This window comes from Ixodes scapularis, unplaced genomic scaffold, assembly GCF_016920785.2.
Source record: "Ixodes scapularis isolate PalLabHiFi unplaced genomic scaffold, ASM1692078v2 PGA_scaffold11__112_contigs__length_91849675, whole genome shotgun sequence".
Classification (NCBI taxonomy): Eukaryota; Metazoa; Arthropoda; class Arachnida; order Ixodida; family Ixodidae; genus Ixodes; species Ixodes scapularis.
In genome coordinates this window covers 17,183,022-17,327,200 of record NW_024609837.1, presented here as the reverse complement: position 1 = coordinate 17,327,200, position 144,179 = coordinate 17,183,022, and the positions used below count along the sequence as shown (strand labels likewise).

The window sequence follows — 144,179 nt, the reverse complement described above, 5'->3', positions numbered from 1 at the left end:
AGGACTGGCGTAGTTAATTTATTTGAACAAAATACATTTTCCAACAGTTTCTATATCCACAGCAAAAAGTGGCAAGTAATATAAACTTGTACCTTTTCATAAAGACCGGACTGGTGATAAATTTCAGGGCAGAAACTAACAATACACAATAGTCAGTTCCTTTTCATAGGAACTGTGATGGTGATATTGTCAGTCATTAACAATTAAGCATCACTATATTAAATATGAAAACACCGATATAGAGGCGCGGCGCAAGCACTTCGGAAGGAGGTTCGCCATCTTTGAACTCACTAGGGGGAACGACAGACGTGCACGAACAAATAATATCTTTGTTGACGTCGTTGGATCTGTACCAGCTAGCCATCTTCCCCTCCCTGACGCTGTGATTTCTCGGAGGCCGCTGTGATTTCCGGGACCGCGTTAGCGGCACGCCGTTTTCAGACTAAGTGACAGCTGCATTCTCCAACACAGAGACTTTGGTCTTTCTACTGGAGCTGGTTTCAGTCGGGCCGTCACAACACGGTCGGTCCTCCATATTTCTCGACCGAGCGGAGACGCGTCGACAGAGCCTCTATCTCCTCCAATCTGCGTCACGACCGGCAGCGAATGAGATAGGGAAACAACAATGAGCAGAAGGCGTCGACGCAGACGAACACGGTGGAGGCTCGTCAAGGATGCGGGGTGTTCGATGCCGGCCTTTGATCGGGACAGGAACTTCCACGGGTTTTGGCGTTTGAAGTTCTAGCATGCGTGAACAGACGCTTTGGTTTTCAGGCGAGGTAATGGCGTGGGATGCAGAACCAGCAGAATAAAGAACGAAAGATGTCAATCGTAGAGGTGGGACTGAAAACAAAAGTTCCGCAGCAAAAATGTCACAACTAAGAAGGACGTGACGTTCTTAAACTTACGGTGGCAAAGTTACTATGACGCAACTAAAGTAATCGTGTTTAAGACAGAAAAAGTATGCCCTACTCTCACTTTTTCCTCTCAGAAAAGAAGATTTAGTTTACCCAACGCCCTTAACCCAAAACAAAAAATACCTAACCTTAGATCACGCTAACAAATTAGTCTGCGTCTCTTGATTCCCGCGTAAAGATGACCATACCAAACAGCGGTGAAGTGCCACCAGATATTGAGCGAGATATTTTGCTCTTTCATATAGTGGAATCTGCATCATGATTTCGCAATTGTGGGAAGGGGCAAATGCCGCAAACATATTTATAATATAAAATATTTAACGATTGGTTTTAAATTCCTTCTCCATCACAATATTCCACAGCTAAAAAGTTAATTGTTTTCAGTTTCAGCAGTTGTTTATAATGACTCAGCTGTTGTAAACTAAGTTATAAGAAGCCCCCCCCCCCCCTTTTCGTCCCCCCCCCCCCCTTCCTATGCACATCACTATGAACAACTATTTCAACGCTCCTCGCTATACTGCAATTACTTTCAACCCTGCATACAGACATAGTTGACCCTGAGCACGTTGGTTTTGATAACTGTCCGTCTTTGTCCGTCCTTTTCGTTTATTCTTTCTGTAACAAGTCGTGCATACAGATTTGAAGATCTACTAAGAATTACAATTTTTACGTTACAATCCTTTCATCACGATCTTCACAAAATTGTTTAGATCAAATTGGACTTTTTTATATCTTAGTAGCATTACTTTGAAAGCACATCGTTCTTTTGTTTAGCGAGTTTTAAAATTTTTGAGCGACCCATGCACAGTACTAAACTGTACTAGCTATTAATTATTAAAACAGCTAATATTGCTTATATCTGACCTTCGCAATGATATTACCAATCATGCCCTGCGCTCTTCGGAATCGTTCAAGCGCAAAAGACGTATCAAAGATGGTGGAAGCGACGGGATCGCACCAGATGGTGACGTTAATTCAGGCGTGAAAAGAAACCGAGCGGCGAGTCGCGAAACACGGACAATCTGCGTAGCTGGCGAATGATACTTTTTTTAAATATATTTTTATCGAAACACACTGAAGAGGTCAAAGGACAAAGGATCTATATTGTGGAACCGTTTTCATTTGGTTTTGTAAAGTACTTACTTTATTATCGAAGAAGGACGATGTCTTTTATAGAACACTTTTTATTTATTTATTTTTGACACGAAGAAGATAATATGATTTAAGTTTATCGACATATGCCACCATCTTAGAAAGGCTCTCTTGTTTTTTTGTGTGTTTTTTATTAACCTTTCAACAAATTCTTGCCAATTTTCGCGAGGGTTATATTTTGGGTAAGATCAATCCTTTGTACTTTACTCTCCCTGAAAAAAAAATTAAACCTACTAGTAAAATATCGCAGACTAAAAGCCCCGGATCATATGAAGACAAGGAGAATTTGTTATTCTCGCGCTACTTTTGTGACCTCCCTGGAGCCTAGCGTAATTTATATAGGTTTCATTGTTTTTTAACGGTGTCAACTTCCCGGTTACTTCTTCAATATTCCTTCGGCGTGAACAAGCTATAGAAACGATTGATTTATATGTGGAGAACATTTATCAACAAACACACTAGCAAGCGTTTTTGTTTTTGTTTTGTAAAGTAAGGCGTTTTTTAGAAAGTACTCGTTGGAATCGAGAGCCTTCATCGAAGCGCTCTGAAGCCTTACAATTTAGGCACCGTGCGGATAATTTCCCTGAGTGGGGTTCAAGCGGCGCGTAAGCTTAATTGAATTGAAAATTAATAACTGGAACGTAAAACGAGGCTTGGCAGGGCGTTACGATGTGAGACTCAACGGCTAACGACGAGTGTCGTTAAAAGCCGAAAAAAAAAGTGGATGGATAACTGTGCTTTGAAAACATAGAATTGGATCAGTGTCCCATATGGATATCATTCATGTTACGGATCAACATCTTTCACGCGAAACATAGTTTTTCTAGCTTTTAACATATCGTGAATACGCTATAGACTATGTTCAACACAATTGTGTCATATATTTCCTACATCACACAAAATCTCTTATCTTAAAATTTGACGCATGGAGAAAATAAGCTGACGGACAAGACGACACTTGTCCCTTATCTAATTTCCTAATGTCTCAGTGTTGAGATTATGATGTTTTCTAATCAAGTCGTCCGCATACTCTTCATTCTTGTGACGCAAAGCTTTTCCGAAATTCTTTTTAGTACGGCATGAAATTAGTACGGGCTGCATTTCATGGGAATAGGAACACGTAAGGATGACCTACACGCGGGTCACGTGGCTTGTCGTGAAATTTTTGCGTCAGGTGATGCGACGATATCACGTGCCATTACGACGTAAAATGGCACAATGACGTCAGCTGACGTCATAAAGTCACGTGAGTTTAGGACTCAACGTGGTATTTTGACGCCGCGCGCACACCGCATGTACCCAGCTCATTCGAAACACAGGCTGTGCGTCTGCAAGTTTATCAGATATGAACCGTCTCTTTTGTGTAGTGCTTATCAAGTATTTGGGTAATCTCACGAAGGCGGAGTTGGGACCTGCTGACAACTTGTCGTCCTTTTAAACCTGCAGAGTTTCTTTCTTGGTGCTCGAATTTATAAATTACCTGTCCACTGCAGCCATCTTGTACATACAAATCCGTGTATCTATGGATAGAGAGGTAATGGACTTCGACCATATTTGTCTGTGTGACAATTTTTAAATCTTACTTGCGCGGCTGTACGAAGTTTAATGACGAAGCAGATAATAAAGAAATAGGCTTATAAAATGTACACTTTTTGGGAAACTATTTTATCCTTGACACTCAGCAGATAAACAAAACAATTTGTTATTTAGAAACTTTTGACTTAAAAAAGCTTAATCTGTAGCACTGTTTTATTTTATGTCCACTTTCAAGGTATCTGATAATGTTATGTTTGATATGGCATTATATAAGAGGCATTCAGTTCTTATTGTATTGTTGTTGTTCTTTTGTATCGCAGCGACGGCAACGAAAGACTTACAACATTCTTCACCCGATAAGCGTCCGTTTCGTCGTGCAAATTCCCTTTCAATGTCAACCAACATATCATTTAAGGACACTAGCACAAATAGTCAACATGTTTACGTGTTAACCCTTTTATACCACACCGAGTCTCCATCTCAACCGGGCCGTCGTCATAGCAACACAAGAAAATGAAACTCGCTCCCACGCCGGACGACGCAGGTATCAGAACCACTTTTTTTTTTTTTTATCATTGATTAATTCTAGGTCAAAAGCTGGAGCCGACGACACGGATCTCGAACGAGGCGACTCGGGTTTTCAGTTGACGTGCCAAACACTTCACGACTCGCTCCAAATGGAATTCTCCGTTATCTGCTCTGTTTACTTTACGAACCAGTCCTGAGATGCCCTTTCGAGGACTCCGCCGAAGTTTCTCATTACAAAGAGTATTTTGCTCCGCCATTAACTCCACCCTGCTTTGGCCTTTTTGGGTTTTTTTTCTCCTGCTCTTCAGCTGTTATTTGGAACGGTTTTCTTCTTTTCTTTTTGCTTTGCATTTTTATTTTTTTTTTTTTTCATTTTATATCAAAAGGCGTTTATTCTTTGGTTGCTATTCTGTGGAAATCAGTTTCCTGATTTCGCCTCAATCTCGGATTCGGCTGAGTTGGTCATTAGACGTCTAGGTTGTAGAGTTGCACTTTTTTACTACGCAAACTTTTTTTTTTTTTTTTTGAGACGATGTTGGAAAGGCAAGCTTCCAACGTCACGTGTTTAAGGTTACGTTGAAATAGATATACGCCAGCGTAAAGTACACGGATTGGAAGTTTCGGCTATCTTAACTGTCACTTGCTCTATGCCGTTCGTAATTCTAAAAACGGCGTGTTTGCTAATTTAACATCACACCAAACATTCGCCCCGTTGACGAAATCTAAAGATTTTGAACGTAAACAGGAAAGGCTGACGGAGATTATTATAAAGACTGGGTTTATAATATGCGCGTCTTAGTGCATTTCGCACTTAATTTCAGTATTGCGTCAAAAGAAGCTCTTAAGAGAGTAGTCAAAACTATATTGATACATTTTATTTCGAACATCTGTTATGACATATCTCCAGTCTGCTGACAGTGGACGTGCAGTAATGGGGGTTGAAATTTGTCTTTTTTATATCCCTGGCTTGGTCTACCTTACTCAAGTCTAAGACGACAGCTTATCCGTAGACGCTTTTTGCGTTTTTGCTATTCACCTGATTTCATAAATCACTTTGGTAATTATTACGTCAAGATTGTTCACAGATTTCAATAGCGGACAATGACGTTAACTAAATTATTGCTCTAAAGATTCTTATTTCTAGGAATGACTATGTTTACCAACCTATCATCCAAAGTACGGTATTAACAAATTTTTAATACAAAGTAAACATTATTTTTAGTAATTGTTTTTCTATACTTTATAAGATAGTCCAAGGGAAGTAAGAACAAATAATTGGATCTCGTTAAAGACTCGTGGGACCAATGGACAACCTTTTCTATGGCTACTTTTTATGAATACAGGAGCACTTATCTTCTGATAACCCTTGGCATTTGTATCATTCAATTCGTTATGAAAACATAAATGAAACATCAAAGATGTACCAATACGACAATTTTAGACGCTTTTTATTTAAAAAAAACACGCAAGACATATTGTGTTTCAAATGCGCGCTGATATCCTTGCCGATGCTTTCTATGAGCGTACTAAACGAGTTATTTTATTCATTTTTATGTATCATAAAAAGCTTATCAAGATATTGTCGATATACAACATCCTGAAAAAGAAGCAAGAACATATTATTTTAAAATAAACCGCGTCGTCCTTATTTAGAAACCTCTTGTTTCGGAAAACGAATTCCAATGCATTCATTGCAATTCGTTTCCTCAGAAAGCATTTAAGCTTTCTGAGGAAACTGTACAAAGAAAAAAAGACGAAAAGAAAAAAAGATGCACATCAAGTTTACCAAAATAGAAATTTTGCCAATTTTTGTTTACCAGTTCGCGTCTTTTATATCCCGGGTTTCATTTACTTTTTCTGTGGACCATTTATAGCTGTCATACATCGCAACCCAAAAATGCTATGGAGGGACATATGCATATTTCATTTATAGTTCGGTACGCTGCCTTGTATGCCGAATGGTCTACCCCATGCCACTCCCTATAGGAAAACATCCAAATAATTTGGATGTAATTACGGCGAAATTGGATACTCCCTCCCCCCCTAACTGGAAAAAAGGTCAATGTCTGCGCTGTTTGTAATAAAATACAAAAAAAATACTACGGTGCTGTATAAAAAAGAGAGCGCCTTTTAGATAAGCGATATCTTACTGCAATCATTATAATCATAATAATAATAATAATAACTGTAAAACGGACAAAAAAGAGGTATGCCATGAATTCACTACGGGACCGCCGAGAATTGATCCAGTGCCCATAAAATGACTCCCTAATGTTCCTTCCTTTTGCGAAGTCGTGTGGTTAAACCGTAATGACGGCCTCTTTTCAATGATACTGTGCTCTTTCGCCTTGCAGAGTTCTTGCTCGCTTTTTCGGAGTCCGCGGGACTGAATTCGATCCCCCCGCCAGAGAACGTACCCCCTGGAAAAACGCTGTTGGGGGAAGGAAAGGGGGGGGGGGGGGGGCTGTGATCGTTGAACAAAAATTGCGAAGGCGGACCCGACTTCCGCGCGTCTTTTCGCAAATCGTCGCTGTCTTTGCAACGGCGTAGTTGGGCGATTCACTGGCGGGCATTGGTTTCTCAGCGAGCGGGAGTTTTTCTTTTTTTTTTTCCACTTTTTTTAGGAATTTAGTTTTAACCGAAAAAAAGCGGGGCCAATCCGTTGCGGGGAAACGGGAAAACAGCGGGGAAAACAGCTTAGCTTCCTCCGAATGGGCTTTCGTGAACACTTTTCTCGATTTTGTTGATGGGGCCATGGTATTAGTTTAAATCGTTGTTTGGAGACGCTGCAAACATCAGATGCAATTGTAAGGGCTGATGGCAATGTCCTCAATGCGTGCTTCAATTTTAGCGAGAAGGGTTCCCTTTTGGATGGTTTTCTCGAATAAGGACTGTTGCAATACCGAGTTGGACTACGAACCAGCTAACTTTTTATACTTCTTGATCAAAACTCTCGCTGCTAAAGTGTAAAAAAAAAAAATAAAGAAACTGGGCGTTGGCGGGACAAAAGAAACAAGACATACATGTGCATGCGCAAAATTATTCCTATCTACCCAACAGTCTATTACCAAAAGCTGGTGATTTTAAATTGAAAGGGTGATAAAAATATAAAAACGGAGACATCATCAAAATAATAATTTGTTTTGCGTGCAAGTCTGAGAAGTAAGTTTTGCATATCAACTTGCGAATATTTGCATTGATCAAGAAGTGTGTACATGTCACTCAAAGCACGTAAATAAAGATTGACTTGATCGTATACTAAATACAAACCCAGTCTACTGTTTCATTTATTTTTTTATCTTGCTTTATCTGCTGACGTTAAAATATGAACCATAAATATAAGAATGCATCGAATTTATTATTACTTGAGACGTAATACATTATTTGTGATAACAGCTTCTTGAGCTAACACGTGTAGGGGAACAGCATGCTACTTATAGTAAAAAAATGTAATTCCTTAAGAGTTCAATTTATTTCTTTATTCCTTTATTTTACCCTTAGAGCCCTAAGGCATTACAGAGGGGAGTGAGTACAAAAGGAAAATCACACTTAAAATACAAAATGACGACCTAAGAAAACATAGAAACGCGAATTTAAAAAGTAGTTAAAAATGCTTAAACACAATGGCATCTGTTATACACACAACTGAGGATGGAATGTGGTACCACATAATTCTTGTTTTGGGGATGACGGAATTGTAAAAAGTAGTGGTTTTAGAAACAGGTAGACCAATTTTGTGTTGGTGATGGACGCGTGTGAGACATAGGAGGTAGCAGTTAGTAATTTATGACGCAAGGAAGGATTGTGATAGTAATATGTATTAAACAAAGACGGGATAGCTCACGATGTGAGAAAAGGTTAGGTAGGTTTAAGGAAGATTTCATTTATGTTACACTTGCAGTATGGTGATGATTAGTAAGAATAGAGCAAACATATCTATTTTGAATACGTTCGACTGTTGTTGGAAGTTAGGCATTTCCGGGATTTCATATAGAAGAGACGTATTTCAATTTAGAGCGTGCAAGGGTTTTATACCTTAATAGCTTGAGAGACAAGGGACAGATGAAAAATTACGCTTGAGAAAGCCAAACTTGCGGTTAGCATTGCTTGTTATGTAGCGAATATGAGGCTCCCAAGAAAACTTCGATGAAATATGAATTCCCAAGTACTTACACGATGACGCACGCTGCGAAAAAAACGCTGTTAGGGTAGTAGCAAAAAGGTTGCGAGATAAGTCAAGAAAGAGTCATTACTTTACATTTGTTAATGTTAAGCTGCATATTTCTTTTGTTACACCAATTGGAAACACAATCAAGGTCAAACTGAAAAACAGCAACAGCGAAAGTGTTAAAAATGAGAAAGAGCAGGGGACCTAGAACCGAGCCTTGAGGTGCACCTTACGTCACGGGAGCTAGGCTTCAAAATGTGTTGTTCACGCACGCAAATTGAAATCGGTTATTAAGGAAAGTACTAATCCATAAAAGTACGTCCTGATCAATCTTAAGTTCGCCGAGCTTATGGAGTAGTAGATTATGTAACATCCTATCTAAAGCTTTAGCGAAATCAAGTAAAAGGAAATCCACCTGATAAACACGATCAAGAATAAGGTGAAGCTCATGAATAAAGGTAAGTAGCTGGGTTTCACGCAAAAATTATTTACGGAAGTCATATTGAGCTGGAGCAAAGAATGAATTAATTTCTAGGTGTTGAACAGGGTGAGAAATACTATTATGTTCAAGAATTTTGCACGTAAATTGTGGGGAAAATTATGATCACCACTCGAAGAGTACTCTTTTGTGCTTAGTAAAAATTTAGAATTGATTACGTCAACTCCTGCTGAACAGGATATTTTTAACTGTTCAATTATATTTAAAATTCCAGTTTTTTTTTAAAATTAAGATGGAGCACATGGGTGGGAAAGCAGGTTGTTGACGTTGAGCTAAAGTTAAAAAAATGCTGTTTAAAAAGTGATTCAACAAAAGCAGAATTTAAAGCATTTGCACAGTCATCGGAGGAAACAGGCTAACCTGATAAACTAAACAGATAGTGTGGTGTTATTGTTACCGTCACTCGCACTCCAGAACTGTTTGGCGTTGGTGGTTAATATTGATGGTAAGGTTGTGGGGTTCTTTACAGAGATCCCTCTACTTATAATCACCGCCCGATCGGGTTTACTATAACCTCCCGGTTGTCCGTCGTCGAGAGCCCGCAGTCTGGGCACGCCGACCCTTGTTGTCGCCCGTCGATCAGAGCTCACAGTCGGAGTCCGTGTCCAGGCCTGCCGATCGCCCTTCCCATGCCAGCGCTGCCTAGGCTGGCTGTCCGGGGCTATCACTGCCCGAGTCTCGCTGCGGAACCACCCCGGGATCGTCGTAGCCCAGGTGATATGACCAAGGCTCGCCGTTTCCACCGGTCCGGACTTCGAACCTCGCTGTCGGACCGCTCCGGGGTTTGCCATGGGCCATGCCAGGCAGCCCGGCTCCGACGTTCTTGCCCAGCTTCAGCCTCGCTCAGCAAGCACTGTCTCGCGCCAGCTCGTGACTTCTCCGCCGACCACCTGTCACATGCCCTCGGCCTCGTCTTTCACCCTTGGCTCTCACAAGGTGACAGAAAAAATAAACTGACTTGGCATCCGCAATTGCGCCTTTGTAAGTATTAGCTGCCTTGTGACATTCGAGCATTTTCGTTTCGGAATTCACTAACTTTGCTGCACCAAATGACCGTTTTTTTTTTTTTTTTTTTTTATTGGAAAGTCTTTTTAGAGTGTTTTTGAACCGAAGGGAATTCGAAACAATTGAAATATTGCGTAGCAGTATATGTTTTTTAGTTAGGAGCTCAACTGGCGTCTTAAACAATGTCGAATTCAATTCTAAAGAACGATCAGAAAAGTAGTCTAAATAATCGTTAAGAAAAAGGCCTAGGGCACTGTAAATAAAATCAAAGTCACCTCTGCCGTAGTCTCATATTGTTTAAGAGTTCGCGGTACTGTTTAAGCCCGCAGGTCGAATGATGAATGTAATAACGAGTGATCACTGAAAACCGGCATGAAAGTAAAAAAGAAAAAAAAATAAGTTCAGGTGAAGTTGAGAAGATGAGATCGAATAAGTTTGCATTTTTAGCAGTGATTCTAGTAGGAAGAAACACCAGCTGCGGAAAACTGAAGTCATCACCGAACTTTGTAAATTCTTCCGCATTTGATGAAAAAGGGTTATAGAAGATATGCGTGTTAGTCCATACTATCTGAGGATAATTGAAGTCACCAAGAAGGAGTATAAAAGAAGAAGGAAAGCGTGCTAGTATTGAGTTCAAAACTTCATTAAAATTTAAAACAAAAGAAGCATTAGCTGACTGCTGGCAATAACACACGGGTATGATAACTTTTTGACAATTCAAATAGAGACGTGTTGCTGCCATTTGCTGGTTTCCTGAACTTCCGAGTTTAAGTCAATTAAACTTCAGAGACCCCTGATGTATAAATAAGATTGGCGACTAACACCTGTTTTCAGTTCAACTGAGTAAAAGTATTTGGGATACGCACATACACGGGTCTATTTCATTTATTTTATTTATTTTATTTATTGTGCCTTAAGGGCTCGCGATACATAGGGGGGGGGGGGGGGGTATTCATATTATACATCAGAAAACAGACACAAAAAATAAATACATTCAGGAATAGGTTGGTAAAAGGTCTTTGCTGATATCACTTAAATTTATGGGAATCGCAAAGACAGATTACTGGCTTTTTGTTTATGAATTAAGTGTACTATCACGCGCGGGTGTTTTAGCTCATGTTTTGTTTTTGTAGGGGGTTCAGTAACGCTTAAGACAAGCAACCAAATCATGCGAAACAATGCACGTATCTTCATTTCTCACGTCGGCGCACTATTCACAGTGCTCCACAAAGAATTGGTAATCCTTAGGTTTCTATATAAAAAAGACACTTAAAATATTAGAACAATTCCTTTGGCCTAACAATATCGAACACAATGGATGTCAGGTACTGAGCGTAAAGATATAATTGGCAAATTATTTGCGCATGGTGTGTTAATAAACTATGAAAGATATGCATTAGCTAGAATAATGTCATTCTAATCTGATTTTGTTATGGTCAAAATCTGCTATACCTGCGGTTGAATTTTAGACAACCAAAATTAGCGCCGCGCTATTCTCCGGCAAAGTTAGTTGTTTGGGGTCCTCTATGCTGAAAGTAAAAGAAGAAAAAAGAAGCACCGAAAGCTGCTTGCGCAGGAAGACAGCAGAGTGTGATGCGCCTTCTCTGCCACCACGTGACCCGATCGGCTCACGATGATTGGCTACCCGCGCCCACTGCTAAGCTGGCATGACTTCCGACAGGTGCGTCCGCCACTCCCTCGCCTTTCGGTCGCCCAGTCTCCTCGTGTCTTAAATTTTCAGACGCTGGTGCGGATCGCAATTTTAGTTGTCCGAATTCCAACAGAAACTAAGGCACATTCTGACGACCGTCAAAACACCTGCAATTAAAATGTGTCAGCTGAGGTGAATCTTCCGAAAGAAAATTACTAAATCTTAGGTAATTTATTTGCTCACTGCCACTTATACTCGCCAGTGGACGCTTACTACGGTCGACGAAGTTATTCTAAAGACACTATTACACTTCTTATTACTTAATTATTCTTATTTGTTGGGGAAACACTCCTGTATCAGCATAATTTAAGTTTGAACTTCCTTAAACTTCTCATTAGACAAGTTATGGTCAGTGACATTTTCATTAATCCAGGTCAGTCCCAGAGATATTCTTTAAGTTCCCCAGTGAATGAGATTGTGCCATTAAGAGCACCGAAGAACGAATCGCAAAGCTAAAAGCTTGGACATAATAATACAAGCATTTCTTGAGCCATCACTGTATGCTTCCTGCGCTAACCTTAAGATTAAACATTTAGAAAAGCACTCAAATCGTTTATATCGCTTGCCGCCGGAGTTAGTTTGTCCGAGCATAGGCACACGCCCGCCGGCGAAGAGGAAAGAAAATTAAAACCTAGACACTCTCTTATTGTTCCTGCGCGGCGGAACGCATTATTCTAGGTTGCCACAACAGCCTTAACGGCATCACATTGTGGTGAACCTGCAAACTCAAATTGAGTTTACGAACCGTCTTCAACTTTCAGGGCGAAACAAAATTTACGCATGAAGTAAACAACCTAAAATTGTCGTTGCCCGTTCTCTGAGACATCCATTCGAAGCTAAAAAGAAATAACACAAGCTTACGGTATGCTGCCTGATTGTTTACTTGCAGACAGAAGCAATCTCCTACGAAATTTTGTGGGACACATTTTCTCGGCACTTGCCACGAAGAAAGTTCCATACGAGAGTCCCCAAACTCAATTCCAGTTTATCAGAATTTAGCGAACAGTTTATCGTAGATTAAATTAAAGTAAAGCAGTATAAAACCCCGTCACAATAAACTCAATTTAGCCGGTTTCGCACCGCTACACATTCTTTGTGTGCGAAGGTTGGCAACTAAGGGGCTCCTAAATATAAAGTATTTCTTTAAAAATAAAGCGAAAAAAACATGTATTAATAGCAGCGATCGATAGTGGGGTCTCTTTTACGCTCAAGTGACAGTACATCTTGAGCCTCTACTTATACCAAAGCACCTAAAACGCCAAGACTATATAGATACAAGCCCCAGGTTCGGACTGCCAATCTTTTATTTTTTTTTCTTGTGTTTTTTACGCGGCTTCAACCCTGTTTTTTGTCTAATATATCCTTTAATAAGTACGTATTTAGTTTAAAACTTATTTTATTTCCTCCCTTCTTTCGACGTAGCCTAGTTTGTACTCGGCCGCACTATAACCCCCCCCCGTTCCAGTGAATGTGGTAGTGCGTAAATATATGCCGAAATATAGATATATATTTTTGCGATCAAGAAAATCAATACGACGAATGAAGAAGTGCGAATTGATCTGATAAGACTTTATAAAAAAAGTGGCGATACTGGTTCAAAAAGTTTCCTTTTTGTGAAATCGATCGTCCATGTTATTGTCTTCGTTTTATCTTGCCGTTAAACAGGTCTGGCCACCCACTTTTTGAGACGACGTTTTTTACTTCTTGTTTTTAGATTTCCGTTGTACAAGGACCACTCAAGGTACTGGGCAATAAAATAACAAAACATAAGAAAAGTGATTGACTATTGTTCTAGGTCTTTTGTAAGTTCAATTTAGAGGAGACGAAAACCAAGATATAGGAAGGAATCTAAAATATTTTCCGCGTTGTCGGCCTGCTTCGTGTTCTCCTATATTGTTCATTAGTTCTTCCTCAGCTTTACGTATACTAAAACCGGGCGGAACATTTTTTTTTAATTATAAAAACGCAACGAGTGAATTTTAGGTAAAGTTAAACTGACTTTAGTTACTCCCAAGGTTTGTCGTAATTGGAGCACGACTTCGCGTATTTCATAAGCCATATCACTTCGGTCCTACTATCAAAACTTAATTTTTGGATATTACGGCACAGCCATCTTACCACCTTACCAACTATTGCAAATTTTAATGGATTTTTATTTTAGCAATGCATTTGCCCAATCATTCTTAAAACTCGCAATTCGGGTAGGCAAAATATCCTGCGCACGCTCGTGTCCTTACTGACCGTGAGATGATTAGGAAATACTTTATACTCTAATTTTTGACAATGAAAATTTTATGTTTTGCTTTTTTTTCTATTTTTATTCGTTACTGTGTGTGTTTTATGATTTGTTTCTTTTTTGATCCTGCTTTTATTCTATTGTTTTGTTTTTGTTCGTGTCATCCTGATGCATTTACAAGTACAAATTTGTATTAAAAATCAATATAAAAATATATATACTTATATATACTTTTTTAATCACCTTTTGAATTAGTTTTTTTCTTTTTCGCTGAGTGTGGCTTAAGTTTAAATTTAGACCCTTATGAAACTGTTTCTCTAAGACATTTCCTTTTGAGCCCCCGCTGCCTTACTTCAAATATCAATGACCTTTTTTAACTTCTACTGCACGTAAGTTGAGTCAAATCTAACCAAAGTTGAACTGAATATTATTACTGAATTCGAAAACCACCATAGGAAACTTGCTCGTCCCGAGTACCGCAGCAAGAGCATTTTATTGCGAATTTATTTAGGTTTCACGAATTCAAATGGTTTAGACTTTTGTGGTGTTGAACCGGAACTGGAATCCTCTCACAATCAATGTATTGACGTAAATCATATTTTTTCAAGAAACTGGTTGGTGAACACCCAATTTTCTGAAAAACTGAAATAGAGTGGGAGAAGACGAGAAAGCGGTGACGTCAGAATGCCGATCTCTGATTGGAATGATTAGTGGGTAGACCTAAAGCTAGCTGTATTTGTCTCACCTGCATTCGTTGAACGCGTTCCAATGCGAGAGTCAAACGCCAGACGCCGGAGTTCCGGGCTCTGACGTGTTCTACAAGTGCAGTGGAGACATGATTAATAGGTCTGCACCTAATAACGTTACTAAAACACTCAGTTGGCGATAGTCACCCATAAAACCTAGACCGCTGGCGTCCACCGAGACCGTTTTAAATGCGATAACAGCGCCACCCTTCAGCGAGGAGTAGAAACATGAAGGTTTCTTTATTAGGGTACCGCCAGAGTCACTGAATGTTCTTAGAGTACTGAAACGCCCAGGCTTAAGGTGCCAAGATGGATGCTGAATCTTTTTTTTTTTTTTTACTGCGGTAACCATGCGCCTTTAGAAAGCATGTTTTCTGCCAAAAACAAAAGGAAAAAAAAACCGCATCTCCACGTGGTGAATGATGTTGATTGGGGCGAAGCTCTGGTGGTGCTTGTCTGCGTAGACGCTGAGCCGCAGCGTGCCGAGCCTTTCGTTCGTTTTCATCCATGTCACGCTGCGGTCAAATGCTCAAATGCGTATATAACCACGTTCCACCACACATTTTCTTTCTGACATGGATGAAAACGAGCGAAAGGCTCGGCATGCTGCGGCTCACCGTCTACGCAGACAAGCACCACCAGAGCTTTGCCCCAATCAACATCATTCACCACGTGGAGATGCGGGTTTTTGTTTGCCCTACACGAGCACGTGAGCACGTGAGCTGACGAGCAGGAGCACGTGCACTCGACGGCGGACGGACATACGGACATGGCTAGCCCCTAAAGGGGTATTCACACGAGGGAGAAATCCCGGGGATTTCTCCCAGGCACGCGCATTCCACGACGAAAACGTTAGGCTTTGCGATGTGCGAAAGCCTCGTGTTTTCATCTCGTGATGCTCGCGTGCCTAGGAGAAATCCCCGGGATTTCTCCCTCGTGTGAATGCCCCTTTAAGGAGCTTCGCCCCTAAAAGTTAATTCTGTAGGGACTTTTATTGGAGATTAGTGCAGAAAGACAGGCAAGTGATGTTTTCTAAAATATTTAGGTAGAAAGTTTTGCGGCACACTTATTTTTTCTTTTTACAACCATGCCTCGCCGGTGATTTCAGGCAGGGTGTCCCATCCTGAGTGCGTCCTACCTTCGGTAGTAATTCGCTGCGCGTCCTCTTAGGAGACGGGGGTGGCATCCCTGAAAACCCTTCCCTGTACATGTTTCAGCGCCAAAGTGGCCGATTAAAGCCAAAATAGACCGGTCACAGTGGACGCTATCGAAAGCGATACTCCCGAATCAACACAAACAGCGGTGCGGTTCCCCGAGTGGCCGCTGCGGAAGAAGCGGCGGCGTTGCGATCGCCATTAGCTCGGTTCCCGAGTACGTATCGGTCCCATTTTTTCGGAGCAGGCTCTGTGACAGTTTCCCAACTGAGTTGTTCCAGTAACGTAGGCACCTACTAAACATATTATCCAAATCTCGGCTTGCTCGGCATTCTGAGGTCCCCGTGCGCTCTCGTCTTGTCATCTCCCTCAGTTTATCGGCTTTAAAATCGAGGTCAATTCACTTTTATTTCTATAAAAATTGATTGATCTCGATCGCAGTGAACACAGATCCCTTTCAAGACGGTTCCATACGGCATTTGAAAAAGTATCGCTGTAGACACTGAATACAGAATATCCAACGACTATACTCTTCCCGTGACTTCCCGCGATTATTTTTGCGTGTTACATTTCGGACAATGAGAAAAAAAGCAATCTAGCTTTGAGATGCGCCGTTGTTCCTAGTTCATGCTATGCAAATACAAAGTCTCAGAATTGAATCCTGGACGTTCTTCATCTCTTTCAGATTAAAAATAAATGAAAATATAATCTTGAACTGTTTGTTTTTGCATCGATTGGTGTGTTTTGTATATTACGTTTAAAGGGGAGCAGGACTGGATGGGAATATTGTGCCCTGCTGTACCGTACTTCGTTTCATTTTATAGAATGTCTGTTTTTGAGAGCGACGTAGGGAACATGTGATGGGAATAAATTGTATTACCAAAGACAAATTTCGTCGGCGAATTGAAGCAGGTTTATAAACCGTACTCAAACAGCATAAAAGCAGCCGGATGCATTTCATGAGATTCCTTCTACTATAATAAACGTGTCGCAACTCTTTTACTAGATAAAGTCACGATACCATGAGAAATTGAAGTGGCTGTCCCAAGTACGTGGCAAAAACAAAATGTTCTTGAAGAAGCTTTCTTTAACAGACTCTAATTCATTTGCAAACAAACTCACCATTAAAATAGAAGTAAGCAATTTGGTATGGTTTATTAAAACGTTACCATGCAAAACTACTCTCATATTGAAATGAATAAAACAAAACCTTCACGGGTGCGTGAAGTCGCATAAAGAACGCTTGCGTAAACTGACATTTGAGGCCCTGTTCGCAGAGGACTTTACAAAATATTTGGTTTTCATTATAGTTGCCTGCTTTAGCTTGCCCTTCTATTAGTTGAACTGAAAGTCACTGAATCAGCCATGCTTAGGTTATCGGCACATCGCGATTTTCTTGTAATCGCCGTTGTATTGGTGCTTAATACAGAGCAGTCACAAATGGCAATAGTTGCGATTAAAAAATTAAGTTTAATTTAAAAATAAATTTTCATTTTTCTCCACAGAAATAACGTCACCGTAGCGACCTAAAAATGTCTCCGCCCCCATAGAGTCGACCGAATGGGGCAAAGCAGCATATACCGTATACATATAGACGCTTTTAAGCAGCTGCGCAATGGCGCCGCCGTAACTAACCTTCCATTTTAGTTTCACTTCATTCACATCGCAATAGACCCCTTTCGGAATACTGCCCTCTGTTGGCAGCTGTGGAAGCCCTGCACAATGGCGGACTAAAACCTCCACGTCACGGCACACTGAAAAAAAAAAACACCCACAGAAAAGGGTGATGAGCACTGTGATGTTGCACTTTCCACGCCGTTTGATTGGCTCGTCGGATCGTAGTGGTGGCCACGCTCTGACGTTCGCTACCTTATGGAACGACTTGCCAGTTCCTCGATGCCGTTGTTCCGCCATTGTGCAGTGGTTCCGAACTTCTTATAATCGGCAGGTGAATTTCGAAAGGGGCCTATTAATACAACTGGACAGTTCATTCGCATATTATATTCTACTGCGTTCTTCTCCCCGGCCATGGCTTTTGTGGAGGCACGTAAAAGCGTTTTTTAGTCGCTCAGCATCTTGGTAACCCAAACAAAGGTCTGAAATGGTTGCTGTAATCTGGCGCGTATTGAAAGCGTATATAACACATAAGCAATCAATTACAACAATAAACATACTAGGCCACACGAATACGTTACAGGAAGTACAATAACCAATAATGTTGCATGTTTGGAAGTCGCAATAAAAACACTAAACCGCGAACATAGCATAGGCCTTACAACGGTCTAAAAGTGAAGCGACGCAAAAACCGGAACGTACACCAAAAATACTAAAACAAACCACATAGAGGAGTTTTTTTTTTTTTTAATACTGCCATTAATAAAAACAAACTTGATTCACAAAACTTAGAATAAACGTTTAATGCAGCGAACTTGTGCCGAAAAACTTAAAGTAACAAATACCTTTAACGGCGACGGAAGGACGACTGCCTTAAGCAGCCATGCAAAGCTTCTTTTGTAAGCCTGTGGGCATTTTGAGAAGTTTCCGAGCTCCAACAAACAACATGATTCTCGAGTCATCTATAACATTCCAATCATGAAAAGCAAAAGAAAGAAAAAAAAAAGGACAAGCGCTGTCGGAAATCAAATCCCAGCCAGCGGCGTGGGAGTCGAGCACGCTGCTGACTCAGGTATTTTCACGCGGCAATATGATGCACAAATAATGGTGACACTTCATAAAAATATAATCGAACTAGGTAGCGCTTACCTGCATACTATACTTCGTTTCAGCTTCGGTCCGAGCGCGGTCAATGTGATGAGCCGAAGGGCCAATCAAACAGCGCAAAAAGCGCAACGTCATGGCGTTCTCTTTGAGCTTGATAGGACTAACCGGCGGAGGAGCACGCACAGGGAGACGGCGGATACAGGCTGGTCCTATCAACTGCAGAGAACACGCGATGACGTTGTGCCTCATCCGCTCTTTGATTCGCCCTTCTGCTCATAACATCGGTCGCGCTCGGACCGAAGCTGAAACGAAGTATAAGACCACAGTTTTTCATATATTGATAGCAAAGTGACACCGAGTGATTTATGGGAAATTAATTATGAACTTATATTTTGCCCAGTTAGCGATCGTTTCGCAAGACTGGGAAGCTATACGCAATGAATTGATAAACAGAAAATAATCGACAAAATGCTATGTTCCACATCTTTTCTGCGCGACTTTTCAGTGTGTCTCGTGTTGTACTTTGAAAAGTTTCTTCTCAGTTTAGGAAATTCAGTACATTTATGTGATTAGTCAAAGTGTCGATTTATATGGCAACGGGAGTCTGTATTTCTGAAGAACATTTACTTTTAGCGCTTTAAAATCAGTAAAGTAATGCGTCTCGCTAAGCTTTCAACGCGATTTCAGAAAACTCAGGAGGTATCACTTTGCTCTGTTTCGGCTGTTTCAATACTTTTCAAGAACGGGAGACCGGTCGATGAGCCTTACAGTAACGCTCCAAACAACTGGGAACATTGGTTTCAAGCACCAAGGTGGTTTATTGATGGGATCTAAGTTGCACCCAAGTTTTATTGACAAATTCAAGCGCGTTCTCCGTTTTAGAACGGCTATTTTACGAGGCTCGGCGTGCCGACATGACACGTTTTTAATTGAAGTTTTTAATTGCAATCATGTCTGAATTTTCACAAATTAAAAGGAAAAGAACCTATTTTATTTTAGTATCCGACGTTTCTTGACGACTACTGTATCTCCCTCTATTTCGTTCACCTAGCTGTAGAATTCACCTGCATAGATACAATTAGCTGAGTTCTTGGTTCTTTTCTTTTAGTTTTCAATGCCTAAAAATCACCTTGTGTAGTAAAAGTAAACAAAAGGAATTTATACAGGAGATTTATTATTTCGTCGATTTCGCACTCGATGATTAAAAATGAAGGCGTAAATGAGAAAGGTGTAGACTGCATTTATCGGCGACTGCAATCAGATGGACAAGACCCGAATCTCTAATCGCAAACGCACTCGTAGAAGAGAAGACAAGTTTACGGAAATTGAATGGAGAATGGAAAAAGAAAATTTCATGGAGAAGCGAGATCCGTGGATTCCTTCGCTAATGTTGTGTACACACTCGCATACCTAATCTTGTCACTTTTTGTTCGGATGAAGCGGTGTCGAGCATGTGAGTGCTCCGAAGGAAGTTCTGTACACGGCAGCTCAGGCACGCCAAAAACCTTGAGTAAACAGGCTGTGAGCGCTATCTCAAGGCCCATAATTGGATTAATATTTTCAAGCACTAAGTAAAAAAATATATTTGCGATGAACGGCAAGACTTGACTAGCCGCGGTATAGTTTTGACACAAGAGCGCAAAACTCTATAACGTAGTAAAGGGTCGCCGCGGTACGCAATTAATTTGCCGAAATTAATCGACACCTCATGTAATTACCTCAGTTGCGTCGTCCTATATGAACAAGCATAAATGTACAAAGAACTTAAATAGCAAAACGTCTAGTAAAAAAAAAAAAAGCTAGTCTCTTAAGCCGAACTTTAACAAGAAGTGAACAAAAAGAGTTAGCTGCAGAAAGAAAGAAAAAAAAAAGATTACGTAATCAAAACAGGGCGTCATAATCAAGCGCTCCCCAGGCAAGATGTGGCACAAAAATCTAATTTCCAGGGGCATACTCGCACTTAGTTTGTCATTTATGTCAAAGCGGACGAAAATGGGAAAAAATAGGCATTAATTAAATTAGTCGGGTTAATGACTTTTTTTTTCTCCACGGTAAAAAAAAATATAAAGAAAGCAAGAAAGCTTGCGATACTTTGATACTTCTCGCGAGATAATCTCACGTGCTTAAGAGGAGGGGTGATATTTTGTTTGTTGTGTTTTGTTTTTTTCTTTAAGAGAAGGCCAGTATGATCTCCATGTCAAATCAATCGCGAATTTTAAAGCTACTTGATTTTGCAGGGTGACAGTATGAACCTAAGCAATGAGAGCGCACGGCATTGTGGTAGTTTTCTTCTTTAATAATTATACGCCCTGCCATATGTTTTTCAAATACTTCTTATTGCATACTTCTTTCACTGGAGCGCTATTTCTGCACCTCCGCATGTGAAAAAAAAAAAAAAAAACGGCCAGTCAAGGCCACTTCGCTCCTAGCGTCCCCGAGGGCGCTACGAGAAAAGTAGTTCGAATTACCCATTTTTTATGAAAAACGCGTTTCGTTCCAATGCAAAGCTCGACAGGCACACTGGTAAAAGTCAAAGAAACAATAAAACGCCGGACTATATCTTTTGCATACAACCTAGACGTCAGGCGTCACGTGCGTAAAGCAGACTTGGAGGTAGTTCAAATACTCTACTCAAACTACTGTAGCTTAAGTACTTTTCCGAGTAACTTGATAAATTTCAATTACAACTTTATTTTGTAATTATTAGTTTCATTTAACTACATTTTGAAGCAACTTCTACTCAAATTACTAACTATTCTCGAAATATAGTGCTAATTTTTCTCATCCCAAAAGTTTGAGCGAAGAAATAAACAAGACGCCGGCAGCTGAGGTGGCATTCCTGAACAAGCGAGCCCCTCACATTTCGTTTCCACGCACTTATACTCGGCAGACGTAGAAACTACATCACAGGCGTCCTTGGGCCAAGGTGGCGATGAGCAGCCAAAACATAATACCGGCGCGCACGAACGCAGGAAGAGATGGGTAACAACCCTTGGTCGGGTATTGACCTAATCCAGTAATGCACGCAGGTGCCCCGCCTCCAGCTGTAACCCTGAAAGACGGGACACTCAGAGGGTTGTTGTTGCCTTCATGTTGTCTGCCTTTGATAGGATGGAAGCTTGAGCGAGTTGGTGAACCATACTTGACGGTGACAGCGCAGGAAACATCAATCTCACACCAGACACTCAGGAAGACAAGCACACGCGCTGAACTTACAACTCTTGTGTATTCGACTACTTCATTTTTCTCTTCAACGTCTGGGTTGACTTTTCAGAACGTGATAAGTAGAAGAAGTAGCACGAAATACAAAGGAAACTTCTAAAGAGAAGGCGAAAGAACAGTAAAAGAGAACACAAATGAAGAAACGGAAAAAATATCTAAACGAAACACCTTTACAAATCGTCCCTCTCCCTCATCGCTATCATTTAGATAGAAATTGGAGCTCTTTGGTTGACAGCGCTATTGGGGAGGATATCGAACAGTCACGCCACTAGCGGCATGCTGCAGCTGTGTGGACAACAAACCTAATTTTATTGTTTGTTGTTGATCAGAGAAATCGAAGATGACGATTCGAAGGCCGCTCCTCGTGCGTCCAAAGCGCTGTTCAAAGCGAAGCGCTCGTGACCAGACCATGCTAGGCGAAGTTCAATTTCTTTATTTTGCTGTGTTAGTAAATACCGCGCTATGGAGAAAACAAGCTCGATAAAGCGACCCCAATAGTTCGATCTCCTGCCCAATAGAAGGACTACTTAAACACTTCTCCTTCAGCTGTGCTATCCTCTCCGCTTCCATTATTTCTCTAGTCAATGCGTTTCTACTTCTACCTACTACAGAACAATTTTCAAAGTGTGCTACACAGCCACAATCGCGACAATGAATTCCCAAGTGTCCAGCTACGACTCGGTGAGTGTTATAAAAATGCTCTCTTAAACGATCATTCAGACACCTTCCATCGCATAGCTGGGCATAAAGACACTCACGGTACAGACGAGCCTGGCGATGCCAAGCGGATCGCAAAATCTTACAGACTTTCTTCCCACGCCCAAATGAGGGAGTAAACCACCAAACGAGGCAGACTTCTGTGGGGAGCAGATTAACACGAATGCAGCAACCGAATGACCTTGCTTGACATACTGTGACAGCGATGAGGGTGACGATGAAACAGGGATCCAGCGGTGAAGAAGTGAAAGGGCCCGATGTACAGGGTGTCACAAAAGAAAACTTACACGGTCTTTTTTACCGCAAAAATAAACTAGGCATCGCCGAACACTCATTCTCCGCCCAAAGGTAGAGCTAGAGATCACAACCAGATGCCAAAGTTTCAGCCCGATCCGATAACTTAATCAAACGTTATAAGTGATTTTCTGAAAAGTTCAATGAGAAAATGGAGCCCATTTTTGCCCGTTTTCGGTTTCTAATGCCATAGAGCCTCATGCGTTTAAAGACTTCGTCGGCCGCCATTTTTCCATTGAAATTTTCAGAAAATCACTCATAGCTTTTGATAAAGTTATCGGATCGGGCTGAAACTTTGGCATTTGGTTGTGACCTCTAGCTCTACCTTTGGGCGGAGAATGAGCGTTCGGCGATGCATAGTTTATTTTTGCGCAAAAAAAGACCGTATGCATAGTTTATTTTTGCGTAAAAAGACCGTGACACCCTGTACTAGAAATGTAACTTGATAGGATGGAAGCTTGGACGAGTTGGTAAACCATACTTGACGGTGACAGCGCAGAAAAAATCAATCTCACACCAGACACTCAGAAAGACAAGCACACGTGCTGAAATTCGCTATCTAAATGATAGCGATGAGGGAGAGGGACGATTTGTAAAAGTGTTTCGTTTAGATATTTTTTCCGTTTCTTCATTTTTCTTCTCTTTTACTGTTATTTTGCCTTCTCTTTAGAATTTTCCTTTGTATTTCGTGCTACTTCGTCTACTTATCACGTTCTGAAAAGTCAACCCAGACGTTGAAGAGAAAAATGAAGTATTCGAATACACAAGAGTTGTAAGTTCAGCACGTGTGCTTGTCTTCCTCAGTGTCTGGTGTGAGATTGATTTTTCCTGCGCTGTGACCGTCAAGTATGTCTGCCTTTACCGCTCATTCACACTGGAAGCGGATCCGCGTTCGCAAAGCGGTTGCGAACGCGGTTGTATAAAGATCCTGTGCAATTGCACGCGCACTTGATGTCATCGAGTGCGCGTGCAATTGTACTGGATCTTTATAAAATCGCGTTCGCAACCGCTTCGCGAACGCGGATCCGCTTCCAGTGTGAATGAGCGGTTACTGAGTTCTGACTCAAGCGGTTTGGGGGTTCCAGGGGATGCGCCACTGGAATGTCCTCGCAGCTGGGCGCCTGTTCACATGGTCTCCTCGTCGTCAGCGCATACTCCCTGCAAAGCCGGACTCCCCCGCGCACAAACGCAGACACGGGTAATCCGTTCATGCGAGCATGTTCACGCTTCCAGCTGCAACTGTACGATCGACGATACTTGTTCACGTAATCCTTCGCGTCCTTCCGACCGTCCACACCAGGGAGACCTCTTTGTTGAAAACAATTTACTTCTCAGGCGTGTCAGGCGCGTCATGATACCTTAGTCGCCGGCGAGGATTACGAGTCACCCTTAGGAGATACGTTTGTTGGACCCGGCGTCAGCTGCGAAGTATACTTCGTTTTATCTTCTGAAACTAAAACAATTTTATTCTTTTCAGTAGCATAGCACTAGCACAGCAACGAGACGCGCAGTCGTCCGGATGATCTCATCGCCATAGCGCGAGACTTGATCCCTTGACGGTCAGGTGCACTCGCTCAGCATACTCTCCGAATGTCGTGGGAGTAAAGAGGGGCCAGTCATAACAATTTCAACTTGCCGAAGAAAAAAGAAGAGATTAGGAGAGTTTGTTGTAAGATACCCTCTAGCAGCTCTGCTGAGTCTGTTATTATCCAACGATATAAACAAGATGCTTGTAAGTGGTGACTTTCCTGACGAACTAAAATTAGCAAAAGTTATTCCTGTATACAAGGGAGGTGGAGCAACAGATATTCATAATTACAGGCCAATTTCTCTTCTGCCAATATTCTCAAAAATTTGTGAACGCGTAATCAATGATAGATTGACTAGCATCAAAAAACTAGTTTAACTAGTTTTCTGAAGTATGACATAATAACGAAAGAGCAATATGGCTTTCAGAAACGTAAATCAACCGAGCAAGCACTCCTAGACATTAAGGACAAAATTCTAGAAAACATTAAAAACAAAGAGCTCACGCTTGGTTTGTTTTTAGATTAAAAAAAAAAAGCCTTCGATACTGTTCAATATGATATCCTGCTAAAAAAACTTGAGAGATACGGTATAAGAGGAATAGCGTTAAAACTAATAGAAACTTATCTACAAAATCGCCAGAAGTACGTCTCTATTAACAAAATAGCTTCTATTAAATTTAGAATGCAGCACGGCGTTCCTCAAGGTTCCATTCTCGGTCCTTTATTATTTCCAGTTTACGTGAACGACATAACGATAATACCAGGCTCCCCCGAGTTGGTAATGTATGCAGATGACACAAATGTCTTTTTTTACTGGTGTGACTAAAGAATACCTAGAAAAAACCTGCAATGCCTACCTCATTAATTTATCGAATTGGTTACGAGTAAATAGATTCAAGCTAAACACAAGAAAGACAATGTACATTATCTTCAAACCTGTTAGTAAGCGAGACAACAGCTCTATTAACATTATATTTGAAAACAACGTACAGAACAAGTTGCAGAGCAAAAGTTCTTGGGCGTCTGGTTTAGCGAAGAGCTCACATGGTCCACCCATGTAAATAGACTGAAGGCAGAGCTGTCTCGAGTTATTGGTATTATATATAAAATGCAGAATTTGATACCCACTTGGCTGAAAATGACGTTGTATTATTATCTCTTTTATTCTAAGATCACTTATGGTATGTTGGTTTGGGGTACGACCACTGCATCTAACTACAACAAACTACTTATCCTTCAGAAAAAAAGTCTTCGTATTTGCGAAAATTACAGGGGTAATGTTAGAAATTTGAGCACTCAACCACTTTTTATTAAATATAATATATTGAAGGCAGACCAGATATATCACTTTAAATTATTTCAATGGATCTACAAAAACAACCTATATTTGACACAGACACCTCATTCTAGTGCCTACTTATTACGATACCCAAAACATAGAATACCAAGCATACGAACAAATTATGGCAGGCAAAGTTTATCGTACATGAGCACTAAATTATTAAATTCTCCGGCAATGATGTTAATTTTAGTTCCTCTTTTCCAAAGTTCAAAAAAGACTGCTGACGAGCTCTGGTTTGCAGTAATATCGCATTTTCATCTATTTAAGGCATGTATATATATATATTTATATTTATTATCAATGAAACGTAACGTATACGAAACTTTGGAATTCTCATTTTTTTTTTGCATTGTAGACTGATTTTTGGTTTTGATATAGCTTGTTTCCGCTTTCCTTTATAAATCTTTGTTCATAAATTTTTAGTGGATATGTAAAAAACCGGTGTCTATTTTTAACTCTATTTTTATTTTAATTTTATTTTATTGTAAGTTCTGAAAAGCATATCGCCCCACATTGTTCAAGCTGTGCCGCTTGTGTAGTTGTTTGAGTTGAGTCATTGTATTTCATGTGTTTTCAGATATGTCTATATTAATTGTTTTTATTTGTTTTTATGACGATGGTTGTCTTGTTATTTATTATCACTGTGACTTGTTTGAAATATTATTTCCGCTGTATGAACTGCAGGGGACAGAGGCGCTGTCAGGCGTCATGCCTTTATCTCTGCCCCCTCTGCGGATGAATGGAATCCGCAAAACAAATAAAGAAAAAAAGAAAAAAAAGAAACCTCACATGTTTCGTCATGGACACCGAAGATGCCGACACTCGCTTACCCGACCCTGCACAGCCTGTTTCTGAAATTCAACGCTGCCGTTCCACCCAGCGCGTTGGTGAAAAGTCTTTTCAGCTTGTCTGGGGACACCTTTAGGAGGAAAAGGGGAAAACTCTCCGATAAGAACTTCGAAAGTCAATTGCTTTTATGAGCGAATAAACTATTTTGGTAAAAACATAAGCCATTAAGTGATTGCATTTATTTTAGGCTCGAAGGGATTCTCATGGATCAAAACTGCTGTTCATTTTGCTACCACAAAAATATAAAAAAGTAACTTTGAAAGTAGCTTGAAAAGTAACTCACTACTTTTTTACAGTAGTTGTAGTTTACTCAATTACTATAACAAATGCGTAATTTCCACTCAACTACAATTACTTCTGACGTCGATACTCACTAACTTAACCACCTTTTTTGAGTAATTTGTACATGTCTGGCATAAAGTCACTGCGACCGAAAATGACGTCACAACGCCATGCGACATCAGGACGACGCCTTGACGTCAACGTTGTCATCGACGTTGACAACGTGTGTTACATGACATCAAGACTGCGATATGACGTCATATTGTGTTGACAACGACGACGATGTCAACGTTGACATTGATGATGACGACGACAACGTCACGGAACGTCAAGATGACGGCGTCCTTGTCAATGCAATGTCATAAGGACGCTTGGTGTCAGTTCGTTGACGTCGTTGTTGACATGACGCAACTCGACGTCACGAAGACGTCCCGACAGCTTCACGACGTCGACGTCATCGTTGACGACGTTACATGACGTCATGACTGCGCGTCGACGCTGATGCTTGCGAAGGCGACGACGTTACACCCGTCAAGACTTCGTCGTGACGTTGACGCTCAAAATTACGTCAGGACGAGAGAGAGAGAGAGAAAATCACTTTAATTAGAGCACAGATTAAGTACCCAAGATATCCTCCGCCTGAAGTACCAGGGCGAGCTGATCTTCCAGTTGCGGCGACGCCAACCATGCACTCCAGGAGGGTGGTGGGGGGTTAGGAAGAAATGAGGTGGTGTAGGCGACCGGGCAATGAAGGAGACAATGTTCTTGATTGGCATAGGGAGCTGGGCAGTTGGGACAGGAAGGGTCTGATCGATAGCGGAAGAGGTAAAGGCGAGCAGGTGTGACGAGGGTGTTTGTCTGGATTTTACGGAGAATGTGGGTCTGCGCGACACTAAGCTGTGGATGTGGTCGATGTTAACGTGACGTCATAGCGATGTTTGACGTTTCGTGGGGCGTCAACGTCAACCTCGACATCGACGACCACGTCCACGTCGTCCTCGATGTGGCGCGCGACGTCATGACAGCGTTACAACTGAGACTTCATGTCGCGTAATGGCGTCGTCCTCAATCCGACGCGATGTCACGACCGTGTCCCAACGGCGACTTGATGTCGCGTAACGGCGTCGTCCTCATCGCGACGTCCCGACCGCGTTACAACATCTACTTGAGGTCGCCAAATGGCGTCGTCCTCGACGCGACAAGATGTCACGACGCCGTGACGCGACATCAAGTCGCCGTTGTGACGCGGTCGTGACATCGCGTCCCGTTGAGGACAACGCCGTTACGCGACATGAAGTCTCAGTTGTCTCAGTCTTTGACGCGACAAGATGTCACGACGGCCTTAAGGCTGAACTCCATGGAACGAATTATGTGACGAAGGACTGGCGAACGCCACCCGACGGCACGCTCGCTTCGCGCGCGACGTCACAGCCACTGTGTTGATTCCACGCGCAGAGCAAAAGCCGCCGGACAAAATTTGTCGCTTATTCGCAGCATATTCGTCCCATGGAGTTCAGCCTTTAGGCAGCATCTTGGCGTCGCGTAACGTCGTCGACGATGACGTTGTGGCGTCGTTGTGTCGTGGTGCTTTGACGATCCCTCTGGCGTCAAAATCACAAAAATACATTATAGCACCTAAGGGGCTATATTGCTTATATGTCCTTGACTTGTGTCGTTGCTTGATCGCAGGAAAGGTGGCGCTGCGATCGAAGTGGCCTGGTTTCACCAGATCGCTTTCTACATTTTGAGGTACAACTGAAAGCATAAACGGCGCCTATAGCTCGTCCCACTCGTACCTTCTAGTACACACTACCCGGGCTCTATCACTCTTCCACGCTTCGCTGCTTTCTCAGCTTTAATGAACCATAAATTAAATGTTTAGCTGGGATAAATTCGAATCTTACTAATCGCATGTCGTTCAGCACTCCAAAATAAATCTAGTACACGATCGTAGAAACCTATAGCCTAATTTGTGGTACGAAAATTTGCAAATATAGTCAACTATTTCGTACCTCTTTTACTTGAAAACCTCTCCGCCTTTTCACTGTGATACATACGCGATGACCAAGCAAGTCAGCTCAACCAAGCTCACGTGCGTATTGGACACGACTCGATCAAAAAGGCCATCAGAACGTTTTGATTGTCCATTAAACTTTTCTGGTGGCCCATCAGACCTCTTTGATCAAACATCACACCTTCTTGACAAACCATCACATTTTCTTGATGGTCCAACAGACCTTCTCTGATGCCCAGCAGCTTCTTTGATGGTCCGACAGGCTTACTTGATGGTGTCTGGTGGACCATCAAACATTTTCTGGGGGTGACTGATGGACCATAAGAAGGTTTTTTTTTTTTTTGTAGCTCAGGGACCGTCAAAACATTTCTTGTGGTAAATAACAAAACACCGAAACGTTTTGATGTTGCCCGGGTGAGGCCATCACATTATCTTGATGGACCATTAGAACGAGAAAAAGACTGCACTGCGTCAAATGTATGCGCGTGTCAAAAATGAATACATCCACCAATATTTGAATTTGCGTTCTTGGCCAATTAGTGCCGTGACGGCACCTATCATCGCCTGAGAATCACAGGTTTTATGGTGTGCTTAGGAAGCACGGCGGAAGCTTGGATTCGTGGCCTCTTGTGTTCAAGCACGTCACGACCACATGATTTCTCATTTCGCTTTCAGTTGAGTATTAAAGGTAAGGAGGAAGAAGTTAAAAATCATTTCATGGTTCTTTTTTCTTAAAGGTGATAGAAAAGATGACGAAGACGAAGCACCATGATGTTCTATTCCAGACGTTCGTTTTCAGGGACATCTCGGAAGCCGTGTTCTGAACCATATGCTCGACAGCGGTCTCAACCAACGCCATGAACCATGCATCTTCTGACAAAGTGTGAGTGAACACCTGAATTTGTTGGTACTAAAGGTGCAGCAAGCGGCGAGAGGTCACTTTAGAAATCTATATGCCCGTTTTGATAGCCGCGTCGAATTGCAGCTTCGGTAACTATTCGTACAATAATTTTTGTTTACTGTTTGGACGTGAGCAATTTATCTAAAGTCGTATTTACGTGTAAGAGGGGATTAAGGAAGCATATTTACAGGGAGTTCCCGGAAAAAAGAGAACCGGTCTTTTGACCCAGGTTAATAAAATATGCATTGCAGAGAGCTCAAACTCCGTTAGAATGTGCCGCTAGCGGTTAGAATAGAACCTGAAATTTTGAGAACGTGACGTTGCCTGTACCAAAAGATAATCGAGGAAAACGAACATTTTCTATGAGCCAAGGTCCACCTAAGCCTAATATCGTGAACACAAGAAAACACTCTGTGGACGCTTGTGGGATTTATATTAGTGAAAAACATTTATCAGTAAGACATATTTTCTTTCTTGCTGACAAGTTCTTTTTCCTTGAAATGTATGATACAGGTTCTGACAGTGTAATTTATTTTTTGACAATAAATAATGTATTCTATGGAGGCAATAGCTGAGCTTGCCGCTGCTAAGCAGGTATTGACGACAAGCTTCCAGAACGCTTCTTAACTCGCACATTCCACACCATCAAGATTGTCTCTTTTTAAGACCCTTAATAAGACCACCTCCCGAGTATGCGCCGTGAGCAGTCACTTCAAATATGGCGTACGGTGAGTACCGCCTCTTAGGTTTTAGTGGACGTGGGCTCATAGAAACATTTCGTTCTTTTCAGTTATCTTTTGGTCCAGGTAATGCCATGTTCCCAAACTTTGAGTTCTGTCCTAACCGCTAGCTTCACGTCCTTACGGAGTTAGAGCTTTCTGCGATGGTAGTATATTTACCCCGGCCAAAAAACACGGTCCTTTTATCGGGAACTCCCTGTCCTTTAGTCTTTTTAACTGCCGGAGTAAATCAAGTACAACATATATCACGCAATATTGTCTTTTAAGACTTTTTTTTCTAAATCTAAATCGATCGTGTTTGAAAGAAAAGACAATACGCTATTAAAATTAAAAAAAAATGTATATATATTTCTTGTGCAAATTCCGCTTTATCTGTCTGGAGTGGCTTTCTTTAAAACCCAAAAAACGTAGACACACCAACGCTACATCGGTGAAAACGCTACGATAGGATGTCTTCTTAAGACGCTCTACAATTTTTGTATTAAAAGGTTTGCACGCAAATCTGGTGTTTAAAAATATAAGTAAGCAATTTGTGCTACCTTGTTATTTTGGCATATGGCAAAAAATAAGGTTGACTTCCTCAATGCACCTTTTTGGTAATCTCCGGTTTGGGGTGCTTGGGCAGATCATTCGACGTGCTCACCAAAAGCACTGGGTTTCGTTTAAAAGCCGCTCATGGTCGCTCGTGGATCCATTAAACGCGAACATATGTTTTCATGCCAGAACCTCCGAAACTATAATATCGAAAAGGGCAGATATCGGTGTCGTGAACACCGTGTTGTTTTGGCACGCCTCTAGTGTGCCAGATTTGCTTATGTTCTGGCACAAGTTAGCTAAGACACACTGTATAGACCATGCTATAGTGAAGCAAAGTCAGGTCCCCCTTGACAATATTGCCTGCGCATCCTCATCCCCTCCCCTTCCTCCTCCCCAAAACGCCTTCCATTCGTTTTGAAGCTGAGACTGCAGTGAAGGCCGCAAGCACGAGAAAACAAGGGCGCTGGGTTGAAACGCTCTTCCACAAAACGAGCGCTCGCGACAGGAATGCACGTCCCAGAGCCAGGAGCACGGGCTAGAAACTCCGTTCAATCTTAAGTTGAGACTGTATCCAAATCTGCAAGCCAAGCCGTGCTCCTAGCTTTGAGGTGTGCAATTATAGCGCGAGTGCTCGCGTTCTGGAAGAACTTTTCAAAGCGGCGATGTCGTGCTCACATGCTTGTGGCTTGGGCTGCAGTCTCAGATTAAGGGTCAACGAAGAATAGCTCGCTCTTGTAGCTTTGACAGCAGTCTTAGCTGAACAGAGTGTAATGGGTCTATCCTGTTCCGCCCAGCTTTCGCTAGCATTGCCGAGAGCATGCATCGCAGCGTCTCACCGTTAGCACGGCGCCGGGCGATGCCAAGACGGACGCGTCTTCCACTTTATCGGTGACTCTTGCCGAGCTCCAGCGTGTCTGCCGCTTCAAGCGGATCGGAGATACCCTAACGACAACGCCATATGCAGACCATTTCTCCTAGGTGGTATCGGTGAAGTGAGTTAACGATTGGAGCTTAATGTCGCCTTCCCCGGCGCAGAAGCCAGGATGCTCCGGGCGCCGCCGCCTATCTCATACGGCATCTCGCTGAACAGTCGCCTGCTGCTCATCACCGGCGCGCTGCTCTTCGTTCTCGGCGGCACCTTCGCGGTCACCGGCGTCGCGATGGACGACGAACTAAAGTGGTGCGCCGGCCTCGGAATCATGGTTCTCGGAGTGACCGTCTACACGCTCATCATCATGTTCGCCGAAGTGACCGGACCGCCGAGCGGGACTGACCTCTCGGGTACGCTCCGTGGATACACGCTCATTTTCGAGGCTGGTTCAAACATTTGCAACGGCTGCGTTCGCGTGCAACCGAAAACAACCGTAACGACGGAAACTCCGCAAACAACTGTTGCTCCTGGATCGCTTCGCGAAGTTACTCCTTGCTTCGCTTGCCACGCTGTATGTTGCGAACTCTCGTCCCGGCGACTTTGTCGTTACGGTCGTTTCGGTTGCCTGCAAACGCAACCAACGCAGATGCGTGAACCAGCCTTTTAACCGTAGCTAGGTCTGACGTCGAACACACCTTATCGCGTATAAGGGTACCCGTACAGACTAGTGTATAGTTGGCTGGGACTGCGAACCACGCTTAAGCCTAACTGTTGCTTAGGTTGCCTCTACCGCAGTTAAGTAAGAGCTTCGTCAGAAATCATCGCCCGTTTAACTAGAGTGAAAGACCAGTGTAACGAAGTTTCTACATAGCATAATCACTATGCTCCGTGTCACATGAAGTTCGACCTCAACCAACGGCGCGATTCAATAAAGCCGATCAAGCAGTGCAAAAGCTCATCATAGTGGCACTGGTTGTCCTTGTGTGCTTTCTATCAAGCGGCTCAACCAATGAGGCACAAAAAGAAAGTGCAGGACTCGGGAAAATACACTGCGTTTCATTGGTTTCAGTCAGTGATGGCAAAACGCCACAAAGGCGACATCTATCGTGACGATGCACTTCTTTCCGTTGTTTGAGTGACTCCATTGGGTCATAGTGTCGGCTCCGCGTGGACTAAAAGTGAAACGCTGTAGATAAGCGCTTTCAAAACGAAGTGCGTGGCGAGCCTGTGAGGATATTATCGCTCCAAATCATTAACCAATAAGACTGCCGAATGAAAAATCGCAAAAAAATAAAACGCTCGAAAAAAAAGAAAAGAAGAAGCCGCGCCTCGTGGTTTTTTACACTGTTGGGGACCCTAACAGATTTCCAGGCGTCTACATTCGCCGGTATACGTAATGCAAGGGCCAATCATTGTGATCTACCGAGAAAAGTTAGGGGAATGAACTGGCGGAAAATATGTTTTTCACTTAAAAAGGTAGTCTACGATCGATGTCCTACTGAGCGTGACGTTTCACACGGTCGTATATGAGGTTCACGGTTCGTTTAGTATCCAACGTCGACCAGAGTTAAAGCAGCGTAACGCAATGACAGCCCACCACGAGTTCATTTTATTGCTCTACGAGCGCGAGCTCCAGATCGGCAACCCATCAACATTTGGGCCCGCCGAAAGAGTGCGGCGCTTGCTCTTACGCACGTGCACAATGCATTGAACTTAACTTGAGCTTTCAGTGTCACATAGCGTACCCGTCAATGCGAAGTTTAATTATTTTGTCTGCATCGTGATTGGTAACAACCCGACCCAGGGTGGCTAAATTTATACAAACATTCGCTTAAATTTGTTTGTGTGTGTGGTCGTGTGATGGCGTTAAGCCCGGAAGCTAGGTAATGTGAGCCAGTCAATCTAATTTTTCGCATCAAGTTAGAAGTTTCCATTGTTTGCAGAATTGAAGACTGTGCTCAAGGTAAAACCGGCCAGTTTTCACCCCAACCGAATGTCTCGCATCGTGCTCTTCTTGGCCGGCGTTCTCTTCTCTTCGGGAAGCACGATGGTGGTCTCGGGATTCAAACTCTCCGTGCCCTACCTCTGGATCCCCGGGTACTCCATGTCGGTCATCGCGTTTGTGGTCTACACGGCCGTTGTGCTCTATGGCCCCTTAACCATCACCCCTGGAGCCATCATCGTAGCCTTCCCGCACGACACGCCGCCGAAACCAGAAATATCTCAGGTTTCAACTCGATGGAAAGAAAAGACGTGGAACAGGAGCAGTGGGCTTGATGACTACCGTGGTTTCTTGGGATTCCAGAAGTACGCAAACCGTCCCAGAGGCTCCACGCCCCAGGATCCCTAGTTCGTGAGGAGATATCATTCGTGCAAATCGTCGGAGCAGGAAGGCAAGGAATGACAGACTTGACGGTGTTCGGAGCTGAGTTTGAATGCTGAAATGCGTAACTCGCCGATGCCAATCGGATGAGCTAGATTAATTTGCTAACACGTATAATAGGTCTGACTCGAGTGAAATCATGGTTCTGTGAAACGACAAGTTAGTGCTATAGACATGGACAGACAACAATCATAAAACTTTTACACTGCATGAAAAAAAGGTGTGTGGGAAAATGGAATTATTTTTCACCCCTAAAATAAATCACGCGTCGTCGAACTTTTAGTCTCCACCCACAAGTAGCACTAGTTGTAGCAAGATACCACACTTTCGGAAATAAGGCCGATATAAATCAAAAGTCATTAGTGATTTGTAATAATAAGAAAATCGGATGCGTGCCTGATAGCGTCCGCCATTCAGTCCCAGGCATTGAAAAACTCCGTTGATCGAAATTTCAATCAAACTTTCCAAAATCGCAGTTCTTTTTGTCTTTATCAAATAATGGTAAGTTGTGAAGCTTTGACATCTGGTCCCATCTACTAGTGCCACATTTCGGCCGAGGTTGAGAATACAACTATGAGTAAATCATTATTCCGGGGAGGAACACGTTTTTCCAGTCTCCCAAACATTCGATACGTTGTTGCAGCGCAAAGTTGCGTGACTTGGTCTTTTAGAATTCTGAGAACTTGGTCTTTTATGATTCCTTCTATTGACTGAACATTGTCTTGGAATTTCGAAAAAGTAACACTTAATTTCAGCCTCCCTTTTAGTGCAATTGTAACGCTTATACTGTACGTTACGCCTGATTCTTTTACTAAGCCAGGAACAAACTCCCATTAATTGAGAACTGCAAACATTTAGCGTCATTCGTATTTCGGTTGATACTCAGTGCATTAGAGTAGCAAAGTTTAACGTTACATTTAGGCTCGAGCTAATAGGCATAAATAAGCAGCAAGAAAGTGTTTTTTTAACACGTGGTCGCTTATATATCTGTAGCAGCACGAAAGATCTTTTTTACAAGTTATTGATATAAGGCCTTGGTTCTGCAGTGTCAAGCATTGTGGCTACTAAACGGGTTTCTAATAATTAGAAAAAAATAAAAATGCATACTCAAACGTAGTTTCGCTAACACATGCCTTGTGATCTTTGAAATTCTATGGCAAACTAATAGAGTCAGATTAATTATTCATTGCGTTATTCAACAAGTAATAATTTCTCGCGCTTTTATTTTTTTAAGTTAATCATGTTAACATTAGAGGTAGTTTTGCTTCGCGTACTCAGTATTAGAATTTTAAAAAAATCGGACAGGAGCTGTGTCAAATATTATTTTTTAGGTACTTCTAAAAATGTTTCTTTGTGTACAAAATACCTATTTTTAAACGCACACTTTGAAACTACATGTTTCAGATAAATTATTGTCCACTACTTTAATATATTAGTGAGTACTCTACGTAAAAGTATCATCCCTTTAAAATACTATCGGTGGAAAGAAATGAAAAGGAATACACATTCATTATCTGATTATTTATTTCACCTATCACTAGAATAGCTTGTTCTATAATATCCCTGAATTTAAAGGGGTACTCACACGCATCACGCATCACGAGACGAAAACGCGAGGCTTTTGCACACCGCAAAGCCTGACGTTTTTGTCGCGGGATGCGCATGCCGCTAAGAAATCCTCGAGATTTCTCCCTCGTGTGAATACCCCTTAAGGAATCTGTTGGCAAAGTTTCTTTCAAGTATTTGTTGTTAGATTTCTTGAACTATACTGAAGACTGTTTATGCCCATTTAAGGTGGCAACTTCGGGACCGAAGTCTTAAGGAGTAGGTTGTTAACCTCAAGTGCACTCCAGCGAAGCTTTCGCCATGACCGCGTATCTGAAGTGTAATTTAAAGCCGAAGCCTCGTAAACCACCCATCACGTCTTCTTACTTGAAAATAACGGTTGCTTCCTGAGGCTTTTCAGGCCTACAGGGTGAGTATAGGAGTCAGTCTTGTGCTCGTTACTTGAGAAATGTAAGGGATTACAATTACACATTACGAAGCCTCAAATGTAATGGATTACCTTTACAAGTTACTTTTTGCTGAAAAGTAACGGATTACTTTATTCGTTACGTTACAACTTGCCGTCACGCTACTTTTTACGTACACGTATCCTGAAAACAATAGAAACAATCTTGATATTTTTCAAAAATGTTCCGCCAAACTACTTTTCAATTCTTAAGGCCCGTTCACACACCTGCAATCAAGTACGACCGAGAGAGACGAGACCTGTTGAAACCTCTTAAAATGTCTTAGGACGAGAGAACACACTGGTACGCTGGCGCCATTTATGCGGTGACCTTGCAACTGTATTTCACAAGAACGAAGGTTTTGCGGGTTTCAGGAATCAAATATGCGTAATACCTTTGAGAAAGGCTCGTTGATAACGTTGAAAGAAGTTTTTCGAGCCAAGAAAGAGAGGATAATGTGCGAGAGAAATAGAAAATAAGCCAGACCGCCAAGTTTGCATTGCTACCCAGTAGATGGCGCCAGTGTGTCGTCTCCTGGTAAGAGATTATTAAGAGGTTCCAAGGAACTCTGTTCTAAGAGGTCGCAGATGCCGAAGGCTGCAACCACGCCCGTCCTCCCGCTAGCTTACGGCCTCCGGAAATGATCCCTGGAATCGTGCGGACAAAGTTAGCGGTGCGCATGCTCAGTAGCAGCGTCTAACTCGGCTACGAGATTCGGAGCTACAGAAACGATCTGCGAAAACTCCCTTTTAACTCGGGTGTATCAACTGTTATTCACAAAAAAAAAAAAAAAAAATTCCAACCTTCTAATGTACAGCCAATGCAGAATGCAGGGGTCCCTGCTTACCTTGATGTGTTTCCGTAGATTAGAGTATTTTGTTCTTGCTAACGACAATGTGTTTTTGTTGTTTGTTTTGGCAATCAACGTATGAATTGAAACTCTAGGTTTCCGTTCTCCTTAATAAATTGAATTTTGAACATCCCATTACAAAATGGCCATGGAGTCGGCGGGCACTTAATGACCGAAAACTCGACCAGTCAGAGCAACAGGGGCGGTTACGGGTTAGCGATCGTTTATCGGTTCTCTCTTTCACATCCGTACTTGTGGAGCCTGCGGGGTAGAGGAGGGCATAGAGAGCGACAGGAGCGGTGGCCATCGGTCTCACAAAACAATAGAGCATCGCACCACTTTTGCACGTTCTCCCTCTCTCTCTGTCAGCACTCTTTAGATGGGTGAACCCCCTCCCCCCCATTTTATGTTGACAGTTGACAGTAAAGTGAGGAGCGGACTCGACCACCATGCCCAGACAAGTAAACCAAAAGAAGTATCGTCCGTACCCTCAAAAACGACGATCTTAGCCTCACGCCGGGCGCTTTTCAGCCATGCCTCAAGAGCGTGCTAGAGTACAGTACCGTACACCAAAGACAGAGAATTCGACCCCTCGCACGAGGCTATAACGTCTGTTACGCGGGTCGTGTACTCGCAAATTGAGGAGGTACAGGCCCGATTTTGATATCTGCAGTTGGCGGGAGAAAAAGAAAAAGTTGGAAAGGGTGAAACCGTGTAAAAGACAAAACAAAATATAAAGACGAAAAGCTTTTTCCTGCCGGGAGAAGAAAAACACGATGGAAGGCGACGGAGAGACTACTCGGCGTTGTCTTACTTGATCTTTGTCTTTCGTATATTTGTACATGCCTCGCCCGTTTATTAGTGGTTCTAGCGACCGGTCATACAAAGAATCGTGTTTTCTTTTCGGCTATTTTCTTCTTCCTGGTGTCTTCTATTTTGTAAAACTAACTCTATTTATTTACTTTAGACAACCAGGCCGTTCCTCATGTCCTACTTGAACTCCTTCCCGCCTCCCCACGCAAGCGTAACACCCAACCTCTCCGCCTACTCAATGTCTATAGCCGCCCCCAAGACCGCTACGCACGGTTTGATACGCTGTTTGAAGCCGCACGGCGCACGGATTGCGCAACATTCATTGCAGGCGACTTCAACGCTCCTCATCCCACTTGGGGCTACCCTCGCGACACACCTAAGGGGCGCAAGCTACACACTTTGATCCAACAGCACAATCTCACTCTACTTACTGATCCATCGACACCTACACGTCTTGGCACCAGCGTTGCACGGGACACGTGTCCTGACCTCACCCTGTACCGAGGCACAAAACCCAGCACCTGGCACAACCTTGAAGAGCAGCTCGGCAGTGACCATTCCATTCTTGTCACCCATATCAACACCAAAGACTTCGCGGGTGAGGCACGCAAAATCCGCATCACGGACTGGCCTGCCTTCCGCGCATCTTCCTCTTCTACCTTGCCCGACACACTCACGGATTGGGTGCAGACACTGCAAACCCGGCTAGACCGACACACGCGCACCCTTACCACCACTCCCGAAGCGCCGGATATAGACTCCCACCTTCTTCACCTATGGGAAGCGCGCCGCGGTCTAACCAAGCGGTGGCGACGTCAACGACACAACCGGAAGCTCAAACTACGCATTGCACAATTCACTGTAGATGCTGCTACCTATGCTGCCAACCTCACTGGTCAAAACTGGAATACGCTCTGCGACAAGTTCAATGGTACGCTCGGTACTGCACGAACATGGTCCCTACTCCGTCATCTAATACAACCAGGCCAAGCCAAATCGGACAGGGCCAAGGGCATATACAAACTTCTCCAGGCCACTAACCTAACAGACTCCGAATGCCTCACACAGCTACGACAGCGTTACCTTCCCCCTCCTGACACCCCACGCTATGCGGACTACACGGGTCCCCCCAACAATCTTCCTTATCTTAACGCGCCCATCACGGACATTGAGATTCGCGCTGCACTCACCGACATTCGCCGCAACACATCCCCTGGTCCTGACAAGATTCGCTACTCTCTCCTGTACAACCTGTCTGATTCCGACACCACTCAACTTACTACGTACTTGAATGAGGTGTGGGAGTCAGGTACCCTTCCCAAGGAATGGAAGGAAGCCACAGTCGTTCTGATTCCTAAGCCTGGCAAACCCCTCTCCTTGGAGAACCTGCGCCCGATTTCCCTTACTTCATGTCTGGGCAAACTGCTCGAGAAGGTCCTTCAGCTTCGCCTACACAAATTTTTGGCCGACACCTCCGCCCTTCCCCACACCCTCTATGGATACCGTAGTGGTATTTCTACTCAGGATGTACTGCTCCGCCTCAAACACGAAGTTCTAGACGCTCCAAGCACTGCTCAATATCGCGCTGTCCTTGCCGCAGATCTTAAAGGAGCCTTCGACAACCTGTCCCACGACCTGGTCCTTGAACAGTTGGCAGCCACTGGCTGCGGAGCGAAGGTGTACAATTACATCCGCAATTTCCTTCGCGACAGGTCTGCCAGCCTCGTTCTTGGTCACCTTCGCTCCCCCTCCACTCCGGTGGCAAACCGAGGTACTCCGCAAGGCTCTGTACTCTCTCCCCTCCTGTTTAACCTTGCTATGCGTGGTCTCCCTCCCCTTCTGGATGAGATCTCAGATGTCAGACATGCAATTTATGCAGATGACATTACTGTCTGGGTAACGAGAGGCTCCCTCGGACAAATAGAGACTCAGCTACAACAAGCCGCTACTACCATCGAGCAATATGCCCGGCGTGGGGGCCTCACATGTTCCCCCACTAAGTCGGAGTTACTAGTCGTGACAAAACACGCTCGCGGACAAACCGATCTTCCTTTCACCATCACACTAGATGACAAACCCGTCCCGCGTAAATCGGCCATACGGGTGCTTGGCTTCACGTTGCAGTCCAACGCTAAGGCAACACAAACCCTTCACCAACTCACTACCCAGTGCAACCAAATCATGCACATGCTACGCCGCGTCTCTAACCGCCGAAATGGCCTTAAAGAGGCAGATGCCTTGCGCCTTGTCCAGGCCTTGATTCATACACGTCTACTCTACCACCTACCGTACCACAACCTCACCCAGACCGAACACAAACGTATGTCTACCCTACTACGGAAGGCGCAGAAACTGGCGCTCGGTCTCCCCGTTCGCACAGCCACCGTTTGCCTAGAGCGGCTTGGTGTGACCAACACCCTGGAGGAACTTATAGAAGCGCATGAGGCTGCCCAGTTGATGCGCTTGCGCTCGACGGCTCAAGGGCAGAGTCTCCTTGCCACCCTTGGTTTCCCACCCTGTCCTGCTTCCCTTAGCGCTGCGGGTCTCTCCCCCGCTGCTCGCGCCAAACTCATTGTGGCTCCTATTCCCCGCCATATGCATCCTACCCGTCACTCGGCCCGGCGTGACCATCGCTCGCGCTACCTCCGACGCGCGTATAGTGAAGGCTGCGATACCGTTCGTGCCCTCTTTACGGACGCCAGTCCGCAGGATGCACGTGGGGGGATCACAGTCGTCGTGAGCAGTGATCTCAGGCTGGTCCACGCTGCCACGGAACGTGGTCTCACCGACGTGTCGCTCCTGGAGGAGCGTGCGGTTGCCAGGGCGATCCTTTCCACCTCCACTCTTTCCTCTTCCACGCCAACTCACATTCTGACCGACTCCCAGACGGCCTGTCGCCACTTCCTTTACAACACCCTACATCCCTTCACTGCGTCCCTACTCGACTCTTTCCTATCCTCCACCTCCCACACTTTCCGGTTAGTCTGGGTGCCTGGGCACGCAGACATCCCTGGTAATGAGTGCGCACATGCGCTCGCCCGAGAACTCTCAAACCGGGCACCTGGGGAAGACTCTGCTACCATCCGACCAGCCCCTTTTTCATACTCAACTCACCTAGCTGAGCTACGCCTCGCTCGACAACATTATCCTCCTCCTCAGCCTTCCCTTACTCGCAGACAGGGCGTCCTATGGCGTCAGCTCCAAACCAACACCTTCCCGACGCCCCTTTTCTACTCATACGTGTACCCCTCCCGCGGTCCGCCTGAGTGCCCGCACTGCGGCGATCGTCCTACCCTTCTCCATATGGTCTGGCAATGCCAAGCCATTCTCTCTGTCTCGCCTCTTCCCAACCCCTCCCCCACCTCCTGGGAGGAGCGGCTGACCGATGACACGGCCACCGGCCAGCAATGGCTGATTGACCGTGCCGAGTCGGTGGCCGCCACGTATGGGGCCCCGGACTAGGGGCTCCAACTGGGTGTACTAAAACCGATACCTGCAATAAAGTTTATTCATTCATTCATTCAACTCTATTTATGCTGCTAAATGTTCTGCTCGTATTGCTCCAGTTACTGTATTAAGCGCGATCCAAACCAACTCGTTTTCGTGTTCGCGTAGGCCGTGCGCTTCCCTAAAATTGCGTATTTCGTGACGTTTTTCGTTTTTCCGGGGCGCTTTCTGAGTCACAACAATGCCCGTTGCTGAGGACGGTGCGCGTTCGGGCGAGCAGAGAGCATCTGTGCCAGACGGCGAAGAAACGCGGAGCAGGGACTGGTGCCCTCCGCCGATTGACTAGAAGAGGAGCGCCGTATACTACGTCACATCGCGATTTGTGCACCTCACAAAAAAATTTGAAATCATCCAAAGATTCTTATGCGCGCCAGGAAGGCGCAAGGAATCAGCGCTACGTCACGAAATACGCAATTTCCGGGAAGCGCACGGCCTACGCGCGCACAAAAACGCGTTGGTTTGGATCTTATATTTTTTAAAAAATAAAGAGTAATTAAAGTAATCCCTTACCAATATTTTTTAACGAAATTCCATTACAAATTACTTTAAAAATAAGTAACGTGGCAATTACAAAATTACTTAAGAAAGTAACGGATTACAAGTAGTCCGTTACTTGTAATTGATTACGTCCCAAGTCTGGCAGTAGTCGAGTAGATAAAAATACCCGGGCAAGAGCGAATATTTTGGAATTGAGATGAGGCGTTTGAGCGGCACTAATTGTGTGAAGTATTTATCACTCACATTCTCACTCACAGCGCACAGAGGGCAATAAATACGACCGGCAAGTGGCCTGAAGTGAAATGCGTATTCAATACGATGCCAAACTTTAGAATACCCAGATCAATGGACAAAGCGTGGTCTTCTCAGGATACGCAGCATCTACTTATAATCGTCAAAAACTGTAATACATATCGCTTTTAGCGGACGATTACCAACACCAATGCCTCCTCTGCACTTGCGAATTCTCAGTAGGATCCGCGCAGGCGGAAAGTGGTTTTTGGAGCCGTGTGGCCAAATCGACTCGTTCCCGGCGGAAAATCTGGATATGGCTCCCGGACTGGTCCAGGTCTCCCTCCAGCGACGAGTGGACTTTGCCACCCGTCTCCAGGATCCACTTGCAACCTGCACATCCGCCCACGAATTGTCAAGTTTAAACGCGCCATAATATTTGTTTCAAAAACTTCACATTGTGCCACGTATCTGCTCGTCGTCTTAGTTGGCGTTTGAATATAGTGGGCAGCACCAAAACCTGCAGAATGTTTAAATCGTTGTCAGTTTAATAAATCGCAGCGAACAAGCAGAAACTAAACGTGCCGAAAGACAAGGACACGGACTGATAGTGTGTCCCTGCAATGTTGGAATGGGCTTTTCAATGGACCTTTTTGTCCAGCAAGCTTCTGTTACACGCGTACATTCCAGCTGTTGCCATTTTCGCAGGACACCGGGACTGTGCCCTGCGAAAATGGCGAAAGCAACATTCTATCTTCGCGCCTATTTAGTCTATCTTGACGCTTCGTTTTTTAGTATTGGTAGTATGAGGTATAAAAAGCACTGAAACCCGATACAACGGCACGATGCCCATGGGTTTTGACTGGGAGAGGCATGTTGAGCTGCTCTTCATTTGTAGTTCGCAGAAAACTCCCCAAACTGCGCTCGTTACGCGAAAAAGGTAATTTAAATATTCTAAGCTTTAGTGGTAAAACAAAACGGCTAGGTGCCGTAAGCTACCGCTCGATTCAAAAGGCTCAGCCGGATTCATCTATCCATCCATCCAGGTCCACTCAAATAAATTCTCTGCCTTGCGAGAAAGAAAGTTGTCTTTTTACTTTTTAATTTCAAGAGTGAAATCTGGCAAAGAATGCCCTAAACCGAAATTTGTAATGAGGTACAAAGGTTAAGAATTATGGACGCTCCATCAATATTATCTTTTTGTGTTCACACAAAAGCCTGAAAGGCGCCAGCAATCAATACATTAAAAATACCTTTACGTTTAACGTTAAAATTTTAATCCTTCTTATTGTCGGAGTGTTTATCCCAGTATTAATTGAACTCTCTTGAAATTAGCAAACATAAGACACCCGATTCTGTCTCCATAAAGAAATGTTTATCTAAAAGAACCGAGCTTTCGTTAGCCCTTTGACGACGTGCCGACCTAAACCTTCTTAGGGTTGACCCCTGCTTGCGTTTTCCGCTTCCGGCTTGGCGAGCGCCGAAGCTCTCGCTGATCACGTTTCTGAAGACAACTGGGACTCGCCCTCCGAGACGGATTACAACGGGATTACACGGGATTAAGTGGCCGAAAGTTTCCGAGGATCGTCCGCGTTCTTTAATGGCAAACGCGCCGGAGGCTTTAGCTCGCCGTAATCTAGTCTTTCTAACGGTGGCCTCTTTGTGCAATATTTAATGCGGGAGGCTTCCCCTTTAAGATTCCATGTCGGAAAAACATTCTTCTGTCGGACGAGGGAAGTTTTGTTCCAAATTGACACCGTTTCTTTCTCAACGGATAGACGCTAATGATATCGCGTGCCCTTTCTGTTGAGATCGCATTGAATAGACTGATCTCACCGGGAGTTGCGTGATGCGACCGCTGCCGCGGTGCATTCTGGTACCTGCAGTCCGGCCCCGCTTCGAGGCCACGTCAGTGCGCGTTGTATGCCAGGCGTTTGGAAATTTTGGGTTTAGTACGTGACTTTTAATCGTGTGTTTACGCACGGTTTTCAATGGGTGGCATCCCCTGTTGAGTGCCAGAGCGCTAAAATTTTCACGTTTTTTTTTTTTTTTTTTTTTTTGAAGAAACAAGCCTTCAAAACCAGAGGGTAAGAAATAGAAATAAAAAAAGAAAACAAAGCTGCAAAAAAAAGATTCGATTTTCTTCTTTTTTTTAAATTTATTTCGTTATTTATATGCACCCCAATGCATGTTAGTTGAAGAGTGTAATGTTACGGGGCACGAGAAATATTACGACGAGCCAAAGTGTTCCGTACGTTGGAACCTCCATGAGAACTCGCTCCGGTCTATCTAAATCAGAACCCCCGCGCTGCATTGCAGCAGCCGCCTTTTATAAATGTTTTGCTTGATGCGGTTCGGTGGTTATAACTGTTATTGTGGTGACATGTTTCAAGCACATCCGTGTTTCGCAAAAAAAAATTACGACAATAACTAAAATATAGTAGCGATTCCCAATATGCACCGCTTGAAATTAAACAAACTTGTTCGAAAGCAATCTGTTTATTCTTCAATCAAACGTTATAACATCGCATAGTGCAATTTAGAAGTGGAGCACTTACTGCCGGCTCAGGCATCAAAAGAACCTCATCCTCTATGTGGGGCCCTAGCATGCCATAACGTGACATTCGCCGGCGTTGCTGACCCGTTCTGCATTAACACTAATCGAGACCGCACACATTTCCAACGTTTGGCGAGTGTTAGCGCTCGGAGCTTGTGCAAGCGAAATAGAATCGAATATATATTTTACACGAAATTTCGTCACCACCCAACGTTTCTAGGTATTCGACATTGATATATAGCTTCTGGTTTGCCCGTAGCTTTATGAGTCAAAATAATCAAGGGGGCGCGCAGCGCGACATCATGAAGACGAGCTGATAGTCACCTGAAGCTCGTCACGGCGCCCACGACGTCGATTCCACTTCACCTGGAGATCTGTTCGGTGATATAGGTTACAAGTTTCCGCTGTTGACGCGTAAGCAAGGTAAGTTTTAGTTAGACATGATATAAAGACAGCGGTACGGCGTCGCACTACACTGAGGTCGCACGGTGCTCTGCACAACGGAGTCACCCGAACTAGGGTGTTGCACTAGATGGGGAGGTGTGCCGTGGACGTCGGTTTAGGCGGAGTGGAGCAGAGCAACACCTACTGAAAGCTAAGGTCGTAGCACTCCAAGTCGTGACGTCGCAATGTCCTGAGAAGTAAAGCCACGGAGAGGCCTTGTCGAGAGAAGGCTCCCGATCTGGTTAACTCTACCCCGGCCGCGTCGTCTGCTCACTCGGGTCACGTGGTTTGTTCGTACGCATTTATCCTGGATTAATATATGTTTTAAATGGGCAGTCTTGTATAATTTATTGTATGTATATTATACACGTAATATACTAGACAGGTTGAAATAAAACAAAATATTTTTATGATTATCCCGTAACTGCGGGACCACAAGGCAGTACCGCAGCTCCCCACACTTTTCGAATGAAGTGGCCCAGGCAGCTGTATTTTCTTTCTTCATACGGGCTCCGCCGATTCTGGTAAATTTACGTCATGTATGAGCTGCTGAATGTCTGAGAAGGAACGCCGAGATGTTTCAGAAGAGAAGGGAAACGAAACAAATCCAGTCACCGCCGCAGGAAGCGCACACAAGCAAGAGATGAGTCAATGACGTTAAGCCTTTCGTGCCAAGCTTCTAGCCGCTGCTCCTGTGTGTGGTTCTTTCGTATTCTCTTGATAATATGGCATTTACGAGGATTTGCGGTCCTGTTGCGGGGTGAATGACATGTGTGGTTACTAGTCAACGATGGCACTGGTTGATTATCGATGGACCTCTTTCTTTTGACAAGGAGAAAGAGTTCTTGAAGTCGGCGTTCAAATATTTTGGTGGCGGATATTGCGGGACGTACATATACGATCGACAGGTGAGGAATAACATCTGTTGCCTTTTTTTTGGTATGTAGGACGCGAGTAGAGTGTTGTGGTCCGTTGCTTCAACTTCCTGATAGAATGGAGTATTTTCTTTGGCGTTATCCGTGTTAAATTTATTCGACATTTCTTTGTTTTTTTAATGCGTGGTAACATTTATGTCTTCACTTAAAAGTGAATACAATCATGTGCTATTATTGCCAGCGCGTTGTTAGTGCGTATGTGTTTATGCATACTAATTGTATTTCTTGCCTTTACCGCGTTTATACTACAATCCTAGCTGTAATAAGGTAATAGTGTTATTTAATAAGAAATAAATTATGTTTTGTTCTAAGGCAGCTTCAGCCCATAAAAAACATTCTTCTTAAAGTTCTTTTTTTTTTACATTCTTTTTTCTTTCAATCAGACAATCCCATTCACCGAGTAGAGAGGTGTCGCTCGGTGCCTGAAACGAGTAAAGCCCCTTGATAAAAGCGTTTTTTACAAGTACCGCCAACCATTGTTGTGGAAGCGCGCGAGACACGTGCCATGAGCAGGTGCTCCGCCGCCATTCGCTTCCAAGGCCCGCTCATTTCAGTGCTGCGCCGCCATTTGCTTCCAAGGGCCGCTCGAGACATAAGCCTCGTGCACTCGCGCATTTGACGCTACTTGCATAACAAGCGCAAACACATTGAGGGGCTTTAGAAACGAGGAGTGTTTCTCTTTGGATAGATCGCAACGGACGTTGCACACTGACGCAAACTGGCACAAAACAGCACCGCGCGGGCCGTTTTTTTCTTCGCATTTTTTTACATCCTTGTGAGTTCCTTATTTCTTCGGCACAGCTATTAGCGGCGAGATTTTTTGGCGGCGCCCTTGCGAATAACAAGTTCGATGGTGTTTGTAAATAACATGGTGGAAGCCTGAAATCATTGCGCTCTCAAAGCAACACTGCCAACACCGTCGAAATTACATTTCTTTCATTCCTCTTATTTCCGTCGATGGTATACCCTTTCCGACGTCATAGTCAGCTTTTGGGCCAATCGTGGAAGGCCGACCACAGCGACGCTTTCGGTCGCGCACGTCGCCAATAGTCTACTTCACCTTATGATGTACCTCAGAAAAGGCTACAAGCGCGAGCTTTCTGCTTTAGGGCACATCTCGGCGGTACAAGCTCTCGTGCATTAAGGGCAGTTGCCAACGCTCTGAGCTCGCGCTTCTACCCTTTGCTGCGGTACAAAATAAGGTGAAACGAAGTACAGTAGCTGAACAACATTGTATCGCTTCAGACACAACGCGAAACAAGAAGAAATAGTCACAGCAACACGCCCCAAGCCCGCCGCGCTAAACGCTGCCTGACCGGCCTCCTGCCCCACTGTGACTGAAAGCGACACCCAAGGCCCTTGCGGGAGAGTTGGGACACTCAAAACCCAGCTTCAATGGACAGGCCAATGCGCTCGGCACACCTCCAAGTTCTGTACTCCGTTTCCCCTTATGTTGTACTGCAGCGAAGGCTAAAAGCTCGAGCTCATAGCGTTGGCAGCTGCCCTTAATGCACGAGAGCTTTTGCCGCCGAGAGGCGCCGTAGAGCAAGAAGCTCGCGCTCGTAGCCTTCCCTGCGGTACATCATAAGGTATAATAGAGTATATACTTCGTCTCACCTTAGTATGGACTATTGTTAGCCGCGCGCGCTAAAAGCGCGAGCTAGTTGCTTTGAATGAAGCCGTGGCGTATGCACGAGCGCTCGTGCAGCAAGTGCTCTAGTCAAGGCAGTCAAGGCTGGCCGCTCGCGCTAGCACAGCCTTCGCAGTTAAATCCATGCTAGGTCTAGGGTGAGACGAAGTATAGTACGCCTTATCCGAACGTGGCAAGAGCGGCGGCCACCGCGTCAAGATTTTGCGCCTAGACGACACCGTAGCGCTGCTGTTCTGAGCCCTAGGAACTGAGGCAAGAGGCTTGATTAAAGAAGAACGAAGCGCCGGCGACACACGCGCTTCATGTCTAGAGCTCAGCGGACATGGCCTCGTCTCGTCCTTCCTAGACATTGCAACAGGAACGCGCCCCCGTCAGCCTCGTCGTCGGCGCTGCTCGGCGTGTACTACTGTGGTTTGACTGGAGCTTTTCGCGGCGCAGAACAATTGCTAATGCAAAACATTTTAGGATTTATTTTTTTTTGCAGCAATGTTTTTAGAATGTGTACTATCCTCTACTTTTATTATTTGCGTGTTTTGATGGAGACAATTCGATTAATATCGACCCCCCCCCCCCCTTTTTTTCCAGTACTGACAGGTCGTTCAGCAACGCTATCACTTGGGTTGCACACTTAATAGCTGCGAAAGAAACCACGCGATACTGATTTAACAAAGGAAAATAGAAAAATAAATTTCATTAAATCTCACTTTCTTTAATAGTGAGAGGAACAATAAACTGGTGTATTGTTTTTTGTCATCGTGTTGCTGATGCGGGGACCAGCGTTGTGTAAGGAGCAAGACGGAGCGCGTTTGGGAACGGCCAAGATGCCACTGCAACTGGCGAACATATAACAAATTGTTTTTTGTGGAAGGAAATCTATGAAGAAAAGATACCTCAATTGGGAGTACATGAACCATTAAAATACGATATGAACTCAAACTTTAACAACCCCTAATATGAATAAAAAAATATTTATTGGGGTGAAGGAAGTGTCTGGAGTTGAAAAAAGAAGAAAAAATAGGTCTTTTTCTAACCGGGCGCTCTAAGAAGATTGTTAGACTAGAAAGATTAAAACACAGCAGACCAAAACGAAATTAGTAAAAATTAAACAGAGGTAATGATTTTGAACTCTATACGATACTATTCTGAAGGCTTAGAAAATAACCCCGGACCGTGGGAGACAAATTGAGAGTAAAAATTGGATAAAAAATTAATAGAAAAAAAAGAAAGAAAGGGTGATCGTCCTAAGGCCGCCGATCAGTGCCTCGTACAGCTTATTTACCTTTTTACAACCAACAGGCACCTATTTTTTCTTCTTTTTTCAACTCCAGACACTTCCTTCACCTTCCTCTCTAACGTTGTATATAAAACCGTCCGTTGTGAGTTAGCGCCTGTCCTGTCCACTTCTTCGTCGTTCCTCGTCCTAGCGCTCTTTGTAATTTATTTATGTATAACCAACTAGCCCGCCAGAATATTTTAATTCCGTCTTTTTCCTTGCATTTATGACCGAGACGGCAACGGAACGGAGAGGACTCCCCACCACTACACCACAAATAAAAGTGCTACGGTGCTACGTTCGGGAGAAGCGTACCACCTCAGCTTCGTCCTCTACTTCGCTCATCGCACATCTGCCATCTGCCATAAATTCTCCTAGGGCACGGAACTCCAGCGCCACTCGCGGCATCTACGTTGACCGTCCTCACGCGGCCCATTGTAAGCGGGCGCCGATCTTGCCACTACACCCTCTAGAACACTGTATCCGAACTCAACATTGCCCGCGTGAAATATCACCGCGCTTTTTCTTTCTTCGGGTCGACGCCAGACTGACCGTTCGCAGCACAACAGTAGCGGCCCATAGTCTGCTCGGTAGCTCAGTGGACTGGAGCGCCGATATCTCGAGCTCGGAAAGGAGCGGGAGTGCAGAGTTTAGCGGCCCATACACAAAGAATTGTGGCCATCCCCAGGCGCCAAAACACGGCGAGGAATGACAATTTCGCCTGCTCCCGCCATACTCGCCTGCTTCAGGCGCGTTCGGAAGCTAACAAAACAAAACAAAGAGCAAAGAGCACGTCAGACGTTTCGCAGACGACTTCACATTACCAGACGGTCACCGCGCTTTGTAAAATGCATCACAGTTAAAAAACAATGTCCATAAATAATCGTGTGGTAATTTTATTTCGCCAGGATTTAGTAAATACTACTTATGATTAAAGAATATCGCTGACATGGTGCGTTCTCTCGCAGAGCTTCATACAAACCTGGGTGCATCGCCTGGCGTGCGCCGCCGCGCCATCTCTCGTAAGACGAAGGTACCTGCCGAGCGGAAGTCGCGCCTATACTTCGTTTCAGCTCCGGTCCGAGCGCGGCCGATGTCATGAGCCGAAGGGCCAATCAAACAGCGCAAAAAGCGCCACGTCATGGCGTGCTCTCTGCAGTTGATAGGGCCAAGAGGTATTCGCCGTCTCTCTGTGCGTGCTCCTTCGCCGGCTAGTTATATCAAGCGCAGAGAGCACGCCACGACGTTGTGCTTTTTGCGCTGTTTGATTGGCCCTTCGGCTCATAACATTGGTCGCGCTCGGACGTAAGCTGAAACGAAGTATAGAGGAAACATTCCGGTCGCACCTCTGCGGCAGGTTTCAGTGGTGGTTTCCCAACCTCCCTTTCGTACATCCTGCCCCAAAACCTTCCTCAAAAACTTCAGTGCGGGTATCTCTCCCGGTGTTTAACTCACCTGCAGAAGGAAGTTTGACGTCACGTGAGGAAATACCTAGCGTTCCAGCCGATTCTGCTCGGCAGACGTAAGCCTTGACTGTTGCTTTCTTTTATGAAAACTAACTTTACACGCCGCTCGTAAAGTTCAAAACGAACGCGGTTCATTTCACTAAAATTTTAAGCCTATTCATCCTTTTCTGTTCGCAAAATCGGACTTTAATACTCGGAGCGAGGACAAATTTACGACAGCCATTTGGCTGAAACGTTATGTTTTACTTCCCTTTAGTTTCTTGTCCCCACAGACCCGGTCACGTTGCCGCGACATCCGTCTTGGGGGTGAGCTAACCACCGAGAGAGGTGCCCGCATTGATCCGGAAACCAGGCCCAGACCGTATAACTCACCAGCGCAGACCGCATTAATGTATCTTTCATGGATTTTTTTTTTCTTTAAATACAAATCTGTAATGTGAAGAAAAGCAGCTTGTACAGTTTTTGATAGTTCAGGAAACGCATAGTTTTTCGAGTTCTGAGCATATTATTAATGCTACAGAGCAAATGAGGTAGCGGCATCAGATAACTACGGAGAACGGATCGCGAAGCAAGGTGCGCGCACATAATGCTAACGTTCTGCATTCCTCGTACGGTCAGTGACAAAAGAACAAAAAGTGTTACTCCAGACGAGGGTGTAAGGTACGGAAATGACCTCAGGAGCCTGCCATAGCGGTGCGGCCGGATTACCTTCTCCTGCCGACTTCGGGTTTGCAGGTACCTTTGCTTTCCGATAGATGGAGCGACGGCATACGGAAGGCGGTGCCCCCGGGTTTTGCATGGAACTATGCGAGAGAACTCAACGTGTCGGGGCTATTCTTTAATTTAAGTAGAATTCACTAAATGTTTGTGAAATAAAATTGCCACACGATTATTTATCGGTACTTTCATAAACTGAAGGTTTTTTTGTTTTTTTTTAACCGGTCGAGCGACAGGCAACGTGAAGTCCTCTGAAACAAATCTGACGTGCTTTCTACTTTTTTTTTTCCTTGAACGCCTTTGGAGCAGAAGATTTTGGCAATAAAGCAGGCGAAATTTGCATTTTTCGCCGTGTTTTAGCTCCTGGGGACGGCCAAGGTTCTTGAGGTATGAACCGCTCATGTCGTGTTCCGAAATATCTGTCGAGTTACAGCACGAGGAAAGGAAAAAGGCGGTCATATTTAAGGCCGCCGAAATTGAGTTCGGGTGGACTCGGTGGTGCTCGCCACAGTGTGCCCGCAGTGTAGTACGACAGCGTAGCGCTGGCTTCCAGTCACGTCGAGCTCACACTTATCTTGCTTGCACTTCAAGAGCGGAAACGTATAAGCGAGATCGCCGAACATTTCTGCAGGCGGCGTGGAATCGACGCTGTTAACACATTCATGACACGCCTCAGCTAACTTCGCAGATCACCTTAATTTTGTCGCGCTGCGCGCCCCCTTGAATATTTTAACTTGTAATGTAAAGCTCGCAAGCCAGAACCTATATATTAAACATATTATTAGTTTTCTCGATTAAACTTGCGTGGTTCATGCACAGTTTAGGAAATAAATTGGTAGTGGGTCGCGTAGCCTGCAAAATTAATGAGCATATTTTGAGTTTTGTTCCTTCTTTGCGTGGCGCCATCTACGTGGAGTGCCGCCAACATTCGTGATGCGGGAACGCAACCGGATTGCCCGACCGGGCCTCGTTTCCCCACCTGCCTATCTTACACCCTGCTCCTGACTGAAAACTCTTGTGCGTGTTCATTGGCACAAAGTTCTTCTTCCCCGGAAAAAAAAAAAGAAAAAAAGAAGAGGAAATGAACGGACGCACGTAGCTGGTAAAGGAAGCAAGTTAAGAATGTCAGACATTCATGTGTTCGTATTGTTTTCATTAAGTACACCAATTTCGCGTTCTGCCATGATTCGGCGTCATATACGTCACATTTCTAAGAACAAAAATAACTTAACATTTGTCTTAAACGTACTTACTTTTAAACCAAAAGCAATAAAACTGTCAGCACAATCAAATCTTGGGAAAACTGGAATTAGTTCTCGTTGACCACTAAAGCATTTTATACTTTCATTAAAATTCGTTTTATGTCGCCAGGGAGCACGTGAAGCGTATACACGGTCACGTAGCGTTCGTTTCTTTAGAACATCATAAGCTTTCATACGGACACTCAGTCAAACTCAAGAGCCAGTAATACTATAGATTTTTGCGCGACCTAGCTACTAGAACCGTTTATTTTTTTCGATATACAAAATTAGGCTTCAGGTGCTGGACTCGCTGCTGTAAATCCATCACTGGGCTATTCGGAAAGCAAGTCGCCCGCTTCTGGCGCAGAAGTTGTGGTGGCGTCAGAATGACGCCGTATTCTTATTGGCCGAATGAAAAAAAAAAGAAAAAAAAAAGATCCGGATTGACCTTAAGGCATTTAGCATTGAGGTCTACCCACTATTCTTTCAAACGAGGCCAATCAGTGCTCGGTCTCGCTCTGACGTCGCAGCAACTCCTGCACAAGAAGCAAACGACTTGCTCACTGCATAGAAATGGCCAGCAAACTAAACGCGTGACTGCTTGTGCACATTAATCGTTAAAACTGACTATCTAGGGAATAGCATACTCCGAGATGTCCCTTAAAGAACGCAACATGTGTGCTTAAGACTGAAACTCAGCCTAGTTAGTGAAGCATGCTTTAAGAAGGTGAGTGGAGCGTACGCATAACAAGAACACGGCAGAAAGTAGAACACGGGTAGTGCCGTGCATGTTCTACTGGGAGTTTGTGTTCAAACGCTATTCAGGAGAAGTGAAACAATTCTAACAAAGAAGCAGACGAGTAGAGTGCACTGAAACCTTCAACGAAGATGCCTTTTATTGGTGCATTTATATTATTCAAGTATGGTATGACTGTACGCTTCAAAAGGGGGAAAAATGTCACACCTAAAGAATCTTGGTGTATACATATGTAGAGGGAGGAAAACGAAAACAAGCTGTCTGCTTGACGCCCATGGTACTCACCGATCACGCAGCGCATTCCTGGATCAGCTGGACGTACTTTCCGCTCTCAAGCGTACATCTGAAAAAAAAAAAAAATTCTTTCGTTTTGTAGTTAACCAGAATTTCCCCTGATTGCATAGGAATACAAAACACAATTTCTTATATATTTTCTTGGTTTATAAATTTACGCTCCCAAAATTTTGGTACCATCAATGCACCATCTACAAGCATCTTTGCGCAAATATTGTTTTGCAATATGTTTCATGGTTTATTTTATAGCAATTTGTTTACGCTAGAATAGCTCTCACGAACACCCTGTATTTTCTTCCGTGTTTGTCGTTTGTGCGCGCTATATATCGAGCGTTTTCAATCGACGAATATCCAAGGACATATATTGTCAACTTGGACGGGCTGGTCTTTCACTCCCAGCATTGCACGGGCCACGGGGCTGCTCCGCTTCGCGTAGTCATTTTTAGGGGCCTACTTACTCGAAGCGTAAGGTGACGAGGCAAAACATAAGAATAAAAATTAAAAAAAACGAGAAAGCAAACTGCACGAAAATTGAACTGGGTCCGTCAGAGCAAACACATTCCATAGGACGAAAAAACATTTTAGAGAAACTTTCCATAACGCGTCGCTGGTTTCGAAATAATCCCCACCGAGTTTCATCCCAACTGCAAACACATCCATCATATAAAAAAAGATCGAAAAAAAAAAATTGGACTGAGCGGGCTATTTTTTGTTTTTCTGTTTTGCACTTTATTTTTACAGCGCGTAAAAAACCGTGTTCTACGACTTGGTAACTTCAGCCCCCTTCAAAAACAAATATAAAACAACGAGCCCGTTTTTTGTTTCTTGTTTTTTATCCCCTTTAAAAGTAACGTAGGGCTAAAGATTCGTCTCGTGGATAGAAGCTTTCCTGGAAACGTTTTGTATTTTATGAGAACATTCTTTATTCACTCTATTTTTTTTTATATTCATGCGTTTGTGCGGATTTATGTTGCGTATGCACGCGCGTCGAAATTGCACTCGGGCAATTCGCGACCGGCGATTTTCGTCTAGAATGCTTACCGTGTTGAACATCAAAACCTCAATTCGAGTAGGTTAAGGTTGTGATTATCTTGTACCTGAACTCAAAAGCAAATCACTTCTAACTATTTGGTATGGAAATATATCGAACCGCTAAATGGGCTTCATTTGGAATGGTAGGAAACAACCTTGCCTACTCCCTAAATGTTAAAACATCACGGTACACAGCAGAACAATAACACCTGAACATAGTGACACCGTATTGATAAGGATAGATAACTGGGCGAGTTGGTGTGAGTTCATGTTGAAAAACAGCGCGACTCGGACGAGGACACAAGCAGCGCTGTGTCTTGTGTTCTCTTCGTCTCTTTGTGTCCTCGTCCCAGTCGCGCTGTTTTTCATGACACCGTATGCTCAGCCCAGGCAGTCGCATTGTCGAACCATAAGAATTGCCAATCCCGCCCGCTCAGTACTAAGCACCCGAATGTTGGCACCCACAAGAAATTTGGGGATTGGATAGCCTAAGAGTATTTTCTCCAATGGCTCTAAAAATATGGACAAGGCATTTTGTGAGCTGAAAAGAGTGTAGTAGGTTGCACCACGGTACACTTGAGACCTTTCGTCGTGATTGTTTTGGTAGGGCGACCTTCCCCCGACCTCTACCCGTCTTCCAGCGATGTTGTTCTAATCTTCAATAGCGAGCGCCACTCAAAACCCTTCACACGATTCCTTGCACTTCCGCCATAAGCCCGCGGGATCATTTCAAAGGTCTCCACTTGGCCGAGTTTGAAGCAGAAATAATGTTAGCCCTTCGCATTGGCTTGCGATCCATGCTGTAATTACCATCGTTCTCGTGCGGGTGTTAAGAAATACCCGCGTAGCACGGCTTCAAATGTTAACAGAACGACGCCCTTTGGCATAATGACCCATAAAAGCCCTTGCCATTCGCAGCTGGGCGCGCCATCGTAATTCTGCTTTCTCTTTTTACACTACTGAACTAGTCTTGATACCTTTTGACCACATCTCGTATCTTGCCAGCAATTCTCTTATAAAGCACTCAGGACTACAGGCCTATTATAGTGATCAGGAGTCGGCTTAGTCGACTGCTAGTCAGCGCTACGAGTGGCCAATGAGGGCAAATTTGGGCAGTATATACTATCCAACAGTTGGCCAAGAGCGTCGCGTCACAGTTCGGTGGGCCGCTCGGACAATGTCGCTCGTGATCGGGTCAAATGATACCGCCGCGGTACATTTTCAGGGAAGTAGCGGTCATTCCGCATAAGATGGCGCTACTTGTCGAATCGAGCCTTCATCCTCTGCCGGTCCGTACGACCTCCAATCGCTGCACTGAAGACGCCCGTATACCATACCAACTATTTTTTGGTTTTGTTTATTCCTACGACAGCGCGGCATTGGCAGTTTCACCGACAGGATCAAACGATCCGAAGGAGGTATGCCGATGTATTATTTACGGCAGCGTGCACCGAGGGTCCAAGGCAGGGAGAACAAGTCGTCATGGGCCCCACACGTTGACAGCGCCGATGGTTCGATGCCGGTTTCAGCCGCCGCAACAATGGCGTTTTTCCCCTTTTGTCCGTCGTATTTAGGAAGGCGTCCGCAAAGGGGGACGCCTTTGTGACGCGAACAAAGGCCGACTATGGCGGTCGAAGTCTGCACGCGGCCTAGTTTCGCTCCTGCTCAGCTACGCCGGCCGGCCGTTCGCCGCGACGAGTGACGCGTAGTGGGAAGGACGCGCGTTCTAGAACAATCCCGCGGCCTATTAAGCGACACACGAGAAGGCGTGTTACATTGGCGGGAAAAAAATCTGGTCATAGATCCGCTTGTACATGAAAGGGAAGTTGTATGGGTACCGCGTTTTGACAGGAAGCATGTTCGATGTCAAAGCCGCACGATTGGTGCTACGTTTAGTAAACAACTATAATTAACTAATGCAGTATACCCTAATTTCCCAAAAAACAAAGCTTCAGGCAGGCTTGACGTACAAAAACATTTCGAAAGTACACCAAAGTAGAAAGTTATTAAAGTAATAATAATAAAAAAATAACTTTATTCACCATCAGGACAAAGCAGCTATATTTTTAGCTGCTTTGTCAGCGAAGACCAAGTTTCGTACAAAGCAAAAAAAAAAAAAAGTAACAGTAAATTAAGCGGAAACAACCACAGCACGCTAATGTGGTAAAACCAAAAGGCACGACGTACAGCTAAGCACTTCTTATGAGTTGTGAATACGAAAGCATGCACGCCGCTTTTCCGCTCCCTTCTTTCGCCGACGGTCGAGCGCGCGCGCTGTCCTTGGGGGCTGACCTTGGGCGTGGAGCGTTGGAGCCACTGCCTCGCGGATACGCAGCGCCATGGGGTGGCCGTCGCTGACACTGACGCGCAGCGGCCAATGGGAGCCTCGTCAACGCGCACCAGCCAATGGGCCCGAAGCCGAAATCCATCAGCCTTACTCCACTCTCGGGAAAACCAGATGCCGTTTCGCGACGCATTTTACATTGTTTCATAGCTGGGAGTTGGCTTCACTTGGAGAAAGGATTTAAGGTGCCGTTTAGCGCGGTTTCAAAGCTGATGACGTCTGCTCGCTCCATGGGGCAGTTAATGCTTTCGCATTAAAAAGAAGCTGACTGACAGGTCATCAACTACACATGAATCCAACAATGACAAAAATGTGCTCAAGAAAATTCTGCCTTAAAACAAGGCAAACGGTAAACAACTACATATTTATATCAAATGTTGATTATCGTGTAATTGACGCAGGTTAGAAGATAATATATCAACATTCGAATTTATGAAACTGTTTAGGAATGTTGGAACTGTTCTAATCATCTGAAGGCCGTAATTTGTCCGCAATATATCAACTATCCAGAAATCTTAATGGCGAATAGAATGTGTAAGTGTCCCTTTTCTAAGGGACGCCAAGCTTAGCAGGAAGCTATTTATTACAGGATATTCTTGTTTATACATCATGATAAGCCTGTATTTTAATTTATGATGTATTTAAGTACCCCCGAGTTTTCGGAAAACATATGGTCCGTGTGAAAAAGATAAGGCATGTTACACACGAATCCAGACGCTCTCTTTTGTAGTAAGAATATTAATTGTAAAATTGTTTTTGTAGTGGTACCCCATATGAAATCACAATAGTTCAAATGAGATACAAATACTGTGTTATACAGAAGTAGTTTAACATTTGATGAAAGAATTAGACGGTGAAAATTTATCAGACCTATTATAAAAGCAAGTTTTGAAAGAACGTAATCTAAGTGCGCTGTCCAAGTTATGTGATTTGAAAACAACTCGCCCACGGTCGTAAACCTGTTGACCATTTCTATGGGGGAAGAGCGCAGGACGATATCGTTTGAAAGGGCAATGTTCCTGTTTTGGGGAATCAAAAGCATAGCTTTAGGTTTGTTTTTATTTATTGCTTCATTATTTGATGTAGACGAAGCCTCCAACCTTCCCAAGATGTTTGCTACTTCTACAATATAGCCGCGATTCCGAGCCGATTTAAAAAAAAAAAATACTTGTATCATCAGCGTAAATGATAAATTTAGCTTCTGGTGCAATATTACCGATGTCGTTTATGTATATATTAATACTAAGCGGCCCGATTATACCTCCTTGGGATACTCGGGGTATTCTATAGGTTTTAAATCAGAAGCATGACCCCCGATACGAACATGTTGACGCCTGTTTTTCTAGATAACTTAATAAGTAGTGCCGGATGCCGCTAATACCGTAAATATAAAGTCTCTGAAGAAGCATATCGTAGTTAATAAAGTCGAATGCCGCATCAAAATTTATATATATAAACCTAACACTACATTTTGTGTCTTCGAAATTACGTAAAAGAAATTATTTTTGACACAACAAACCTAGTTCCGTGGAACGCCTCCTAAGCTAGGTTTAGAGCTAAATCAAGTTAAGTGCATGCAGTAACCCTAATAAAGTTGAATTAAACGTCAATTATGATAACAGAAATAAAACTATGTATTGATGGGTTTTAGAGAATGCGTCAGCATGACCCATGGGAAAGGGAACACGCATCGTCCTTTTAGAAACACTAAGACTGATTTTGTGGTTTTTCAAAATAATCTTTCAAGATGTCCTTTCATTCCTTATAATGTTTTTTTTTTTTTCTGGTATGCATTACCCCAGGGGCAGTGCATAAGTTATTTTACAAAATAGTGGCAAATATTTGACGAAGTCAATTGGTCGAAGAGAATTTTGTTACTCTTGCTGATAAAATATTTGACAAAATCAATTTATAAGTAAGATATCGTGTTTTGGATAAAACCAAAAAACTCCGAAAATAAACTCGCTGGTAAAAGTTTCGGTAATTCGAATTTAACCGAACAACTCAGAACTGATGTCAAAATAAAAGCAAAAAACGACGATATTTTTCTAATATATTTCGTTAGCGCACATGGTTAGTAGTCCTAAAGGAGGCCACATCAACTTTTAGAGCGCCGCTCTTAGGCGTCCGTTTCTGGGTTGAGCGATGACACCGTCGGCGTCGGCGTAACCATGTTACGTCACCAGGGTGACGAGTGGACTCACGAGGGTCGCCAGTGACGTCACGAGGGCCACGAATGACTCCACGAGGGTCACCAGTGATGTCAAAAGTGTCATGAGTAACGTCACAAGGACCACCAGTGACGTTACAAGGGCCATGAATGACGTCACGAGGGTCACCAGTGTACCATGAAGGTCACATGCGACGTCACGAGCGTAACCAGTGACGTCACAAAGATCAGCGGTGACGTCACGAGCGACGTAACGGGGGTGACGAGTGTTATCACGAGGGCCACGAATGACGTCACAGGGGTCACCAGTGACGTCACGAGGGTCTCATGTGACGTCATGGACATCACGAATGTTAACCAGTGACGTCACGAGTGGCGTCACAAGGGCCATGTGTGACGTCACGAGGGTCACGTGTGACATCACGGGGGTCACCAGTGACGTCACGAGGGCCACGATTCACGCCACAAGGGTCACCAGCGACGTCACGAGGGTTCCGAGTGACGCCACAAGGGTCACATACGACGTCACGACCGTCACGACTGACATCATGAGGGTCACGTGTGACGTCACGAGGGTCACGAGTGAAGCCCCCTTGTGACGTCACACGAGTATACCCTCCCCTACCCTCCTCCTCCTCAAGAACTGCGCTCTAATTCGGCATTAAAGAAAATTGTAAACGTCTCAATCTTTTTTTTAATATCACGATACTGACAAAAGGGAACCTCGTGAGAGTCCGTACAGTACAACGCGTCAGTAAACCGTTTGGTTCAAGGGGTCAATGCACTTCTGGGTGGTGACAAAAGCAGTGTTCCCGTCTCCAGTTTAGAGCATACTTTTGTACCTCTTAGACAGAGGAGGGCTTGCAAACCTGAAGGCAGGGCTGACTCTAGGAATGTGCGACCTATGCCGTCGCACAGGGCGCCATCAAAAGGAAAATGCCAAAAGCAAGGGGGGGGCGGGGGGGGGGGGGGGGAGGCGCAACGACCGGAGTACGCCCAGACCACTTGATGGTGTAGGACAAGCCCTGACTGTAGGTTTCATAGGACGGGGAGGGAAGCTGAAGCGTTTCTGTTTCCTAACGCCTACGTCCAGGTGTTTAGCTATATCAAACTACGTACATTTATTGAAGCAACACTCGTTTGCAAAATTTGTTGTGGGGCAGTTGGCACTGTCAATATCAAGGACGCCAATATACTTTGCAGAAATATATTTTGATACCCGTGAGTGTTTATAAATTTAGGGCCTGTTTCTGTCCGAACATTCATTTTTATACTGAATTATGAAAAAAAAAAAAAAAACGAAACACAGGAATATTAACATTAACTGAAGAGCGTGTTGATAACATTGACTTTTAACAGAAAGAATAAAACAACCTTCGTTCCGAGTTTGTTTTATTATTTCTGTTGCCAGACAGTAAAAATACCCCTAAACTTTAAAGAGTTTGAAATATGAAAGAAAAAAAAAAAGAAAAGCTTACGATAGGCACCGAATTTTTGACAAAAAAATAAACTTCGAGGAACAACCTCAGAAAGTTGCAAGAAATGAACTCCGAAAACGAGTAAACCTACTTAAAAGGCGCTTATTTTATCGGTTTTATTGCTGCTTATACTTCACGCAGAGAAATGACCCGATGACGCCTCCAATATCAATAGCGTGTCTTCACCTAATGATACACTATATCTATATGAATATATATTTAATTTTAAGTTTTTTTAGAGGTTTGTGAGTTCTTGTTTTTTACGTCGGAAGTGATGTATACTACTGGGAAAGTAAGGGACGTGAGTGCGGGGTCCTTGATAAAGTTGAGTTTCACCGAAGACAAATTTGCGGAATGTACTTTGAAGTTGGGAGTTGTACTTTTCTCGGAAAGTACAAAAACAAATACATTAGGTTGAGTAGAGGTGCATAATGGAATAATGTACTTCAAGTAAAATACAAATGTTCTAAACCTACTTAAAGTAGTACTATGAGTAGAATGTACTTTAAGTACTTCCCAACACTGGTGAAACCAAACCCATTATACTTTGATGCTCGGCTCAACGCATTCCTTTCATCGGGATATATGATAGAAAATAACGGCGTTTACAAACCAAACAGTCTAGGCACCACGCATAAATATGGTGGGTGTGTATGTGTATCCTGAACTAATACGTCACTCTTTCTTGCCTCATAATTGAAATTTCTAAAAAAAAAAAAAAAAACTTTCGCTTGGTGGCGTTAAACTCTCCGTTGCTCCGGTTTCTTCGGACAGCGGCGAAAACACAAAAAATCCCCACTCTTCAATATTAATTTAACCTAGCACGTATGTGTACATTTAAAAATGTGTAAAAAGTAGCGAAACCTAAAAAAAAAGACGTCGTCTGTCGTCGAATATTTTTTTTTTTGCTTCCTATAATTTGTTTTTGAAACATGACATCCAATTTGATCTCCCTTTACCCCTTTGTAAAATGGAATCATATTTGCTATTTTACAGAATACCATCCGTCACCCTTTAAACATTGCCTCGGACAAAATCCTTTGGAATGGCGTAATAGGATTTGGCATGTGTACGAGGGAAAAAAAAGTAGGTGTTACTAAAATGTATAAAAATAGACCTGCTTCGATATTCGTTTAATCTTAATGAAAGCATACTTCTTGACTTAAAATACGATGTACATTGAAAACTTTCTGTATGCCAAACTGTCTCACTTGCCCATTTGGCAAACTTTCAATATATGTTGAAGCGGGAGCGCGACGTCAGCAATTTCGAGTGCTTTATTCGAAAGATAAGGAACAGCGAACCAGGACAAGCCCAGCATAAGCCCCTCGCAAGAACCAAATGCTGCGTAACCAAAAATCTTAAAAAACAAAAAACACGATTAAACATTAAAAAAACAGGATCACTTCCATCAATCTTCTCACATTTTAAACCTCTCACGATGGAACAATAAAAGCAACAAATTAACACGAGCGTATTAAGTTCAATAAGAACAACACCACCACGAAAAGTTTCATTAGTTGCACGAGAAACACTATGCCCCTTGGCGCTTTGCGCAGTTCGAAGCAAGTCTTGAAACGAAATGCGTGTATGTGGCGACGACCCAACAAAAACCCAGCTTCTTTCTTTTCTTTTCTTTTTATTTCTTTATTAGAGGAACGTTGAACGCCTTGGGTGGAAAGATATAACTGAGCGCATCACGCCGAAGATGCCTCGAGAGGGCGTAGGTAAGGGCACAAATACAATTTTCGGTGATTGGATCAACAGTCTCCCGATACGCGGCAATACTTCGGCACTCTGGCATTTCCCTCTATTCGTCATCATCTCCCTCTCGGGACATCCAGCATGGACTGCCGAAGATTGAAATTCTGGAACCGAGCGGAAAACATTCATTACATCGGGATTAAAAACAACGAATTGTTGCGTTTTGTTCAGTCATGGTGGTAAGAACTTGTTCAGTCTTAAATTTATAAAACGAAGAAAACGGTGCTTCGGAACGCTTTCCTCAACATATTCCGTCAGTAAAATAGAAAAAAAAAACTTTCCTTTCTTTACGTTAAAAAACGCACCTAAGAAAAAAAGTGCACTGTATTAAAGCAGCACAGATACAAAATCCACCGATTAAACAAAATTGAAAGAAAAATTAAGCGAAACAAAATCTATTATGCTATTGAATTGGACTTGAATTCGCAAAGGGGAAAAACGCTATTGCGTTGATGAGGTTTTTTCCTGCTTTTATTACCTGCGTTTTATTGGCCCGCGCGTGTACCCAAGTACGCATTCGTGTGTGCGTGGGGGTTTATTAGTGTGTGTGTGTGAAAGAAAGATAGAGTGCGTGTTGGTGTGTGTCTGTGCGTGTGTCTGTGTGTGTGCCGTTGTGTAAGCACGCATTACGCTCCAAATTTTCCCGAACCTGCTGCGTGTACGACGGTCTTCTGAGATATTAAATTCGCGGCAGTATACCTCCATCCTTCTTTCCAATTGGTCTGCCTTATAACTTGTTCTGTTTAAACGAAAAAACAAAGAAAAGAAAATCAAGCGCCTTTCATCAAGCGCTATTGTGATTGCGAAATGGAAAATTTCAATAAACTAGCAAAAAAGAAAAAGGAAGGAGCGCGAATTAGGAGTTGGGACAAAATCGCAATTACCTTAGAAGCACCAGCAGCAGCAGCAGCAAGACTTTATGCTGAGGTGGGAGTAAAAACAAACCCTCACCATTGCAGGGGGGTGGCGACACAGCATGAGTCATTAATTTTTGTCTCGCGATACACCGCAAAGTCATCGGCCGCCCACTGAGAGAGATATCTGCGTCATCACGGGCGTCATTCTGAAGGCGAAGTCGTCATGAACCTACTTGTCATCACAAAACTTGTTACAGGACTACTAGTACATCGGCCTCCTGGAGTCTACGTCATTTCGTTAGAGGAACACTCGCAACGGAGGTCCGTTCGATACCGAAACACAGGTCCCAAAGTCATCTGTTTTGGTGGTAACGAATGCCGGAGAACCGGAGAATGCGGAGAAAAGCTCACCGGCCATTGGAGTGTCTGCGGAGAAAAACTCACCGATTTTTTTTTCTTCTTTTCAGATGGAGGCCGTTGGATCATGCGTAACTCATATCAGTTTATTATCATTGACAATCGTCAGCTTTATAAAAAAAAATATCCTTATTTGTAATATTGGTTAGGCTTGCTGGGTATATTGCTCCCGATATAACAATTAGGGGCGAGCGTTTTAGAGCGCAGCTCTTAGGGGCCCGTTTCCGGCTTGAGCGGCGTCGCCGTCGGCGTCGGCGTCGGCGTAACCGCGCGGTGCATCATGGGAAATGTCCCATAATGCACCGCGCGAGCCCCCCACCGGGGTCACGTGACCTCGTGGGGGGGCACGTGACCCCCCCCCCCCGAGGTCACGTGACCCCGGTGCATCATGGGAAATGTCCCATAATGCACCGCGCGAGCCCCCCACCGGGGTCACGTGACCTCGTGGGGGTCACGTGACCCCCCGAGGTCACGTGACCCCCCGAAGTCACGTGACTCCCCTGAGGTCACGTGACCCCTCCTCGAGGTCACGTGACCCCCGCCGATGTCGCGACCCCCCGATGACGTCATCGTCACTGATGACGTCACCGGCATCCACATCGTCATCGTCATCATCACTGATGACGTCACCGGCATCCACATCGTCATCGTCATCATCACTGATGACGTCACCGGCATCCACATCGTCATCGTCATCATCACTGATGACGTCACCGGCATCCGCATCGTCATCGTCATCATCACTGATGACGTCACCGGCATCCACATCGTCATCATCACTGATGACGTCACCGGCATCCGCATCGTCATCGTCATCATCACTGATGACGTCACCGGCATCCACATCGTCATCGTCATCATCACTGATGACGTCACCGGCATCCACATCGTCATCGTCATCATCACTGATGACGTCACCGGCATCCACATCGTCATCGTCATCATCACTGTGACGTCACCGGCATCCGCATCGTCATCGTCATCATCACTGATGACGTTACCGACATCCGCATTGTCATCGTCATCATCACTGATGACGTCATCAGTGACGTCACTGATGTCGTCACCGGCATCCGCATCGTCATCGTCATCATCACTGATGACGTCATCAGCGACGTCACTGATGACGTCACCGACATTCGCATCGTCATCGTCATCATCACTGGTGAAGTCATCAGTGACGTCACTAATGACGTCATCGGTACCCGCATCGTCATCGTCACTGATGACGTCATCAGTGATGACATCATCGGCATTGGGGGTCACGTGACCCCCAAGGTCACGTGACCCCCCTTCCCTGGTTAGTTTAACCCCCCCCCCCCCCCAGTGCCCTTCCCTCCTCCTCCTCAAGAGCTGCGCTCTAATTCGGCGTTACAGGGAGTTGTAAGCGGCTTTCATTTTTTTGTAGTTTACTTTCTAGGCAACGAAAGAAAAGCTAAAAACTTTATGAACTTGAAGAAGAGGAGAAACTTCGAAAACTTAATAAAGTCTGCTTGAAACATAAAAAGTAAAACTGTAAATGTCCTAAAATCCGAAAGTGCATGCGCAACAATGCGGTGCCCGAAAATCTCATTGAATTTTTTTTTAACCTCAGAGAGTAGGATAGAACGGTCAGTATAAGATATCGAGTTTTCTTTCTTCCACGGACATGCACGTTTTCTAGTCGGTCGTGCTTGTGTTTCCACACGTTTCCTTCGTGTGAAAGTGCCCTTCTACGGCAAGCCACCTCTGGGCTACAGAGCTGCACGCTGTCACCGTTGTTACTCGTGACCTATATAAGAAATAGTCTTCTGCAGAGTAGCGAATTGGGCGAGTTGGTAAACGTTATACATGATTAAAACCGCTCAAACGACGAAGACAGAGTGAAGACAACAAACTCGACAAGACGAAGCTGTTCTCGCAACTAAAGTTTTATTAGTAAATATCACAGAAAGAAAACAGCGTAGCCGACACTGATTACATCAACAAACACCAGCTTATTTATCAAGCACCACAAAATCTTCGGAGATGAAACGGTTCACAAGCCGCTATTCATGTTAGCTCAAAAAAACAAACCTCTTTATCGGACAGAGCTACCGACGGCGTACTGTCAAGTTGTCAATAAATCGTTGTCTTTTTTACGGGTGTCCAATGTTCTCATTTTATACCATGCGGCTTCATTAATATACAAAATGGGTGAGTAGAAATTTCTGAGGCATTAGCAAATATGCCCAATTAAGTTCAAGAATATTACAAAAGAGAGGATAATTATATTTAATGAAGTGACGAATTCTAATTATGCTAAAATGCCATGTGTGACGCACAATCCGCAAAGCTAAAAAGAAAAAAAAAGCGGTGAGCTTTTCTCCGCATCATCTCAAAGGCCGGTGAGCTTTTCGCCGCATCTGCCGGTTCTGTGGTGAGCCTTTCTCCGGCGAGCTTTTCTTCTATGAGCTATTCACCGGTGAGCTTTTCTCCGCCGCCCGGTGGGAACAGGGTCAACCTTGCTTCAGACAAGAGAAACACAACGCCCGGAATTAATCCTACCGTGTTTTTGCTAGCAAAATGAATTTGGAATTTCGAAGAAAGGCTCACCAGATAAAAGCTCACCCGAGTTAAGCTCAGCGGTAAAATGCTCACTCACTTTTGAGTGGGTGCGGAGAAAAACTAACCAGTCTTTGGACGGCACTGAAGAAAAACTGACCTCGAATGAAGTTATTATGTAAAGTGGTCGTTACCATTTAATATCAGTAGCGCTGCCAACGTTTTAGGCGCCTCTCACACCGGCAGTACACCGTGTAACAGTGTTAGCGCGAAGCGATTTTTCCCATTTTACTAATTAGAGAACGGTTGAGCAACGTTAAACTTTTATTGGATAGGTTTGTGCCCCAAATGAGTAACTTCCACCGCACTAGTAGTTTTGACGACGACCTCAAGAATATAAGAAAAACAAAAAAGAGCCCATAGTTCATTAATGTTGACAGTGCCGCGCTGTGTACACTTTTCACATCAGGTCGCTCTGATGTAAACAAAATAGAAAAAAACGATAATTCAAAAGAGCATTTCCTTTAAGTCAGATTTAATTGATATAAATCAGACTAATATCACTGTAGCTAGAAAATGATGATTAAGTATGTATCACTATGCATTTTCAGACACGGCAGGTTGTTTGATCAATTCTTCCAACCGGTGAAAACAACGCGTAAACAAGAATTACTGCAAATTTAACAACGTTTTGTTCCCGAAAACCCCACCATAATTAAGAACAAAAAAGCGGCTTAGTTTTTAGTTAGCGAAAGCGCTGTATTGGTTTCTCTCTTTAGCGACCTGATTTTCTTGCAATACGTCCTTCCTTTCCCAGTTTTCGTTTCTATTTTTAGTCTTTGCATTTGATTTAAAAAATGATGTGACGTAACTCAAAGACGAAGTCGGAGGTAGAAATAAAACTCAATGCATCGTTTTACTCCAAAGATCACTACTTTTTGCTCATATTCAGTTCGATATAAATATTTCGTGTGTAATGATTTCTTTATTTACACGACATATGCGAATATTGATAGCATGAAATGATAAGCAAAGGGTAAATTAAAAAAAGTTTTTCAGGGCTTATATTTGTGGGATCGTTTTGATTTATATCATTCTAGTAAATCCTGTTTGGTTTAAATCACCATTTATTACATCTTGATTTTCATTCTACACTCTGGCTGCAGCGTATAGTTACGATTTTATGTCAACCAATTTTGGATTAGTGTCACAAATTTAGTTATGACGTAGCCTAGATAGAGGAAATTTGACCTTTTTTTATTTTTGTTTGAATGAAGAACAAATTGAAACCACTGCCCCTTAAACAAATGGCAAAATGTGGATATTTGACCATCCCCAGGAATCCGGGACACGCCGCAGCTTACAACTTACGCCATCTCTTGGCAGTCACGTCAGCGCCCCAGCTTAACTCAATGGGCAAAAAAAAGGTATATCTTTTTTAATTCAATAAAAAACCCACAATCATTTTTTTTTGCTCTCGGAGGGTTATAAAAAATTGACCTAAAGGCCGCCTATGTTAAGAAATTCAATGCCATACGACCATTATATTTTCTTCCTGAATCAGTAAACCGCTTCCCATAGACCCCCACTAAGAAAGAGACCATGCCATTCACCTCCCAGGAAGAAAATCTTGGCGCCACAGTCACCTGAAATCAAATAAGATTACTTTATTTATATCAGCTTTATGTGATTCCAGGAGAGCATTATGAAATTCACGTTCAATGTTTAGTTATCGAGGCCTAAAACTTCGTAATATTCGAGGGCCTGCAATAGCGTGATAACATATTTGTGCCAGCAGGGACCTCCTGCTCAAAAAAATTCGCGAATATTTATTATTTCAACAGATTATTATGTATTAATACCAAAGCATTAGTTCTCCCATGGAGTTAAGCCGGCGAAAACACCATCTAAATTCTCATTGGCTGAGTGTAACGAGACCTAAATTCCCATTAGTTGCGACGCATCATGTGCCCCGTACCATAACGGGGTCATCGTTGCCAAGAAGACAGCCGAACTGTTGGCCGCGCAGCGGTAAGGCGAAGGGGGGGGGGGGGAGGGGGGGGGATTGGGTATGCGCTGAGCTGACGTTAGGTCTAACGTTAGGTCCAACGTAACGCTTTGAGGTCTAATGTCGTCAACCGGTACGCGCAGACGTGAGGGGGGACGCGATTATGCGCTCGCCTGACGTTAGGCCTAACGTTGCCTTTTGAAGTCTAACTTCGTCAGCCGGTCCTTTGACGTCGTTCTAGAAGCCGTCCTCAAGGCGTCGTCCTAGGCGTCGTCATCTAGGCGTCGTTCTCGACGTCGTCTTTGACGTCGTCGTCGACGTCGTCCTAGAGGTCGACCTAGACGCCTCACTTGGCGTCGATCTCTGGGACGTCGTCCTAAACTTTAAAACGCGTGGAAACATTCCTAGAAAACAGTTCACGCGCAAGCCAATGATGCTTTCGCATTTCAACGCATAGCTCAGTATGTATAGTATCACATTCGAGGAGAGAATCTTGATGTTTATGATAATCCTTCTTCTGTGATTTTTTCAATTTCATCCCTTGCTCAAAACGTCGGCTCTTCGCTATGGCGACTAAGTGCGAACGTTTTTTTTTTTTTTTTTTGGCAGATGCGACTCGCTGAGGAAGCCACACAAATCGTCCGACAAGATTCTTTTTTTTTCTATGACGTACAATGTTATAGCTACTTTTATATTCCGGGAAAACATTTTGATATTTACTATAATTATTTTTATTTGTGAATTTTTCAATCTGGTCTCTTGCTCCATAAGTCGGCTGTCTTAGCTGTGGCGACTAAGGCCGAACGTTTTCTTGGGCAGTTGCGCCTCGCTGAGGAAGCCACACAAACGGTCCGTCAAGATTCATTTTTTTCTAAGACGTACCTCAGTATGACCCATTGTTATATTCCGGGAGAGCGTTTTGATATTTACTATAATTATTTTTATGGACGAAGCCTTGTCCGTCTGTCCGTCCGTCCGTCCGGACGGCGTCCATGCTCACATAAAAAGAAAAAAAATGTTGGCGCAGTCGACAGGATTCGAACCTGTGAGGGGAGACCCCAATGAATTTCTAGTCTATCGCCTTAAAGCGGCTGTGCAACAATATTTGGTGGGAATGTTTCTCCCTTTACAAAAACTTACTGGCACTGGTGGGCCCTAAGAATACTCAAACGCAACGCCACTGACCAAGAAGCGTCTTGGTTGCGGTGGAATTCAAGCATAAATGCGGACCTTTTCTTTCGGTCTCTCCTTCTTAAAACTTGATGATGGAGCTGCAAGGACAATGCAAAATTTGATGACGTAAAGTGAGATTGAAATACACCCAAATGACGATATTTGAATGCGATACATAGATTGGACCCGAGCACTGCGTGAGCACTCGGTTTAGGCTCGTGAGAATTACTACCTCGAGAAGCATTCAGGTAGTGGCCCGTGTCCAATCGCTGCAACGACGACAGTAGCCGAGACATAACAATGTCTACAACTCTGCGCGTGTCTTGTGCTTTGCCAACCCCAGCGCGTGGCTATGATCAACATTGGCGGCATATAATCGGCTCCAGATCACGTGGCCGCTTGTTCTGGCTGCGAGTTGAGGGGGTGGACGCTGCTCGTTTCTCTTTAATTTTATTTCTGGGACTCCTATTGCGTGGGGGAAAAAAAAAGTGTGTTTCATAGGTAATAAACGTCAAGGATACGTTTTAAGCGGTATTTGCGCAAAGTACAAAAATTGTTGCATCGCCCCTTTAACCACTCGGCCACGTCTGCGGGACGTGTAGGGGACTCAAAGATATGGTAGTAACTCAAGAGCTGGGATTTCTGTCACGGGTGAAACGTTGCATGTAGCCGCTCAACGTCTATACAGGAGAGGGCGCTGCGGTCAAATGCGTATATAATCGCGTTAAACTTTGCATGCATTGGCTCAACGTTTATAGACGAGAGGGCGCTGCGGTTAAATGCTCAAATGCGTATATATAACCACGTTCCATACCACACATTCTCTTTCTGAGATTGACCGTGGACTTAAGCGGTGGAGATGCGTTCCCACGGCTTTTAGCGGATCCAAGCTGATCCGCTACAGGAACCGCTGGCTCTGCATTTCACCGACCATGAAACAGTAATAAGCAGGTCGAAACGTCACCACGTTTTATGAGCAATAAAAAAAAAGCTCAGCACCATCAGCACTACCTATCAACAGTAAAATCAGTATCATCAGCACCACCAGAGCTTCGCCCCAATCAACAACCTTCACCACGTAGAGATGCGGTCTTTTTGTTTTTTGTGAATTTTTTTATCTGGTCTTTTGCTCCATAAGTCGGCTCTCTTCGCTGTGGCGACTAAGTCCGAACGTTTTTTTGGTCAGTTGCTCCTCGGCGAGGAAGCCGCACAAATGGTGCGACAAGAGTCTTTTTTTTTATGACATACCTCGGTATGTCTATTTTTATATTCAGGGAGAGAATTTGATATTTACTATTTTTTATTATTTATTATTATTTTTCCATGCCTCAGAACGACTGAAGTCAGTCTTGGTATGAGGCACATGCGTACAGTGAACAAAACACATGCGGGAATGCTACATGACTACGAATCGTAGAGTGAAATTTCAAGTTCACGTTTAAAAGAGATGTAATTTGTAAAAGCATCTAAGGAAGATTTCGATGAAATGTCATTAAAACAGAGCTGCATACGGGTGGTCGGACAGAGCTTCTCCTTTGAATCAGGATAAGACAAGCATGCGTGGCGGCTGAAACGCACCGGAACATGAAAATTAAAAAAGAACATACCAAGCTGCTATCTATCTGGCCATGAATTATCTTGTGCATCAGTAGTAAATCTCTCGCAGTTCTTCGACTTGATAACTTTTGTAAGCTGAGATTCCTTAGTATGTAAGCATAGTCGTAGTAGCACCTACGTTGAAAGTATCGGTCGTAAACAATTCTAATAAACCTTTTATGAACATTTCAATCTGTCAATGTAATAGAATTTTACACAACACCTGCAAACTCAAGCCGCGAACGAATAAGGCTAGAAAATAATCGAATAATACATATTGGGTTTGAAAACTCTCGGGTTAGTCGCGAAATCATGCCCAGAAACCTTATAGTTGAATCCAAATATCTGAGAGACATGATGAGAAAAAGAGAGATGACTGTCGAAATAAACACCAAGGTCACGAACCACTGACACACGTAATATAACAATGGAATCAATAAAATAGTCGTTAGAAATCGCCTCCCGTCTTCTACACATTGATAGCACTTTTGTTTTATCGGATTAATCAACAAAAAGTTTGACGAACACCATTCCTGCGCTCGTGACACATCGTCCTGGAGAAGTTCACAGTCCGCGACTGATCGGACATCCAAAGATAACTTCAGATCATCTGCAAATAGCAACAACTGCGAGTCCTTTACGCACAATACAACATTGTTAATGAATATAAGAAACAAAAGTATTAGCCCCCTGTGGGACACCGAACGAAGGAACAAACGTGTCAGAAAAACTGTCACCAATTCGCACACTGCTTTTACGATCAGTAAGATAAGACTGAAACCACTCGGTAAGTACGGGAGAAACACCATACAGAGAGAGCTTATGAAAAAGTAATTTATGATTTACTCTGTCAAAAGCTTTGGACATTTCGAAGTAGACGGTAATAACTTGACTGCGAGTGAGAACAAAAGGAACAGAATATTGAAGAAACGAACAGAGGTTCGTTTTCACCGAACGACCCTTCGAGAAACCATGCTGCAAAGCGCTTAGCTTATGCCGAAAGTAGTAAGACAGTCGTGCATGAATAACTATCTCAAAAACTTTAGAAAAGGCACATAGTAAAGAAACCGGTCTGTAGTGGTTTACCTCAGAAGCGTCACCGCTTTTGTGGACTGGTACGACAATCGAACTTTTCCACAGGGACGGGAATGTACACAGTCGCAAAGAAAGGTTAAAAATGTGCTCCAAAAACAGGCGCAAATAACTGTCCGCAGCCCTAAACGATAAAGCTCGGTATCTGGTCAACGCCCACTGAAAACTTTGGCTTCAGTTTCTTTATCGATTCCAAGATTTCAACCGTATCCACGCGAGTGATATTCAAAGCGTAATCGCAAACAAAATGTTTAGGCGAGGTAGCACCAAGGAATATATCTGAAGAGTAGCACTCTCGGAAGTGATTTGCGAAACCATCAGCTACTTCTTGCGGAGAAGACACGTATATCCCAAACCCACTCCGTAGAAAAATGCTGTTAGTTGTGTCCTTTGCATGTTGCTTGACAAATCGTCAGAACTCACGCGGCTTGCGGAACAAGCTATTAGAGAGTTTTAGTAGACCGTTTTCATCTTCCGCTCCGCTCGGAGGGTGCCAAACTGCGCATGCGCGGCCCGCTTCGCCGGAATGGAAAGCGGAGGTCCAAAAACGCGTTTTAGTAGAGCGTTTTTCTTCAGCGTAACAGCGTTTTGAGCGGGTTCGAAAAATTTGCTTGCGTAGCCCCACAAGTGGACGTTTATAGTACTAGCAAGACAAAAAAACGTAAGCGTTAACACCAAAAGAGTAAAAGGGAGCGTGATTGTAGAGGTAGTAAAAACGAAGGCGACAATAATGAACAAAAAAGAGTAGGCGCACACACCTGAAGAAATATTAAGCTTTAAAACATAAATATAATCGTTCCACCTTGTGTGCGAGTGAAGCCGAAGCCGAAGCATGAGCATGTTGCTCTAAACGGTACTTGCACTGCTCGAGCGCGCGTACTTATCAAGGACGCTGAAAGGCCGGCACTCGCTCTTGTAGCTTCTGCTCCACTCGAACTAAAACTGAAACAGATTTACTTATTCGAAGTAGAAAAATAAGAGAAAAGGACGAAGTTTGCGCATTGCGAGTACATCCTTTTGCCTAGTACGAGTACAGTGTTGCTCAAGGCTAACAAGGCATCTGCACGATGAATCCCCGCTGTTCTCAAGGAAGGAGAATTCTACTAACGAGATTAAGCGGGCGAGACATCGAATCTATGATTCGTATCCCTCGTGCCATCAAGCGCCGAAGCTTCCTTTCCGAACGCGGTTTGCTGGATATTTCCAACGTAGAAAAGAAACCCTTTAGGAAGCTATCCTGCTTAAAGAAGGATCTGGCTGTTCTGCATGCGGGACTCCAAATACCAGCAACTAAGAAATCGGCGCAGGGTGTTGCCAATCTGGCGAGACGCTTTGCATGGTTCTTCCTCGACTGGCCTATCCCAACCGTCTGTTCGTACTTGGATGAGCGTTTGGACGGCACTTGTCGATGTTCTTCAGTTCTGTGAACCTCACCGTGGGTCACATCAACGAGAGGTTCGGCCACCTGCTCGCTGACATGAACAAACATAGGTGGTTGGCCCTGGCGAAACTAGAGCTGTGCTCACAGATGAGACCCTGCATGGTTTGTGTAAATTTCGCGTTTCCATTGTTTCTAGCTCAGCTGCTCTGTCTGGTGAAAAGTTACTTTTTCTATACGCCAAAGGTGTACATGGGCAGTGTCAAGACAGGTCACGACGAGCGCGTTCGTAATCTATGAGTATTAGTAGGCCACTTTTATGAGCCCTCTTTGCTCTACTTTACGCTCTGTGAGAAGCATCGTCCCCACCGCGCATGCGTGGCCCGCTCTGAGTTGGAGCGTATAGTTAGCGGAGTGAGCGTGCGCTCCGCTTCACAGGTTGTAGAGCGGACTGCCCTCAGCGACCTTAGCGTGATCGCTTAGATCTCAAGATGGCTGCACTTACTCAATACGCGTCGATGTTTTTGACCGTGACCTCAGCTTGAAAGAGGTCGAATCAAGAAGAAAAGCGTACGCCCCGCGCGTAAAAAGTAAACCATTCGATTTGAGTTCCATGTAACACGAAACAGCATAATCAAACGAAGTGAACGAGTATCACTTTGCAACCAGCACGGCGTCGGTAAAGTCGTCGCGTTTTGTGGACGTCCTATGGCTATGCAGTCAGGTGTACGGGTGCGCGTGCTTGAACGCCGATTATATCTGTGCATGCGCCCTCCTGTCGAAAATGCCACTGAAAGCTGACCACGAGCATAGCGCTCGCAATCTGCACCAAAGAAACCATTCCCTCTCAGCTTTATTTATTCACACTCGCTTGCAACTTTTGAATTGTTTAATTTTCCTCAGGAAATGTTCGCATTGGATTTCCTTGGTAGATTTAGAAAATAATAGAAATTTGAATGCAGCCTTTTTAAAAGTGCAACCCATGGTGCCGCTATTCTTCAAGGCCGCCTTATTTTGGCCAAGTGTCTAGGGAGCAAGAGAGCTACGTCGTTGTTTGTCGCGGATGCGAGTCTAAATGTATTAGACACGAATGCTGCGTCAATACTGACTATGAAATGGGTTCTAGTCACAAGTCTCGCACTAAAAGCGATGCCCAAAATATGGCGGCCGAATATGTTACCCGGGGGTGTTTTGAAAAGAGTTACCAATAACGGTTGAAAGAATATTCCACGTCAATTTTTTGTCTGGTGAAAACCAGACAGGCATAAACAATGCAAAATTTATCAAACACAACCCTGGACTTCTAAGCAATAGTGGTATAGTCGGTCGCAAGCTAAGAAAAAACCGGAAATGCCTAAATGGAACAGCGCGGAACATAGGACAGAAGGAACAGGACAACACGAGCGCTGACTTACAACTGACTGTTTAATGAGAAGCGAAGGAAGAAGAAGAAATAAGAGGCGAAGGAAGAACAAGAAATAAACTGAAAATAAGGATTAAAACAAAATACTTGCAATGAAAATAACAAAAAGATGAGGGAAAAGCAAAACAAAAACAAAGTGAAGAAAAGAAATTAACTTTTTAGAAAAGCAAGGTTCATTAAGTGCTCTCGAGATATGCGATTTCCTTCCTCAACAGGGTCACGGAAGGCATGCTGACTGCGCTTGTGTCTTTCTTAATGATGGAGAACGCTTCGATGATCTCGCGCGTGCGACAGTCTCTATGGTGTTTGATAATCTCGCATCTGTCAAATGCTGGGAGGCAGGCACACGCTGAACAATGCCTGGCTAGGTTGCTGCCAGTGGTCGTTCCCAAAGAGGCGCGGTGTTCTCTCAGACGATCGTTGATGCACCGCCCGGTCTGGCCAACGTACGACCGACCGCACGATAGCGGAACGTCGTACACGACGCCTTCGACACACTCGACGAAAGGATTTGCATGGCTCTTCTGGCATTGCCTGATGGAGGTGGCAGAGGGGTTGGTAGAGTTTACTTTTTTGCACAGACGACCCAGTTTGTTAGCAACCTAGCCAGGCATTGTTCAGCATGTGCCTGCGTCCCAGCATTTGACAGATGCGAGATTATCAAACACCATAGAGACTGTCGCACGCGCGAGATCATCGAAGCGTTCTCCATCATTAAGAAAGACACAAGCGCAGTCAGCATGCCTTCCGTGACCCTGTTGAGGAAGGAAATCGCATATCTCGAGAGCACTTAATGAACCTTGCTTTTCTAAAAAGTTAATTTCTTTTCTTCACTTTGTTTTTGTTTTGCTTTTCCCTCATCTTTTAGTTATTTTCATTGCAAGTATTTTGTTTTAATCCTTATTTTCAGTTTATTTCTTGTTCTTCCTTCGCCTCTTATTTCTTCTTCTTCCTTCGCTTCTCATTAAACAGTCAGTTGTAAGTCAGCGCTCGTGTTGTCCTGTTCCTTCTGTCCTATGTTCCGCGCTGTTCCATTTAGTCATGAACCAACTAGCCCATCAAAGCACACTGCGGAAATGCCTCTCAGAGGAAAATGTAATCCTACGCCGAGAAACGCCAGCCAATCGTTTTCATGACGTCACGATTCCGTGGACCAATCGCGATCCTTTTGAAAAAAAAAAAAAGAAAAGCGCAACATGGCTGCTGGCCTTAGCAACGCGACGCTAGTTTCTCGTGACACTTATACTGCTTTTTTGCACCCTGTTTTACGTGCCCGAGGTTACGCCACGAAATCTTAATGGTATCGGCTTCCGTTTGCAGCAGTTTTTGCGCGACAACGTGAGAATCCAGCGACGCTATCGCCAACGAAAATTTCGAAGCGGGCGCGAGGCTTAGCACTGCTGAGAGGTATGTTAGACGGTATGTTAGACAGTATCTTGGACAGAAAATGAGTTGGGAAGACGGTACATTGGACATGACTTTCTTTCTTTACTAAACAGCTATTTCGTTGACAAAAACGTATTCTAAATTATTTAAATGTCCTGAATGAATTAAATAAATATTGTAGTAGTTTAAGACACGTTTCCTGGAGGAAGAAAAAGCAACGTTGCTAGCGAACTACTTTCTCGACGGCGGACGCACTTCAGATGGGCGCAATGCGCTTGTGGGTGGAGCTAAAAGATTGTTCTTAGGTTGCATCCGACTATAGATTAGAACAGTTTTCAGAAGTTTCGTTTTGAATTCCGGCGTAACGGGCCTCGCATGCACAGTTTGACGGCCTCAAACATTAGCACAGTTAAGGAACAACTATATATATATATATATATATATTAATCTATGACACCCAGTTTTTTACAACCCTACAATGGAAATACGCTTTATCTTAGATGAGTAACAAGTCCCATATCACATGTTTTGGTAGTGTTTAAATACTGCCGTGTTTTAAGAGTGTTTTTCTTTGTCTTTTTTATTAGGCCGTCAAGGACAAGGGAACACCCCTGAACAACTGTTGGGGTTTTGTTGACCGCACAGCATGCCCATATGCCGTCCATCAAAAAAATTAGAAGAAGACCACAAGAGGGTGCTCGTCGTGAAGCACCAGGCAGTGATGTGAACAGACGGCATAATTTGACGGCTGGACAAAACCTACAAAGACCATGGGCATTTTTTTTGTTTGTTTAATATTAGAATGCATAAAATTATCACAGTAAATCATGTTGAAGCTTTTGTACTGAGCTAAATACCTGTCCAACTGGGCTGAAAGGCATCTAGAAATATTTTAATAAAAAACGTTTACTAACGACTCCCATTTCACTTCTCAGATGTGCGTGTGAATATTGCATCTAACCAAATTAGAGTGTTACTGTTGAATTCAGCATTGTAAGAGTAGGCTATGTTGCGTGGCCTTCTATTGCAAGAAAAGACCTTTAGCACAAGTGAGGCAGAAACTGGGCAGGAGCTTAAGCTGAAAAACGCACTTTCATAAACACACAAGAAATAAAAAGAAGTGTATAGTCAAGCAAAATGGTTTCATGTCACCCCCCAAGGCAGATACATACGCTGCGCTCCACTGTAAATACGAACACGAAAAAAATCGCTTTTATTTGCAGATTATTTCTTTGACAGCTATCGAAAAACCTGAAAATTTGTAGCTCACATTAGTGCCCCAAACGAGCGCTTTATTCCACACCAATAGCAAATGTCAGCTCCTCGAATTCAAGGTGAAAAATGAAAACAGGATATTGAATGCTCCCGCTAAAAGTGTCGCGCAGTGTACATAAACACCAAGGCACCCTATCACAAACTGAAGCATACGAAGAAGAAAAGACTCATTTAATTGGGAAAAAAAGTAGAGATACAAATGGAGCACTCGCTTTCGTTATTTTTCACTGTGTTGCTGCCTGAAGTAGCCAAACAAAATAGCTGTCCGTTTGCCGACTGCATTAGTTTTTGGTCTTTAACCTTTAATTTTTGGCTCTGGAGAGCCGCGGCACCGCGGAAAGCAGCAGTCCGTACCACCGAGGCCCGCGGTGCCGCGTCTAGGGAACATGGTAATGTGATGGGTATATACGTGCAAGATGACGACGACATGGGTTGTTGGTATTGGGGAGGGTGGCAGTCCGATTCGCAGACGTCCAGACTTCGTGGAGGCGGGTTGGGCGGGTGAGCAGCGAGCTATGAGGATCTTGCACGCCGTTCGATCAGTGCATGAAGGAGCACGGAACATAATGGCGCTATTGCTCACTGGGGTCCACTGGCGTCAAAGAATCATGCTCCAAGGAGGTAGTCCAGCCGAAGTAGAAGCAGCCGCCTCCGAGGAACCGAGGCCAAGGGCTCAGATTGAGACACCACCGTCGCCCGCGGTGTGTCATCCTCTCAACGTCGTCGTCGTCATCTCGCATAGAAAAATCGAACCCGCTGGCTTAGGCAAGGCAGCACCTGCTCCCACCGTTCAGGGGCCGTGAAAGGATTGCGGCCAGCGATTTCTCGGAGCAGCCAGAGGTTCTTGACCACTGTGAAACGTTTTCTGGGGGACGCCTTTTCAAACAAAGTCTGCGCAGCTTTTTATTGCAGCGAGGTTCATAAGGGTCAAGCGCGCTCCCAAGCAAGATTTCATATAGCGAGCAGCCACCTTTCCCGAAAAGCACCATCTACTGAACCTTTACTGAGAGTGGAACGTACTTCTTAAAATGGCGACGATAGCGGAGCTGACGCTCTACGCTCAAATCACAGAGCGGGTCGCGCATGCGCGATGGTGACTCCACTTTCCATAGAGCGGAGCGGGAAACCGAAAACGGTCTACTAAAACTCTCTATTGTCTACTCGGACCTGGTGAGCGGTTTGTCGTGCGCAAACAGTTTCTTAACGCGCGCTCTATAGATCTTAAACTTGACATCCCACAACTCCACGCCACTTTACTTATATAGTTTATAACAATGCGCTTCTTTTTTTGCATATAATACCGCAGTTCCTTGGAAAACCAAGCGGGATACTTGGGAGGCCTTATGACACGCTTCGGTACAAACACATCAATACCCTTTCGCACTATAGCTGTAAAATTTTCGACAGCGGTATCAATACATTTTTTGTTTAGAATTGTTGACCAGTTACATCCCTGAAAAAAATTATATAAGCCTACGTAATCGCCAGTGGAGTACGAGTAGCTGAAGAAACTTTAACAGACACGCGGTCTTCGGGGGAAAAAAATGACATACTAAAAGGCGGGCGAAAAACTTGAGGGCTAACAAGAGTATCACTTACTAAACTGAAATTGTCAATAGGACAATTTGAAAAGAATAGACCTAGAACATTTCCGGCAACATTTTGTAGCCCGTTCATATCGCCTGCGGGTGTACATAAGACAAAATTAACTATGGTGTATATTTCTCGGTTTAAATTGCGCATTGGCTGCAAGAGCGAATTCACATTTCAATCGCGCGAAGCAAGTGAACATTTGGCGCTTCTGCGCTATGCGCGCTCAGCTGTGGCCTTGGAAGGTTCCGAGCTCACGAGCTGTTTTTAGCGTAGTACGCCCTTGCCGGATTACATGATGCCTTCTCTTCGGTGCCGAAGATCGTTGGAGCCGCGTAGGAGGTGGAAAGGTAGGGCAGATAGGAAATTGGAAACGTATTTCGCTTAAGGGGGGGGGGGGGGGGGGGGCCTTTCGTTGCATCCTCCCCCCCCCCCCCCCCCCCCCCCCCCCCGCTTAAAGGGGGGGGGGGGAAGGATGCAACGACTTCCGGACTTCGGTCAAACAATTGTGGAAGTTGCCCTCTGACACTTCTGAAGTAAAGAACAGAAAACCGATTTCGCCTGCGTGTCCTAGTTGTATAAAAAAAGAATACAAATATTGGCATTTCTGGCACCCGTCAACTCATTTTCAGTCTTCAGGGTCACACATGGTCACACTCCTAATGACGTATTTCGGGGTGCCATGTAGGTTCCCGTGTACTCTCTCGGAGGACGCTTCCTCTCCCTCTCTCTGCTGACATTAGCGGGCATTATGCCGCAGCAAACAGCCGAGCGAGGTCACGTAAGCCTTTCGCTGTAGTTCCTTCTGCTGTCACTCGCGGCTGCAGGTGGGGGAAAAAGCTCGACTTCTGCTTTGCGATTATGCAGCGGAATCGCGACATTCATGAATAAAAGATGTTTTTTTGTATCCTCCAGGACACGATAAACAACGTAAAAATGACGAGATGCAAATTCTTTTAATCTCAAAATCTTAGTAACCCCCCCCCCCCCCCTTTTGAAAGCCCCATAAAGTTTTAAAAATATAGCGCAAAGTGCGTCGGTGAAGGATACACGTGCAACGTGCAGCCCTTTGAAGATCATCGCGGCACAGCGCAGCATTGAGCTAGATTTCAGACTCCGTGCTCTTCCCCGAAGTGGCGCGCGGCACCTGCCTCGAGCATTTCTATACAACAATGAATGGCGCCACTTTTCCCAAGATAGAAGGGCTTTAATTCCACTCGGGCTTGGACGCCACGTGTCGTTGCGCAATGGAACCAAAGCGAATGTCTCGGACTCCTGGCCATGAATGCGGTGACGGTATACTACCATAAAAGGTCATTTCATAAATAAATATCCAGAAACTGCTCAATCTACAGCCCCTTGCACTGATTAAATTTTCCCCGTTATGACTTTTAATTAGCGTTCTATTGAAAGTATTTGTTTTGTTTTCGTCGGGAAACCCCTGAAGTGTAACAGGGCGTTATTTTAAAAATAAACTTTGCTAGTGAAGTGAAGTATGACCGCACGCACGTAAAGCATCCCAACGTACTTCAGGTGAAGAAACTGATGTCACTTGAGTGAACGGTCGATTCTTGGACCCGTAGTTAAACCTTTCTCCTCATCCGTCAGAAATGCCGGTGAACTTTTCTCCGCATCGGACAGTTTTCTGGTGAGCTTCTTCCGGTGAGCGTTTCTACTATGAGCTTACCTCCGGTGAAGTTTTTTATGGTGAGCTTTTCTCCACCGGGCATAAACTTGAACCCGACTTCGCTAAGGAGGGGAGATCGAAGCTACGGTACACTTAGCGTACGGCACATTAGAGCTGTTGTACCAGGAAGTTTCGTGCCAATGTACAAAGAAATCTCCCGCACAGCTAGTAGACAATGGAGTGCTGTACTTTACTGGCATGTTAGAATAAGTACTGCAAAGCAGTACTTAACTTTTATAAAGGTTCAGCTCTGCTTGAGATGTGCTCCTTCTCTTCCATGTCGTCGTCAGTCAAAACCTCATTCTTTATCATTGTTCATCATCATTATTTGCATAAATGATATTGCTGTTGATGTTTGTCCTACCATTCGAATGTTTGCAGATGATTGTGTTGTCTATAGAGAGATTAATAATGCGCAGGATAGTGCGATTTTGCAAAATGACCTGGACAGCATTGAATCGTGGTGTCAGTCATGGCAAATGTCTTTGAATGTAAAAAAAAAAAATACATATCACTTTTACAAGGAAGGTTCTACCACCAGCATTTCGTTATTATTTCGTTATTCGCTAGATGGAGAAGTCCGAGAAACCCTAAATAATTTTAAGTATATCGGTGTATACTTTGCATTCGATCTGCGTTCGAATGCGCACGTTGACTATATTTCCTCGAAGGCCTCACGGATGCTAGGTTTTCTGCGTCGTATTTTTAAAACTGTACCTGAGTCGCTCAGAGAAACTATTTAGTTTTCACATGTTCTTCTATTCTGGAACATGCTTGCGTTGTCTGGGATCCTTATACCGCCTTTTCTATACAAAAACTTGAAAAAAATACACAATCTGGCTTTGAGGTTTAATTTAAGTAATTACGATTTGCGACTAAGTATGACTTAGTGGAAACATAAACTCAATTGACAATTATTAAAAGATCGCAGACAGCACCTCCGTCTTAAATTTTTTTCACGATATTTATTGTGGTAAACCCGGTGGAGCAAAGGATAAATATATGAAAGCGCCTTTTTACGTATCCAGTAGAAGCAATCCTGGTTTAAAAATTAGGGAAATTCCTTTTAAGCGGGACGCACTGCGACACTCCTTTTCTGAAGAGACCCCGCGCGACTGGAACTCCCTTTCATCCCGCGCTGTCTCAATAGCTTCCAATGACGCCTTTTTTCATGCGCTGAATGTGTGAGTTCTTTTGTGTGTCTTTATATAGTTTGTTCCCCCCCCCCCCCCCCCTGTAATGCCTGATGGCGAGGTAAGTACCTGAATAAAGATAAAGATAAAGAATTTTACAAAAAAAAATATGTTTGTTACTTTAATTGTCGTCTTTCCAACTCATTTCTCAGCCACTTTTCGCGCTGTATTTTTTTTTTTTTTTCATCTAAAGAAAACAAAAGCAACCTTCCGCATCCAATTCTACTTGATGTCGAATGTTTCTTGGTGTTCAAACATGTTTCCGCAATCAAAACGCTCTAAAATATTGCAATACCGATTTGCCAATCTGAGATATTTGTATATTCTGCAAAGTTCAATGAAGACAGATTTAGTCTCGTGATTTTCGTTTTAATATGTCATACGGGCAAACTTAACATCCTCAGGATTTGACATGCCAGTTCTGAAGAATGTTGATAAAATCATCATTTATAACGGACACACACACAGACAGACACAAACGCGCGCGCACGCGTACTGGTACGCACATGCACGTACGCACACACACAGACGCACACACACATACAGACACACGCTCGCACATGCGTGCGCGCGCGCGCTCTTGTACACACGTTGTTTTGTGTGCTATGAAAGTCAAAGGGGCGAGCGAGCAGCTTAAAGGACGCTTGTCGCTTGAGGGCTCATGCGACAAGAGTTATTTGTCAAAGCTCCACGCCTAAACTGTGGTTTTTCTTTCTCAATACATAAATCAATGTATGATCACGAGCATATATATTTATTCCCTGCGTTATTTTGAGTCGATGTAAGATTTGCGGAAATGGATGTCATTATAATTATTTCGCTTGCAACTAGAATTGTGGATATCACTGTTTCAGATATTGAGTTACCCTATTACGAAACAGAAGACACTCGTAAAGTTTATATAAAAAATCAAATCAAAATTCGAGTGAAGTCACTCGTAAAGTTTACAATAAAGCAAACTCAAGTTTTAATTTGAGTGTTTTGTGTGACGAGCTTTTCCGGCGTGACAAGAAGTCCTCGTACGAGATGCCCTGTAAGGAGTTTATCTACCGGGCGAGTTCACCTATGACCAGTTGGCCTGTGACGACTGGGCTTGTGACGAGTTTTTCTAGATACTTTCTGAATGGCGTGCGCGTCTTTTTTAAAAAGAACATTAAAATCGAAATAGCGGTCTCAATTCGCGAGATATCAAAACAAAAAACTAGAGTCGCCATTTTAAATGAATCACAAGAAAAAAGAAGACAACTCTTCACCTACCCTTTCGCTTTTGGATAGGGCTATGTAAAGCAACAGATAGAGAAGGGCTTTAATGGGGTAAAATGCATAATCAGTTTCGCGTAGTGTGGCGATAGTTTTTCTTAATGTGTCTTGCTTATTTAAGACAAAAAAAAAAAGATGTGTACGCCAAGATCGGCCACTGAATTCGGCATTTAAGGCATTCAATGACTTCTTGTCAGTTGACTCCACCGAAACCACTGATTCATTTTTTTTAGAGCGCAGCTCTTAGGGGCCCGTTCCCGGCTTGAGCGGCGTCGCCGTCGGCGTCGCCCTTGGCGTCGCCGTCGCCGTCGGCGTCGGCGTCGGCGTCGGCGTAACCGCAACCCTCGTAACCCTCGTGAGGGTTACGAGGGTTACGAGGGTTAATCTCATGAGGGTTACCCTCACGAGGATCACGAGGGCCACGAGGGTTACTTGCTCTCGTAACCCTCACGAGGGTTACGAGGGTTAGTTACCCTCAAAAGGGTTACCTTCACGAGGGTTACCCTCACGAGGGTTACTTACCCTCGTAACCCTCACGAGGGTTACGAGGGTTAGTTACCCTCAAAAGGGTAACCCTCACAAGGGTAAGTAACCCTCGTGAGGGTTACTTACCCTCATAACCCTTACGAGGGTAACGAGGGTTAGTTACCCTCAAAATGGTTACCTTCACGAGGGTCACGAGGGTTATGAGAGTTACCCTCACGAGGGTCACGAGAGTTACCCTGACGAGGGTCACGAGAGTTGCCCTCACAAGGGTTACTAGGGTTACCCCCCGAGGTCACGTGACCCCCCGTTGACGTCATAGCCACTGATGACGTCATCAGTGACGTCACTGATGACGTCACCGGCATCCGCATCGCCATCGTCATCATCACTGATGACGTCATCAGTGACGTCACTGGTGACGTCACCGGCATCCGCATCGTCATCATCATCATCACTGATGGCGTCATCAGTGACGTCACTGACGACGTCATCGGCATCGTCACGTGGCCCCAGGTCACGTGACCCCCCGACGTCACGTGACGCCCCAAGGTCACGTGACTCCCACAAGGTCACGTGACTTCCACAAGGTCACGTGACCCCCAAGGTCACGTGACCCCCCGCCCCCCGAGGTCACTTGACCCACCCCCCAGTAACCTTCCCTCCTCCTCAAGAGCTGCGCTCTAATTCGGCGTTACAGGGAGTTGTAAACGGCTTTCATTTTTTTAATTTAAGCTTGCTTAAAGTTTTTTTTGTATAAATAAGAAGAAAGAAAAATCACAATTTTTTAATGTTAAGTATATATCCTTTATAACCAAGACACTAGTTTGCTTGTTTTTTGTACGCAAATATTTTCTTTCATATATTATTACGTATTGACTAAAGGCAGCGCCCTTGAAATTTTTTTATTTTTTTTACATTCATTAAACTTACCCGTCACAACGTTCTTTTTATCATCATCTTACCTTTTTGTGTTTTCCTAGTTTTCGCTTTCTCATCTTTGTTTTTTCCGGCATGCAAGGGGTAGTTATCACAGTTCAGGCACGCATAAATTCACGATAATATTCCTTGGATGAAGGAAACAAGTGCGACAAAGGACGAACACAAACCTATAAAAACACCCAGGTGACTGGTAGAAACTGTAAAAAAGTCTTGGAGTATTTTGTTGCCATGTTCTTGTCAACACTTATGACGATGTATTGTTTATTTTTTCCAACCTCATGGGAAAAAAATTACAATACATTTTTAGAGGTAATACCAAGATTCATATAAACGGAATGTGTGTAAGATGTTTTTTGTTTATGTTTCTTAATGCCGTCAATAAAGTCTCAAGAAACGGAAATAAACCAAGCAGCGCTGGCGTTCATACTTGTAGTCTGAGTAAGTGGTCGTTAATATTTCATTATTTCCGACAAGGTTAATCGCAAAATACAGGTGAATATATGATTGCTTTAACCGTGAATGCACATTCTGCCATGTTTGGCATGTGCTGGTATCTTTATGTATGCTGATATGCGAGCACAGTAAAAAAGGTATGTACTTTATTTTACGTTTAATTAAATTGATAATTTTTTGTCACGCTTCAAGACATCCGGCGTTCGTTTTTCATTATTTTATTAACCGAGTAGGTAAACAAGAGCTCATAATGTTTTTCAACGAGTCTTTTTTTATAATTGTAAAAAATTAAACTGCAATGCTGATATCTGCTATCAAATGTGCTGCGGCATTATCAGATGAGCAGACGGATTTTAGCGTTTCTAACTCTTTATTTTTACGTTGGCATGATAATACACGCCGAAGCACAAAGCCGGCATTTTGAGTCTGAGGCATATAGCTTAGCTACGGATTGTTAGCTTTGAAAGAAAAAAATAATTCGATAATGCTTCCAGGTTCTGAGTGTATGGAAAACTAACCATTCAATTTATTAACTAACTAAAAAGGGACGGAAAGTGTAGGGTCAATCTTAAAGTAGATCCAGATAGTGCACAAGCAAAGGTAGGCGGTGGAAAGGGGGAGAAGCAGGGGGAAAGGGTGAATTTAAAATAAGAATAAAAGGGGAATATATGAGGGGGGGGGAGGGTTATACTCTTGGTGGGTGTTATCTCTGAGGAATTGCTTTACCTGCATTTTCATTTGGTAAATTTAGGCCTTACGCAAAACAACTACGTTAGGAATGCACTCACGGGACGGGAAAACACAGGCTATCCTATACATGTTTTAATGAATGAATGCAGACGGCTAAACTATTTCAATTGGAGCTTCTCCTTGCGTCACCTAGCCAGTACCTAATAGCATATTGACTCTGCCCCCCCCCCCCCCCTCCCCCCGCACTCCGGCCAAAGACGGTGGAACATCATGCGAGAGTGACCATATGAAAACAAAACAGAAAACGTGCGCGTTCAGACAAGCCGAGTCCTCTACTCAATTTGCGTTTTTTTTCTCTCTCTCTACGAAGCTACAAAATCAATTCGCTACAGCTGCATGGCAGCAATATCTGCGGAGTTCTAGAAACAATTCCGGCTCACGCTATAGCAATACCTCTTTTCTTAAATGCGTTCCGCTGCTAACGCTTCTACTTGAGGATACCACGCTAAAGAACACGTAGATCTTAACCAGGTAGAATCAAGAAAAAGTCCGAGGTCACCTGACCACTTCTTATTAGTTGCGAATACAAAAGCATGCCGTCTGCAACGTATTTCTTCCGCCTCGCATTGTCCTCTTGCCGCCTAAGACGCTTTAACAAATTGTGTTGTGTGTATGTTCATACAGCCTAGAACTTAGTCTGCCTCAACGGGCGACTTGTCTCCCAGCCGTAGATGAGAAATTTAGCCGGTGCAGTCCAACCTCTAGCCTGGGGTCTTAACGTGCTCCACGCAGTAGTGATATACGATCGCACGCCGGTACGATGCTCATCCACGTCGAAATGGGCAGGAGTGGCGATTGAGCACCGGATCCCTGGGTTTTGCAGCGGGAGCTTTCGCTGAGACGCTTTGAATCGCGATCCGCTTGCGCCTCCCAACGGCCGAGCGCGTGCTCTCGTGAAGTAGCTGCGCCGCGCTGAGCTCGGCCGTGACTCCACTCCCGGGCCTGCCCCTGCGGGCTCTGCTGGTTCGGTGGCAGCCGCGCCGTTTTACCGGCGGCTAAAGCCTTTACCTGCGACCGGGCCGCCGCGCCGCCATGAAGAGGGCTTGTCTGGTGGTGTTTCTTGGAACTACGCCGCGCGAGAACCAATGGGAGCCTCGTTCCTTTAAATTATTACGCGCGTCAGCCAATGGGAGCCTATCCATCAGATCGCTGGCACAGACAACAAGTTTCGCTTCATCGCGAGAGGGGAGTTTAGGTGCCGTTTGCCGCGGCTTCAAAAGCTGATAGCGCAGGTTCGCTCCACGGGACAGCTAATGCTTTCGCATTAAAACATGTCTCTCTCTCTCTCAAAAAAAGAACAAGGTAGGACAGAGGAGGCAGCTCAGTTATGGTAGCTCCCTTATTTAGAATTTAGCGTAGAAATATACGAGGAGTAATCACTGCGTTTTTCCCCCAGGCTGTAACTTTTTTATTGAGTGATGAAATTAAATTATGTTATATTCCAATAAGAGGTTGGAATTTCTTCTTTCCGAGGAGTGCATACATTTTTAATTTAGTCCCCACCGGCAGCGATGCACTTCCGCGACCGATGCACTGCAATCTGCATGTCGTCATAGATGATTCAGGGCGGCTGATGACGACACCGCGCTGGAGGAGCTCCGGTTCTAAGATGTGCTGCCTTACTCACCTTGCAGCCCAGACTTGGCGCGATCAGACTTTCGGCTATTCCTCAAGATGAACGAATGTCTTAGAGGTACAAGAGTTGCGTCCGACGACGAGGTTACCAATGCAGTACACCGTTGGTGCCGCCAACAGCCGCTCCCAGTCATCTACGACGGCATGCCGAGAGTAGTCCAGCGGCAGCGGAGATGCGTAGCAGTCCGTAGGGACTATACTAAAAAAAGTTATGGACATCTTGGAAAGAAGAGATTCCAAACTTTCATTAGAATGTAACATCTTTCAATTCCATCACTGAATGAAAAAGTTACAGCCTAGGAGACTAAACTTATTGATCACTAGTCGTACTACGGAAGCAACAGTGCTTGGAGCCTAGAAAAGTCTCGGAGTTACCTTTCCTGCAGAACACAAAAACAGCCAATAAATGCGCACTAGAAAAAAATATTCTGGCAAATGATAAAGCGAAGAATACGATTAGACAAGTAAAATATAAAAACAAATTTCAGAAGGCACCTTTATCATGACGTTTCACCTGTTCGTTCTCTCTGATTTTATTGAAGTTTTTAAAGACATACTTCTATTCTGAGCTTAATCATCCGTCGGGATATTTCAATTGTTCGCCGCAATCGACTGTCTTTATGCTGTGCAAAGATATGAACCAACAGTCCTTTTTTAAAACATGTTTTTATTATCGCGCCCTTCTCCGCATGCCCGGGACTGGCGAATCGAACAGACGGCAGAACCACTCTAACACCGTGGCAGCGCCCGCTTCTGCAAAACTTCGACCCGAATGATCGATTGAGAGTCTCAGCTACCAAATAAAACGTGAACCATTCTGTATTGTTTGTCAACTGCCCGGCATTTAATGCCTATCATTCCTCACCCAACCAGCTGAAATAGCGTGAGCTAGGAGTGCATAACAAACCATACTTCCTCGACATTCGCTTGAAACTTCAAAGCCTCGACATTCGCTTCAAACGTAAAAAGATAAGAATATGCATTTCTTCTTTTCTTATTATTTTCGGAATCTTGAACTTCGCCTTTTCGTATGAGGAGAAACAACACGGGGACTTTCTACTCAATCAGGAGAGGCAACACGAACCAGACGAGCGCCACTAGATAGGGGTATAGTAGCAGGATAACATATGAATACATTTATAGTGCGGATCAATGAACGGTCGCTACGTACTTCTGAACCCAGGTGTGCGGAAGAGATTGTTATTTTTTTTTCTCAGGGTAAATTTGTGTCCTTTATACCTTTGTAATTCTCCACGGGTCCTGAGGGTACTGAACTAAATTAGTCACTAAAAAGATGCATTATTAATTATTGCGAACAAAAACTGTAAAGTGAAAATACCAGTATCAATGCGCCTTTATCGTTCAAGAAACATGCGACAAATCCAACTTTGAAATCTGGATTATGACCGCCGGTAATATAATTTAGTTTTTCGCTGTTTTGGGGTCAACTAGAATTAGTATACAAGCAAGAAAAGGGAACAAGTTCGTAAATATATTCCTTCATAATTCAGTCTTTTTTAAAGTATCTGCCGTAATTTTTTAAACTTCTATTTATGATTATGATTGGTATAAATACCCCATAACACCTATTTTGAGAAATTGTAAACTCAACAATATTCAAAAATATATGGAATATAAAACACATAATTTCGTGTCAATTAAATAAGGTGCGCGTGATCATTGTTGTGCTTTGATGCTCGTTAATTAACGTCACAAGTTCGAAATCAAAATAGTTTCCTCTCAAGAGTGCTAATCATCATCAAGAATCACTAAAGAGCCAATACTGCAATCTACAGAGAGAGCAAGTCAAACAACGAGGCTGAGCCCTAATACTTAGACCTAAAAGCACATGCTTCGTTGTCTTTGTGTTGTGCTTAAAGGGGAACTCCGCCGATTTCTTCATGGTCCCCGATTTGCTTGAAATTTTGCTAAACTTGCCAAACAACATCGCCAAAATAGTATCCCAAATATTAGGTCAAAATAATTTTTTTTTCACGAAGTTATTGAATTTACAATTTTGGTCCTCACCGTGCTTTTCAAACTGAAAGTCTCTACTGGCAACAATGAAAAAGTGACGTCATTGGAAGTGCAGGGGTTCACTCTTTGGACTGTAGAATTTGTTCCCAACTGATTTGAAGCAGTTTCATGGTGTCAAATGAATGCTTTGGAAGCTCGCTCCAGTCCCCGCGCTCCATCACGGAACAAATGATTGACATATTCTATTTTTTAGACTGCTCGCCCGACTGGCAAGCTGACCTTCCAATGACGTCACGGCCCTGAAAAGGGCGGGTATATTTGAATGTTTGTTTTTGCATGATTTTCATTTGCTGATTTCGCAATAACTATTATGAATTTCACGATACTAAATAGCATACCAGAAAGGGTAAAGGCCGGGGAGTCAGAAAATATAGTTAATTGAGATAGCTCAAAAATCGGCGGAGTACCCCTTTAAACCCGCGTCTTTGGCCTTCGTCGTTCACCGAGGTTCCTCAGTAGATGTCTGCGATTGTCTCTGTAAAGTGACTAGCTGCAAACTCCTGCACATTTCTGTGTAGGAGTCCTCAGTGCAGACTTTTCGGTACGCGGACATTTCGATGCATGGACTTTTCGGTGTACGGACATTTGGTGCACGGACTTTTCGGCACATGTTATTTTCAGTGCACGATCTTTTCGGTGCAGGGTCTTTTCGGTGTAGGCAGCAAGCATAACATCTGAGGCCAGACACAAGATTTTAACTTGAAACCTCATTTATTTACAAAACACGTGCAATCAAAAATTTCGAAGGATGCATTACAAGCAACGCCTCTGAGAAATCAATGAGCATGGTTGAGGTCATTTTTTCTAACGAGTGTCTGCAGGCGCTTAGAAGTCTTCACATATTTTGTGGCCGCCTTGAATCGCTGCCCCATTTCAAGTTGCGTAAGCCGGTGCAGCTGCATGCAGTCTTCTCTTTGTAGAACCTCCAGGAACATCCAAAGAGGCGGGTGGGAGCACTGCACATTAGCCTGGAAGCCCCTGTGCTATGCTTCCACGGAGTTGGTAGCTTTGGCATCGTATAGGAGCACGGTTTCATGGTGATTCCATAGCTCCACCGGAATGTATTCGTCTACCCTTCTTCCATCCGTTGCTCGTCCTAGAATGGTATCTTCAAAGTAATTGATCAGTGGTTGCAGATCTCAATGAACGCTGAACGATGGACGCACGTTCGGTGAAGATGACCTCCACATCACTCCGGGGTACCATGAAAAGGCAGGTATTATCTGGACCTTCAAGTTGATTTGAGGATCACGGGCATATAGTTCTTGCAGTCCTTCAGATTGAAGCTTGCGGTACACGGACTGTGATAAATGAAAGACGCACCCACGTACGTCGAATGTTGGGAAGTTCGTCTTCGAAGTGTTGATGGCTGCAAGTTTGTAGTCAACAATTATGGCACTTGGCTCACAGATCCTTCACACTCGCCAATAAGGGCGCTCAGAGCTTCCAGTACGGGTAGAACAGATCTGCCAACTTCAAAGTGTAAGCTGTAAACCTGGAAAAAAAAAGTTCTGATGCAACCTTGAATGTACCGTTGGCAAACCATTTCTTGGACATTTGGAGAACTTAAACCATCTGAGGACTGCAGAGGATAAGGAAGCGGTTATGATTTTGCACGCCGAAGTCGAATACAAGAAACCTCGACCCGTATTTCTTCGCCACGTAGGTAGCTGGAATTGCGACGTCTTCCAACCTCAAGGGTAGAGGTATGGGCCTTTGCTCCTTTGAATGAACTATCCTGCACGTAAAAAAGTTGTGATATCACTCGCACCGCGGTTCAAAAGAGTGGCACACGTGAATAAGAAGTGCGTGCAACGTACGGTTTTAAACACTACAAAGAGCTACTCTCTAAATACCCCTAGACTGTGAAATTAATATAGCAAATGAGTAGAAAAATAAAAACAAAAATCGGGGGCGGGGGGGGGGTGTTCATACAACCTAGAACTCTGTCTGCCTCAACGGGCAACGAGTTTCCAAGCTGAAGATGAGAAATTTAGTCAGTGCAGTACAGCCGCTATCCTGAGGCCATTAACATGCATCACGCAGTAGTGATACACGACCGCACGCCGGTACGATGGTCAGCGTGATCTAAACGGGCAGGGGTACTAGGAAAATAAGAGGGGGACAGGACTGCGCGTGGTGCCTGGCATGCACTTTAGCGTGCGCCTTCTTTTTTGGCATTGTTTTCATGGGGCGCGCCATGTAATTAACTGCCATGTCCCGTCCCACCCTTATTTTCTTAGTTCTTTCAGCATTTTGTTTTTACTTTAAACTCTACATGTCCAGCCAACTAGCCCACCGGATGATCTTGATCTAAATACCTCAGAGAGGCACACTTTTAAATACTTTTGCTTTAGCTGTACAGAAGATGAAAGTATAGTAACAATTGATCCCACTGCCAATCGTCATATACTTCTAAACTTTCTCTTTCCAAAATTTACTATTAGGACCTATATTCGCAAACTGGGTAGTAATTATAGTAGCCTAAATGGTTATATCAATGTTCTCTTGGTGGTATCTTGATATGGCAGGTAGCTCCACGCTCCCGGCGTCATTTCCGTAATGAGGCGTCTGAGAACGGCTTGGTTGCATTGTTCCGTTGCTTTGGCTCTCTCCTTCATCGAAGAGTAAGCCAACCTGGCTTCTTGTTCAATTTGGCAGCGGCAGAAGTATGTTCGTTGACGAATTGCACGATATCCCCATCAGTGGTATGCGTTCTTGGCTTGACTTCGAGGCTCCTGCTGCATTTCCAATATGTGTGCGATGATTAAAATGTAAATTAAATCGAAGTAGCTTAGAGCCTGACCCTTAGTCAGGTATTAATAATAATCGACAAATGGTCATATCTCTTCATAATGACGTTATTCTATTCAGTGTATGATTATTTAAAAAATAAGCTGAAAATAACTAAAACATGTGAGGTTGATTAACATCGCAGTCTTTCTTATAAATTGGAAAACGTATCGCTATTCAATACTCCCAGCAAACAACACCTATTGTCTCTTTTAATGAACGTTCCTCGTTCACTTAACTTTCTTCTTAACTGAGACTTGCTCTTCCGTATCCTCGCTATAGCCCAAAAACTTTCCTCTTAATTTCCTAGTGCGCTGTCTCCACTTTGTGTCTACACTCTTCATGTATAAATAGCTGAAAACCTTTCGTGCCCATTGCTCCCCATCCATTTGCCTCAACCTATCCTCAAATTCTATCTTGCTCACCGCTTCCCTGCTCTCAAATGACGCCCATTCCATGTCTCCTTGTACTCCCTGGTTTGGCATTTTGCAATGTGCCCCCAAAGCCAGTCTACCTACTCCGCGCTGTTTTATTTCTAGTCTCGCATGCACTTCGGATTTCATGCATAGCACCGCGTTTCCAAAAGTCAAGCCAGGCACCATGACCCCTTTTCAAATCTCTCTCACCACCTCATACCTGTTGTAATTCCAAAGTGCTCTATTTTTTATTACAGCTGCATTTCTGTTGCCCTTACCTATTATATACTTTTCATGCTCTCTGAGATATTCTGCACCATCACATATCCATACTCCTAGATACTTGTATTTACTAGCTCTCTCAACTGTAATATTCTGTATCTTCAGCCTCTCAACTTCACCCTCGCTAAAAATCATGACTGCCGATTTTTCGCTGCTGAATTCTAAACCTAATTCCTCTCCTTCCCTACCACAGATGCTCATTAATTCCTGCCACTCTGTCCTGTTGTTAGCCATTAGTACGATATCATCTGCATACATCAATCCCGGTAAGGATTGCTGAATTTTTTGGCCTAGCTTACTGTAAGAAAGGTCGAATCCAAGCCCACTCTTCTCTAGTCTATCCTCCAATCCTCTCAGATACAACATAAACAGCAAAGGCGATAACGGGAACCCCTGCCTAAGGCCTCGTCTTATCTCTATTTTCCCTGTCGCCTTTCCTTCCCATGTTATAATCACCTTGTTATCTTTGTAAATGTTCGTTAATAGTGCTGTTAGTCCTTCATCTAGGTTTAAGCTCTCCATTATGTCCCACAGGTTCCTTTGGTTCACATTGTCATAGGCACCCTTGATATCCAAAAATGCCAGCCAGAGCTGTCTGTTTTCTTTTTGCGCTATTTCTATACGCTGTGTTTGAGAAAATAAATTGTCATCCAACCTTCTTTGTTTCCAAAACCCGGTCTGTAACTCGCCCAGTATGCCCTCGCAATCTACCCATTCCTCCAGTCTATTCTTTATAATCTGCATTACCAACCTGTAAATAACTGGTGTCACGGTTATGGGACAATAATTCCTAATATCAGACTTATCTCCCTTTCCCTTATATATCATACTCATCCTACTAAGCCTCCATTCATCTGGAATACTTCCTTTTGTTATCATGGTACTCACTACCTCCCTTAGTTTTGCCTTAGATTTAGGACCCAAATTCTTCACCAGCTTGATAGGGATACCATCTGTGCCTGTCGACGAGCCACTGGGGACTCTTCGTTCCGCCTTTTCCCATTCTCTTTGTCCAAAATCCGCGATGTCACAAACTGGACTGCTACTTCCTTCGGTTCTCCTATCTTCCACATGTACCCGTTCCCGAAATTTCTCCTCCATCACTGCTCCTATATATTGTATCGCATCATCTCCCTCTAATTGATCTCCCTGATGCGAGAGTATGAACCTCTGTCTAGCTTGCGTCGTTTCACCAAGTAAGTTCAAGTGCTCCCAAAACTTCTTGGCAGCGTTTCTATCTTCCTTACTTACATTACTCATCCATTCCTCACCCTTTCTCTGAATTTTCGCATTGATTAAACTGGATGCCTCTCGGCGACATGCTATAAAATTGTCCCATTTTCTTTTTACTTCCGTTTCGGACTCCCCACTACGCTTGGAATACCTGTGTTCTCTAGAGGCTCCCTGACGTTTTTGTATCGCTTGCTTCACTTCTTTGTCCCACCAGCTTTTTGGTCTATGTCCTTGCTTCCCCTTTCGTTTACTCTGAATTTTGTCTAGTTCTAGAGCAAAAAGCCTAGTTAAGCTCTCATAGGTCCAATCTGTATACCGTTGCCCTGAAACTGCTGCCTCTACTCTTTCAACAACTATTTCCAACTCTTTGTCGCTGCAGAAAGTTTGCTTTGAATTATGTTGTCTAGTTTCAGCATTTACTTCTCTGGCGAAATTCAGCTTAATACGTTTGTGATCAATACCAAGACTTTTGGAAACTTCTTCATCTATTTTCATTACTTGTAACTTACCATATATTTTGTGTGACATGAGTACACAATGTATAGTTGAATGCAGATTCCCAGTTTCCCAAGTTATGTGCCCGTCACACTTCTGACTGGTATTACATAAAACTAAGTCACGTTTTTCCACCAGTTCCAGTAATATGCTTCCAGTTGAGTCCGTATACCCATCCAGACCCTCAATATGGGCATTCATGTCTCCCATAATAATTATTTCGGAGCCTTCCCCTAGTTCACTAATGTCTCTTGATATGCAATGCAACCAAGCGGGAAAACCGGGAACCAGCCGGTCCAGGTTGCTCCGCGCCTCTCCGCGTCTCTGGTGGCTTTCGCGGACACGTGTTGTCGGCACGATGGCGAACAATGTAATTTCACGAAGGTCCGAAAATTTGTTAAGTTTGCCTGAGTGTTCATTAGTGTGGCGAAGCCTCAGTAGATTGTTTCCTTCCACCACGTGTTTTCGATTTCTTGGATGGGGAGGAATCACGGAAAAACGTTTTGATTTCTTGTCCGTCTCGAATCACATTCAAAGTGACGACTGCTTGGTAACTGATAAGGGGTTTCTTTATAAGGATGTAGAACAGTGGGAGGACGACAGATGAGGCATTTCACTGGAGGGAACACCAATGTTGCAGTCAAGTGAATGGGAAGGTTCGATAGCTGCTTCTCTTGAGTTTGGTTGTGCTCAATTAGCTTCAAGTTTGAGCCACCCACGGTGGTCGATGCGTTGGCTATTCATTTTGGCTGCTTTTCGCCGAAAAAGCCTCTGAACCACACTGAAGAGTTGGGCTGATTTCGCAATTACTTGATTCAGGAAAACCTGCTCGCTTCGTATGATTAATGAGGGAAATTATCTGCTTTCAAAAGGTGGAGGACGCGTCTCGCAAAGTTAGAAGCTGTCACGGCATTATGATCTATCGCGCCTCCAATATTTATATTATACCCCCGTCGAATTAAGCCAACAGCAATATACGTCTATATTGCTCAGGTTGGCCGGCCAAAAAATACTAATTTTTTCCGTTCAGGATTCGAAGTCAAGTTCAGTGCAGAGAGGTTCTGCGTGAATCTCCAATGAAGACTCTGTTCAGTTTGTCCGCATTCGTCTCCGTGCTACCGGCTAGAACCATTTGGTTAAGTTTAGCTTATTATCTCTCTGTCTGTCAAATATACTTTTATTCAGCAGTTCACCTAATAGCTAATTAACTAAGGTCATATTTCAAACCGAAGAATATACCAATATCGCTTTAGTGGGACGTAGTACGTAATAAAATACATAACCCGCTCGTCAAAATGACTTCTCGATTGCTACTAAAACCTGAATTGAAATACGAGTATCAGCTGCTCAGTGGGGTGCCGGCGGGTTAGCATGATCCTTGGCTCAAGAAGCGCTTGCTTAATTTTCGTAATTTTCCTGCAGCCTGTGTTGTTGACCGAGCAGACAACTGAAGCTGTTTCTTAAATGCGGATACGCACAAAAGCCCGATTTCGCGGACAGATAAGTCGCATGGTCGAGGCATGCGAGTTGGCTGAAAATTACAGTCGGTGGGAGAATTCTGCACTCATTGCCGCTTTCCTTAGATGAGCAAAACTGATTGGTATATCACTGTCTCTCCAGAGCCCATAGTTTTGGTTTCGAACGAAATCTCCCAAACGAAAGTTTGACATGGAAAGAACAAAAAGACACACTTGAAAAACAAAACTATGTTCTGCAAGTTTATGTGCACCGACTACACTGACCAGTCTCAGTTCAAATACCTATAAAATTGTTCATTAAACAAAAGAAAATCTGTTAAATTGAACGCGCCACCTGTTCAGGCGGCCCGGCCGAGCCGACGCGACCTGGACTCAGCCGCCATGTTTGTTTGGTGGTGGCGCCCCCTATAGGTCGCTGGAGTCGCGAATAGCTACGGTCAATGACATAAGTCTACGCGCTGCACGTGCTCGCCTTATTTCTGTAAAACATTATAAGTAAATAACAGAAATAAGACGTTCGCAAACGCGAGTGCAACGTGATATTTGTTTTAGAGTCTCACCTCCAAACAGTTGTTGTAACAGACGCCAGCACATGCAGCGCGTGGAACATTACTCGAAGTATGTTCTCTGGTGCTCGGATAAGTTTTGCGTAGAGTCTATTGAGCATCGTACTGCTCCGGTAAGAATAAGCCTCAGGAAAGCCGACCCGGTCACTGCAGACGTCACTTATAGATACCAAGATATGTACGATGAGAATGTTACAATTCAAAGGCTTCGCGAATCCCATTCAGGACCACCGAGGATCGCGGAGGATTGCGTCCAGCGAGAACCCCCTTTTTCCGCGGGTTACCTCGATGATAATAATTCGGCGCAGCTTCCGTAGTCTCCCACGCGCAGCTGCGGACTCTCTCAAGGACGGCTTTGAGCCCCTTCCTCCCAAACGCACGTCATCAGGCAACCGCCTCCCCACTTATAATCACAATGGCGCCATCACGATGCTCAACGCGGGACCCCTCACTCGCATCGCTCGAGACCATTGTCGTAAAGCCCCCCGTCCGCGTTCCCGGGCTTTCCATTGTAATGCACGCCTCGCCCCTTTAATGAAGCCGCGTTCCGATACGGGCTCCCATCTTGCGCCCCTGCAGCAATAGCCCTCATTCCACGAGAATGAGTACTCGATTCGAAGGAGCGGGTGCCCTGATTTCCGGCTCCTGAGGATGGTGTTTACCGTCTTCTTGGGATTCTGTACAACTTTAGGAGGGTTGAATACTCCCGAAGGAGTCGCAGACCTCGGGCGCTTTCCCGCGCAACTTCGCGGTACATTCTTTTAGCCTCGTTACTTTTGTTGGTGATGCCTTCAGAAAAACAAACATCTTTATATCCTCCTCAAAATCTTATACTTCGTTTCACACTAAGTTCACCGCAGCCAACGTTATGTCTTTACTGTAACCAGCCAAAAACAATCATGCAAAAAAAAACAACAGACCAGGATTATGGCATATTCGCTGTCCTTCATCGGCTTAGCTGTTGGCAGCGCATGCGCAAAGACGCCGTGCGTAGTGACGACACGTTTTGGCGCTTCTCGAGTTGCTCTATAGGATCGCAAGGTTGACTGCGGTCGAACTTAGAGTAAAACTAAGTATATATAAGACAGCTGTCTCCTATACCATTCCCAAAAACTGGACGAAGTATTAACTATTTGCGTAGAGAAATCTGCACTTCGGACTCAGCAGCAATGAAAAGAATTACCCTTTCTGAAGCTGCCCTCTGCCTTCCTCGTTTTTCTTACTTTTTTATATATATTGGATTGGTCCCACGTGTAGCCTGTTCATTTCTCCGGAGCAGACGTGCTTTCAATACACCATTTTTAAAGGTTAGAGTTATCTAGTGACAGTTTAAAGTGCTTCATTATTGCCACATGAACGGCGGTGACAAGAACAGTAGCACGTCTAAGTCGTGCACTCTATACCTTGTCTCAGCCTACAATGGACTGAAGGCCAAAGCCGCGGGCCACCAGGTTCATTACACGTTACACGCTGAACTATGACTTGTTAATATTGATTAGGAGTGGTCGAATAATACTCCGAATAAAAAAGCGCTCCATCATTTCTATAGCTTCGAGACTGCAAAGAGCCTGTATCTCGTGACTTCCTTTCCAATGTAAAATTGATGTGTCACTCAGTGCTCTTCGATTCGAGCCACTGTACACCGATCCCCATTAGTGATCCGAGGACCGAGACGCGGGCACCGGTACGTGCGTCGATGCGGAATACCACGCAACTCCTATGGCGGTCCGTAGCTTGGCCTCTTGTCCATTGTAGGGTGAGATAAAGTATAAATTCGTTTTCACCTAAAAAAAAGGAAGTTCTGCGCATTGTTAATACGCCGCGCGAAGTACTTCTTACAGTATTTGGTGGTCGTAGGAGGAATTGGCGTTTAAAACGTGTACGTCTTGCTAATATATATATATATATATTGTGAACGAAGGAGGGAGAAAATGATTATTAAACGTTTTTCATTAAATATAGAAAAAGGGAAGGGGAAAGAGAGCTGGTGAATAATTGGGCCAGGAACGGGCATCGAACCAGCAACATTTGCCTATCGGGGCGACGCCTTAGCCGATTAGACCATCCCGGCCACTGGGTTCGGTGGACTAAATTTTTAACCAGCTCTTTGTGTACTGTTAGTTTCGAATTTGCGTAACTAGGTAGACGATATATATAAATATAGTGAAGGAGAAAATGATCCACAAAAAGGTGTAATAAAATAATATATTAAGTGCAACGTATCAAACGGGAACCGTACTTCCTCAGGGTGATTCACTTCTTTGTTTCTCTAGGATAGATCCCGTCGTCTTCCATTGTCTTACTGCTATTGCAAAAAAAAAAGAAAGTATATATATATATATATATATATATATATATATATATATATATATATATATATATATATATATCTTGTTAGGGTGATGTTATTGGCAGCATAGAAGACAGGACAGGCGATGACAGAATGAACATAGAAAGATTTTTGGAGGCCCAGCCGGCCCATGGGGCCTGGCACGAGTCGGTTGTGCGCGTCACTGCCCCGTCGTCGTCTCCATCTTCCCAACGGTACAGCCTCCGGCGAAAACGGCCGACCCGACCGGTGGATAAGAAGACAAAGCACACTCACAATGACATACATAGAAGAACAAAGGACAGCCGCCGACAGCAGGGGTGACGATTAAGATGGGAACGTCGTTGGAGTTTGGTCTCTGATCCGGAGCCTCGCAGACCTTAGCACCAGCCACAGCAGCACGACGGCACGGTACGGGCTGGGAGACCCACGCCAAGAGGCGTCGGGACGTCGGAGGCTGGGGATATGGCCGGGGATCGTCGGTCGGCTTCGTCTTATTCGGCTCGTCATGTTGTCTTGGCGGGGGGGCTGGCCACGGAGCCATGGGCTGGGGATTCGTCTGCTGCTGCCCATGACTGCCACAACGAAGCGATGGCTGGGTGATAACGGCGACGACGGTCGATGCAGAGGATGACGATGCCTCTGCACCTACAACATGGTATTAGGGTGATGCTGTCGGACATAGGGGAACGGACAGATGATGACAGAATCAGAGAGAAGATAGAATGATTTATAGAGGCCGAGCCGGCCCGTGGGGCCTGGCGCCAGATGGTGGTGCGCGCTACCGCCCAATCGTAGAGTCTTCACCTTTCCGACAATAAATCAACCTCAGCTCCTGTTTATTTCAATTCAGTTGAGCATCGTTCCTGCGTAATATGGTATGATCACTACTTCATGAACCGCATTAACAACTTGAAATAGCCAATATATACCGAAGACACAAATATGGGATATTTAGGCAGACAATCGTCATTCTCTCTAGAAACTCACGGAACGTATAGACGATTTAGATCAAAGCATCTGATTTCCGTCGTGTACCTGCTCATGCAAATACACGACGGAAATACGGCAAGTGCTTGCAATTACAAGTCTACCAATGCTAAGTTCAAGCGCACAATGCACATGCTTGCATGCATGGGGAACCAGTGACGCGCAATGCTTGCAACCTTCAATAGGGAGTAATCACTGACGGCCATGTACTTCGTCTCACCTTAGCGTGGACTAACTGCAATGGCTGTGCAAGCACGAGCCGCTATCCTTGACTGCTTTGACTGGAGCACACGCTGCACGAGCGCTCGTGCAGCCGCCGAGGCTGCGTGCGCCTTTAGTATGCGCGGCTAAATGTAGGGAGTATTCACTGGCGGCCATATTCGTGTGCGCTGCTGCTGAACGCGTGCTGACGGCAAGCTTCCGCAGTCCTTTTGGAGCGTGCATTTAGCACCATCAAGGTTGCCGGTCTTAGCAGGCTATTAATGCGAGCTCGTTCTGAGCATGCGCTCTAAACATCGCCCTCAAGTATGGCGTCTAGTGAATACCTCCTATAACTAAGTCGAGACAGAATATAGCTGTGCACGCAACTGCTTAGCGCGTCATGACGGCGAGCTTTTACCGTTCTTATGCAACGTGCATTCCGCGCCATCAAGATTGCCATTCTTAGCTGCCTATTAATTTCAGCTCCTTCTGAGCATGCGCTTTAAACAGCGCCCTCAAATATGGAGTCCAGTGAATAGTCCCTATAGACCTTTTCAAAAAAGAGCTCGTGGCCCGTTCCGTTCTTAGTGTTCTTGCGTATGGCACGTGATTTGCCCGCTTTCCGAAGCGACGAGATCGCATGCTGTGCTGAGGATTTGTAAATATTTGAATGGTATTATGCGATAGAGTAAGGGAACCTATTTTATTGTTCCCAGTGAAGCCTCACGAATATACATTGATATCAAGGAAAAATCAGAATATTCAGATTACTGCAAAGACGCCTGCGGGAATGTTGATACGTCATGAATTTATCATTATGCGTCTATTACAAATATATCCCACAAAACTAGGCTTTTACTAATGTTTACTTGAAAAACATTCATTTTATTTGTACGTCACTAGGATGTTTTGGCGCACTTTCTTAGGTAATGCCTTCGGACCCAGAGTAAATATACAAATAAACATAAATAGGCGACGACCAATACAAACAACCCATCTCTGACGAGAGTACAGTCGTCGCTTGTATTGACTTGAAGCATTATGTGGTGTCTTGCATTTCCTATAGAGCATATAGGTATATGTAAGTACGCTTGTCCATCAGACTCTTGTACGCCCGCGCAGCAGGCAGGTAACAACGTTTCACTCTAACCATAGTCAAGTTGTTGACTATAAAGCAGCGTTCCGTTGGTGTGCACTGAAGCTGGACTCGGCTCCTTTGACTGCTGATTAAACGAACGAAACGCAGGGCAATAATTTAGCCTCGCATTCGACGACAGGAGAAGCCACGGAATGCGACGTGCGGGAAGCCCCGTATTTCCATAAGCATTTCACACGAACTCCGAGGGAAATTTGAAATAAGGAATTCGCCGGAAATGGAGGGTGTAGATGGGCGGATGGCGTGAGTCCCTTCTGATTGGATGCACGCGGGGGCGGTCGCGCTTCTTCCACGAGCGGCAGGGGTTGCAGTTTGATGAGCGGCCTCCGTACCCCGCTCCTTCCTAATCCGATGGTGCTGTGGGAGCACCGCACTCTCTGGAACAATCAACGGCGTCCTTTTCCTAACCTGACGCCGCTCTCTGATCACGAGTATGAGCGGGAGCGCGATCACGTGACGAGAGAAAGACCTATGATTGGTTCAAGGAGCACGTAGCTTCCCACCGCCCTGTCAACCTAGGAGCAAAACGGAGGATGGAGGGTGCGCTTGATAGAACGGACGCTTTCTTCACGTGGCATGTCGTGCAAGTTCACACGGACGGCTGTTGTTGTAGTTCTTTTTTTCTCGGAAGCCGTAACCTAGTCGTGCTTACGCCGTGAGAACAACGTCGTTATTGTTGCGCGGGAAGATTTTTAATGGAATCGCGTGTAGCAGGGGTCGAAACTCTAACACGCAATAAGAGGGAAGCAGGACATGTTGTCTTAAGGCGGGACCCGAGAGGAACCAATTTCTTTCGGGTGCCTTTGTGTATTTCTCCCATTCTTTTAAGTGCGGCGCTCGGCAAGATAAATAACGAAGACAAAATACAATAATATTTCTCAGACAGCATCGTTTGTGTAGAGAATAAATTGTTTGCATAAGGGCCGCTCAAGGTATTATTAATATCGGTACTTCTTTTGGAGTAGCTCTCGGTAAACTCTTCGCCTTCGATCGCATGAGTCACGTAGTGGTTGGCAGCACTTGAATACCAGGTTGTGACTTATTAAGGCGAAAGCCTTACTTGTTCCATTGAGCGAAAATGCGGCGTATATGGCTACAAAAATAAAAGTGAGCGCCAAGCGCCACTCAACCGAATTCTCAAGGACGACGCTGTCTTAGGCGTTGTGCTTGAGGTCGTCCTTTGGAACAAGTAACACCTTACTCGTCCCATAACGTGATAAAGCGGCGTCGTTGTGCCCGAAAGATGACCTTAAAAATACGTCATCGAGCACGCCCCGCTCATGCTCAAGTGCGGGAGCGTGATGTCATCGACGGAGAGCCGTGTGCAAGAGGTGGGCTTCGAACTTCATTTGTGCTCGTTGTGTGCTTCGTGCGATGGACTCTGAGGCGACCGCGTCTACATCTATGGCCTCGACATCAGCAGCAGCGTCTACATCTACGGCGGCTTCCACAGGCAAACGTGGCCACCCACGCAAATGCGCCACAACCTCTTCCTCTAGGCGTCGTTCTCGACGTCATCCTAGACGTTGTCCTCTAGGCGTCGTTCTCGACGTCGTCCTAGACGTATTCTTTAAGGTCGTCCTAGAAAGCGTCGTACACGTCGTTCTAGCCGTCGTCCTTAAAGTCACCCAAGAGGTTGTCCCTGGCGTAGTCCTACACGCCGTCCTTGACCCACAACCTCGCAGATTTTCTTAGACGCCGCACTTGGTGTCAATATTTAGGACGTCGTCCTCGACGTCGTTCTATACGACGTCCTAAACTCAAAAACATTTTTCCCGTGAGACTATAATGCTTTCGCCTTCCCACACGTTAGCAGTCTTAAGTGTCCTGCCTTAATTTTTTATGCCCTTGCTACGGTATTTGTCCTTTGGCGTTTCTGACGGCTAATGACTTAATCTCATTGACTGCGAAGCGATAATTACATGCTCAGAGCTCAGCACGCCCCACATTTTTTTAAACTATCAGTGGTAATAAAGGAAGATATATATTGTGCGAATCGTTTACCGGACTCAACGAAGACCGAAGTTCTTGGTAAAGAAAGAGACCCGTTCAAAAGAGTGCTATACCTGGCGCTGTCAACTGTATAAGTATGCACTCGCTTGCGATGTACCCGGAGATACGGCCCTTTCTTTGTATCTAGCTTTTAATGTCACTGTGTTCGCCGATGTGTTGTCCCGCGGTATCGGAGCTTGGGCCTCGTCCACTTGTCTTGACTTAGGGGTTGACGGTTGTTGGTGTCAGCGGGGTGAGTTGCGTTGCCCTCTATATAAATGATTGTGTGGAAATAAATGTTGAAGCTTTGTCTAGAGATGGTGTTGTGTTCGTCTCCTTTTTTTGTTCCTTGTCTCGATTTTTGTTTCTCACTGTGGTGTTTTATTGCTTGCGGGTTCAAGTGTTGGTTGCGTTTGCGACACTAGTGTGACGTTTGTCTGTGATCCTTTCAGCGTTACTGGACATAGTAGTGCGAGTACAGAAGGAGGGTCTTGTGTCCGGATAGCGAAGGTTGCGAGTAAGAGGGGTAGGGTCTGGTGACGGCCTTTTGTGTCTTTGGCGGGTTTCTGGATTTTATTGCTCACTTGTGCAAAGCGGGTGCATGCATTGGGTTCTACTTCTCGTTTTTCCTTTGTCATGGTTTCTTTATAAGCACTTTCTGGAAATACAAATTCAGGCGTGTTCGAGACATTTTAGAGTTTGTGCCATTTTCTCCCTGCACTCTTAGAGTTTATGTCATAACCTACCTTTATACTGTATGACTTGCATGTATGAGCTAATTTTTGACTGTATCACGATTTTGAAGAAAGGGATTGATATAACAGCAAGATAACGCCTAAAAGATATTGAGATAGGAAGGTTCAACAAGTGTCCATCAAACTTCACTTTGCATAAATACGAACGAGGTGTTCTTTGTTGTTCGTTTTAGCACGTGTCGGCGCGATAGTGATGTAGATTGTTGGTTCGATGTTTTTGTTTTTCTTTTTAATAAATATTCAGTTCAAGACTAGCGCTACTCCCTTCTACACTCTCCTCGTATTTGTGATTTGAGCGCTGTTTTCAGTTGTGTTATGAACCAACTCGTCTGCATCGCTGCTTTGGGGCGTCGGAGAAAAGCTCACTAGTCGGCCCCACTTTATTATTCGAAGGTACACTTGGTACCTTCGAATAATAAAGTATTCGAAGGTATTCGAATAAGGTATTCGAAGGTACAAGGTGCACTCTCTACAGCTCGAAACGTTTCCTAGACCACCTACTTTAGGTACAAAAACTATGACGGGACTTATTCCTGTCCCGTGTGCAGAACAAAGCTTTTCCTATTTATTTCGGCGTTATTTTGTTGAAAGGATGAAGAGTGTAAACTAAAGAAGAGTTCTTGCCATCACACGGATGTCCATGACAGATAAGAAATGTGAAAGCAAGCCTAGAGTCACGAGTCGGGCAGTTAATCCAAAAGCGAAACTTTCCTTCTCCCAGAGAGAAGCATTACTGACCTTTGCAGATGTCGGTACCCGCTAAACAAAATCTTTACAATAAGAAGGCAAGAAAAAAATATAGACAAACAATTTTGTGCAGCGACAGTCGTTGTTTTACTCTAGAGCAAAAAAAAAAAGATCTTTCGTGGGCCTGAAGGTTCGGGGCCACCGTGCATCATCCCAGTTAAATTTGAACTTCCGGAACGCTCCACGGCAGCCAACAGATAACCACTTCTCACAAAAGTTTCGCGACATTACAGAGAGAATGTTTGAGCGCCCAGGCGGAGGATCGCGCGATGTAGCTCATCACGGAAACAGCTTAGTAGAAACTCCGCGGTTAAGAGCGCCATTACAATTCCGGCAATTTTTCATCACCCCACCTCCCACCCTTCCACATTTCTCTGCGCGGGGCGAGGTCCGCACCCAGGGATGAAAAGCGAACCTGGGTTCCTGATTCAATATAGTCGCTGTGCCAGCTTCCGCCACTTTCACGGGAAGCGAAGCGCACTTTTTGTTTGTTTTTTTGTATTTTTTTGTTCCGCGGTGCTTGATGTATGTATTGCGAGCGCCGTAATACGTGCAGGGAGCACCCGTGCTCCCTCGGAATATCGGGGAGCCACTTTAAGGGGTGCATTATAGTAAGCTCGCGCCCTTCCCTTTCCCTTCTCCAATTTTCGGCACCTTTACCCCGTCTCCCTGGAATGGCTCCTTCTCTTCCTTCTCCCGAACGATTCTTCGTGAAGGCGAGCCCCCACTTTATTCTTTATGCACCCGCGGCCCTCCGTCTTTCCGATGGATGGAGGATTAAGGACAATAGAATTTGCGGTCGGCCGCAGGAAGCGTGTGGTTCGAAAGAGGGGGTCGATGTGGAAGCGAGTTTAAGGGAACGGGGGGGGGGGGGGGGGGGGGGGGGGAGATTGTGAAGTGGGCGTCGAGAGGGCCGATTTGAGCAACAAATGGCTGCAGTGCCATACCCCCAATGTGTTTATTGCTGTTAATAATATAGCCATTATATCTTTGTATTCGTACAAACTTCTTTTCGTTTCCACTCATCCATAGTTACACTTATGTGGAGTCAAAACAAGAACGAGTGAGAGTTGCGGTTAAGACACGAGCACTTTTCAGTGGCGTGAAGGGAAGTATAAGAATGCTTTTCACTCTACTAAAGCTCGCGCCATTTTCAATGGCGACGCCCGCGTCGAGGAAGGTCAACACACCAGCTCGACAATTTGACGGTACTCCTCTATGGTGGCGCTGTGGTCGTCACCGCGCATGCGCAGACGACGTGAATCTGGTTTTGTAGTGCGCGGACGTTGGTCTGCTCCTTACACGCCTTGTGGATTTGTTAACCCTTCAAAATGAGCCCACGTGCATTGGTTTCTCCCGACTTCTACCAACGACGGTACGACCTTGACTGCCTCGTCATTCCACGTTCCCTGCGCCTCCTCAGTGTTGTTGTTTGATTGGCGTGCCCCTCTTTCGGGCACCGAAGCGCGAAGGCGCATTTTTGAACACTCGCTCGCAGTATAGAAGGGATGGATTTCTCGAAGATCCTCGGCATTCCGAGGCACACTGCGAAGCTGCGAGCCCCAAGTTGTAAATCATCAGATCCGCGTGGGTGACCTTCGCTCCTGGCCAGGCAAAACCGGTCGCGCACCGCGTCCAATTAATCAAGCCCCTACGCGGAATTCATGAATGAGTTAATCGATGAATACGGAATGAATTCCGCCCCCGTTCCGACATCGTCCCAAAGGATTGGGCTCGCGAAAACCGGCAAAAAAACAAACAAAATAGACAAAGCAAACAGTCGGCTCTCCAAGGAAGAGCTAGCCAGGAGAGCGTGTAATTTGTTCGATGATCGAGATGCCGGCTCACGCTTAGCATCGCCAGGCCGCGACCAATTTCTCCGGCCGGCGCCGAGTACGCACAGGCTCGTGCGGGGGTCTTGAGAGAGCGAGAAGGGAGGGGGGATCCCGTCTTCCTTTCCGACTTCTGCGCGCGCCCCTAATGGATGGCGAGATATTAGGAAAGCGTTTAGAGCCCTGTTCCCTGTCATTAATTCACGGAGTCGCCAGGCATCGATTCCTCGGCTTCCGCACAGGAATCCTCTTCGGCGCCCGAGAAACAAACAAGCAAGCCACGGGGAGCGAGCCGAGACGGCGATGATTCCGAGCAAGGAGGTCCCTTTTATGCAACGCGAGGAGGAGACCTTTACTCGGCGGCCCAATCTGCCTCCCGTCTATGGCCGAGGGTGCTTTGGTCGCTAACGGTTTCGCCGTCGTCCTGATTGAGGGTCCCCGTTCCGGAAGTCCTTTTAGTCCTTTTTGTTGCGACCGAGACGACTTCATTTAGCCTGATACTCGTCTTCCGTGTTCGGTCTCTCCTTGGCCGAACCCGGCGGTATAGTAAGCTTGCATGGGTGGCGAGAGGGAAGGGGAGAATCCGTGGCGGCGGAAGAGTTGAGTGTACTGGGGGCTCCCGCATTCCTTGAAGTTGCGAGGACGAAAGGAGAAGTGCGGTGTCGTATACAAAGACTCGGAGCACGTGAAGCGATGTGCGAGAGCCCTGGTGGTAAGCTACCGGTCTGTTTACATTTTGTGTGAATAAATTTGGTGTTTTTGGTGCATCATAAGCCGCTTCACGCGTATTTGTTTCTTATGATAACAATATATGTATATTCGTAACTGTATTTGATGTGAAATTGCGCCGTGACAGTATGGTGAATCATTCAGGCACGTGTATAGCGCTCTATGTACCATCGGGTTTAAGTGATCTGGGAACAGTGACGGAACTTTGAGCCCACTACCGGTGCAGCTTTCAAGCGTGGGTTGTGCTTGGCGAGGCTCAAACACGTCGGAGCAGGATCCAGAACCTCGCAGCGTCCTACTACGATGGGTTTGAACCTCGCCAAGTACAACCGAAGTCTGTAAGTTGCGCCGCTAGTGGGCTCGTAGTTCCGTCACTGTTCGCATTTCATTCGAACCCGTTGGTACGCGTAGCGTCTGTCGTGAGCGCGTAAATTTCATGCTAGATATCAATATAACGTTGTATGTTTATATGTGTATAACTGCCATAGATTGTGTCATTGAAATTAACATATAATCATTTCTATCCTAAAACCTATAACGTTTTGTTGAAGGAGACCGAAACTATGCTATTCAAAAATGCACATCAATCTTTAAACTTTTAAAAACTGAGATCCATTTTCATCTTTTTTTTCTAACAATCGACAACAATATTTATATGCTCGGTTCTTTACGGTTACCATCAAACGCATCGCGCGCGTTCCTCGACCCGAACACTAAATGATTCAAAGCGCAAAACAAAACAAATACAAAAACGCGTCACCCTTTTTTTACATTATTTTACCACCATTTAACTATGAAAAAAAACACACAATAGCGAAAGCGCGATTTAAAGGCGAGCAGAAATATATAACGCGCCGCGAACCGTTCTCAAGTAAACGGCGTCGGTCCTTTGTGTCCACGTCGCATTTTTTTTTTTTTTTTGCCGGCGCCGTTTGGCGGCGCAGACAGAATGGGTGTCGTGTCCGGGCCACATTTTTCTCTCGGAGCGACCAAAACTTGCTGTTGAAGGCGTCGTCGAAAGCGATCGGGTTTCATGTCGCCGCCAGTTTCAACCTTCCCATTCCCCGCACGCCATGTTTCCGCTTCATGCTGGGGGCACCCTTCTGTTTCGCGTTTCCGACTTCCTGCGACGGTACTTCTTTCTTTCTTTTTTTTTTTTTGCGCTAAGCGTCGATGGGTTTATAGTATTCAAAAAAGAAAAAAAAGGACAACACCGCTTAATGTCTGAAGCGAAACAAATTACGCGTATCGCTCCAAGAAAAAAAGGAGGGTGCGATCGTAATCGAAATGTTACACCAAACCGAAGCCCTTATCTTTCCTATTGGAACTGTCAAAGTGAGAGCGGCAGGGCACTGCGAACAGGAATGCCGCTGTGCATGACCATATCAAGAATTCTTGAAATAAGGCCATATATGGCCATATGCATAATATGACTTTATATGACATTACTTTCCCAATTATTGAGATGGCCATATAGGGTATATCTGGCCGGAATATCTTTCGAAAGCCGGCACCCGCTCGATGCCTTTCGCCTTTGCTGCGCGAGCACGGTCCCGTCTCCACAGACGCCGAAGCGGTATCGAAGGTGGAAAGTTCGCCTTGATGCTGGGAAAACTGAAAGACCTCCCGGCCTTTTTCATTGTGTTGGGGACCTTAGAGCTGGGTGGTAAAATATTAGAAACTTTTAGCAAAGATGCTACCGTCATCTTATACCACCATGCCAGAACTTAGCAGGAAACCTACCTCGATAAATATTTTTTCATCAACCAACATTTTTTCAGCAAGTTTTTTTCACGGTATTCTATACCCTGTGTCCTAGTATGAGATACTGAGAACAGAAACCAGGTTGTGTGCAATTATTGCAATACCGTGCCTATTTTAGCTGTGTATAAACTTTAGTACAAAATCGAGAGGCCCGTCCCTACTATGTACTAGATACTATGTCATGAAAACAAATAAAATGCAACTTTTTGTAACTAATTATGTGCAGATGGTTTCAACATACAAGCGCATATAATGATTTTCAGCAAACTTAATTGTTCTGGCGATTATTTTATAAAATTGCGTTGTAAGGTTGCATGCACAGAAACGTATGCCTTACAACACTGTACAAAAAAAAATCTGGCGCCACTGTTGCTGCGCAAAAAATAAGGACGATCTAGAAAGTAGGGTTGTCAGCATTTCCGCAGCTGCAATGTTCACACCGGAAATGAAAACAACTATCAAAGGTTATTCCTGCTCACGAGTACGACTAATATCGAAACAAGATGTGTTGAGAAGAACAAAAAGTGATGCAGCTAAAGTTCACGTGAAGCCTATGCTGGAGAGCGTGGGACGCTTGTCGACTTTATTTTAGAAACTTCACGGCAGACTCATTAAAGGGACCAAAAGAAAGCTCTTCATTCCTTGTCTGCTTTTAAAATCACATCGAAAACTGGGAAGCGGAAATGTAATGCGCTCTGAGCGCAGCAACTTGTAGTAATCCCCTCTCAATTCCAGAACTCCTTTGCCTTTTCCCAGAATAGCAAGTTAGTCTGTAGAAAAGGAAAAGGAAAATACAATAAGTGAAGTTAAATCAAGTAGGGAAGCGAGCTGGTTAAGCATGGACATGGTAACATGGCAGCCTCGTTATTGGGTTATCATGTCTACGATAAGTGGTCGCCACGGGAAACGAACCACCTAATCAAAGTGTGTTTTTGTCTGGAAACCTGTCTGAAAAAAATGTTGCAATAGCAGGATGTTTCGAGTTAAAATGAGAATACGTGAATCATTTCTTACTCTGCTTGAACTTTCGATTTAGTGGCAAAAACAAACTGCGAATTACACTGACCGTCATGTATTATCCTTCATTATTCCATCGAAAGACGTAGATTGGTAATTTCGTTTTTGTGCACATAAAATATCAGAGAAGCGCCATGAAGTATTTCCACTCCAGAATATTAGCGTACATGTCGCGACACTGTTTGCGGAAGCAATATATGTGTGCGTGTATATGTTTTTTTTTTACTTCAAATTATTTCACTTGGAACCAAATTTTAGCACTTAGGTCAATGCTTTCAACGAGCGTTTTCTACCACACTGGTAATTGTGATGCTGGCATATTGATGCTACGTGAACAAGGGAAAAAAGTGGTGACAATTGATCGTTCGCGCCAAAAGCGTGTCATGCCACATACGTCGACGTAGTTCGGAGATGTTGTCGAGCAGAAAGTAGTTAACTTACGTGATTTTTTGCTAGTAAGATGCGGTTTAAAACTCTTCAGAAGTGAGGCAATTTTGATTGGCGCATAACCGCAAGGCAATCGCAACGTTCGGCTCAATGCTTCCTCAGGAATCGATTGATACCGACAGCACGAGGTGCGCCCAGTCCGACAGATTTGGTATCGCTATTATCACTCCAACAATGTTGGGGTACTAGTCCAAAAACCCGAGTGCCGAAAAGCCAGCTGAAAAGCAAAAAAAACGCGGTTAAAATGGCTGTCAGTCATAAAAAACCTATAATGTGTCGACGTAAGCCGACCCAGCATACGCCGCAATCAAACGCCGATATGACACCGCACGGCCTCTGTGAGAAAATGAAATCTTTCGAAACAGTAATTCCGGTCTTACAGGCTCTCTTGCTTTTCCGGAGAGAAAAAGCACGAAAGCGGTGCCAGCCTTCTTCAAGTGGAACCACACGATCCCAAGTTTTTTTGCGCGTCAAGTCGTTTTAGGTGCGCAAGGTTTTTATAGATTATAGACGCGATGCTGGTTTTGATTTCGTTGATTTTATTTGCTTTCTTTTTAGGTCTTACGAATGTGCTTCGCGTTTTTTTTTAAACACCGGGTTGATGTTTTTTTTTTTATTTTTTGTAGTGGGAAGCAGAGAGGGAAGGGGAGAGGAGGTAATGTTGGGTAAGTCAAATTCGCGCGACCCAGTTGGCTGCGCTCCAGCGTCGTTCTCTTCGCGACTGGCCGTCAATACCGTTTCGACACTCCATCTTTTATGTAGAACCTGCTATACACAAAAATAATTTTGCATTCTTAAGGCCCTGAGGTGTTACGAGACCATGGTATGATTGCCCCTCCAGAAGTTGTTTCCCACCTTTAAAACAACACGAGCACCCAAGGGGTGTCTTTTAAACTTCCCAAGCGTGTTGCAACAACAGCCTTCGGGCGCTAGTAAGAGTACTATAAAGCGCGTGATCCACATGAAATCCGAACGATAATCGTTATTATATTTACGAGAAACAAGTTTACATGCAACAAGCACAACATACAGCTGTGACGTGGAAAGAAACAAATTACAAAGACGCATACTCAACGAAGCACGCACAAAATTCAATTATGACTGTTTGAGTGGTTCATGCCTTTATTAATACAATATTGTACTTTGTTTCCCAACCTAAAGCAGTAACAGGGGTTAAGGAGATTTCAAATAAAGTAGTATTTAACAATATAAAATAAATGCCAGAAGCTTGTTTCCGAAAACGTTCTCGGAGCAAATGACCACTAAAATGTATTAGTTAAACAGGTGGGTATACCCACTTCGCACTTGTGGCAAAAGCTAGACAAAAAAAAAATCAATTTTGTGGGCAGAGTGTTTAAACGAAATTGATATCGGCTTGTTCCAAGTTTCGGATTCCCGCCTCTCGGGTTTCGGGTCTACCTAGCGGTGGAACAGCGTTCACAAGGTGGTTGCGAATGAGGTTGCTTAAATAGCCAATGCAATTTTACGCCCGTTTGAAGACGAAAATGAGGGGATTCGCTTCGCGGTTCCGATTCGAACGTCAGTGTGGATGCATTTTAAAGACCGGCAACCAGCTCGCGCTTTCCATTTTTCGCTACCTTCCTCCTCTCCCCCCTTCTACCCTGTCCACCGTTGCCTGTTTTCTCCTCTCCCATGGTGGGGAGGATGGTCTGCCTTGCAGAATCTCGAGTCTGGTCGACGGCCTTTAGCTACGCTTCAGTCCCGGGAAATAAAAATAAAGGTGTAAATATATATTTTTTTTTTTTTTTTGCGTGGATCGTAAACTGAACGGCTTCTGAAAACTTCTCAACTATAAGTTAGAAACGTCTACAAAGTCCATTAACCAAGTCGCCCGTTTTCTCGTCACCTTCGCATTATGTACGGCATCTGCTGACTGTTCCTAGACAACGTTTTAACAACAGAGTCATTTGAAATGCATGATAATATCACACGCTAAATACACAATGAAGCGTGTTTGATAGGTCCATAGAAAGGTCTAAAAAGGGCCTTGCAGTGTCCCAAAGAGGTTATGTCTAGCAACGCGATATAGCATTCATTTCTGAAATAAAGGTATACGAACCCTGCCAAACGCCCCGAAATCGAATGACACAAAGGAACCGATGGTTTCTTCACATCTTTAAAACTATGTTTATATTCCAGGCTACGACACATTTATAAAAGTATGCCCATGGAAAAAAAATATCAAGAAAACATTACCTATTTATTGCGAGCAAAAACACAAAAAAGCAAGCGAACAAGGACAAATATTGGAGAAAACTGGGTTGAAAAGAGTTCGGAATAGCCATATAATCTTTTTTTGTTTCTGCTATAATTTTCTCTTTTTGCGGCGTACTGGAATCGAGGCCAAAGGCTGCAGTTCGTCGTATCTTGTCGGCCCCAAAGTGTGCGCACAATAGAGCAGGTGTTGCTCAGCTGTTCTTCCGACGTAGGTGTTGAAGCGTTGCAGCGTCGGCGGAGAGTGCACACTTCGAGACTGACGCACACTGAGCGCCGGCCCGAAGGAGCCATAGCCAATTTTTTTCCTCTTAATCGATCCGGGTCAGGGGCCCTTACTCCTTTCCACGTTGGCAGCCGCCTGCTGTGCGAGACGGTAGACCTTCGGCTGGCTTTAGGTATTTCGGGGAGAAAAAATGGGGGAAGTCTGCGCTCCGCTTCGGAGAAAGTCCAAGCACATACGACGTTACAACCGCGTAGAGCCAATCAACGAGCGCCGAAAGTGCATTGTCACGGTGCTGGCCGTTTTTCGGGCGTTCGACATCACTGGCTAAACAAGTCCCGAAAAAAAATTAATATTGACAGCGACTTTTACTTTTAAAGTCCTCCAATGCACTCAAACGCATTATAGGGAATTGGTCAGAGAATCGGTGTGTCAGGTGACGATTATTTTTTCCGCTAAATTTAGCAAGAAAACTGAATGGTTGTACAGGTCACGTGACGTCGAGTCACGTCACGTCGATTCCTACCGCTAAATTTAGCGGGTTAATTGAATCTGCGTATCGGTTACGTGGAGTCAATTTCCACCTAACTTTAGCGGGGAACCTGATTTGATGTTTCGGCCCACGGGACGTGAACCTTTCCGCTGAATTTAGCGAGAAAACTATGTTGAACTATAGGTGACGTGCCGTCAATTTCCCCGAGGTGTGTAAGCCACGCAACGTCGGGTGACCGTCAGGTAACGCCAGTTTCCCGCAAAATTTAGCGGGGAAACCAAATCGGTGTATAGAATACGTGACGTCAATTCTTCCGCTCTATTTAGAGGCGAAACTGAATTGGTCCGTATGCGCCGGGACGTCAGGTCACGTGACACCATTTGTCCCGCTAAATCTGGCTCAGGAACTGATTCGTGTATATGTCTCGTGACATAAAATTTTCCGGTAAATGTAGCCGGAAATTCACGAACGAAAGGAGAAAGGACGGACAACGTTTCGAGAGTGGAGGGGTAGCGCTAAGAAGCATTTCATGCCTTAAAGGAACACTGAACCAAAATTCAGGCGCTTATTTTTGGTCTATATGTGTTCAAAGAAGAAGCATCGCATCGGACACACCAATATCTTGTTAAAAAAGACATGAAAAGTAATTTTAAAACAAATTAAACGATTCGCAAAGAGCACCTGGTGGATGTCGCTAACGCCTCGTTTAAAATGCCCGTCTAGGAACCTTGACACGTAGTGACGGTAACTGTCTCGCAGCTGGCCATCACGAGAGAAAAGAGAAAGGAAGACCTCCCCTCTTCCCGAGAATCTCTTTTGTGTCTCCAAGAATTCGCGATTGTCCCTGTACAAGATTATGCAACATTAACCCGTCAGTCAAAGTTCGTATAAAAGCTGACGCTTCGGTGGCTAGAACGACTAAGCTATCTTCTCGACGTCAGTTTCGCCGCAACTTTGCTCGTCCCGAGAAGAACTACGTCACGATTGCGTCAGATGTCACATGCTCTCTGCTGGCTGCTCTCCGAGCGGTTTGCAGGGTGGGCCGTTTATAACCAAAAAATACAACCCCCAGGCTTAAACTACAAACGTGCGATTGTCATTTACAGATATTGTGGATCATATTCAACTTAATTTTAAACACAACGGTTATACTTCAAATTTTGTTGAAGTATCCCTTTAGAGGGACATTGAACCGAAATTTCGAGCTCACAAAACAAGGCTGGAGCGATAAGTGCGGCGCTGCAACAACCCCAAAACATCATTCATACAATGATGATATCTCTAACGGATGGCCGTATGTTTGGGAAAAAAGTTCGCGATTGAACACGTCGGACGAAGCTGACTAAGGCATGTCACGTAACGATTGTCAGATCCTCACCTCTTCGCTTCGTCCCCTCGAGCAGGTAAACTGAAGCGAGGAGGTGAGAACCGAGGCCGCTTCCCTTTATTCTCAATTGTTCCAGGAGGATTGTGACATATCATAATCCTCACTTGATCGCACCCTTTGTTTCCACAAATTTTGAGTTCGTGGCGTCCCGTTGAAGGATTCCGCCACATTACTTTGCGAAACCACAATTTGGATTAAAACGCAGTACAACGGCGCGTTAATTACCCGTGATTGACTCGGCCGACGATAGCAGCCACACAGGAACGACAAACGGTGCGATGATGCACTTATTTGGTTGCGTGGTTTCGTGGCCGCCACCCGCTCTGCGATGCTGCGCGCGTAACATCTTTGGCTGAATTATTGGCATTTCTGCGAACAGAAACGAGGCAAGTTTATGCGGAGCGCGAATTCGTCCGCTTCTTTCCCAGGGGTTCTGGTGACGTCAGAACAACACCGAGCCTTGATTGGCTTTGACTGGAAGGATAGTTGGTAAACCTCAAGGCAGCTTTGTTTAGAGGTCTACCCCCTATTCTTCAATCAGATCCAATCAGAGCTCTACGTCGTTCTGATGTGACCACAACCCCTACAAAAAAAGCAGACGAACTTGCGCTGCGCAAAGTTTGTTTAACACTAGGGGCCCTAAATTCGTCAAACACAAAGTTGGAGCCGAAAGTTCGCGAAGCGCGCGAATTGGACGTCGTGGAAAAAAAAGCGCGAAGTCATCATCGTGATAGGCCAATGGGTAAGCTCCGTCAACTTCGGGCCCAACTTTGTGTCTCGCGCGTTTAGAGTACCAGGCCTGATAACAGCCGAGATAACAAACCGACGGAGTCAAGAGAGCGTCGTCGAAAATAAATCGCGTGAACGTTCCTCCTCGTTGGGCGTTCGATATCGTTCACTTAATCGATTACTCGGTAAAAAAAATTCAAGATTTCGGCGTATTTAATGCGAGCAATTCGTATAGACTGTGCTAGCAAACGTACGAGGAATACGACCGCCGTGATTAGGCGCTTTTGGCGCTGAGTGATTGCCTCGATTGTATCTCGGCGTCAACTGCGCTCGGACCTATAGTTTGCAGACGGAGTAGGGAAAAGAAACAACCTTTATGCTAATTTTGCAAGAAGAGATTTAGCTTTGCACCGAACGCTCAAGAAAACGTTGCTGGTGTATAAGGCGTATGATTGCCTCCCGATGCACTCTTATGAACAAGGGTCGCAAAAATACAGCGTTCTTCAAAGTGAAATTTTACTACTGTCCACATAAATATATTTATGGCGGTTTTCGGGTACTCGTTATATCGCTCATAGTTTACGAGGACAGTGTATGTTGGCTTCGGCGGGCAGAGTTGAAAGCTAACGCTGTTGACAAAATGGTATTAGGTTTTATTTTTCTAAGTTTCTTTTTAAGTGAAACGTTTTCGCTGGGTGTTCTGCATTTCGTGAAGCCCAAAATTAGAACCTGGCCGCGCGGCTCGACAGAGATTGGTTTTAAGTGTGTGTGTTTGTGCGCTTGGAGGGGGGTGGGGGAGGCAATTTTATTAAAAAAATGCTTGGTCCAGGCAGGGATAGAACCCCGACGTTTTAGATTATCGAGCGAGTGTGTTCATATGAGGGCAAAACAAAGATAATAAAATTTTTTACATTATTAATAATTTATATGGTATGAACAACATAGTATACGTAAAGTTTATTTGCTACTAAGGAATAGCGACGCATTAAAAAATAGTTGCATAAGCACTGGTTACTAGACGTTTTTCATCAAGGTTCCATTTTTCTGAATCGGTACTCGTCAAATTGCATTCGCTTCTTCCCCGCTCACATAAAGTTATAACGGATTATAAGAAAAATGCTGTGTCCACGCAGGTATTTTAGATGTTTTTAACGCAAGAAAACAGCAGCAACAACAGTTGAGGTATTACGATTAAAAATAAATAGTTTTCCGAAAATTCGTGTGACACATATATCGGACTGAGCGCAGAAAACATAATATTTTCTTGAACATCTGCGAATAGCGACTTTCTGCTATCATACTTCAATAACTGAATCTGTTACGTACACACCTCTATAATAATTGAATTAACCACATTGTCACGGTACGAGCCAACTGATATCGGAAGTTATTATTAGGAGTAGCACAATGTTTCCTGAGCTAAGCACGCTCGCTAAAAGTTACCCGGACTTCGAACATTCCAGAAGTAGTTTGCACCTACACAGGTTTTGTCGGCATAAATTATGTAACCGTGCCGTGGCAACGCCTATAATTTGCCAGAGAATTTCATTGAGGTCGTCACCGGTTGTGTGAATAAGATTACATCTCCCTGGAAGACAGCAACATAAAAAATAACTTAATTATGTAGATTTAATTTACAAAGCGTCGGCGGCGTACCGCTGACGACGTTCTAATAAAAAGCAATTAAGGACGTCACATTGATTAAGTTACAAACCTAACGGCGAAAGGTCATTCAATCCAAAAATATAACGTGGTTGTTCAGCGCAACCTCCCACAAAAGGAAAGCATTTAGTGTACTAAGTCTCTGAAAAGCTTAATTTACTGGGAATGAAGTTCAATTTGATTTACTTTCTCTTATTCATCGACCAAAAATGTTGGTGAAACAAAAAAAAAAAAAACGCTTTAGCTTTGTCACACCAACATTCATGACATTTAGATAATTAAAATTAGTGGAATTGAGCCGTAGACTAAATGGACCATTAAATGAACAGTGACACATGCGGCATGAAGTTAAAAAAAAAAAAGTTCTATTGCTGGTAGTTCGGTATAAACGAGGCCGAGGGAGTTTCCATTTTTTTAATAGGTTCTTGGCCACCTATAGCTTAATGTAAATGAGCACGGGGATTACACATACAAATTATAGCCTGCTGAAAAAGGACTGCGAAGCATCAATTTACGGTTGCTCACGTGATCGGAAACCTTGATGTTTAAAACTGTCATTGTCGCAAGGTATAATTATGTCACTGGCCTCACATAAGTGCACTTAAAGCGCCTTGCATTTTTTGGGGGGAGCTGATTTTTCTAGTAGTTGTTTTAAGCACGAATGATTTACTTTCATATAAAATTTAATAAAACATTTTTTTATTGAATTAACTTCTTGCACTTCGATTTTTGTTTGATTTCAGTTGAAGTTAAATATAATATTGCCAATGAGTTTCTTGAGTTACGCGTTTTCAAAGTATAGCCTTTTATTAATAATGCATGAAGGTATTGTTATTTATTACCTTTGTTCTACGAAAGGTTGTATGCAATATCCTGCTTTTAATTCTAAAAAAATGCAAGAAATTGCATTCTCTGATTATGCGTTGCATGATACCAACCATTTTGCACCGAGATTTTAACGGAAAGCGGCAGCTTTCACAATTATCGTTACACCAACGACAAACCGTTATCAGAAATATTTGCAATCACAGGCGAAACGTCAAGGTGAATTCATCACACGTAGGATTTTATATTTAAAATTTGTTTAAAATCGAAGTTTGGGTGTGGCGAATGAAATTATCTTCACAAAATCTACCCCAAATGGCGCCAAGGGAAGCAACCCATTACACAAGTTTTTTAATGAGATAAGTTTGCACCAGAGTTCTTGCCAGCTAAACAAGACAATAAATAGACGAGAAGGTACAAGATTTATTCAGAAGCTTATTTATATAAAACTTTATGAAATTAATTTACACCAAGAGTATCACGTTTCATCGGTAAAACTTTTGCGACTTTAAAAAAAAACTTTTTTTTTATTTATTTAAGTCAGGATGAGTACCTTATGGTGGCTGCCTGATAATCCCGGGATACGTAGTCAGAATTAAAACACATATTTGTATACTGTCATTTTAAAATCAAATCTCAGACACAAATACACGTACACCAAGGCAGACGTTACACCCAAACTACTCTGTTCCAGTCTTGAACTTTACCTTCATGCAAAAAAATAAAGCTAAATATTGTCTTCATTATAATTCGGTGTTTTTTTTTTTTTTCCGCGAGTTAAACCGGTGGATAATAAGGAACAACTCATTATACTACTTTAATACTATAAATATATAATATAGAAAGAAAAAGAGACAGACATCCCTTTGGTTCATTATACCATTGGCGAGGGCAGCACTTCAAGAAACGTGTACGCGTTTAACAATTACAGCTCGGTGTCCTATCTCGTTCGAAAAACAACAAAAAAAAGCAACAACAACAAGTAAACAAATATTAAGAACGACCGAGAAGGCTTTTTGCACTGTACAATCTCACCGGATGACATAGTGGCTGCGAGGCGTCCGAGCTGGAATTCCATCGCAAAACTGCAATCTGCAGCCAGCATCCCAGCCAAGATGCAGCGTTCTCTGTTTACTTGAAAGAGTTCCACGGAGTGCACGGGTACTTTTTTAATGAGCCTCTTCACGGCTAACGGTGAGGGAGGCTCATTCCACCCGACACCAGGGAAACTACTCGGGTATTTCTTCACGCAGACAAGCTTCGAGGAACAACCGTTACGTAGGATGCGCGCGTTCCGTGAGAAGGCAAATAATAACAGAATATTAAAAAAAAAAGATGGCTGGCTGCAAGTGGTAATCTGTTCTCCCGGTTTCAGCAGCAATAGTAGCAGCAGAAGCATGTCAACCGTTCCGCTTTATAGTTTCTCTTTTACTCGGATTTGAGTTTGCGCGCCCTAAGGAGCTTTCTTTCTTTCCGACTTGAAACTTCTTTGGAGAGAAACGTGGCGGCTTCCCTTTCACTTCCGGGCCATCCGAGTATTGTCTTGACTGCTTTAAGTGTCGTGTCGTTTTGGGGATTGATCTCAAAACGTGTATTTTCTGGGCTGTTATGCTGAAAAGTTGAAATCACGGTGTGTATAAATAGGTGTCTAGATTAAACATTCGCAAGAAAAAAAAAGTATTACCGAAATAGTTTTATTTTACAGATTCTTTCGAAGTATCAATTTTCATCAAATGTTTATCGCAACTGTCAAAAGAAACTTACCAATAAGGGCTGAAATTGGAGAGCAGAAGAATTGCACCACTATAACTTCCGCATTACTTGATAAAGTACAGCGTTCACGGCTCCTAAGTTCTTCTGCTTTTGAACCATTGCATTTAGAACGACATTTTGCGCAATCAGTGACGTAAAACGAGATCGTCGATCAAGTGCAGGGTTCGTACGTGGTCTTGTCGCATTAGGAAAGACTCGCCAGTCCGGCGGCTGACCAATTAGTTTTCGCAAGGCCTGAGCCTGCTGCCACAGTTTATCGTCCAGTTCGACGCTGATATGTTAGCACTCGTACGTGAAAGCTGCTTTTATGCCGCAATGCGTCCCCTGAAGGTTGGAGGCAACCGCTACTCCGGATTAGCTTTCCCGAGGGAAAGCATTCGATCACAGCTACCAAAGTGTTGCTTTTGATTCACATGAAATATGAGAAAAGGTCTTTCAAGTGAGCGCGCCGCGACTCTAGATCCCTCATGCTATTCAATGTAACAGTTCGGAGTGAGGCAATGGGGAAATATACGCTGGAATACGGCGGAACATGAAGCTTCTTTGTTCCCGGAGTCACCTCTGAGTGACTAAGTTCACTCATCTGACCTATTTCAATTCGAAGCGAAAAAAAAAGAAATCAAACTTGCCCTTCTATTATTTGTTTGATCTGTAAGATGGTATAAATTATTGTATAAGTCGAAATGGTCTAAATTATTGTGTAAGTCTAAACGGTCTAAATCATTGTGTAAGTTTAAGATCAGGATAGGTTTGTCAAATGTATTTTTTTAACGTATTTATAAGAACCCTGCGCAGTTTTCGATCACAAGATCTACTCTAAAATTTAATGGGGCTCTACTGATTTCCAAACGACGAGCACAAATGCGAGGCTTCATGCAACGTGTTGCAGACATCCACTTCACTGAACCTTTCGCAGTTTTGTTTTTCTTCCGATCAGGACTATTTGTTTTATGAAACAAAAGCAAACGTTTTAAGCACTTTCCTTTTCCCATAGGGAACAGAATACAAAAAATGGCATAACTCGGTACCGTAAACCGCTACCCTTATTATTATTTGTGTGTGTGTGTGTGTGTGTGTGTGTGTGTGTGTGTGTTTGCGTGTGCGTGCGTGTGCGTGTGCGTGTGTGTGTGTGTGTGTGTGTGTGTGTGTGTTGATTTGTAGTTTTTGCATTTTGTTCTGCGTAAACGGAAAGCGATCTTCTCAGCACTATTAGTCGTCGTCAGGAAAAGCTTACTTTATGGTTTTGCTCCAGAGAAGCCTGTTAATTCCATTAAATTGGCGTTGGAGGGTGGTTATGAAAGACATCTTAAGGTCTTTCTTTCACCAATAACCGAAAGTTCTAGATTCTTGAAATCTTCATGATGCTTAAAAACATTATATTATCGAAAAATTTCACATCAAGCGCGAGTGAACAGTCGTTCTGCAACCTAAATTGTGCACCCCGTTTTGCATCTAAGATAAGCTGTAACCAGCGTTCTGAGTTTTGGTGGATTTTTTTTTTCACCGAATACGGGAGTGCTTCACTGGGGTTTACTTTTCTCCGCATAATCGGTGCTTTTCGGTTTTAATTTGCGGCGTAATTCTAAAAATTAAGGTTTCTGGGGGTTTGTGTTATATGAAATACTAGAGTGACATCAGATTTCCCTACATCCAGGGAACGTATACGTGACTTCAATACTTGGAAACAAAATCCTCGTACCAGTAAGGAAAGGAAACTAGATGAGATCTTATACAATCTTGTGCGCAACAAAGATGAGGACAAAAGCAGAGAAGAGGACACAACAAGGCGCAACTTTCAACTAAATTTTACTGAAAACGTGTTCCGGTATATATAGTCTCAACCATCGTCACAATGACAACACAACGACAAAAGTAAAGGAAAAAAACACCATCACAGAGCATAACTGGGAAACAACACTATCTCGTTCTCAGGAAAAACAATTCCTTCTCCGATATTGCAATCGACGGCATAGCAACGCACGTGTCTCCTAAATAATCAATGTGTTCGGCTTCTATGATTTCGCGTATTACCGCTGACTTGCATTTCCCAATTTTTACGCATTCATCCATCAGTAGGGTACAACCGCATGTCCTGCAATGCAAGTCAAGAAAGCCACCGTTCTTTTTTTGCACGTTGTTATTGTGCTCGCGAAGCCGATCATTTAGGCAGCGCCCCGTCTGCCCGACGTAGATGTTCGGCGTCGAAGCAAGAAGCTGTGTGAGCAGTTCATTAAAGCCTGTGTTCTGAATGAACAAAGATGAAGCCCTAGACAAAAAAAGATTATTCTTGTCAAGCTTAGGTTTTGTTGTGCGTGAACAGCTCTGATTCGGTGTTTCTCGGTTTTCTCCAATTTTGACAAAACTGAACGGGAGGTTAATTTCTTCCTCTATTGGTATCTAACAAAAACACAGAATCGTAGCTATTACATATCTTGGATGATACTCAATTACAAGCACATAAAAAATTACAATTTTTGTTTACACTCTATAAATTACAAATGTGGAAAAGTCTCGGTTTTGCTTTTGAACGCTTTGTAAATAAATAAAAAAAACAGAATTTGCTTAATAACTAATAATATGGACAAAGAATGAAGATGATTATTTTATGGGAAAAGAGCACGGGACCACTCTTGTTGACACGCTTTCCTTTTCCGCACTACGAGTGTGTCAACCCTGAAAATCGGGCGGGCGGTCGATGCGAAAACAAAAACACCCAACTCATCCAAAGACCAAAACATTGAAGTCTATTATTCGGCGCCTGTTTAGCGCCGAAGCCTATACCACGGACAACTCGGGCCCAGATAAAATTCCCGCTTGTTTTTGCTAACGACGAAAGAAAAACAAAGAACAAAACCTCGCTCCGAAGCCAAGCGGGCCGACGCTTTGCGAGATCCCGGAGAAAATCATGCATTATGGATGCGAAGCGGCCCTAATTTCCACCCAATATTATTCGACCCATCATTCAGGGACTCCAAAGCAACGAGTGCCTCACTTTGCTTTTTTTTTTCCTTTATGTGTGTACGTTCTTTCTCGTAACGCCAAGGTGGAGCTGCGTACGCCCGTTGAAGGCGCGAACAGCTATAGCCGAGAAGGGGAGGGGGGGGGGGGGGGGGGGAAGAAAGGAAAAAAAAAGGTTGAGAGGGAAGGCAGTGATGGGACACTGACTTCGATCGCAGCAGAAGGTGTTCGCAGAAAGGAGGAAGGAGGAGAGAGAGAGGGAGAGGAGGTTGAGAGAATGCACCACCTGACGCTTGGTGCTGGAACTTTTAATGGATCAGGGGAGAACCGGTGCCCTCTATCAAACGCGAGCCGCGCGCGCGGGATTGCGAGGGAGTTTGGCTATGCGGGAAAAGAGGGGGAAGCGGAGAAGGGATGGTGACGCCTGCTTCCACGCGACGACGCTGCCGGGGGTTAAGCGAAGAGGCTAGCAGGGCTTAAGCGTTTCGGGGGTGACTGGAACCGGGAGCAGTTTTAGATGCGTATCTTCTGGGTCCTGGGTTGCGGAGCAGCTGTCGAGTAGATTTGCGAACTGGGGGAGGGGGGGGGGGGGGTTGTCCCTGGCGCCCCTTTCTTTGCGAGAAAGCAGAAAGGGGCGCGCATGACGAATTAATGCGATGGACCTGGTCGAGTTATTCCGCTGGTGGCGTAGACAATGAACATAAATACGCGAGTATATAAAAAAAGACGATTTTATTTAGATGCCTTTTTACGTTATGTTCTACAGCGGCCGACGACATTGCCGACTACACCAATCGCGCCCAGTGAATGCATCGTGATTCTGCGGTTTTTGGGGGGCGTAACTGGTTTAACCGTTGGTGGAAAACCCCCCAAAAATATGATCTCCGTGATAAAGCACTTTGGTAGAGGCCTGATTGGCTCCAATGGAGCATAGCTTTGGCTGAATTCGGACATAAAGTGAATTGATCGTTAAAACATCCCTGAATAATTGCGGTTGCTCGTATAGGACTCTAGCCTCTAGATAAGTATAGACGTTTATTTAAAAATTGTAAATTGCGTCGAGGATATACTAAACAAAATATTGGGCCAGTTTGGGAAAACGTTACAGGAACGCGAGTCGCTCTAGGACAAAGACGATTAGAAGTGCACGGGACACTGGAAATGATGTACTTATCCAGCAAACTAAACATACATAGACTAATGTATGAATTGTGTAACCTTTTTTTTTTTCTCAAGGCAGGTAGCCTGAACAAATGGTTACAGACATAGTCGTTGCATCATTCAATATAGCAAAAATTATTAGAAAGTATTAAGATGGAGCATTTTATAAAAGATGCAGCTTCAGGTAAGATACCCATAGTTTCTACACGCGACGAGAAACGCCATCAATTTGTTATAACAATTTATTTCTAATTTTTTATTCTCCCGAAAGTGCTTATTTTATTTTATGCGCATTATTTTTATCTTGAGAAAATCGCATCTGGCTAAGTGCCCTTTATTTGTTATTTTTACCGGGTTGTTCAATTTTATGTTAAACATGTTTTTTCCATAAAGCCGTGAAAGGTTCAATAATGTGATCGGTACAGGTGATTCATGAGGCCAGGAAGACATAATGAAGGGGATTGATCTCCAGAATAAGTCGGATAATTAACTAAAGATTGTTAGCAAATTTGATACTTATAGAGAATAAACACATTGTTCCAATTAGAAACTCGCTGAGCGTGCTTCAAATCCTAGACCCATAGCCTCTTCTCTACTTACAAAGCCTGGCAGTTCGATGACGGAGCCATAGAGTGCGCCGGCGCAGATTTGGAGCGCGAGGATCTGGTAGCAAAGAGCATTTCTCGGGGAGTCTGGTAGTCAGCGCACAGCTTTTGCAGCGGCGAGGACTCGAAACACTGTTTTCAAACCCGACGAGAAAAAAGGCGATTGCCCGAGGAACGCGAGAAGCGCGAGCGGACATTCCATCGCTCGGGACAACTGTGTTTCGGCGTCTCGCCGCAGCGGGGCGCCCGTTATATGACTCCTGTCTGCCGCTCTACGTTTTCACTTTCGACGGCCGCGTCTCGTGTCGATCTGCCAGGTTTTGTCAGAATAGAAGAGGCTATGAATAGACATGGTTATATATAACGTACCGTAGAATTACAGCTAGCGCTAGTGTGCTGTTTCAATTTGAAGCAGACAGAAACCAGTCGAAAATCGGCTTCCGGTAAAGCCAATTTGCGAGGGAAAGCGAGTGAATGTTTTCTTTGCTCTTGATTATAAGGCCAACTGTTACAAATAATACAGTAATTAGCTTGGAACATTTCTCAATCCGGTAAATGATAATGTTGGTCAGTTACCGTTTTTTTTCAAACTTGCGTCATAAAACGCAGTGCTAATACAGCTTCATGGATGCATTTATGTGCTCTGCCGGGCACTGTTAGCACGAGCACGGTGTCTGCGCTTGTCTGCATAAAGAATTTACGTGCCAAGCGAACAGCGGACATCTCTAGTGTACATTATAATTACGTTTTGCTTAAAATATTTCTAAAATCGGGTGATTAGGTAAGTTTATATAGTTATTATAATATACGCTAGATAGAGGTTCAACTTTCGCTTAAGTCCAATGCGATTTCTAGAATGCAACTTTAAGCAGACAGCAGACAGTCTACTTTTCCGATGCTCTTCTGCATTCCTTTGGGAAAACGCGGGTGCATTTTGTCACTTTGCCGGAAAATAATATGAATCACTTTCAGTTTGGGTCTTACCGAATAGTATGTATTTCATTATCATTGTAAAAGCGGAATTGCTTTAGCTACACCATTCTTATTCACGTGTGAACCATATTAAAGTTCATTATATTTAAGGCCTAAATTTCTGTCTCGTGGGAAAAGTATAAAAACGTGTGACAATATTGAAATACCATTCGAAAGAAATGTACAATGTGTTCAATGTGCCCCAGCATTCCGGTGACATGATGAAAAGAACAGCGCACACAAAGACAAGGACAGAGAAAAGGAACATGCAGGACACACAAGCGCTGTTCTGTTCATCATGTCATCATACCAACTCGCCCAACTTACTACACTTCTGCAATTCCGGTGACGTTTATATAGGAAATATTCCAGTCCTGACAATTTATGAAAATGACCCCGTCGCGCGTGCATTATTATGAGGGGTTAAAATCATTCAAAACCTGAAAAATAAATAAAGTGGACTAAGAAATTTGTCATTTTTTTTTTGTTTTTTGCGTATTTTTTAAGATTTCGAGTGAGCTGAGGGTCGTATTTTTAACTCAGAACAAGCATATGTGCACATATGAACGATCAGAGAGAATAAAGTAGTAGTTTTTTTTTTTTTTTTTGCAAATCAGACTAAATTACTTGGCCTTCACTTTATTTTCATCGTCTACGTGAACAAGAAGTCACTAATACAGTGTTACTGTGTAGTTCATGCCGTCTCTTTTGGTTTTCCAGATGTCCCTCTTTCCTTTGACACGTAAATCCTCCACGCAGAAAAGCGCAGACACTGTGTTCGCGCTAACAGTGCAAGACATTGCAGATAAATGCATGCTTAATGCTGTTCTACACTGTTTATTGCCGTGAATGTGAAAAAAAAACCCTGTAACTGACCAATTTGCATATACATATATAAATATATTAATTAGGTAGCATTATTAGGCTAATTATCACAGATTTCTGCCTATATATGTTGACCCTAATGTAGTCAATTTTCCACTAAATTTAGCGGGAAAGTGACTTCAGGTGACCTGCGCACCAATTGAGTGTTCCCGCTAAACTTAGCGGAAAATTGACTGATATAGTTTCCCCCCTAAATTTAGCGGAAATTTTTCGTCACGTAACCTATGCACAAATTAAGTTTTCTCACTAAATTTAGCGGGGAACCGAACGCGTAACCGTGCGTGCAACGATAAATGCTATCGCCCTCATAGTTAATCACCCCTGTGGTTCCTACAAATTTGCATCCACCATTGTTTTTGAATAATATTATGATTATTATTATTAATAATATTATTATCATTATCATTACTCTTCTTAGGGATGTGCAGTTGACCGATTAATCTACTGATTAGTTGGGTGTTTTTGCGAAGACTTTCAAAAATCCTAAAAATTAGGGCGATTGAAAAAAGAAGAAACTCTCCTTGAGAACAAACTACCAGCCACGGCAGACGTCAGGAATTGCCAAAAACCTACTAATTAGCCAGATAATTAATTAAAACTTGTTAATAACTTTTTAATTAGGGGAAATAGACATATGGTTTCATTTAGAAAGTTGCTGAGCGTTATCGAAAACCACTAAATCAGTCATTTTCAGAAAGACTTTAAGCGCTTGAGAAGAGTAGTAGCGCACCAAAGGTACCACTCGTGGAGCGGGTACAAGACTAGCGGTTGCGGTAAGGCGCCCGCGCGATTTTTCCGCCTCTTATCTAGCCCCAGCCTTGTACCTGCTCCACGAGTGGTATTCGATTGAAGGGTGAAGCTTCATTGGGTCATAATAGAGCCATAATAGAGCCATAATAGAGCTAGAAATAGTGGGAAAAAGCAGCGTCGATCCCCATCGGACGTGAGAAGCAACGGGTGCTGAAAGCCGCACGAAGCTCTGGAGTCGATATCCCGACTAGCTTGTGCTCTCCTCACTGATCTCTTCCTCTAGGGGAGATCAGTGGCATAGTCCTCCTGTTCCCACTAAAAAAAAAAAAAAGGAACGCTTGGTACATGTTTTTGATTCTCGTATGCGAATGAGGCGAGGCAGTGCTCATGCCTTTAAACAAACACAATTTTGATTGAGTGGTGACATCTCGGCCATTTTTCTGCCAAATCGTTTCTTTCAGTTTTTTTTTTATTTACGTAATTGACAAACGTTTTAAGCTATTTACTACGTCATAGTTATTCGTAATATTTGCTTTCCAAATCACGCGCAGAAAGAAAAACAACATCTACCCGCTTTTCCCCGCAGAAATGCATTACCGAAAGTCAATTTTCGACCGGTTGCTGTCTTTTTCAATTTGCGACAGCACACTAGCATTAGTTAGACGTCTGGCCTGGATTATAATAATTTTATGTGGAATTTTTCATGAAGCTTAGTAAGTTTCAAACTGGAGCTATATTGACATGATAACCCATGAGCGCGGGAAAAAAAAAAGGGACGGAAAAGCACACTTTTGTGTTTTACGCTTGTGTGTGTTTTGTGTTTCTGTTTGAAGCTTTGTATTTGTCCTCGTTTTTCTTGCGCTTCTGGGTTACCGTATATATTTTAAACCAGCTTGTCCGTAATTTTTTTTTTTTTAGTTTGAGCTATGCTTTTATTTGCAATACTTAAAATTATATTTTACTAAATTATCTGCATTATCGTGGACATTGCTCGCCTACGTACATTATGTCCCCCTGGGTGTAAACCTTACTTGCAGAGACAGCATCAGTCTATCTTTCACAACTTTTTTTAAGTAAATGTCTTCAAATGAATATCAACTACCATGTATATGTTTTCGCGAATGTGTATTGGGGGGGGGGGGGGGGGGGAATTTAATTATCGCATCATCGTAGCCACTCCACGCGAGATTCATTGACACTCACTCCTGTGTTATTATCGTAGATAGTTTTTCGACCTAGACCTGCAACATACGTTTCGCAACGCCACAAGCATAACAAATGTTATGTTGTTTATTAAGGATTAGGTAAAAACAGCCGAATTTGGGCATTCCCACTCATTTAAATTTTGTAAACACGATCCTCAGTCTACCTGATCTCAGCCTACACTTTTTTTTTTATATTTGATGCACGTGGTTACTTTGCTCCCCAAAGTATTTTGCGCTAATCTGACTCATGGTGCGCTAGCATGTCTGTTGCTTTTTCCACGGCGTTTCCGAAATTGACTTAGAAATAACCGTGACTGCTTCACTTCCCCTCTCATCTTACTCTAGAAAACAAACTCAAGCTTCTTAGATTTACTTCGTCAAAAACAAAGCTCTGTTTCTGCGGGGCTTTGCTGCACACTACATTGAAATGTGATAGCAATTCAACGTTCCTTTTGTGAAGGCCACTTTCCGTTGACTAGGCTGAGGCGAACCTCATTCTCTCACTCAAACGTCGGCCGAAAAATAACAGGCCCACTTTGCTCCTTCCTTAACTATAGACGCTGTTCTTTCTATTCCGGAATCTTTTTGACTCGATGAACAAGCTGAGTCTCAGTGGACCGCCAACTCTGTTCGACAATGCTCTGTTCAATCTGCCCCATTTTCTCGCGAGGTAAAGTGAAGGCGACCAAAGCGCTTTCGGCAAGCGTATGCCTTCAATCATAAGACAAATGCATGAATCTATAGTATTGGCTATAGACTTTTATCGGCCGGTAGCTTGCACCAGCTCACCTAGAAGCATTTACGCCCTCGGCTTAAAATTTTGCAATACAGTCTGTAGTTTAGCAAATCATCTACCCTACAAAGCTTTTTTTTTTTGTATTATCGCGCTTTGCTAGACCTGCTCCACCAATGAGCAAACCTTTTTTTTACTTGTAAGTTTTTGTTTTTCTGTCTTATGATCATCATCAGCGAAGCCCAGCGCTCGCACCAAATTTGTTACCCCTTCATAGAGCGCAGGGCACAGGCCCATGTCCCCTTCCTTCCCCCCCCCCCCCCCCCCCCCAAAGAAAAAAAATAACATGATTCGGCGTCTGGCTGTCTTTGTTGGCCTATGGCACACGTCACAGATGTTTGCATATCTCAAAAAACAACCCTATTTTTCTATGTCCTTAGCACTCCTGCTCTCGCCTCAAACAGTAAAGAGCTCCTGTGTGAATTATCAAATACCTATCAGGAGTTCACACTTTTGTCGTTAAACACAATTACACCAGACTTTTCGCTGCTAAAACTGAGGCTCTTGCTTTCCACGTATTTATGTTAGTTGCGAAAAGTAAGGCTTTCCCTCACGATCCTACACTCTATTACGGCGCGACGCAACTTACATTCGACAAGCTCAAACGCACTCATTACCGCGTAACATATTCCACCACTACATTCTGTGGGGATTCCTATGGTCTCCCTTCCCCGATGGCTGTGATAACGGCCGCGGGTCGGAACGCTCGGCCTCCTTCGCCGTGAGCTCCGACCTGTTCGTGAGGCGGAGGGCCGCCTGGCTTGGGGGGCTCTCCTCTCACTCTCTCTCGGGGGACCGGTTTTCGTACCTCCGTTCGAATGCGGTTCACTGCTGACAGGCGAGGAGATTTCGCCTCTTGTTTTCCCGCTTTCGGGAAAGGTATTGGTCCGGGTGACCGCGAAAGAGATAGGACGTGTGTCGGCGACTTCTCCGATGCTTCCCCGGTCTTGACTCTCCGGAACCCCGCGTCTGGCCAGGTAAGGACCTTTTCTTACCTTGCCGGCGCGGGGGGCATTTTGGATGGGGACATTGTAGTTCATTTTAAGTGTTTCAATAAATGCTCTGGGGTCTGTCCTTACTCTGGTACGTGTGTCTTCTCTTCGGCTATACTCGAGAGAGTGAGACAAGGTAGTCGATCATTGGCACCGGCGGAGGTAATTAATCGAACCGACCAGCGGTAATGTAGCTCTAAACGTCGTCCATATTGCCGCGGAGATGTGGGGACCACGCTACTAGGTTTGACGTTTCTTTTGAGATATCGGCGCTGTTGAGACAACCCATTGGTTACTCTATCGTTACCTGTGTTGGTAGCTAGCGAAATCTCACATAAAATGTTTTATCTGGGATGTTGCTAACTACCAACACAAGTACCAATAGAGTAACCAAAGGGTTGTCTCAACAGCGGCGGCGATCTCAAAGGAGCCGTCCGACCTAGTAGCGCGGCCCCCACATCTCCGCGGCAATGTAGACGACGTTTAGGGCTAGATTACCGCGGGTCGGTTCGATAAATAACCTCCGTCTGTGCCTATGATCGTCAACCTTGTCTCACTCTCTCGAATATAGCGAAAGTGAAGACACACGTACCAAAGTAAGGACAGAGTCCAAGAGCATTTATTAGACACTCTTAAAATGAACTACTATGTCCCAATCCAAAATGCCCCCCGCGCCGGCAAGGTAAGAAAAGTTCCTCACCTGACCAGGCGCGGGGTTCCGGAGAGCCAAGACTGGGGAAGCATCGGAGAAGTCGCCGACACACGTCCTATCTCTTTCGCGGTCACCCGGACCAATACCTTTCCCGAAAGCCGGAAAACAAGAGGCGAAACCTCCTCGCCTGTCAGCAGTGAACCGCATCCGAGCGGGGGTACGAAAACCGGTCCCCCCTAGAGAGAGAGAATGAGAGGAGAGCCCCCCAAACCAGGCGGCCCTCCGCCTCACGAACAGGTCGGAGCTCATGGCGAAGGAGGCCGAGTGTTCCGACCCGCGGCCGTTATCACAGCCATCGGGGAAGGGAGACCAGAGGAATCCCCACAATTCACAAACGTCCAGGACGCCCATACTGCCGAATGTGTCGAGCGTACCCAGAGAATGAACATACCTACTAAGTGTGCCCCAGAGCTACCAAATCCCTTAATTTCCACCTCCACGTCCTCTTTCCTTCCCACATCCCCAACACCTGGAGGAGTTGGACCACCCCACCTAAGGAACTGCAAGCCGCATTGTGGCCACTCCTCGACACCCATATTCACGACATCCTGCAACACGAGTCGATACAACCGTTATCGAGACCAAGCCAAGAACCTGAAGTCACGAGCTCCCCCGAAGACGCCACGACGTGAACAAAAGCACGGCTCGGACCTGAGTTGTATGAATGAAGTATCTTCCTCTGTCGTTCTCTCTCAAGTTAGTTCCTCCCGTGTATTGAAAGTATTCCCCATGAGTAATACGTACTGTAATCTTTTTACAAAAAGGAACTCCGAACCCAGGTCTTAGGGTCACATCCTGTACGCGGAGCTCTTACGAACGGCATGCGACAAGCCGTGGTCCTTCCAATAAATTCCGGCCCCCGGCCCGCGGCCGGCGGCCCGCTGCTACCAAAGAGCACGCGAAGAAACGCGCCGCAACACGCACCAACCGCGTAAACTAAGATATCAGAAAACAAGGCTGGGCAGAGATACTCCTAAAAGTATACTTGATTACAAAAACTAAAGTACATGTATTCTAGAGCCAAGATACAGATACTCAAAAATATTTGCCTTTTATGTAACGCGATATCCCTGAGACACTTCCGCTAGAACGTAAAAAAAAGTATTCTGAAATACAGATACTAATACAGGTATATAAATACTGATTTATTTCCAGAACAGTGGTGGGTGCGGATTTTTCAGTTCGTGGAGAATACAATTGGGAGGCCGGGCCTTCCTCTAGTTTATGACAGTTTATGCACTTATTCCCTTACCTCAAACGTTTCGTCTATTCACAGCTACAATCCCGAATGTTGATAAACAAACAAACATCGTCGCTCCCAGTGGCCCACATAGGTACTGAAGACGAGCAACCACTTGCCTCACTTGAGAAAAGGCGGCCGCCTAAATTGAACCTTGTTTTGCCTTGAAGATATGTGTTTCAATTTGAGAAGCACCTCCGCGGCAAAACAGGGTTCTGAAAGGGGCTCTTCCTGCTCTTCATGCAAGTGACCACTCTTTGAACCACTTTACCTATTATTTGTTGTCTTTTATATTTATTTTTATTAAAGTTTGGTGGCCTTAACATATACCAGAGGCTTCCCCCCTGTAGATAGCCATGTGCGGCGGGTACATGTTACAAATTCTGGGACCCCTTGCACCGAAACAGAAGTACAAATGCCTTTTTCAAAAGCGTTTCTGTACGTTTCTATATAGAGATACTGATACTCGAAAGTTTTTTAAAAGCCTATCTCGATACATGTTCATCACACTACCGCTCAGCCCTGTCAGAAAAAAAAAGAACCTGTCTATTGTAAAACGTGTCGTTTCGTCAAATTAATAACTGGACATTGTCCTCCCCAGCATCCATATTTTCACTCCCTGCTTCATATCCATGTAACTTCGTATGTTAAAATTTATGTGCGTTCCAATGTATATTGCGGTTAGTGTGCTGTGTCGTATTAATCGCATATTGTCAGCATCAGTTCTATCATTCTGGTTAGTTTGCAGTCCTGTTGAAGGATGCCAAAGTTCACATTCGCTTTAATTTATGCCTGGTGAGCTTTGTGGGTCCCCGTGATTGTGTAATGACAGTTTTTTTAGCTAAACTTTAGATTCAAAAATAAAGTATATGTATTATACCGTTACATTCTTTTTTTTGTTTTACTCTAACCTATAAGTTTGTATTTAAAAGTGCCCCGAGGAGACTTCTGAGATCGCCTAAATATGGCGGTGATAACTGAATTTCCGGGATCTAAGCATTCTAGGAATCCATAAATCATAATAATGCACGGCCGATTTTTCTATTAAAAAGAAATCAAAAATCGAACACGCCGAGGCCATTTCGGGCGATGAGAGGAGCATTGTTCTGGCATCGAAGACGGCATGTGACCAATGAAAACGCTACATTTCGTTAAGAGTACGAACACTCTCACTGCAAAATGTGTATGCTTTTGTAAATGACAAGAGCAAATAAGAGTTGTAATAATTATTAATTTCTCGTGGAGAGGGAATTGGTTACTTCAATAATCGTCTAAAATAGAGCGCACTACTTGTTTTCTTTTTTTCTATCGCGCGAGGTATATAGACGGTTTTCAGCTACCGAGCGCGCTCTCGCTGGGTTGAATCGTAGTCCTGGCTGTATGGGTAACGATCCTAGCGCATTCAAAATACCACTCCATGGTTCTACCGGTTAGAAGCCCGAAGATACTACAATTGCTATTGACCGATAGTGGTTGTAGTTTCGGAGCATGCTCCTCCCATCGCCGGTGATAACCTCGGTGTGTTGATATCTTTAATGGCGTGTTTAATAGTGACATCGGCAGCGTATCGTCATGATGTAGGCAGTTCTAGTGTGCTTAGAGCTATCAGAGTGAGTTATCGTCATATTTAATAACAACTTCCTCAAAAACCTCTTAGTTGGCGCAATCTTTTAGTGGTCGGCTCGCAATCTTGTGGTGAGAGATTGGAATCCTCCTGGGGGCTTTCAGAGTTTTGGTCCATGACTTTTTTTTTTTTTTTTTCCTGGAAAGCGGGGGCAAAAGAAGGGCTACAGAACCCAAATCTCCAAGTACAGTTCGGGTTGTGCCTTCCTCCTGTTTCCACACTCTCCAGGGTTGACATTTGTCAGTTCCTAACCGCCTGCATCCTTGTATTAAAACTTCAGTTTTGGTCCGTCTTTTTTATTTATCCACTTACCTCTCAACCGCGCACGTGCATTCATTTTGTGCAAAAGGGCTAAATTTTCTCGGGGCTGAATGCTCATGCATTTAGTAGTTTATTATATATGTCTACTTTAAAACAAGATGCGTGAATCTTCCGCGAATCTATATATTTCTATGTTGTAATTTTTGAGTGTGGCCCCTTGTTACGATATGATAGAAATTTATTAAAAACAATAAATATTTTTTGTAATATTACCACTCTGTCTAAAAAAACACTAAATGAAGTCGAATTTAAAAAAAAAAGTGATACGTCGGTCTTGTTCATATCCTACAAATCGTGCTGCCACAACGTTACAATCATGTCAGCATAAATTTCAGAGACCCGAAGATTTTCTTCTTTTTTTATGGAGCTTACTCAACTTGGGCAGCAATAAAACGCGACATGCTGTTTTGGGGGTCTTAAAGATTGCGTTTTTGTTCTGCAAGATATTATTTTTTTTTTCATTCATTGCAAACAATATTTTTTTCATTACCAACTCACCTTTTCCATGAAAAAATACATTCTGCTTACTCAGTTTACTCCGGAAAAGTGAAATTGAGTTAGTGATAAAACAAAAAGGAAAAACTGGATCGATCTGCGAGTTTACTCGTAATTATATTTCTAAATAAAAGATTGCGACCAAGTTTTGTGCGCCCAGAACGCCGAAACAAATAGTTCAAAGCGCTCGCTGTGGCGCCACTCTGTCTCTCGAGACAGACGCGGAGAATTGATAGTATAAATGAAATAAAAATAAAATATACCTGAAAAAAAATGTAGTTATGCGGTTTGACGAGGTATTCCGTTTCACGCGCAGTAACTAAGAAAACATATCACAGTCTATCGCACTTAGATTCAACTTGAAAAACATTTTAGAAAATAGTTTGTCGTTTTCTGACAAGGTACAGAGTAAAATGTTCGCCGCTTCTACAGATCCCAAACAAAACAATCAATATATCCGTTTTTTTCTTGTCACAGAAAACAATTGCCTACGAATGTGTGTGTTCGTGTTATTTATAGCTTGATTCTAGCCTGTTAGGTAATACGAATATTGCTTGCCCATATGTAGAAACCTGGATTTAGTGAGCCTTTAGTGCATACATCCTTGAAACAGCTTTCGACGCTTGTCGATGCTATTTTCCGTCTTCTCTTTGTTTCCCCAAGAGCTGCGCAACGTTCGAAGACGAAATGAAACTTTCGAAACTCCGGCTCAGTTGCCTTATCTTCCAATCCCCCGCTCGGAATGTTTGCCGCACTCTCCTTAAAGACAAGGTGGACGTCCGCGAAGACGGGCCTGGATATGACGGGACAATCAGGGACGGGAGCGTTGTGCAACTGTCACTCAGACGGAAGGGAATGACCGAGGCTTCCGCGAAGCGCGCAGGCCTCCTACACGTAAGCTCTCCCCCAACCCGCTTTTGCCCAATAAGGGAAGGTTTACTGGACTCGTGGGCTTTCAGCGTGGCTAATGCTGCGGTGTTCCCGACTGCGATGTCCAATTAGTGAAGTGACCCCTCCCGCTTTCGCCCACGGGAAATCTGCTGGATCTAGCAGATATGGCGGGGCTTGATTAACTATTCAAAGCGGACATACGCGTCTCGTCAAACATATAAAGTTAAAAACGAGGTATGTTCTTAATTGCTGGTAGAGTTGCATGCAGGTAGTCTAGCGCTTAGATGGTTCTTTTATTCTCGTTTTAAATAAGAACAACTGGAACTAATTGATTGTTGACCGTATTTTCATCTATTCAAGAAAAAACAACTGTAAGATAAAAAAATGAACAAAATGTAAAATACATTGTCAGAACAACGTTTAACTATACACCTTTTCCACGAGGACGTAGCCATCTTAAATTTCGCCACTTCTGGTATGCGTTAAAACGTCCTTTTGATATCACCACATGGTCAGAAAGTCTTCACGAAAAATGCATGGTTGTTTCACCTTCTTGTGTGGCCTCACCTATATTTTCTCGCATAACCTAGGTTGAAACGTTCTATTATTTATTTGTCCCGCATACCAGATACGAAGCCGACGTGCCAAGGAACGAAAAGAAACAAAAAGAGCTTCTATAGGTAGCGAGTATTAGGCCAGGTTTACTGGTGTGAGCTGAGCTGCCTGATACTTGTTCAAAGAAAGTGGGAAAACAGCTTGAATAAAAAAAAACACGGAAAAAGGACAAACACATGGTTGACTATCAACCATTCTTTACTATATTCATCTCTTTCAACCCTCAACCTAGTCTTCATCTTCAGTCTTTCGGCCATTATATGTTTATATGATTAAATGCGTTTTGGTTAACATTTAAAAAATTCAGAGAAATAAAGAAATACCTTTAAAAAGAAATTAAGAAACTAAAAATAATAAAAACATGGAAATAAATAATAATAATGTAAAATAAGCACATATCAGACACACATGATCACTACTAGTCACTGGACTATAGAACATCACTTCATTTTTTCTTTTAAGGTATTTCTTTAATTCTTTAAATTTTTCAAATGTCAACCAAAATTTTTATTCTTATAAAAATGTAATGGTCGGTAGGCTGAAGATGAAGACTAGATCGAGGGTTGAAGAATAGTAAGGTAGTAAAAAATGGCTGATAGTCAGCTATGTGATTGTCTTGTCTGTGTTAAGTGTTTTTTTCTTCAAGCTGTTTTCCCACCTCCTGTGTTAGAGCAGAGCCACCTGTATAAAGACGGACCTGGACTTTTTTTTTGCCTTTCGTATTGCTTGAAGGATTTTCACTAACTCCTCAACAGTAGCCAATTCACAGCATTGATTTATTGAAGGCTATGAGCACTTTCTATTAGACTTTTGATATCCTTTCATCGAATCAAATTATAAACTCTAAATTACCAATTTAGGACCACAAATGACTACGCTTCGTTAAACGTCACAAATAATTACAACCTGGTACAAACACATGCACCGATATACAGCATCCTAGTAGATATTAATGCGGCAGTATTCTGATGAAACTATTCCAAGTAAAACACCCCAATCAAGGGAGATGTATATGTATATGTATCTTTTTTGTCTCCCCAAGGAAACTTTAGGATGTAGAGTTGGGAACGTTCATTGCACCAGCGTTTCCGAGGGATCAGGCTAGAGTGGGCGCATGATGACAGATACGTATGAACTCTATTCCTAGAACGGCCTTCATGTTTGACGTCACTGCCAAGAGTTGATTGTTTAGACATTACAGTGGGGCTTCGTGAACCTTCCCCGTGGTGCGGATGTAATCTATTTATGCTTCCGTGTCATCCACGAAGCCTAAATTCGCAGGTATATGCACCGAGAGATCCATACATAAAACTGCAATTCTTAAAGTCAAGGCAGATATGTTTATAGTAAACTGAAAATGCGTGATTAACGATTCGCAAGCTACCATGGATTTAGATATACTCACCTCGTTGCCTCAGGCACAAGTTGTGTTTATTTTTTTTTCTTCTGTTGAATGCTAAACGTACAGAACAAACATCTTCGCTGTTTCAGTACGATTGACTAAATAGCTGGCGTGCATATCGCAGGTTGAAGACCATAAATACGCTCGTTAAGGGGGATTACATATATGACCTCGCATTATTTGGGCTCAGTGCGAAATTTCCGTGCTTATTGAAAGTGCGGTGATTCCATTAATTTTTTCTACGAAAATAGTGAAAATGTATGGTATTCACTAGAGTACGAGGTTGTTCTAGAAGCGTCAATTTCGAATGGTCGCCGGTCGGCTCCCAATGAGCGCAAGATTTGAATCACAAGACGCGAAGCTCTAAAGCCTTTTTCGGCCATATGCCTGCAACATAAGAGCTTCGCATGAAAGCGGCTTTTTTCTAATAGAAGTTGTATGCTACTGCATGCTTTTCGAGTCCGACTGTATTTTATTTAATCTAACATGGAATTCGATATCACCTCAATAGGGGACACCCCGTGGTAGCAATAAAACAATAGCGAAGAATAAAATAGCTGGTTTCTCCATATGACCGAAAGGATTTTTTGGATAACTTTGTTGTTATAACACACAAGGTATTTCAATTACATTTAGTTATTTCCTTTACATAAATGTTTTCACACAATGGCAGCAAAAAAAAATGCTTTGTCACACAGCTTACGTAACAGTAAGTCATCATTGTTACCTTCGTAGTCACGTTCCGTTAACCCATTTTATCAACGCACCATCTTTCCTTGTGGCAATAAGGCTGGCGTTAACGAGCAATTGGTTTGCTTAAAGGGGCAGGGTGATCAACCTATAAAAAAACTATAATGCGTGTAGATAAAGCGCACAAAAAGAAATAAACTTATTGACAGTCTATTTTTAATATTGATATCCGCAAATGCCTTGAGACGGGTAAACATATTGATTTGAAAATCAATGCACTCTATTTCTTTGAAACTTTTTTTGCTACTGGGTTCCGGAAACATTAATTAAGATTTGAATTCGACCTTCGGCGCAGACCGCAGTCGATCTCTTGTCGACAGAATTTAGTTTACTTTTTATTTTGCTAGCTTCTTCACTTAATGGCAACGAATGCTGCTGGCTATGCTGTAACTAACTATGCACACCAAGCCTGAGTGAGCATTTCTGCGTTTGGATGTTTGGGCACATTTGTGCAAATTAACTGGAACACTCTAATAAACAACGATTTCTCAGTTGACATTCTCCCGAATGTGATCAGGTGAATTGGTGGAACAAAAAAAAAAGAACTGCTACTTCATCAAAGTTTAGCTAGCTTGATTCGTAAATAAACAGTACAATCAAATTATGGGCTGTTTGGCTCTCCGCCCCTAAGCGTTTTGTTTCTTCGAAAGCGAATTAATTATCCAGCCAGCGAAGGGACCGTTTCGCTTGTCTTGGCATTTAACCAGCCTCCAAATCCCCCCAGCTTTAAGCGAACCTTGGCTTTGTTGCGCCCATTTCCCTCGTAAGTCTTGCTGTGTCACGCGGTCCTAATTATGCCAGACAGTCGGATTCTTCACCGCAGAGTGGCGTCCGTTCTCTTTCCTCTTCTTTTGGCGGTGGTAATTTTAGCTGACTTTGCTCCAGCCCACTCCGAGGGGGTGTTTGCAAACCGGTGTGCCCCGTAAGCAATTCCAATTCCTCGTTTATTCTGCTTCGTCCCTGGGCGAGAGACGCTTTGCCGATTGACGACTCCGGCGAACTTTGACTTTTCTCCGATGTCGGCCGTTGGTCTTGGTTGGATGCCAAACCTCTTGGTTGTCGTTTAACGTATAGCATCGGTGTAGAAACGCTAAACAATATGTTTGTTCTTGTTTCGAACGTCACATACAGTAAGACGTATCTCAACCGTCACTACCGTAGCAGCAAAGTTGAAAACTACGCCCATATAGAATAGAGTCCCCGGATGCTAATTTTTACCGAGAAGCAATGCGAATGACGAAACACATTTTGTTGAAATCAAATGGCATCATTGAACTCAGTCTTCTGCTGTGCGCCGCCCTTCGCTTCCTGGAACCTGCACCGTCATGCAGTTGGCACTTCACTGAATGTTGCGACTAGTAGCAAGCTCGTGTGTAGGAACTTTGTCGGAGACAACAGCATAAGTGATGCCTTTCTGACGCAGCACACGGCCGACGTAGGCGAACATTGCGTCATTGTGCGGTTGGGGATCGCGTTTATTCGGCGTATCACACTGATTGAACGCAAGATTTATGGCCACGGGTGGATGCAGCGCGCTCGCGTTGCGTCGGTACACCGCATTCGGTCGACAAAAGATGGCAACGCATCCAGTTTTATAAATTTGTGTATGGGAACGGGCGCGAGCTCTTTAGAAAAAGAAACTGGGCCACCTTGCCCCCCTTCACCCGTATATTTCCATCTCCTCGTCAATAGCGAACGACTGCTTCAGAAACCTTGTAATGTTAAAACGTTCTTCGGCATTCTTATCAGCTTTATTGCCGTAATTGCCGACGGAGATGTTGAAGACTCGTCAACCTTTGCGTTTCGTAAGCTGGCAGTGGCTATATGAGGATTTGCAGTCACCAAACTACGTTATGCTAATAACGAAAAAAAAAAACTGGAAGCCTGTTTTTTTTTGCCGACAATATATGGGCTGCAACAGCATTTCATTTATTTAAAAGAAATGTTCTGGCGTACTTGCCGACTTTTTTTTTTTTTTTCTTAAACGAAACTTTGGTCAAAACTATTTGATGAAAAGCAAAGTTCAGTTCTTAGGCTTCGCGTTTAATAAAACGCCAAATTTAGGTGTTTTTTTATACTCTGTGTCGGATCGAGAGATAATGATAATTTGTGGGGAATTCAGACGGGCAGGAAGAAAAGAGGATTTGGGTCTTACGGCTCGTAATGTCCACAATGTTACACAAATATCGCATATCGCATTGGCGTCGAGAGTCAATATTTGAAGTGACGCGAAGATTTGTTTTCCTGGGTGCTCATTATGTGGTTTGATGGCCAGCATAAATGTTGGTCATTTGTGGCGTTTGATTTGCTTTGCTAACGACTGTAATTCATGCGGCTGGCTACATGAGTCGTAATATTTATGTTTCAGTCTTTTACATTTTGGGGCATATGATCGCTACGACCTGAAGGAGCAGCGTCAACACAATATTTTATTTAATTGTTTCTAGAAAGGCAACTATTAGTGGTTATTTTTCATTCAAGAACTTTAATCACGCAAATGACCTAAGACGTTCAGTGATGCATTGAGTTGATGAGAAATCATCTGATTATTCATCAAGTTTTTAAATTATGTAATACTTTAAAGGGCGCAATGTTTGCTGCTTAAATTTCGATTGAGAGTTTCAATATATATATATATTTGTTTTACTTTACAACCCTAAATGTTTATATTTGCATATTTTTCAGTACCAATTTTTGAGCAATAGAATAGGGCTTTAGTTGTTGCGAATGCGATCCCAATAATAATAATTTATAATAGCTGACATCACGTGCATTTACAAATGTTCACCACTCACGTCTACAGTGCACAAAGAACATGACACACTAAATTATCAGCAAAACAAAAAAACAAAAAAATATTCAGGGAAACCCAATTTCTTCGGCGCCGAACTGTTCAACGAAATTACTTCGTCTAGAATTCACAATTTTTGTTTCATTCACTTCAAAATAAAAAAAAAAAAATGAAGCGTTCAACACCTAAAACAAAGACCTAGTCATGCGAGAAGAGAAAATAAGTTCCACGGCACGCGGGAAGGAGATTGGAGCCAGTTTGTCTCAATTTAGATGTCGCCACAAGCGTGCTACGGGGAGACACAAATTCCCTTTCGCGAGAACGTCTTTCTCCGTCTCGGCTTGTCTTCGCCTCGAGAAACCAGACTTGATTCGAGCTTGCAAGACGACTCGAAACAACAGCTCCGACTCTAGGCCTTGTGCCTTTCCGCCGAGGCTCAAACAACAGTGGGGGCCCCGAACTGATGCAGTCTAGAGTTCCTGTATAGGCTCTCTACGGGAGCCAGAGTTGCGCGTTCATCCCCGTAGCGCCGTCTTTCCTGCGCGGCATGTTGATCCAGCTGCTCACGTGACTGAATTCGTCGAATAGCGGCGCCGCGCGTTCGAGGCGCGAGGCGCGCTCAAAAGCAGGGGTACGTACGGCGGGGCGCGTGCAAAGTCTACTTTCCTGCACGGCACTTGATCCGGCTCCTCACGTGATCGGATCATGGCGAATAGCGGCGCGGCGGCACGTGGAAAACAAACGCGCAACTCTGGCTCCCGTAGGGAGCCTATACAGGAACTCTAATGCAGTCGAGCCAGCAGTGCCTCTTTCAACGGCGGAAAGGTCGAGTCACGAAATTGGCAGCAACCTTCGGTTTCAATCTGTTATAATGCATTATTTACAATAGATTAAAAAAAAAAAGAAAAAAACATTGTGCACATTTTTAGATTACATTAAAGAGATGTTTTGAGGAATGAAAAGCAGCCTATATTTGTATCAAAGAGAAACTGAAGTGGTGCCTAGATCACTTCACATAAATTTTCACGCAATATTACCGCGCGAGTCTGCGAGCGAGCAAGCGCGTGCGTGGCCGAGTGGTTATCGCGATTGACTTTCGTGCGGAGGTCCAGGGTTCGATTGCTTGGAGGTAAGGGGTCTTTTATTTAGTCTTTCAGTTTAATGTTGTGGTAAACTCGAGAACCCTGTTGCTCGTTGGAGGTCCTAACGTTCTATTCGCCGAGCCTTCTACGCCGATTGTTCCAGAAGCCATCGCGCGTACATAAAGGGCTCCACCTGGCAAACCGCAGTCAGTCTCGACCCGGCGTTCGATCCTGCTGTTTCGCCGCCATCGACGCCTGCTACGCTAGCCTTTATCTATTGTTTGGGGGGCACAAGTTCGCCTCATCAAACGTTTGGTTTGCTTTAGTTTTGTCGCCTCATCAGTTGTCATTTGTGAGAATGTTTAGCGGGAAAACTGTATTGGTTTAGAGGTCAAAAGCTATTAAAGTTCTCACAAAATGTACCGGAGAAGGTCAATTGACGTTAGGTCACGTGACGTCAGGTTCACCGCCTAATTTAGCTAAGAAACCCAAGTGGTTTATAGGTCACGAGATGTCATTTCTGGGCACATCGATTTCCCCGCTAAATTTAGCGCGGAAGTGCATGAACGGATTCACACGTTTTGGAGATTAGGAGCTGTGTTAAAAAGAAGTCTACGCCTTAATAAAAACACGCCACATTGAAATGTCGGTGAACCGACCCCTGAAGTGCGACTCCTCGCGTTAACGTTTCCCAGATAAGTTACCGAATGCTGGAGAAACTTGAATGTGTATATTTTCCAGATCTAATTTTTATTGACACACAGACATGTCTAGCTACTATAGAACTTGTTAATATGAATTCGTCGCTATATTGACTTAATTATGTATAGACGCCTAAGAGCTTAACACAACAGCGTTCCGGATACTCCACTGTGAACAATATTTCTTAAATGCTAACATAGAGATCAAGGGAATCCCCACCTAGCCAAATGAAAACCTTTAAGCCACAATATCAAAGATGGGTGACAGGGTTGGTGAGTCGACTCTAGATACCGACGTCGAACTCTGCCATCGTGTGCCTGTCAGCAATATTCCGGAAAGCAAAAACATAGTTGTACAATTCACGCAAAAATGGAAATGGGATTCGATCCTAGAAAAGGCACGTCGCCTTAAACTGACGGCTCATGACTTAGGACTTCCGTTAATAGTGCCTATCTACATCAATGAGCACTGGTGCCCCGAACTTAACAGGCTACTAGGACAGACCGTCGCAAAAAAAAAAGGGAAGCGAACTGGAAGTATCTGTGGGCGAGGAACGGTCAAACCTATGCAAGGAATACTGAGAACACAGTTGTAGTCAAGATACAAACTAGCGATGTTCGTAAACACTTAAGACAAAAAAGTCCAAAATGTCTAGCATATACGTTAATACGGCTGATTTGCATAAATTATCCAAAAAAAAAGGACCTAAATTTGTTCCACTTAAATGTTCGCTCAGTGAGAAACCAAACTGAAGATCTTGAACTGCTGTTTAACAACATTGGTGTTAGGTTTGGTGTAGTTAGGTTTAGTGAAACATGCTACAATGAAGAATGATCCCACTTCAACCTTCCTCATTATCAACATGTTGCTTTAAATCGTACTGATTAGTAAGGAGGTGCAGTTTCTTTACCAGTTCAGTTTCCTGCGAATTCGGTTTTGATGCCAAAATTTAGAGGACAACTTTATATATAGATAATGAATTACTCACAATAAAAAATAAGTTAAATGTCTGTTGTGTTGTTGGTCGTCCGCCAGATGTCGTTTTTTACAGATTTATAGCGTTTTTTTGAAACTGGTTGATTTCGCCTCTGTTAGAAAATATACGTTAAATGTAGGTGGTGATGCCAATAGTGATGTATTGACCCCTTAAGCTTCATGAGCAGAATTAATAAATTTGTTGTAAGCTTATCCAGTTTACCACGTCATTAGTATACCGACATGTGCTACATGCTCTTCCTCCACAACAATCTATATTTTTATCACAAATCGTGATGCAGCGCATTTAGCATCTGGTATAATAAGTGCTGACATTAGTGACCAGTTTTTAATTTTGTTGTAATTTACAAAAATTGTTAGGAGGCAACACAGACCAGAAATTTGTCCCTCCGTTCAACTAATCACTACTACTACACTCGATAAATTCCACGAAGAAATTTAT

At 43.9% G+C, this 144,179-nt stretch overlaps 1 protein-coding gene across 1 annotated transcript; it reads left to right on the top strand.

The window, feature by feature from the left end:
• Window positions 1-31,843: 31,843 nt before the first annotated feature.
• LOC121046486 lies at window positions 31,844-34,021 on the top strand. The gene is made up of 2 exons (XM_040500747.2): window positions 31,844-32,081; window positions 33,615-34,021. Exons 1-2 carry the CDS (start codon window positions 31,844-31,846, stop codon window positions 34,019-34,021), a joined length of 645 nt encoding a protein of 214 aa, XP_040356681.2.
• Window positions 34,022-144,179: the final 110,158 nt, after the last annotated feature.

Bases quoted from the DNA above. Each gene is read 5' to 3' on its own strand.
- LOC121046486 (XM_040500747.2), top strand. From the start codon at position 31,844: ATGCTCCGGGCGCCGCCGCCTATCTCATACGGCATCTCGCTGAACAGT. The intron at 32,082-33,614 runs GTACGCTCCGTG...CATTGTTTGCAG, and splicing joins GAGCGGGACTGACCTCTCGG to AATTGAAGACTGTGCTCAAG.